At 41.4% G+C, this 144179-nt stretch overlaps 2 protein-coding genes across 3 annotated transcripts; both read right to left on the bottom strand.

The window, feature by feature from the left end:
• Positions 1-7216: 7216 nt before the first annotated feature.
• On the bottom strand, positions 7217-74689 carry fbln2 (fibulin 2). 2 transcript variants are annotated; one of them, XM_047584172.1, is made up of 17 exons: positions 74550-74689; positions 70669-72636; positions 45737-45860; positions 44215-44344; positions 43116-43305; positions 37172-37381; positions 35521-35646; positions 34618-34719; positions 24960-25094; positions 23122-23259; positions 19300-19443; positions 17612-17740; positions 16946-17071; positions 15839-15955; positions 13277-13405; positions 11736-11859; positions 7217-9184 (listed from the first exon to the last, which is right to left on the bottom strand). In XM_047584172.1, exons 2-17 carry the CDS (start codon positions 72530-72532, stop codon positions 8824-8826), a joined length of 4149 nt encoding a protein of 1382 aa, XP_047440128.1. In that variant the 5' UTR covers positions 72533-72636; positions 74550-74689; the 3' UTR covers positions 7217-8823. The 2 variants fall into 2 exon arrangements, with proteins under 2 accessions (XP_047440128.1, XP_047440129.1); XM_047584173.1 differs by lacking the exon at positions 16946-17071.
• A 30142-nt stretch (positions 74690-104831) lies between these two features.
• hdac11 (histone deacetylase 11) lies at positions 104832-134046 on the bottom strand. The gene is made up of 11 exons (XM_047584022.1): positions 133808-134046; positions 133353-133412; positions 133087-133235; positions 131730-131830; positions 131199-131315; positions 125538-125580; positions 121622-121698; positions 120344-120406; positions 113158-113254; positions 112012-112190; positions 104832-107225 (listed from the first exon to the last, which is right to left on the bottom strand). Exons 2-11 carry the CDS (start codon positions 133385-133387, stop codon positions 106983-106985), a joined length of 1104 nt encoding a protein of 367 aa, XP_047439978.1. The 5' UTR covers positions 133388-133412; positions 133808-134046; the 3' UTR covers positions 104832-106982.
• Between the last annotated feature and the right edge of the window lie 10133 nt (positions 134047-144179).

Consider the following 144179-nt stretch of genomic DNA (forward strand, 5'->3'; position numbering starts at 1 on the left):
CAGGGAATAGTTAGCTGCTAGCTGACATTACTCTGATATACGTGTAGTGATTTCTGCATTTGACAAGCCTTGTTTTGCCACGACAAAAAATTACGTCAGAGTAAGGTTCCAAAGACATTTTAGCCTGGACTAGGGAAACCACATAGAAGTCATATATTTCGCTCTTGTCAAAACACAGTAGCGTCCTCATACGTGCTCTTACTTTGAAAACGGCAACTTACGGCAGCAAAATATCGCTTTTTTGTTTCGGTCTTATTATTATTATTATTATTATTATTATTATTATTATTATTAGAAACAGAAAATGAAAACCGAACAGTTTTCAAAATTTTGTTCATCCCTTCTCCACTCTGATGAAGAAAAGTGCCTTGAAGTTTAATTTTAATTTTTGAATTTTAAAATGACAATCAAATCTATTTTTTTTGTTTTTTAATATCCAATGACCAAAACATACTTGGACCATCATGGTTCACAAATCAATCAATTTGAAAATTAAGTTCGAGATGGAGAGGTCCACGCAGAGTCTACGTTTACACAGGAACCTCTGAGACGCTTTAGAGCAGAAGCATAAATTAACATTATGGGTTCAAGCTGATTTAAGCGGAATGTGTGAAAAATTGCTCCATTAAAAATATGCGCTTATTCTATTCCGTATGGAAGTTGCATCAAGCTGCACAGAGGGGACCGAGCAGACAGGAAGAAAATCCAGTACTCAGAGAGGAGCAGTTGTAAATCCTTACAAATGACCAAAAATTGGGCAAAAATAAACAAATCTGGCCACAAAATTATTACTGACTACCCAAATGAAAGGTTGCAGGTATAATTTCCCCTTATCCCAGCTGTATTTTTTCTCTCTGGAACAATCTCGTTCGTGTAAAAGGCTGAACCAAAAAGTGATAAGCTACACATCCAGAGCCTGGTTCCCTGAAGGCCGGAAACAAGTATGTTAAGGCATGATGGAGTGGGGTTCAGGTTCTTTCGCCCTCTTTTTACTGTCAGTGCCGTAGGGAAAGTCGGCTGGTATGTCAGGGAGAGTCACACCCTTCCTCTTGTGAAACATCCCTGAACATAATGTATTTTTTGTCATTCCTCTTGGTTCTAATGATAGCGCATTAGTTAACATACAGGGCTTTACATGTGTGGCTTGTTTGAGCGCGGGATGTCCATCAAGCACGAAGCCTTTAAAGTAAGGGTGCATTCAGTAATTAGTGTTTGGTGATACCGTAGTATCTAATTGGATGCTTGCACACACATCAACCTCATATGTTGGTTTTACTGGTAGTGATAACTGCTGTGTTTCCTTGATTTCTGCAACAACTTTCATTTCAATTCCAGTAAAACATTGCTGAGACTTTTTATTTCCTATAACGGGAGTGCCCTGAACCTCTAGGACCTATTGTTCCATTGTTCCATTAGTTAGACATCAAATCACAAAAGCTAAAAGTATTCTTGGAGACTTATTAACCCTCCATTCAAAGTGTTTTCTTCAGCTCTAAATGAATAGTGCAGAGTTTTAGAACCACTAGGGAAAAGGTTCCTTGCAGGACTTTAAAAGGTTCCCCTGTGGCATCAATACAAATAACCGTTTTTGTCTTTTTAAAGAACCAGATGGTTAAAGAACCAATAGCCAATAGGCAAAAGCTCCTTGCAAAAATTTTAAATGCTCCCATATGAAATCACTGCAAACAACCACTTTTGGTTCTTTAAAGAACCAGATAATGATGGTTATTTAAAGAACCAATAGGCAAAATGTTCCCTGCAGAACTTTAAACGGTTCCCCTATAACATTAATGCAAAGAGACACTTTTTTTTTTTTTTAAAGAACCAGATTACGATGGTTCTTTAAAGAACCAATAGGCAAAGGTTCCTTGCAGAAGTTTAAAAGGTTCCCCTATAGCATCAATGCGTAGAACCACTTAAGCTTTTTTAAAGAACCAGATTACTATGGTTCTTTAAAGAACCAATAGGCAAAATGTTCCTTTCAGGACTTTAAACATTTCCCTGTGGCATCAATGCATCAACCACTTTTGGTTCCAATCTGAGCCTTCATTTTTCTGGGTGTATTATTTTGAAACCGGAAACAAAGGCTGGCCTTGGATGTCCAATGTTTTGTTGGCCCATCCATCGACCCCAACCTCCTCCCCATACCATCTTCTTCTGTGATTTTGTGTAAAGAAAATCTTCCTTCAATCACTGATACTGTCATCACACAGTTACATCCATCAAGACCAAGATTGTTACAGTTACTATTTAATTTTTTTTCAAAATGTGTGCTTGTCCACACATATTGTACGAATAAGGAAGCAGAGGGAGCACTCAACAGGTCCGTCCAAGAAAAATACGGTATCACCTGAAACAGCATGTCATCATGATTGCAGTTGCATGACAAATAAGAATGAATCAAAATGAGGTGCAGCAGTCTGTAGCATCAAATAATATTCCAAAACACAGAGGACGCGGATCAGTATGACAAATCGTGAATATGATTTGCAAGAGATGATTTACAGTTGATCTTACACAACAAGACGCACTTTGATTCCCCAGTAGGTTTTGTCATACATGCACAGGCCTAACACAAGAGGTGGAGGGGCGGGGGGGTGTGGGGGTTACCACAGACAGAGTTCTCTGCTTTGGAAGAAATGCATCACCTCTCTCCATGGAAAAGCTGGCTGACGATTTCACACACGATAACCACCCACTAATACCTTGCACTGACACATTATTATAGCGGGAATGTGATTGAACACAGCAGTAAAACGGAATCAGTGGCGTAGTTCTGTGGCGTGGAAGGCCCGTGAGATGAATGGGAACGTGTTTGTTCTCACATGTGCTGGAATGGAAAATGTAGGCATTCATTTGATGTGCTGATGCTCAGACAAGTTACGCAAGTGTATTGTGCAAACAACATTCTTTCAGCACTATGCTATGGCTGGCCAACTGACGCGGTCTGCTGCCCTCTGTTGTCAACCTGCAGCAGGCTGAGAGTAGCACGGACAAACCCTGAGACGTCCTCAGCTCAGACACGCCTAAACTTCCTCGAAGGCTGTTTTCACACATAAAAATGCAAAACAATGTAATTCTAGATTGCAGCTTCAGATCTCGGTAAGACTGCAATACCTGAAATATACATGCAGCTTCATTTCATCTTCTCTGATGAGAGCCATCACCACCCTGAACTCTCACATGCAACACTCAATGTAATATAGGATGTGCAATAATAGACTTCTAACTATATTGATGCCCCTATAATGTGTATACTGTCTATTCTTAAAAAAAAAAACAAAAAAACAACTTGTGCAATGCATGTTTACACTTCTACCACAGCTTCTATTAAAAACAGTATATATTTTATATATTGTCTCTGTGTTGTCCCTGTGATGGACTGGCAACCCACCCGAGGTGTGTCCAGCCTCTGGCCTGATGACAGATGGGACAAGCTCCAGCAACCCCCGCGACCCTAATGAGGACAAGCACTAGGAGAAGATGAACTTCTTTGCTTCTTTTTGTATATACTTGTGTTTTTTGTACTAATTTTATTATTATATATCCTTTATTTAACCAGGTAGAAAAAAAAATGAATTTAAAACCTTTCTCAAGAGTGACCTGGCCAAGACAGCAGCACAGAAAACAGGACGGTTTCAGCAAAACACACAAAACACAAATAAAATACGGACACACACTAGAGAAAAATGAGTGGGATTACATGATTACACAGAGCAGATGCAAGATCCAATTGAGCAAAAAGGAGAAACTCTTCAATCTGGTTTTACACTGACAATAAATGTTCTATTCTATTTATAAAATGACTTATTTATAGGCTAAAATGAACATTCACATAAATTCAAATAAAAAATGTCACAAAAATACATACTTTATACCAGTGGTGGTCCAGTGCAGAGTAACTTTGCATTAGAGCTTTTATTGTTCGTTTCATTGTTTTCTTTGAGGTTTACTGTTGACTTACTTCTAATGAATATATCTGTACAGCTCTATTTTTATTTAATTTTATTCCATGTTTATTTTTTGCCCAAAATGAGGTTATGTTCTCACATAATGACATTAAAGAATACTCAATTTTTGATTTTATCCAATCATATTTCAGCCATCATGTGTTGATGAAAGAAATCTGTCTGGGCCGTCACAATTAAAACTGCAGGCGAGTTTCTGTGCTGACTCTTCGAAATTGCCTCTTCCATCTTGGCGTTTTTTTTTTTTTTTTTGCTAACCCACTACGTAGCTTAACTCAATTACAATACTCTGATGCGCTGTGTCATTAATTCTCTATTTGTCGCACTCTCTGCTCCATCTCCCCACTCGCCTTCAACCTCTCTCCCTCTCATTGTGTCCCTATCTGGGCTGTGCTTGATTGCAGGAGTGGCGCCAGGCGTGTGGGAGTCAGTCTACCAGCTGCCAACCATCTCCAATAATTTCTGCTTGAAAAACCTCAACTCCTGATTCTTCGTATTTACCATTGACACAGCGAAGGGGAATAGATTTTTATTAACTTTTCAAAGAGAGTTCATCAGTAGGAGAGGGGCGGCGGGAGCTGCAGAGATACAGATTGCTCTAGTGGCTGGTGTTTCAGTCGGAACAGTGACTTAAGTGATTCCTGCAATAAGATCTAAGTGAACGACTTCAGTGTATAGGGCCGGAAATTGCGCTTGACGGTGCAAATTTAATGACTGTGGTTGCAAAAACCCTCATTAAAAAACACAGACACTGCACTACACAGATGTGGATAAAAGTAAGTGCACCTCTCACTATATTCTGGACAAATGTTGCACAATAAGAGACAATAAGAGGCCCCACGGTGAGGGGTCAAGCATGGCTTTTATACTGTGTAAACCATTTTCCTGGCATGGCTCTCCTGGGAAATCTTATCATTTCCACCCTGATTGGAGCCATGCAGGGCACCAGGGCTTAGTGAATGGTTTTATGACTGTATAAATCACCCAACCCAACCCAACCAATCACCAGATCTCCAGACTACGGGAGATTTGGGATCAACTAATTATGCCATGTTCACACTCGGAGCAACAAAGCACCAAGTAAAGTTAGAAAAGAAAAGAAAAAAGGACAGGGTTAAATGAGCACTAGCAACAGGAAAACGGTGAAAATGAGGGTTTCTTACATGTTTCAAGAGGTCAAGGATCAGTAGTTTCATTTAACTTTCAAGAAACTTACCTGCAGCCATTTTGTTGTTGCTGTTAAGCCTTCCTGAGGATTCGTGGGCCTAATGATGTGCTGCATACTGCTGTTGGCTAGGCTACTTAGCTGGTGTCTTCATTGTTGGGCTAGAGCGCCGGCTGTTTTGTTGAACGGGGCTTCCATGTTGTTGCCTCCGAATCTTGGCACAAGGGAGAAGTGTTGGATGATATGTAGTCGCACATCCCCTCACTTCTTACCCACTACTGTTAGCTAGGCTAGTTAGCTGGTGTCTTCTTGGTGGTTGCTAGCTGGTAGCTGCTAGCCTGCTGGTCGACTGAGCTTCTAAATGTGCTTTGCCTCGGATCTTGGCACAATTGATTGTAACATCTCATCCTGTGTATTAATGGATGCCGGTAGCTGTTCCAAGGTACTTTTTTATGTTACTTGAAAAAAATGGTGAAATATTGCATATACATGTATATTTTTAAACATATTTGCTGTTTCAAAAGTTTGAACGAAAGCTTTTTGCGTGAGTCTTAAGTTGTAGATACTTCTTGCAAAGTCCGTTTTCTTTGAAGAAATTTACAAAGGCCAACTCACCATTCCCAGGCATCTACGCCAACTGTGAGTTACAAACCATGAACTAGGGACCTGCTGTAAATCTGGCGTCTAGTACCTCATACCACAGGATGTCTTTAAAGGCCCAGACTCCAAGAGTTTTAAGCTGTTTTGTCACAATGTCAAAGACCATCAGCAGCATATTAACGAGGGGTGGTTGTAATATTTCTGTTGTTTTTCTTTCCCTTTTTACAACTGTCTACAGTGTCTCTGCAACCGCACGCGCTGAACTGAATTGTTTTCCATTTAGGCGTCGGCCGAATAACGTTACTGGAGGTCTGGTTGTTCTCATGTTGCAGCGAGAAGGTGGGACCTTACCACATATATTTAGTTGTCTTGATAACCCTTTGAAGCTGAGACAGATAATCAGAAGTCACACCTCGTGTGTAGGACACCACCTCAATGGCCGGATGTGTTCGGGCATCAGCAGACAGGAAAACGGCCACCCAGTGGGTGAGACCACAGTGTCACTGCTATGAACAGTCTCCTGAACAACCTTTGTACCGTTAAGTCACATAAACTGCTGGTGACGCACAATTGATTCTCGTGATAAAGAACTAGGCTTAGAATTAGGCTTTTATCCTTACGCAGACTCCTTATTATTTATTTTATTTTATGAAATAAAAAATTAGAAATCCTGCTAGGATAACTTAATCATATTCTGCTTCTATATACATAACTTTGTCTTAAATGTGGCAAGTTCACACACTCTAAACATGTCAAGTCGGTAAAAGTTGGAACCACAAGTTCACCTGCTGCCTTTAAAAACCTGAAGAAAACCTCTGGCTCAACTCAAAAAGGTATAACTAAGGATCATTTCTTGTTTTAACTTGATACTATGTGTTAATACAAACTTAAGGAAAACTAATCTAATCTTGTCCCGGTAATTCACAATTCCTTGCTTTTGATTCTACTTATTTGATTTCTCATCTTGACGTCAAATGCGAAGATTAAAAGTTTATTTAAGCTTCAGACAGATTCATGTCTTGCCAGAAGTGTAATATTTATTGTAATTAGGCATCAGACAGCTGGCACAGATGCTGTTATTGAAATGGGTCGGTACTCGGAAGAGAAGACGATTATAGTGGATGCGGACCCACTTCTTTGGTGGAAAATGAATAAGCCCTCTCTGAGCAATTTTTATATTTATTGTTATATTATTACTTTTTTTCCTCAAACAGTTGTGTGTAGTAAAAGAGAGAAAATTACTGTTAAATCAGGTTATATTCTAAGAAGTTAATGGAAACAGGTTTATTTTCCTAAAATATTTTCCCCGTGTTTTGTCAAAATCAACAAACTAAAGGCAAAATTACGAAGTAATTTGAATCTATACCAAATTTCCCAGTATCGCCCTCCCCTGCTAACAATCACTGTGAAGACTTTCAGATTGTGGGTGTCATCAAATACAACGTTGGTTCAATCGAAAAAAAAAAATCTCACTATTATTATCTTTTGAAACTGTTTATTTATACGGTGGCTCGTGAGAAATCCCCCGCCCTAATTTCCAGTTAAAAAGCCATCTATTGCGATGTATTAATAGCCAGAGGCGTCAAAGCACACACACACGCACAGAGTTTCCGGGTGGGAGTGCCACAGGGTGTAACACGCATTAAATGTTCCTGGTGGAGCAGTGGATTAGGTGACGAAAACAGTCCAAGATAAGAAGCACAAGTTGGTGTAAAACACATTTCCTGAACAGCATATACACTAAAACCCAGGTACACTAAGAGAAATACTGCATGTGAGTACTCACTGCTTTTATTAAGAGAGATGTGATAAGTGGGGAGTCACACCAGTAGATGGGGATGTTGGCTCGCTGTTGAATGGTGACGACATGGAGAAACTGAGCCCGACGCTGTGGACTTTTATTGAGCAAGTGACAACGGTTCTATCATCATTTATTGGTCAGTTTATAGATACAAATGTCATGTTGCGTTGGAACTGTACATGCTGTTTGGAGCCAGTCTGCAGTCACACAAGCAGACCGATTCATTCCTGTCAACCACGCAGGAAATTGTCTAGTGTGTACGAGATTGCATGTTTTTGATTTTTTTTTTGTTGTCGTTTTTTTTTTACCCTGAGATTATTACAACAAAGTTATGTAGCAGGAAAAAAAGACATGTCCGGTAATAAATGAATAAAAGAATATAACACTTCAGAAAATAGAAAAAAAGGATCATCAGTAAGTTCCACTTAGACGTACGTTTCGTTAGAATACGCTTTAAAAAAAATAATATACACCAAAGGCTGAACAAAATGTACTACTCGAGGGAAAACACACATATTATATGACAAAATTATTACAAATTATAAGCCAATGGATTACAACAGTTGTGGTGCATTTTAAGAAACGGTAAAGATAAATATTGAGATTTAAATGTGTGTTTAAAATAATAATTCCAGTTTTTAACAACCCGGTGTGTTGTTTTTTTGTGTTGCACAGCGTCACATGCATAAAGAAACTGCATGTGTTTGTGGATGAATATGACAGTACGTAGCAAATAGGCCATAGCTACTGAATTTAAATTTAAGCTCTATTTATTTGAGTAATCTTAGAGTTTAGTGTAAACTCACACTTGGATTGATCCTTGGCGGTGCCCATCTCATTACCGTGTACACGCACAACATTATCATTTATTGACGTTATGACATTAAAATTCCTTTTGTACATTTTGTTCGTTTTGGACCTCCATAGATGTCAAGTGCCCTGAACGTCCAGTGCTGCAAAGTTTTATTATTGTCTTGATAAAAAAATGATATCTGTGCCGCGGCTGCTGCTGCGCCTCGGTGCGGTCTGCGCACGACGACAGTGGTGCATGAAAGCTGAATTACGTTAGCAAGCGTCAAAATGAAATATAGTTTGGTGCGTACAAATGTATCTAAGGAAATGTGATTGTGACTGAAAGCCTGTAGAATACTGATCAAAGACAAAAGTGAACTGTTCAGTCTTTGGTAACTTTCCTCAAGATTCTTGAATCCTACTTGACAAATAAGAGGCCTTATAAAAAAAAAAGTCTGAGCACCATTTGAAATGTCATGTCTCTTGGCTGCATTAGGTTACATAGTGCTGGATGTGATAAATACATATATCCTGGCCAAGAAAGAGGTGAACGTCCCCTGTCTCAGCAGCTTCATCTCCACGTCTATCATGAAGTCTTTGGGCTGCAGGACTTGTCTCTGCAGGTAGACGGCGCCGGTGTAGCTGTTGAGCTTACGTGTGCTGAAGTAGCCCTCTTCGTTGCCCTTTGTGATGCTCATGACGATGTGGTCGCCGGAGTATGCAGGGGACGGTCCGATTCGGAAGATCTGCGCTGGAATGATGATGTTGGTCTGGAAGCTGAGCTGGTAGTACGTGATCCTCACGGGGGAGTTCTGACACTCCAAGGAGTTACTGGGACAGCTGGTCCTCTCACAGCGTCTGAAAACAAGCCAGACAGATCGTGTTAGACAAGTGGTTTGTGTGTATTAAAAGTCGACACAGCTACCTACCATCTAAAGCAGCCAAACTGAGGCGGTCGGGTAACAAACAATAATAATAAAAGTTCCTAGACTGACAAAAAAGTTGGTGCAACAATATAAAAATACTCTCTGTTCCAACTGATTCCAAAGGCGAAAAATGAATCTTATCTTTGCCACAAGCTCTGCACTATAATACTGTTACGACTTGGCTCGAGAGGCACAACATAAAACTGAAGATACATGACAGAGTTACAGAAAATGAGGATTTATTTCATATAAAAGAAAACAAAAAGACGACAGGTGAGACATGGTGAGCTCCTGCAGCTGAAAAGTGATCTGTCTAGGCCTCTTCAACCAGGCCCTTCATTCAGTCTTCTCAGGTGTGGCAGGTTTAAGCACAGACCAAAGACACTTGCACAGCCAGTGGAAGTGCAGAGGTTTATAACACCCCTACTCTCAAAAGGGATCCTTCAGGAGCCCTGAAAAACGAGCAAAGCCCCTCTGTGATCATGCCCCATCTCCCGAGAAAAGCAAAAATCGATGCTCTTACGCACGATTGCACGACATCGACACCAGATATAAAAATGCTCTGCACGAACCACACAATGTAGAGCACAACAGCCACAAACCACTTACACAGAGTCACTGTCTTGGGCGAAGGTTAGCAACAAGTAATCTCACCACAGTGAACTATCCTCATCACAGCCTAATGGTCACACACACGCAACTTACAAATTTAATAAATCCAAGCGACTGACCCTTAAATTGAAAAGCCACACCCACAACAATCACAATGAATGTGGCACCATAGCACACAAAGTTACTGCCTTCAGCCAGCTAGTAACATTAGCCACCAAAATTTACCCGACTTCCCTGCAACTCTAAAGGTCACATGCACACACAAAACAAAGCACCTTTATTTGCTGGTGTTCACACTGTGTTCACCCAACAATTCCTCCTTATAGCTCACCCAACACATATCCCCATCTTGACAAAGAACGCAGTAAAACCAAAGACCAGGCCACCAAAAAATAAGAAAGTGGTGATGGTCACACCAACACCAGGAGGCTTTCTACACCAGGCACGTTCTAAAGAAAGGAAAATTCACCTCATGCAGCAACATTAGCTACAACGGAAGCCTTACATCTCAGAAAACATCTACTGCACGTTAAGCCTCATTCTCACCCCAAGAAAAAAGAAATATATAAAAATGACCCTGCACAAGCCTCCATTTACACTACGACCCTACTCATCTAGGGAAAAGAAACGCAACACGATATACAGTTTGTAGGAACTAAAAAGTCAGGAAAGACAGGTACAACGTGGGGCTGGGTCGTCCATCATGGATATAAAATCTGTGTGGCAGGTAAAATAGGCTGTTGTAGTGTTTCTTCTCCCAACTCTGAACATGCACACAAGTCTACTGCCAGTATTTGCTACTGGAGCCATTGATCAGATGACCTCAGACTGCGGATGAGAAGGTAGGGCTGTATAAGATTGGAGACGTAGGAGGGCACTTATCCGTGCAAGGATCTAAAAGTGAAAACTAAATTTTGAAAATGAAGGAGCCAGTGGAGCTCTGCTAAAACCGGGGTGATGTGGGACCTTTTGTTTGTGTGAGTTAAAAGCCTTGAAGCAGCATTCTGGATACCTCGGAGACGGTCAAGCTGTTTTTTATTAAAACTGTTAGAAAGACTGTTGCGTTAGTCTAAACGAGATGAGATAAAAGCATGGATAATCGTTTCCGTTGTCGACTTTTGACACCAATGTTCTTATTTTTTTAAATGTTTCCAGAGCTGGAAAAAACAAAGTTGATGGGAATGGAGAACCAGGGACATTGCTGGGTCAAAGCAAATCTTTCCCAGTGTGCATTGTGATGTTTAGTGATTGCTTATTCATCACACATCAGAATTTACAGCTGGGAGTAAACCTTGGTGACGTAGTCTACACTGTAACACTAGCACAACCCATGTCAAAAGACATGTCCTAGAAGCTACACCAGCCAGAAAAGTCTCTCTCTCTCTCTCTCTCTCTCTGTGGCTGAACAATTCACTGAATGACAAATGTCTCTGTGTGGAGCCGGGCCACGTCGCTGAGGTTAATAAGGTGTCTCTTGATAACACTGATAGGAGGCCCCTCTGACTGCAGAGTGTGTGTTTGTTCTGTTTCTGTCCAGTGGAGCACAGAGTGGGGAGTCCTGCGGAGACGGCCCCGGAAAGCACCAAGCTGATCAAAGCCATCTGACTTCATTGTAATGCTCGGTGGGAGTCGTGTTCAGTTACCAACCAGCCTTCACAGCTGGCACAGGCGCACAGCAGCCGAGGCCAAGATGATCGTACTGGGAACCTGTCATACCCATACATGCAGATGTAGCAGGTCGAGGCAGAACACCTGGATACTGAAGAACAAAACGACGTGCAACACTTGGGGTGAGTGGAGAGGTAACGTTAGCTCTTTGCTTGTCCTGGTTGTCCCTGTGATTGCAGAGAGATTGTGTAAACGTGACTCACGTGCTGGAAACCCTCTTGTAGTTGGAAGGGCAGTCAAAGGAGAGACACCGGAAGCCACCCTGCAGGTTATAGCAGGTCTGTCCAAAAGAGCAGTTGTGGGTGCCAGTGGTGCATTCGTCAATATCTGGAAATACACACACACATACATATATGTAATATAATCAATATCCAAAAATAAAAACTGAATAAAAACAGTTATTGACCCAATCTTCTTCTGATTGCTCTGCTTTCTGTCTGGGTATGTACAGTTAGCTGGTCATATATCTGAGTGCATGAAGATTGAATGTGGAGTCCTGCAAGGGTCAGTTTTGGGGCCTATACTCAATATAATTGAAGTGTCACAGATGTTAGAGTTTGTTTCATTCGCTGATGAAACTATTTTTTTCTAGTTCAGAAGATGTTTTAAAAGTTCTATCAGAAAGAATAATGAATGAATGACATGGTCAAAGTTGAAAAAAGTTTAAAAAATTTAACCAAAACTAAGTTTGTAGTTTTTACAAATAAAAGAAAAGGATGAAAACGTTTCTTTGACTGTAGATGGAGTTGATATTGAGAGTTGATTATCAAGTAATTGACTGACAGACCATCTGTCTGTGTGTTGTGTTTAAGGAAGGGGCAGGTATTTTTCTTTTTCTTGTTCCTCTTCAATCACGGTGATGCAACAAGATCAGCTTTTAATTTGCTTTGTTCTGGATTTGAAAATTTACAACAGTACAAAATTGGTAGGTGAATACAGTAAACTAGAGCAAACAGCTTAACATAAATGCTATTTCTCAGCAGGTAGGCCTGGATGCATTAAGAGAACTGGGTGCATGGCAACATAAAATTGGCATAAAATCCATGTTGCAGAAATGGTGCCTTTCCTTCTTGTAATTTTAGCTGGTCGACTGGCATCCAGGAAAAATAAAGAACGTAACAATAATACAGTTTCTGCACCTGGTCAAGATGGAGCTACATAATTTAAACCCCAGAAAACCATGACACAACGTTTCAACAAGTTATAAGTTCGTAGGTCATCAACTATTTCCAAACTTAGGACAGAATTCCAGTGAGTTTGTCTAAAACTTCTACTGCAAATTTTTCTTTCTCATATTATTGATCATCTGTTAATCCCAAATGCTAAACAGCATTGACAGAATCATGAAAGCTGGTCAGCCCAAAAATCTATCTCCATGAAAACGTGCTAATAAACAGTGCAATGATCATGTAGAAAACCTGTTTCTGAGGATGAATGACTAATGTGCAAAAATTGAATTACAACCAATATAATAAAACATATTATGCATATGTATATTAGTAATTCATGAACTTCACAGTCTGTGTCTGTATAGTGTAAAAACAGTAAACGTGACAATGTTCAAAATACTGATTTTAAGGACATGTGGTGGTGTTTCTTTTAACAGACTTAACTCTTTTAAACAGGAATCCACATTAAGCTATTGCTGGACATCAGCAGCGTACCACTCCTTCTTTCTTGCAATTTCCACGTTGTGATTAAGTAAATGTAAAGCCATTTCTGAAGGTGTTCATTGAATCCTTACCTTTGCATGTGCGTCCATTGGCCGTCATGACGTATCCATGAGAGGGACAGGCGCACTGGTAGCTGCCTGCAACGTTAACACACTGGAAGGCACAGAGGTTCCCGATGCTCTGGGAACACTCATCAATATCTGTTAAAAATGAAACAAAAGCAGCAACACATCTCATCAGAGACGAAGGGAGCTGGAAGGCTTTTCATCTTGTGTGTTTGTGTGTGTGTGTGTGTGTGCACATGTACGCTTGTGTGAATGTTCTGCTTTCCTGTCTGGGGTATTAGCAACAGAAGCTACCTTGAGGCACTGTCGCCCTCGACGTTGTTTTCTTGTCATTACTTGGATTATATTAGGAATGTCTCTACTGTGTTACTCACAGTGCTTCCCGTGGAGCACTGCAGTGTTTGATACCATGCTGTCAATACAACTGGTAAAAACATCATTAACAGAATCTTCCAGAGAAGTTGTTGGGTACTGAGGCGAGTGCTGCAGGGCTGCAGCTGTGTTTCGGTCACAGCTTTGGTATATAAGAAGTCCTTAGAAGTTCAGAAAACAAGACCACGCCGCATGTGAGTTCTATTTCCTGCACCTTCTTGGAATGATGTGACTTAAGCCTCTTTTTTTTTTTACTTATTTCGGTTCTCAAGCCCCACCGTCCCCATCCTTCTCTCTTCTTTTGTTCCTCTTCCATCATTTGGTACAGGAAACTGGGAGACAAGGAGCCAAAGCTTCTTGAGATGTGGTCCAACCCTAGGTCTCACTTCCAGGGTTATCATTGATCTACGCACTCCACCCCTCTCATCCCTTCCCTCTGAACCATAGACTGTATAAGAAATCTCCACCAACTACAAGGAAATGCTGCAATTGGCATGGCAACCGGTGGTCCCCATCATGTCACATCCTGTTTCTATAGCATCAAATAACTAACTAAAACAAAAGTTATCCAAAAAATGTCACTTGAACATGCATCAACATTATATTAACTACCTAAACTGTCCTTGAAAGTTAATTATTTAGTGTTTTAGTTTGCCACAAGTCCCATCCACTAACATGGAGGGGGTGGAGCTTATAACCTATACCGTAGCCAGTCACCAGGGGGAGCTCTACTTGCTTTGGCTTTACTTTATAGGAGTGGTTCCGCCCTCCATCTTTATATATGACATCCTTTAGAGCCCTTTCATCCATGCATCATTTTCCCCCATGTCCTGCCAAGCAAATAAACTTCCTTGCATCAATTAAGTGTGGTCTTTGTACATCCTGACACTATTTGCTTTGTCTGAAATGCAGTATTGATGTGAGCCAGACGACCCACCACTAGTTTTCTGCAAGACACCAAATCATGGAGGTAATTATAATGGTGCTGGAGCCATTTCATTTGTGGTCATGGCAGAACTGAGGTTAACCATGGCACTCTATGCAAGTGTGGGACTAATCGCAACATGCGTGATTGTACTGGGAGGTCTATTGTAAGGCCTGAAGCTATATTTTTTTTGGAAAATAACCTTTATTATAGTGTGAAATAAATGGACTACAAATTTTATTGAATTTTCTAGAAGACAACACCCATCAGTGTAATTTATCTGAAGCGTGACTGTATTCAAAGAGGCCTCAAGTACGTAATGGACCCAGGAAAAACAGTACATCACAACTGGTATTGACATTCTCCTCGGATTTAGCACACAATTACAGAAACCCTAGTCCTGAGTTTGTTATTTTAATATTGATTCTTCTCTCAACTTTCATCCATCTCTCATCCCCCTTTTCTGTTCTCTCAGTAAAGATAAAAAAAAATGTTTACAAGAGTTAAAGCCTAATTTAAAGCTCTGTGTGGACTGTAATATCCCTTTTCACAAGTCATTGACTAGGTTGGTGTCCTATTTTCTAGACACTAGGGACAGTTAAAGTCTGTCATTTTTGAAGTTGCAAGATTTAAAACTGCATGGTTTGTCTTTGTTTTGGCCCCATGGCAGAAAGTTAACTTGTATTTCTGTAGTGTAGTGTTCTGTAGTCTCTATTAGTAATCAAAGCGCTTTGGCTTCGATTTGGCTTCGGCCAAACTAAAGGTAAAATACATGTCAAACTATTTTTTTTCAAGGATATTTTCAGTCATTTTAGGTAGTTAATATAATATTGATATATGTTTAAGTGTCAATTATTTGGATAAGTTTCGCTTTAGTTAGATATTTGATGCTATAGGAACAGGACGTGACATCATGATGGCGACCAGTTGCCATGCCAACTGTTCAAGGAAGCAGTCCTGTGAGATGTGAGGCTTGGAAAAAAATCAATCTGTAATCCAACATTTCCTTTTAACTAGTGACAGTAGAACAGCACATAATATTAATTAAACTAAAATGTGAGTAAGTCTGGAAGAAGTGTGGCCAGTTCATCGATAGACTCCCCAGGAAAATAGCGTCCCTTTGGACAATGGAAGGAAGTGGGGATGCAATGTCCATATTCATATACAGTCTATGGTTGCAACAACTGAGCTACCAATACATCACATGTTTAAACATCTGTTATACCCAGCGCAGCATAGTACATTGCACATATAATATTCACTTTACGTACCTTCGCAGGTGTGACCGTCTTCTTTCAGGAAGTATCCTTGTCGACAGTAGCACTGATATGAGCCGTAGATGTTGGCACACTCCTGGCTACAAGGGTTTTTATCACATTCATTTACATCTGAGCACAGAAAAAAAAGGAAATGGTAAGAATTCTGTGTATTTCTGTATTCTCGCAAAGACTACTTGTTCTGCATTCTTCTTTTCTTTTCGGCACAATGTCAGATTGAATTCAAAATGAGCGAGCTTATGTCTCGTTGTGTTCTGATAAACCTACTTTGCCTGAGCCTTTAGTAAAGTTCCTTTACTCCTAAAGAAGAGGTAAAAATCCTCACAAATATATAGCTTAGGTTTTGAAAGGGGTCAAGCAATTTCCTAAAACGTCCATCCGTGTTTGTCCTGATAAAATGCAACAAGTGTCACTTTAAACTTTAATAAATAACAAAATGTGGATTACAATGGCGCACAGTGGGACTGAGGAGCTGGAGATACACATTTTGTTGACTCCATTCATGAGTTTTGACGGCTGAAATTGTTAGTAACTTGTTATTAAGCCGCTTTCTAAAAGAAACCCTACATTTGAGTGAAGTCAAATGAATCTGTCAGCACTAATTTAAACTTAATTGTGTGTTCCCTGACAAGCTTTTATAATAAACTCCGTTAAATGCAAAACTTCACCTTTGGATCGTGAACGGGAACCTTCCCAGCTTGATTAAGTTCCTGCAGTAATGGCTGTGACAAGCGGAATGTAATGTGAATCAGCTTCGCCCTTTGAGACACAACGATGTCTTCAACACCCTGATGACTGACTGAACCTGAATCATTACGTATGCATCATCACATACTTCTTCTTCCCAGAGATGTGGATTAAATTAAACTCCAACAGAAAACAGCGCATAGTGATAACTCAGACTCTCTAAGGATAGCTTTGCATCAATATACAATCTCCAAAGACTGTGTGAGGCCTGCATTTGGCTTTCTTTTGATGCTGATGTGTTCCCCAGCTTACCTCTGTGTGAGTTCTCCCGGGAAACAGAGACAGCCCATTTAAACTAGGTGACATTTATATTCTCGATATGTTAACGGCAAAATAAAAAGCTCCCTCGCTTACCTTCACAGTTCTTGCCATCAAATGCTAGGGAGAAGCCGGTTGTGCATGAGCAGTGGTAGGAGCCTGGGGTGTTTTCGCAGGTCTGGGCACACAGCCTTCCAGGAAAGCGCCAGCACTCATTTACATCTGTCAGTACAGGAGTAGGAGCTATTACACAGCGGACATATACCACAGGGGCCGGCAAGGGCCAGACACCAGCTCCCATTACTATATCCCAAGCCCCACATATGCATATGGTAGTTTCTTATTAGAAATGGTGCTGATTAGTTCACAGCAAACCTTGATTTTGCAGAGACGAGCATGCGAGGTTTAAAATGACAGTGTCACATCCTCAATGCATCTACTGCTACTGCTGTTGAGTTTATGTTTAATCAGTTCCGGATCTTTCCTTTTTTCATTTGTCTACTTGCACATCTGTTTTAAGGTCTTGCTCCTCCCCTGCCTCCTCTACCATTGCCTGCCAATTATGTGCGTTGTGATCCACAACCGTAAAGCAAACATTAGGATTTTTGTAGGTCTCACGAGATAAACAGCTGCCGGCTTTAATGAAGTGGTGTCCTGTTTTATTTAGTCAAATTCGAGGTTTAAGCTGTGGCGTCAGAAGCTGCTCAGGTGACTTTTTAATTTATTTGTCCTCATCAGTGGATCCGACGCAGTGATACTTACCATTGCAGGTTTTCCGGATGGCGTCATACTGGTAGCCCGTCTGACAGTCACAACGGTAGCTGCCAGCGAGGTTGTGACAAATCTGGCCCACTCCACAGCGGTGCGTCCCCATCTGACACTCATCAATGTCTAGGCAGCAAGAAAGGAAGATAAAGCCCCTCAGTGAATTTGGGCCCCCTCATTGTTCCTTTGTCAAATTTCTATTTTTACAAAAAAAAAAAACTGTCCTTCCAGCCAAGGACCCCCAAACTGGTGATAGATTACATAGGGACCCCCTACCTACTACATGTGTTCTGTATTAAACTTGGCCTAGTGCTATTTATAAATATACATTATCGTCATCATTTTGCATTCAATATTAAGCTTTTCAAGTAATACACTGGTTCAAATTTCATTTAAAATGTGCAACAGTAGGGCGGCCGTGCAACTGCCATAAACGAAAACATACATATATCTATATGAAATTAAAAGGTAAAGAGACTAATAACAAATAGATCCGTTTTGGCCTCATTACTTGTACTGTTAGCTTCTCTTCTGCTAATATTGCAGAGTACTTTTGGATTTCACATGGGGACTGAAAAGGCTCTCAGCCAATTGTCAATCTTAGATTGACAGGTTTAGTGTGGCGCTCTGTGTGAAATGGTGCTGACTGAAAGATATTGCTTCTGCCTCCATTTATACCTTTACTAAACGAACTGTTGGACTCTTGTTAATGAGTATTTAAGGAAATTTAAATTGTGAGAGGAAATTAAAAAAATATATATAAAAAAGTGTAATCAATCAAAGATTTTGCAACAGCCCTCCTGCAGTACCTCAACAGACCCCTAGGGGTGCAGTGGAACTGGAACATACAAGTTTGATCCCCAGAGGTCATAATTGTCATGCTTCATCGGTGTATAAAGGGCAGCTATGACATGAGCCTCATGCTGTTGCCAATGCATGGAAGAAAAGAGCTTAAAAAGGACATCATCTCTTTTTCGTTACGTTCGAACAAACAAACGTCCCCAATGTGCCTGAGGTCCACATACGGTATCTGAATGAGCCATTCAAGCTTTCAGCCTCTTATAATGACACAAGGGTATAGCCTTGCCCTGTCTATTAGTTTTACTTCCCTCATGTTTTCTCCCTCCATTGGGACTACTTCTCCTCGAATTAGTTCCACATTTGTCTTGTTTTCTAATTATATTTGTGTACATATATCACGTATATTGTCTTGGTCTCTCACCACTGGTCAGTTTATGTGTTTGTGGATGCTCCTATCTTTGTTCCTTGCAAAAAAAAAAAAGAAGTAGTAGTAATAAGTAAAGTAATCCAAACACCAAAAGAAGTCCAAAAAGGTCACATTTTAGTCTCTGTTACAGTAAGTTTTCCATAAAGTATTCGTCCTTTCTTCTTCACCTTTATCTAATCCACAGATATACATGAAAAATAATGGTACACCTTTACTAATTCGGTCTACAGTGAATAAGTAAATCCTTTGTATTTATTTCTTATTATTTTGTTCAAATTTGAAAATTTTGGCTAATATTTGATGTCACATTCCTCTTTTCTTTTCTTTTCTTTTCTTTTCTTTTCTTTTCTTTTCTTTTCTTTTCTCTTGCTACTCTTTGCTATTACTTCTCGTTGCAGTTCGTTTCCTCATACCCTCCTACTGTGTCAATCCTCGATGTTTATGCAGCGAGTCTCACCGATGCAGTTGGCTCCGTCAGGGCTGGCGTGGTAACCATGGCTGCACTTTATGATCTTCTGCTGGCAGGTGTAGGATCCCACGGTGTTGATACAGTTAAAGCCCGAGCCGCACGGCTGACTCCGGCTGCTGCACTCATTTATGTCTGCAGAATCACGAAAACACACAATCAAGCCACAAGGCGTCTGAAAAGAGCAAATGGCTGGTTGGAGGATTAACCCCAGTTCGCGTGTCTGCCACCACCGTGACCAATTAGAGCTGTGTATGTAGCTGTCCATTTGTTGGCATACTCGTGGCTTCTGGTTCTATTACTGTGGGCAGGGTGTAGTGGGCCCACAGCAATTCAATGCAACTTCAGTGTCACCGTCCTGGTCCCCTGCGATGAGTGGATAACCCACTTAACCAGCTGAGCCACAGGCTTCCCAGCGCCAATGAGCAATCGCGAACCAGGAATTATAAACTGGCCAATCAGGCAATCCAGGATCGTGGCTGACGGCTGGTCCTATCTAATGTGTTCAGTGCTCAAACTTGTGTTTTCTTTGTGCTTTTGCAGCTGCACAAAGGGAGAGGTGGTGTAGCCCATAGCGGCTGAGAGGATCTATGGATCTATGGCTGTGTGCAGGGCCGCATACAGGCCTTTTCATGCAGTGGTAAGTAAATAACATTGAGCCACTAATGAGCCATTGAACTTGATGGGAAACTTTTGGACCTGCCATTCATTGGTGTTGGTATTACTTTTAAACATGTAGCACCCACCGAAGTCCAGACTGGGTACCCCCCACCCTAAAGCAATGACACTCCTGGTGAGCATAATGTTAGGACTGATTGGTGCGTGTTATGTGTTCCTTGTGTTCTTTCAGCAACTTGACAGAAGAGAACAATGTGACCTCTGGTAGATAGAAAACAGATCTACACTGTGTGTTCTTTGCTCATCCTTGGTGCTTCATATGTTTTGTGAACCCATTTGCAGATGTTGAATAAAAAAATCCACAAAAAAGACCAGACCGTTCAGATTTCTTCATTTTCAAATATTTGTTGGAGTGTGGGGGAGATTTCCCACACAGTCCAACAAATATTTGGCTATAACTTTGTTTCCTTTAAAAAAAAAAGCACCAGTTTCTCTCATAATTACAAGCTTAATAAGATACATATTAAACCTAGCGAAGGTCACTTATTGAAATGAAGCAATTTGAAATGCATTCCTTCAAGCATCATAACTACATTGAAAATAAACGACCCCTGACAATCAGCTGATTGTACTTCACATTTCATTTTAGGTGCAGTGAATAGAGATTGAAGAGCAGGAGCACTGGGGTTAATGACGGGCAATGAATTGAAAGTGAGTTGAAGCACTTTTAGGGAACTAAGGAAGTGTATGAAATGACAAAAATATGCTTGAGCAAAAAGAATCCCCACGGGAAACAAAGGAAGAAAGACTTTTGCAACACATCTTCGGAGAGAGTGGAAGGAGGCCTTGTACCCGCGGAGACAGATGTGTAATGTATCATCACGCTGGGAGTCATTAAAACTGATGATTGCTTTGCTCTGCGTGGCAGTATATCAACCAAGGTAAAGGAGGCAGTTTTATGACATTAGAAGCACCCAGGGGTGAACATTATGTTTACCACATTATCCAACGACGCTTCCCGCAACAATGCTGCACAAATTGTGAATAATTAAAATAAAAGTGGGACGTCATTTGTTTAATGTCTGTGTTAATACAGCGACTGTGTGTTGGGCACAGTGGAAGCATCTGAGACATAAAAACAGCAGTTTATGGTTTTATTGGTTGCTTTCTGGAGAATTGACATAATGAAGTTACCACGTAGTGAGTAGAGACAATCTAGATCAGGGGTCTTTAATGTTTTTCAGGCCAAGGATCCCAAACTGATGGAGAGATTAAGGAGGGACGCCCTACCTATTATATGTGTTATATATTAAACTCAGCCTAGCGCTATTTATAAATATACATTATTATTATCATTTTGCATTCAATATTAATCTATCTTTTATCCCTTTAATAACATATATATTAGATTCATGTTAATGTGTATTCAAAGAAATGTAAATATGTGGGGGAAAATTTAAAAAATATATAAAAATGTCTAATCAACCAAAGAATTTGCAACCCTCCTGCAGTACTCCTGCGTACCCCTAGGGGTAACGGACCTCCTGTTGAAGACCTATGCTCTGGAAAGACAGTGGGGCAGGTTACTAGTTAGTATGTTAAATACAGGTTAAAAAGACAGGACATGAATTTTTAACTGAGCAGAAAGAATCAACCATTTAGTCAGTTAACTGGAAGATGTGAGCAAATAGATTTTATTATATTAATTAATGTTTAATTATGAGACTGAGCCTTCAAAACAGTTGTGACTCATCAGAGAATGAACATAGGTCTTCTGAGGGTGTCTGGTAACAGGTAGTGGGGGTCTTTGGGTTGTATGTGTTGAGGGGAGGGGCCTCTGTGGATTATCCCACAGATACTTGATCAGTTTGGGATCTAGTGACTTTTTGCCATAAATTCTGATTTTTTTCTGTATTTTTCATTGATCACATTTTGAGTTTCCTGTTTTATTTGCTTACGTTCGTTGGTCCCTGTTTTGGTGTTACTCCCTGTGTTTCCCTCATGTATATGCGTGTATATATAGCCTTGCCTTTCCTTTTATTCCCTCTCACGTCAAGTCTCGTCCCCTAGCCGTGCTTTTGTTACCATGCCACTGTTTTTCACTCCCCTTTCATTAAATATCTTTTTGTTTGTACTCAGACCTCATGCTGTTTTGTCCTGCAATTGGCTTCAACCTTAAAAGCTACCTACCTGACAGTTTCTGTATCGGGCTGCATCCTGCTGGGAATGGCTGCTGCCATCAAGGAGTGTCATTGCTATGGTGTGGGTGTGGGTGTGGGTGTGGGTGGGGGTGCCTGGTCTGGTCTAGGTGGGGGCTACATGTCTAAATAACATCCACACGAATGAATGCCAGGTTCAAACGTTTCAGCAGAATTGTCACAAGATGGTTCAATGTTATTCACAATACACTGGGTGTATTTCTCAGACATGTTATGTTAAGTTTATATTATGTATGTCCTGATCACTTAATAATGAGTATCAGATCTAAGTCGTAATCTGATTTTTATTTTATTTGTTTATTGTTCTACACTTAAGCCAAATTTTTAGCCACCACTAGTAATTCATAACGTCATTCCTTATACTATATTACGTGTAAGCTCTGCAATGTAATAAGGGAAAAAAACATAATACTCAGTTCTATATTTAAGGTATTTCTTACAACATATAACTTTTTATCAGAAAAAAAAAATTAAGTTTCCAACAAAAAATTAAGAATCTAGCAAACATTAGCAATAAAAAACGGAAATCAAATCAGCCACAAAGCAAATACACAAAGATCAATTTGCTGCAGTCATAAAAATGCCAACCTCCCGATGCTATTTGGGACATCCCTTCCCTGTATGGGTGGTTGGGGGAATATTATGCATCCATTGAAACACTGTGGCAGCAATTAAGAGGGGACAAAAGGGTTATAATAAGTCGTAAAGGTTAAGAGTCTCTTGGGTTAGAAAGAGAAGTGATTTGTAGTCAGCCCATAGTGGCAGAGAAAATATAAAGAGCATATGAACTAAACAGGCCCACCAGAAGGCAAAGTGAAAGTCATAAAGAGGAAGAAATCACACAAAAAAATAAGTTATTAACAGACCCTGTGTTCCATTTTGATTTAAATTTAGTCCAACTTTGTATTGTCTATTTCCTGCTCATGTGTTTTACGTTTTCTGTCCCCATCAGAGGAAGCCAATGTCAGCCTCTTACCGATACAGTTGCCGTGAGAGTCCTCCGTGAAGCCGGTGATGCACTTGAGATTGGGAATACACCGGAAAGAGCCCACTGTGTTCTCACACGCGAAGCCCACGCCACAGTTGTGGCTTCTCAGCGCGCATTCGTCGACGTCTGAAATGAAACAACACCTGACATAAACTCACGGAGGCATCTCGACAATCCACGCTTAATTCTGCTGGAAAGCACTTAAATGTGCCGTCAGCTCTCCAGTAGGTGGCACTGTGGTTCCAGCAAAGAAGGAACGTGTGCGGCGCCCCCCCTCCACCCCCCGAAACTTTCACTCTGTCAGTGTTTAACCGGAGAAATAAATCCAATAGAAACAACACTGGATCCAACTCTGCAATTAAGAAAAGTTCTTCTTAAATGACAGTTATTGAATAACGCGAGTGACGGGTTGAGCTTGAACTTGTTCTTTTGTGCTTGAAAGCCCCGTTTTCTCTGGAGTTTTTTTTTTTCATACAGGGTCCACTGAGCGGAAAATGTTGATTTGGATTTTTTTTTTGTACCAATAATCATTGGAGGGTTATGTTTCCAACGCTGCAGCAGAGACGCCGACTTGCCAATTAGTTTTTCCCCCCGTTGGATGGTCGACTAAATGTTACCTTCATTATCCGGCTACATTGATTAGTCCTCCCTTGTGCCAAGAGCTGATGACACAACTCCCAGAGCTTCAGACTGTCTGCTAGTCTGTGCGATGTCGCATACTGAAACCTGGGCACCTGCCCAAGCACAAACATCACTGCTGGGTCCAAAAATACGTATCTTAATCTTTATAAAGATTGGCTGACTAGGAGGGGAAAAAAAAAAAACGAACGCATGCACAGAATTCTCAAAATGAAAACGATACGTGTACATCACTCAGTCACTAATGCTGATTGCATTCGTCTAAACACAGGCGAGGAGTGGAAGTCAGCTCTCTTAAGAAATGCCGTTCTTGTTAATGAGTCTGTCTGGGGAAAAAAAAAAAAAAAAAAAAAGTGTCTGCTGTCATTATGCGAGGACACTCCAAAAAGCCCCAGAGCCTTCCATATTCATGATCTCTAACAGTGAACTCTCACATTGAGGGATTTGTGAATCCTAAAGGGGTCCTTTAAGGAGTTATTACTCTGAGTTTTCAGCGATATAATTAGAAAGAGAAGTAGGGAGCTGATGACAAATATATCAGGACCAGTGTGTTCTGTGTGTGAGCATTTATTCCTAGTCTGAACCAACTGCTTTGGACTTGCATGAATATTCCACTTTTTCTTCCAATTATGAGGATTTACTTTAGTTTTAGAAGCATTCCTTAGACACAGACTGTGTACAGGACATTTAAATTGTGCGTTCAATCAAGATGGCGTTTGAGATGACATGTGGCCTTTTGCAAGAGATGGGAAGAGGTGCATGCTTAAAAGAAGAAAAAAAACATCAGGAGAAGCACACCTTCATTTAAACACGATGAAATATGTGGATAATAAAGATGGACGTTTCACGCTCAGTCTGAAAATTCTGCCACAGCTGGAAAAAATATCCCTTTTAGATGCAGGATGAGTGTAAATGAGCGTCACAATCTGATGCACAAAAGGCCAGAGATTGAGTCCTTCATCGCGGTTTATTGACCATAATCAGGCTCTTTCTCGACCACAGTGTCTCTCTATAACCGATACACATGGGAGCATTAACTTTCTATTCTTGTGAAAAATGTGAACAAAAATGCGCCGCGTGCCGAAGAAGACATCTTCAGCGTCTCCTCCTCCAAACTACTTCAGAGGCTCTGGGAAGGACGCCGGACAAATTGGCTTAATGAAACGCATCAAGAGGAATGAACTCACCCTCGCAAACGCTGTTCCTCAGCCGGTAGCCTGCGGGACAGCTGACCTGCAGCTCGCATACAAACGAGCCCACTGTGTTCACGCAGCGCTCGCTGGGCCGACAGCTGTGGGTGCTGGTCGCGCATTCGTCCACATCTGGAGGGGGGGGGGGGGGGGGGGTAACACAGAGATAAGTTTGAGGTGAAGGGGACTTGTCACAGAGTTTTGTTGATGGACGGCTCCACTGCGTAACTCTGCCGCTCCACGTCTGTCAGGGCGATGGGGCTCAATTAGTCAGCTAAAACAACACAGAGGAAACTAACAAAAAAATAAAAAAAAGTTGGAACACTGTTGGAGCACATTTGAGACTTTGAGAAATACCATGAAATTGCATGTTTTGCATCCACAGGCTATAAATGATGCCAAACAGGTTTTCAGATTTATTGTGTATTTTTTTCTTCTTTTTTTGAGAAGGAAAAAAGAAAAGTCTTGGGGATCAAAGTGTATGAGTGGGTTGAAGAACAGAGGAACAGACACAACCTGCTCCAGTGACACTAGTTTACAAACAAAAGCACAGTAATTGTACTGAAGATGCCCAAATCCATATTTCTTTTTAATATTCTACTGACTGTGTGTAAGATGAAAGGGTTCATAAAGAAAAAGCCGCGGTGAATAATCAGCTCCCTATAGTCGAGCGTTTCCTTGTCTTTGGGCTCATTATGCTTTTGAGCAGCAGGGGAAGCACAGGTGTACTAATGATGGCTCATTTAAGTGTCCCAATAAATCAGGACAGAGGATCTGACTGAATAAAGGCGAGACCTGCCCTGGAAGTGGAGTGCAGCCCTGAGTGAGACAAACCCTGGAAGTCTACCGCATTAGTTTTAATTAACGTTTCAGTCTCAGAGCTTTAGGTCCAACTCATTGCGGTACCGATCAGTCCACGGACAGTAGACAGGTACATTTTGTTCCTACCTGGTGAAATTGCTGGCGAGCTAAGGAAACACGTACTGCATTTTTGTAAAGAGTTGATGGAGACAAGAGCGGAAGTAAAAGGAGCGTCAATATCGGGCCTTACGTCAGGCATCAGGCATAACATTATGACCACTGACCTGGCATTCATTCAAGTGGATGTTACCCACCCCCACTCCAGACCTGCACAATAATAGGCAGGTGGTCATAATGTTATGCCTGGTGTGGATCCAAAACGCAACAAATAAATGAGAACATTTGCTGCAAACTGGTGATGTTTAGAAGCTCAACATGTTCCTCAGCATGTAGGTAAAAAAAAGAGATTCATTCAGACCAACAACTTGATGCATTGATATGATGTAAATGATGTACGATGTAAAGTCCAGATGAAATGATGTTCCTGTGCTTTGGTTTTTATCTGCTCCCATGTTCTTTTTACTCCAGAGAGGTTACATCTGAGGGAATGAGACTAATTGTCATACATGCGATTCATCTATGCAGCACAGTGATTGGGATTCATGGCTGCGTTAAATGTAAACTAATTGAGCCATTGATGTGTAATTCACGCATTTATGCGAACTGCAACCCTTTGCCATGCCATTTGGCGTTTCTTCGATGCGGCCGCGGCGTTTGACTTTTCCATGAGATTTACTTTTTCTTCTTCATGTTTGAGGAGAATCAGTCTTTGCTCCTTTGTGCTGGCCGATCGGCCTCATGATTGTGATTGGTCTGCTGCCTCGGAACACGCCCTTCATACGTGCATGTTCACCCATTCACAACAAGACAAACCCGGACAGAGTTACCGAGTTGATAACCAGTGTCGTGATACCTTTTATCCAGATTGTGATTGTTGTGGATAGGTTCAGCTGGATAAGTTGGGAGTAACCCCATTAGTTGAGCTCGCATTGTGATACAGGCCGCAGCTCCATGGGAGCTGAGGAACGTTTATCCTGAGGTAGTTCTATTAGAGTTTGGACATAAGTTTTGGGTCATTATCTTGATGTAGAATGAAGCCCTGACCAACTATACCAGAGGATACTGTTTTGACCGGTAGTGTGTATGCATAGAGGGATGGGGTTTGTCTGTAGCCTGTAGCCTGAAATATATTTATTACTTTACTGAAATTATAAGCACTGTTTTTTTTTCTCTCTTTGTGTTTTCTTAATAAAACAATAAACCAACTTTGACTTTATTTGAGCCACTGCACACACAGAATCTGTGCTGGAGTAATGTTTAGTGGGCCTTTATATCATCTGAGGAGAGCTAGTGCTTTGTAAACCCTGAGTAAAATGAAAAGCCAACGAAACGAAAATATCAGGTCTTGGAAACATCTGAGTGATACTTTGCTTGTTATGCTGGTCTGCGTGAAATAAAACACACAGCTGCGAACCTTTATCTCTTTATCGGTCAAACAGCCCCACGGCTGGTAAACAGGCATTGTTGATTTATGACACTGGTGGGCTCACGCTGAGACAGTGGATCTCCGCTCTGCTGCGGCCCGTCTTTATCAAACTGCCACATTCCCTTATCGTGCATCGCGGTGCACAGCCGATTAGCCGGATGCGCCGATGGGGCTGGACTGGGATTATTGCGTATTCGTATGCACGTTCGAGTGCGCGCAAGAGCGAGGCAGGCTTCCAGATTTGAAGATCACCTCTAAATAGGAGCATTCCACGGGGAACCTGATGAAAAGGTCTCACACAAGTCTGCATAAAGGAGACAAGGCTGGAAAATAAAAATCAGCAACAAGGGGGGGGGCATATTTTCCCGTGTTGCTTGTGTGTCTGTTGGCAGTCCCTGACTGAAATGCCTTTCTCGACTTTAAAGGTCTGTGCTGCAGGGAATCTGAATGAACACCGTGCCATACAACAACCCTTTCCCACAGGGAGAAGGATGAGGGAAAGGGAGGCTTCCAGCGTGTTCCTGGTGTTCAAGTAACATCCTTCAAACCTTTTTTCCTGTAGGGTTCACCTCATAAAACTACCATCAGCTCCCACTGCACAGACAATAACTTCATTGTGTCATACGCAGTCTCTGTGGAGCTGTAGCAAACATATTCGTCTTGATCGGCAAAATGAACCGTTTCCCCCTTTGGATATCGTCTGCAGGCTTGAGCTGCGCACGCTGCGCAAGTGCAGTGGTGACGACAAACTCTGTTCTGGGAGATGCCGACAAAAATGATCTTATTTGTTCACTAACTGAGACACATCTGTGAGCTACGTCGTAGGGAGGACATATTGAGGAGCGGGCCGTGTAGTCCGCCCTCTCCTCTGGGGACGGCTCTCCTTGAAGCTCAGAGATGGATGGGATCATTTCCAATGTTTGCATATTGCCATTAGTGCATAATAGTCGCCCTTTCCTGCCACCACACCGCTCTGGTGGCCAGCGTTGTTTCCACTGCGTCACACGAAGAAAAAAGCAAAGGGAAAAAAGCGCCTTCAGGTCCCTATACCTTTTCTGACTGGTTCCTTGGGGACGGCCACATTACACAGTTGTGTAACCAAACAGTCTGTTTTTGAGAAACACAAATACTTTGTCGAACTGTGGGAGGCAGCAGCTCTAGAAGAATCCCACCGAGAGAGCAGAGGAGGCCGTGCACGGGGAGACGTCAGAAGGGAACAGCAGAAAACACACACCCCGTTGTTCTCACACCGGACCCAGCAGATGATGAGATTTTTTTTTTTTTTTTTCCCTTTTAAAGTTGAAGGTATGGTAGATGAAGTCAGCCTTGGCTCACTTGCAGCATCGGTTTGAGACAGGGAGGTTAGGGTTACAGATGTGCAGACTGGTGGGACTCAAGCGCAAGCGGGAAGCAGAAGTTCCCAATCACCACTGAGAGAGAGGAAAACGTCAGGAAAAAGAGCTGCACAAAGGGTGCGAGTAGACTCAGGTGTACACGTGTGAACAAGATTCATTCAACCAAACTCAAGTACATTCACAAGTTTTAATTCATAGTTATGTAAAATGATAAACCAACATGCTAACATAATGTGTCCATCCATTGTAAAAACAAAACGTCACGTCAAGGTCTCAAATAAACTGTATTTAGAGGTAAGTTAAGAGTTGCCCCTACCCAATGGATAACGCTATTTGTTTTTCTGGTCTTTACATGAGTAATGGCTGCAGCTGGACACATAAGACCATACGTATGAACTTGAGTCCCACCCTGAATCAGGAGGGGAAGACGTTGAGACTTAATCATTAAAAATGGTAAGACTGTGTCTAAGGGACTTCACTACGCAAAGGTAATTTTGTCCAACGTAGCCAGATGATGCAAGTTTAGTGTTAGCACCATAAGCCAATGACAGTAGGAAATGTATTCCAGCCATGTTAGCGTAAACATTCATCCCCTGGAAGGCTACATACAGACTTTTTAGCTCGTGAGCAACCAAGAGAGCTGTTCACTTTCTTCTTTAAAGAAGAACTAGGGTACTGGGTGAGGATTGGCTTATGCTAAACATTCCCAGTTGAATTGATTTCTTGTTTTCCACAGTACCAGGACTTTGATAACAGGCTGTAACTTATGTGAGTCATCAGTATTTGCTGGAGAGCATGCTAAAGGTAAAGCTAGTAGTCGCTACGTGGTTCAGTCCAAGGTTTTTGGTTTTGGTTTGGTCGTGTGCTGAGTAAACCACAAAACCATTTGACAGATTGATTTTTTTGTTTAGGTGTTTGGGTTGTGGTTTAGTCTTGAATCCTCGATCCCCATCCCCTACCCAAACCAGGGTCTGTATCCTCATCCCACCCCTTCCCTTCCCTTGGACACCCGATTGAGCCAATTGTGTTTTTTGTTGAATAGCAGTAAAAAGGGCTAAGCTAATCACTGTTGAGCCTTCTTTAGGTGTTGTGGGCCTAACCTAAACATTGGTGAAGGGAGGTGTCCACTTGAGAACTGCTGTGGTAGCAGTGGTACTGCTGTTGACTAGGCTAGTTAGCTTGTGTTTTCTTAGTGGTTGCTAGATGGCAGCTGAGTCGGTTTTCAGTTGGACTGGGCTTCTAAATGTGTTTTACCTGGGATCTTGGTACAAAGGATTATAACATCTTATCCTGTGTAATAATGAATACTTGCAGGTGTACATGCCTTTAAGTGTCACAATGGAGATACTGGAGCTTCGTTGTCAATCATGACTTGGAAACTGATAATTGCAATAATTATGGTCACTGCAATATGACATGAATGTAGCATAAAGGTCATTAACCTGGAGTCACTGGAAATCTAGAAAAAACTGAGTTTTAAATCCAACACAAACTACCTTCAGACAGGGAGAGGCATGCAGGACCATTTAAGAATTAAGCGATTTAAGAAAACGAAATGGCACTTACAGCTACAGGAAACGCTAAGTAAGTTAGACTATTTTCTTTTAAATTAAGCGATTCTAAAAGCAGATCTAATTTCTGCTGCCAACAAAAATATATGTCAGCTTTTGAAAGACGTCTATATAGGAGACAATGTCACTTGTAGTAATTTCTTCTCTCTGACTTATGCACTTCAGCAAGCCTTTAGCCTGGATGGGATCCCAGTCTGGTTAGCTGGGCGGGTCCATGATTCAGAAAACTTTGTGGTCGATAAACGTTGGTGTTTTCCACCACAATCCATAGTTATCATGTAATAACTAACAAAGCTCACCATCCTTGTGCAGCATTTTGAGGAATGCGAAGCGAATCCAACTATCTCTGCAATGTTTTTCTCACTCCCAGTTTATAAACGAGTGTCTGTGTCAACCGCATGCATTAGAGCTGTCTGTGTGTGTGTCTGTGTGTGTGTGTGCGCATGGGAAATTTCAGAATGTCCATTCACATCCTGGTGATGGGAAGAAATAATGTCAGAGTGTTGATTAAGTGTCTGACCGACACATTCACTATTCAAGTTGTGCATCAAGCCTTCTGCACATCATGAGCTTGTTGCACACACATCTCCATGGGAACAACAGTGTAGTAAAATGTTAAACCTTCATTCCTGTTCGCATGTAGTGAAAACACCATAAAAGAAGAGCAGACTGACGTGAGATGAATCACGTCAGGTTTTCTGATCAACCGATTCTACTTGCTACACATGTTGCAGACGACTGCCCGAGTTTTCACAGTCTGTATGATGTATCTAAATCAGCGTGCCCACCGCAGTTTACTTCACAGTCTACCTACCTACGTCCCTGTCCAAGCCTCAAACACCCCCTTCGCACTCACATTTTGTCATGCTATTTGCTTTGTTTCATTCCAGTCTAAACCAAGCGTCGCCCACCCACATGTTCACATGTGGGAACACTTTAGGAGAGAAAGTGCTCACTCCGCTCCCTGGATGAATTGATAGGAGGGGAAACACTAAGTCTTATGTAGTGCTTATGCGTTTAAAGGTATTATCTCATCTGCGAAAAGGACAGACATATTCAATAAACTCTGCCGAGGTTACACTTCAGTGGTATAAATTCAGTGGATGACAGCTGCATTTTTTTCCACTACAACCTTCAGTATTAGAGCAGCACATAACCTGACTAGCAATCTACTTTCTTCCCAGTGTTACTCTTTTCTACCTGCCCACCTCTGCAAGGCAATGCTATACATACGTAATTGTGAGGATATGCATAAGCCACATACAGTAAATCAAGCTGGTGCATACTGACCTCCAAAAGTTGACTATATATTGCTTTTTTTTTTTACAACACAAAACTGCTGCCAAGTTTCCCCACTTTTTTTTTTTTTTTTTTTTCAAATTCATGGATCAATTGACAAACTACTGCAGCAAATGTATAACTGTAAGGGCTTTCATGGACAATGTTGTTCAGCAAAGTTGCATTCTCTTCTGGGGAGAGTTTTAATGTATATGATCTCTCCCACTAAAGACACTTCCATCTCCTGCAACCATCTGTGTCTTTATCTGGTGACCACTCACCTACCCAGCAATGTCAAAGAGCATTTAAAGGTCCCCTATTACACATTCTTTCAACAATTTCATATAGGTGTCAGAGGTCCAACATCATTGATTTCAAAGTGTATCACCCCCAAATTCAGCCTTGCTCCTGAATTTCAGACAGTCAAAAAGCCGCTCTAGTGAGCTCGACTGAGAACAGGCTGCTTCTGTGTCTGTACCTTTAAATGCTAATGAGCTGTATCTGTCCACGCCTACTCCACGCCCCTCTCGGGGAGAGATGACCCAGAAGGAGAGGTGTGCGGCTGCAGCATGACGTTTCTGAATGGTTAGTTAAAAATATTGTGTCTGAATATGATACGTAGTTTGCTCGTATGTGTTGTTACAGTTACTACCATGTAGCCAATGCTAGCTTCTGCTAACTGTAAAGGTTATTGTTACGGTTTGTTGATGCAGCCATGTGTCTTTGTGAGGGTTTGCGAGGAGAAAAAATGGCGTCCACTCTGTAATTTTAGAGGACGGGCTCATCTATCCGGGGAATGGGTCAAAGGTAGTATCCACTACCGGAGGGAGTGGTTATTTCCCCACATGACATCAAGAAGAGAAAAATCTCAGATCCGCCTGGTTGAGCAACACATTCAATAAAAAGTGGAGCAAGCTAGTGAGGGAAGTGACAGATTTATTTCACTTCTGGGGCCTCATGCACAGGCTACGGGGACAGATATTACTGTTAGAGAACCTTTATAAGTGAATTCTGTACAATATGGGACATTTAAGACTGTTTGAAGATACAAAGATGTGATCAGAGCTGCACAAAGTTCAGGAGGAATTTTCAACCATTTTTTCCCATATTCTCGGTATCTGTGCGCTGAACAGCTCTCCCGAGGTCAATCTCAGTTTCATCGCTGAACAACACATTTCCGAGGGGGCAAAGCCACAATGCAGAATCTTTTGTCTAACAGGAGAACGATGAATATTTAAACAGTTGGAGATTATTTTGTAATATTATCCAGCTTTATGCAAATCAACAATTCATGGTCGGAGGAAAACGTTGTCCCTGCACTTCCTTTCACCTTGAGACAAATGAAACAAAGAGAAAGTGGCTCAATAGATGGGGAGGGACGGTCTTTTCTATGTCTGGTCTCCATTTAGCAACACAGAGCTTTTGTTTTTTGGCATAATTTAGACATAAATTAGACATATAGAATGAGCGGTGGACATAGGTTATGTATGTTGTTGTCTAATTTCAACTACAATAGACAGCAGCAATAAATGCACTTCTTAGTTATCAAATGCAGATTTTGTACTACAGACACAGCCTGGGGGCAGCTAGCTGCTCAACTGTATCTCGTGCGTCATTGGTGGAACAGTCTGCTAATTCCAATTAATCCTGTAAGTATAAGTGCAAATGCCCTCGCCTCCAGGATCTCAGATTTTTTTTGTTTTTTTTTTTGGACTGTGCCAAACCAGAGCTGCAAGAAAGACAACATGAATCCAAGGATCAAGTGACTGGCAAACTCACAGCTCACATTTTCGAGTTTGAAACCTGGAAGACAAGCTGACAACAGAGTGACAAATCTGAAAATGTGCCAGGGAAACAAAGAAAAAAAGAGTGCTGCAATTACAACTCAAATACAAAATAAAGTTGCAGAGATGTGAAAAAAAAAAGTTTTCAGCCTCTCAAAACTTTTGCAAACCTTAACCCTTCATAGGGCGCTCATTGGAATATTTGTTTAGAATATCCAATATAATTTTTAGAGTGTTACTGTAGGGTCATAAGAAGACTCTCTAACTTTTGTAAGATATTTCAAAATTTTAAATTTTCATTGAGAAAATTAAGGTAAATTAATCTACCATATACGGTCCCTTGCCCTTAAGTGGTAAACAAATGTAAACATGTATTTAGACCGTTAGAACATATTTCAGGCACTTGTCAACATTAACACATTATCACATCAGATATTAGGCAACATGCTTCTGAATTTAAAATGTGTGAAAGTTACCAAATATGCTTCCTCGTCCTATAAAAGGTTAAGATCTTGCAGCACATCTTTTAAGTAGTTTTCAAACTTTTTTAGCTTTTGAAATATGGCTGAGCAACACGTGTGCATCAAATATGCTTTTTAAGTAATATTGTATCATTTTCATAGTGTTTTTTTGTTTAACTTCTGTTATGTTAGTGTTCTGTTTCAAAACTTTTGCATTGCACTTAATTCCAGTGCTTTGAGTTTCGGTGCACTCACATACGTCAACAAGAAATAGAGCAGAAATAACAGAAGCAAAATGGTTTATAATGTCTGTCTTAATTCCTGTTATTTGCAGTGTAATACAGAGCGGTTGTGTTGTCTGACCTCCTCTTGCTGCTCGGCCGGGTTATCCTCACAGAGCCTTGTGAAAAGGATAGGAAGGTAGCTATGCTCCCGTACGCTATGAGTGGTGTTTGTTATTGCTGCTGTGGCTGCCATAGAGTAATTGGCTACGGTTGACTCATGCCTCAGGCAACAGCCTCCATCACCAGGTAGTCGGAGCCCAATCAGTCGACGCATTGTTTAGTATCACAAGACCTGCATTTTCCTCCTTCATGAGTGACTGAATCCAATTAAAAAGTGTCCCAGTCTCCGGACCGACCGCTCCACTGCACTTTTGCGCTTTGTCGCCGTGGCTGTATGTGTTTGTTGTTGTTCACTTATGCATCGGCGGCTGGTGTTGTGGATGGTTTTGGGTTGTTTGTAACCGTGTGCAAACCGGGCTTCAAGGAGACAGCTTAAGGGATACACGTACGGGGCTTGTGGGTACGCCCAATTAGCGCCAAGGGTAAAAAAAAAAAGGAGCAGTAGCGGGCCTTACCTTCACACGCACGTCCATCCGTCATCAGCGAGAAGCCGGGGAAGCAGGAGCACCGAGCCCGGCCCGCCACCGCCGTACACTGCTGACTGCAAGCGCCGTTTCCTGAAAGAGGTGAGCAGCATGGTCACAGTCATCTCTGGATTCCACTTCACTTTTATGTTTCTCATCTCTGTGCTGTCTGTCCGTTGTTTGTCATCATGTCCCTCAATCGCCCCCTCACACTGATTGCCACTCCCTAAAGAGACCGAGCGTCTCCTGAGCCGTGGCAATCACACAACAGAATCAATTCTCCCCGTTTAACACCTCAATAGTCCTGTCACAAAGAGGCACGGGCCACAAACTGTTTCCCCACAACCTCTCCTCCCCAACACACTCGATAAATTGATCAGGACGTTCTTATAACCAACAATCATAGTGTCTTTGAAGTGGCGGGGGCTTTCACCGAGTTCACACCGCCGATCTCCTCATGACTTGATCAGGATTCAGCTCATGAGATTGCATGAACTGCGACCGAACGGTTTATCAGCGAATGTGCATGCAGCAGGGCGGCCGTCCCTGTTTTCGTCCTGTTATTGAGGAAATCTTTCCGCACAAGGTTTGTCATGCAGTTCACAGACACATGATGTCAGCTCGGCCTGCTTGCTTAATTTCTGCAGAAAAAAAAAAAAAAAAAAAAAAAGGAGCTGATGCTTTGAGCAGATGCATCCGGTCCTGCGTGTGCTTCTGAATATGAAGTTAGAGGGTGGAGACACTAGAAACTGACTTGTACTCTATACCACATTACACGAAACACTCCCTAAAGCCCCAGACTCTCCCATCAATCATTAAACAGAAAGCTACCTACTGTATGTGCAGCAGTTAACACTGATGTAACTTCCATCGTGGTTATAAGTCTGCGTTTACCTGCACAGGGATCGAGGCGGACTGGTCTGGTGGTGGTTGCGCTGGTTGAAGTGGTGCTAGTCGTTTGTATTGGTCCCGCTGCAGTACTGTCCACCTCTCTGACCCTGTTGTCCTCATCGGGACTCACTGCACAACGGCAAGAACAAAGACCACAAAGTACATGAAGCACTCCAGTTAACAGAGGGGGTTAAACCCACAAATGACTCTTGAGTGTGTCTATTTCGATGACTGTGTTTCTGGACTGTGAGGAAAAATTGGGGAATTTTGTGGGGAACTTCGATGAGAGTTCCTGCGCAAGTGCCACAAGGATGATGACGAGTCCTGCTGTTATTTAAACCACAGTATAACTGGATTAACGCAACTATGGATATGCTGTAAAATCTAAATTCCTGTATTCAAGATTTTAGTGGAAGTAATTAACTGTTGTTTTTCTTATTCTTCAGTTGCCTCATCTGTCTTCAGCCTTATCATTTCAGTAAAACTGAAGGTGCAAGGGATCAGATGTAATAATAGTAATTTCAAATATTCTGAAGAAGACTTGTATATGATATAAAACACTTCACTTGATATTCGCCTTGTGTTCATAATCAACTAACTAAAGGCAAAGTTACGAAATAAAAAGTATCAGTATCGACGATACTAGCCCAGTATTTACTTGGATCGGATCAATACCAGAATTGCCAGTATCACAACTGGATACCAACCTGCCGATCTATTTTTTGTTTTTCAGAATGTGGATGGTCACTGCTTCCTTCCACGTTCCAAAGCATCTTTGTCTCTTTGTGTTAGCCCTGTGATAGACTGGAGACCTGTCCAGGGTATATCCTGTCTCTCACTCAATAATAGCCTAGGATGTGCACAAACCCCTAATTATGGCCAACCAAGTAATAGTAGACGTTGAATAAGATGTTTCCTCAAAACTCTGAAAGATTTGCATAGGTTTGTCCACCCAGGTATTATGCAGTTTATTTTGTTTTAGTCAAACAGTGAGCTAACATTAGACACTTTTTAGATAAATAGTCAACCTGGTTTAAAATGCCTGTGAGGTTAAAACCGGAGCAGTATAATAGACAGTTTAGACTTTTAACCAGAATGACTCGCTGTTGGTTACATGCCTAGGTTACAGTATCTATGTCCTGCAGCGCAGTACTAACATGTACTGCTTCAGTTGACTATAGTTACCATCAACAACGAGTGGATATCCGTATGCAAAAGTTTGGAAAAAAGTAGCTTCTTGCCAGACTTACTACAGGATGTTATCATGTTGCATGATGGAAAATGTAAAGGTAATATTTGGATAGGCTGGCCAAACTAACTAAAAGTCAAAATACTAGTACTGGCCGCCATGTTTTTGATGGCATCAACATGCATGAATGATTAGAGCATAGTCAGGGTTCAAGAAAACACTGAAAGCCAAAAATTGCTGGAGCAACGTGTTGTCACACAAACACCTGTTAAACAATGGAATGAACCAGGCCACTTCACCGGTTCAAGTTATTTTTATATCTTGTATTATTTGTAACTTTTTTATATTCTATTTCTAAGATGTTTTATATTGTTAGCTATTTGGGCGGACAGCAAAAAGAAGAATTTCATTGTATAGGAAACACCTGACAATAAATTTCCAAACTTCCAACGTGTGCTGCAGTACCTGGCGCACAGGAGTGTCCGTCCTGCTGAAGGATGTAGCCCCGGTGGCAGCCGCAGCGGTAGGAACCCCAGACGTTGGTACAAGTGTGCTGGCACAGCTGGCCGTGGTAGAGCTCACACTCGTTCACGTCCTCTTGCTCCTCCACCGCGTTGGCAGCTTCGTCTGTGGCACTGATGGAGAAGGCCTCTTTGGGGAACTTGCTGTCTGAAACTGGAGGGTGGGGAAGGGGTAGGAGAACCAGACTGAAGTATAAGTCATCCTGCGCGCTTACTTTGTGAAACTGAACAGACAAAACAACATCTGCTCCCTTTATACATTTACATTCAGGGTGTTTAAGCGGTGCTTTTAAACTGAGCTTCCATTCCTGAATTACCATCATTACAAGAAATCACACGCAATGAATTTATAGAACGCATATGACACTAATGTGAGAGTGAAGTGCTGGGGAAAGCAATATATGCTTTATGGCAGTTAACTGGACTAATGCTTGACCTCGGCTATTACTGCAAACCGAACAAGCTTGATTCATGTGGCGTGAGGTATGTGGCATTACCTCACACTGTAGAGTCACACTTCTGTATTGCTAAAACATATGACTTTTCCCCTCAAGACTAGTCATGACAAGGTGTTAACAATGCACGTGACCAACACAGCAGCCTTCTTTGACCAGTGCAGTTACACTTATTAAAACAAGCTGGACGTCCAAATCCAGATTTGCAGTATTGTGCAGCTGTAAAGAGAAGGAACAGGTCTTTATGGCCAGACGGCTGAGTCAGAGCATGTTTTTTTGTAACGACAAGGAATAACAGGATGACGTTGTTGAACAATATCCAGGTCTTAAAGCACCCGCCGCAAACATCTTGATGCCAGGTACCAGAGGGCACCAGAGGGTCTTGTGGAGTCCTGGCCTCAGTCACAGATGTTTTGGCAGCACATGAAAGTTGAATAGCAGTGTTAAGCATAATGTACGGTGGCCCTGAAGGTCAAACCGCAACATTAAAGACAACACAGCATTACAGAAAATGCAACGAGATTTCAGAAAACACAACAACATTTCACAAAACACAACATTACGACATTTCAGAAAACACAATGACTTTTCAGAAAACACATTTCACAAAACACAAAAACATTACAGCGAACACATTGACATTTCCGAAAACATGACATTTCACAAAACACGACATTTCACAAACACAACAACATTACAGAAAACACAACAACATTTCAGAAAACAAAACAACATTACAGAAAGCACAACAACATTTCACAAAATACAACATTACAGAAAACACAATGACATAACAGAAAACACAACAACATTTCTGAAAACAAGACAACATTACAGACATTTTGCATTTTGTTGCGTTTTGTGAAATGTCATTGTGTTTTCTGAAATGCTGTGTTTTCTGTAATGTTGTGTTTTCTGTAATGTTGTTGTGTTTTCTGAAATGTCATTGAGCTTTCTGTAATGTTGTTGTGTTTTGACCTTCAGTGCCACAATAGGAAAGTTTGATTACCTCTACAAAGACAACAAAAAAAGTTAAAACTGCATTCACCTATAGGTTTGTGAAGATCCACTAAAGTGCTCCAAGTATGAGGGCAGGGACAGACCCAAACACAGCTTTAATGATTTGTACACTTGACCTTTGCTTTAAATGCTGCCACAGATGGGGATCAGGCCAGTGATAAACAAGCAGCTGTAAGTAAAGCAACCTTTATATTTCTCTGACTGCCAAAATATTTCACATTGAACTCTCTCAATTAAAAAAAATATATACATGTGGAGAAGCCCCTGAATTTTGAACAATTATTACAGGGATACAGTTCAAGTAAATATTTCTCACACTCATTACCTGGGGTTTAAATTCAGAGCAGCAAAGTGATTAAGTGTTTCCTGCCTTAATTAAAAGGCAGCGAGTCATAAGACTGAAAACATATCCCCCCAGGGAAATAATTACAGTGCATCTCATCCATTTTTTCATCCGTAAAAACTCTCAAAAAGTTAATGCATCATCCAAGCATTCCGAGAGAGAGGGAATGTGTGTGTGTGAAAAAGAGTGGAGGAGTTATTATTACACACACTGACAGAGCTTCTCCAGATTTTGCCACTCTTAAACCTTTCACAGCTTTCAGCAGGTTAATTGATTCCCACTTCAGAATGACATCATTCAAATATCCTTTTTTACAGCCGAAGGAAATGAGCTGCAGCCGATGGCTAGAGCAGAGCCTATTAAAGGGCGGGATTAAGAGGAATCCCTCTGATGTTGTGAATAAAATAACATGCGAAGGCATCAAGGAGACTGACCTTACCTCACCGTCATACCCATTAAAAAACAACCACAAAGACTGAGGAATGACGAGCTGCAGTTCCATGCTGTGTGTCTGGTCCCAATATATATAAACTAAAGCATTACAGAGCACCCAAACAAACCGCAAATCAATCATTTTAGGATGATTTGTGAGCTTTTGCCGGAGCTATTTAATCCGTTAATTGCACAGCTGAGTCAGACAAGTCTTATCTCACACATTACACCCCCTGATGTCATTGAGGAAACACATTTAGACCCCTCTTTGTGCAGTTTACACCTGCAAACAATATATATAGGAGAAGGGTTTAAGCAAACAACTGGGTTTTTTAGTTGCAAATGTTTTTGCATTGAACCTCAACAGCTTGAAAAAACACTGTACAGTGTCAATGTCACCGGCATGAGTTGCTTGATGGATCAGAGACGTAGAAAAAAAACTTTGCTGGCACAAGTAGAGAGAAAACAGCCTGAGATGCCATCTGTTCCAGATTCATCACAGCTCTCATACATCTTTTTCCATTACTCTGAGTGGTAACGTGACTCCTGACCAATCAGCCCAGCGCATCTGTCTTTTGGAGCGTCAGACTCAGCCCGTACTCCACCTCTGACATAAGTTTCAATGAGGACCAAAATACTGATGGCTCAGGTCTAGTGCATTGTATGTACCAAGGCAGTGCAAGATAGGTTGGAGGTAGCTCCAGTAGCTAGGTTTTGAACATGGTTTTAAATTCCTGGAGACGGTGCAGCAAGCTTCATCCAGTCAGGTTTGTTGTGACTTTGGATATGACTCTCAAAATCTTTAGTTGGTAAGTTCCCTAGCTCGTCTCAACCGGGTACATAATAGTATCAGTACTTCTAGTATGGGCATATAGTTATGTCACAGGTCCAGGTCCAGATTCACTATGTTTGGGGTTTATAAAGCAGAGAAAATGACCAAATTAAGTATGTTCAAAATATCTATTCCGCCTCCTTCCAGTGCATAAAGTAAATTGGGATGCTACTCACAGCTGCGAAACATTAAAACAAATTGCTGAATGTGGTAAAATGGCCAAGAAAGAAAACAAAGCATTCAATCTTTTCCCTTTTCATGGTTTGGGTGAAATGCTCTGATTTCCAAAGTCATCATTTAAACTAAATCAGTTCCAAGATTGTTCAGTGTTTCTTCTCATTAATGGGCCTTGAAAGGCCGAATGCAATCATTTTAAATATTCTAGACACAACTATACACTGTTTATACACCACTTAACCACAACATTAAAACTCCTGACAGGAGAAGTAAATAACATTGACCATCTTGTGATAGTTCAGTCTTCTTATGGGTAACTTTTGGAGCTGGCATTCATTCATGTGGATGTTACTTAGACATGAACCACACACTTAGACCAGACCAGACACCCCCCCACCCCACAGCAATGACACTTCTGAAGGAAGAAGGATGTGGACCTGGCCTCCAAATCCACTAGATCCCAGAAGGCCCATGTTCATGTGGGATGATCCACAGAAACTCCTCCCCTCAAACCATAACCTCCACAAAAACCCCCACAATAACAATCAATAACAAACAACTGGTTTGGAGGCACAAGGGAGACCTACATCATATTAGGAAGGTGGTTGTAATGTTGCGGCTGATCGGTGTAACTACTCCACAGTGGAGATCTATTTCCCTTGGGGAGATGGGACAATCAAGACATTCTTGTGAAAGGCAGAAAATTATAGTTATTCTGATCTGAATGAGTATGCTGTTCAAATATTGAGCTATTCCATTGAATACTATAAATTAGGTGCAGTTGCTGAATTGTAAATGATATAATTCATTGCACATTATCAACTCCAGCGCCACTGCTCTTTAATCTGGATTTGCTCATTGGTTATACGCAGAGGATTTTGTTTCTCTGTGTCCGTGGTGCCTTGAGCTAGTATCTAATCCCCAAATTGCTCCCCAGTTGCTTCCCTAGTCCCAGCCCACTGCTCCACGTCTACACACCACTCTGTGAACAAACGCATGGGTCTAATTCTAATTCTATTAGCTGAAACAGACACCATTATTAAAGTTAGTCAGTGTGAACCAGGCTAAAAGTCCATCCGAAGCTTCTGACGGCCGAGTCGAACATCCAAAACCAACTGTTTAATGCAACCTGATGACATCCAGTTACTTCACTTCATAGCAGCACTCATCCGAACAACTTCACACTTTGCTTCATGAAATTCTCTTCTTGCGTCACATAATCGCAAATGAGATATTTCAGTAATTAGTTGCAGGAAGAATGGTGAGTGTTAGCAAATATAACTTTTAATATAACATTTACCAGAATATTTATTTTTTTGTGTGTGTGTGTGTGTTAGACAGCGGTTTGCAGTCTAGATATAAACGTGCATCCATGTGCATTAGTCGGTGAGCTGCAGGTTTTAAAGGCCCCGCTGACGGCGTAATTGAAGCCTGTTGTCAAGTGTGAAGCAGATCAGATGAGTGGTTGTCGAGAGGCGCGTGCAGACACAGGCACCTTCCTGCAGAGCCAGATGAGGCTAATGATTCTAACAGATGTGGCACGTCAATACCAGTATTTAGCATCAAATCAAATATTTGTGATGAGTCAATTTAGATGTCATATTTGAAGGTGGTTGTGGCTCAGGTGGTGGAGCGGTTATTCTCTAATCGGAGGTTAACTGCCTTTCAAGGAGAGCGTCCTGCGAGGCAGCTGCTGGTTTGCGAGTGTGTGTAAACTGCTTAAGTTTAGCCTTGACGACAGCAGGATGCTGCCTGACACAGACACACACAAAAGGTTTAGGAACTGCACTACATCCCAGAAGGCCCATGTCCGTTCTCTGTTGAGATGTAACTATTTTGGAGACCTACACAATATTGTATAAAGATATTACGCCTGATCCCTGTATGTGTAGTGTGTAAGTGCAGACCATTTACAGTTTGTCCCTTTCTGCATTTGTCTATTTTAATAACAATAGGAAATACTGCGATAATTAGTGTCATGTGTTAAATATATACAGTAGTAGCACATAGTATGTAGCAGCAGTAAATCAAATGGGCACATGCTATGCTAACCCATGCTAAAATAGCAGGTTTCAAGGTTAACAATGAACTGGAACAGGAGTGGACAAAGCTTCTGCATCAACTGTATGATTCAGGCATCTAATTCTTTGTGTATTTTCAGTCAGATTCTTAGAAAAATCTGTTTTTTTGTTGTTTGTAACTGCATGGAGAATGTGGTTTTCCTCTCAATCTTAGCATGACTCTATGAAATAGCCATGTTAGAAGGAAATACACTGGACTGGAAATGAATTGAGGTACTCACCTGATTTTTATTTTTTTCCCAACTGCCTGAATCCCATCTGGTTGCACAGATTACGTATAATGACAGAAAACTCTTGCACACCTGTGGAGACAGGGTGTTTCCTGAACCTTCTCATTGGCTACTGTACTCGGCTTATCGGCTCCTTTTCCCCTTCCCCTCGTCCCTTTCACCAGCAGCGTTGGCTTCAAGGAGAATGACTTCAATGTATTTCTTTTGACATGTGTGAACGTTTTCCCCTGACATCAATCTGAAGGCTTCTAGTGTGTTTATGGCGGCTGCGTTTATCACGCTGAAGTAACAAAACGCCGGACGGCGGGCGACAAATACCTTTTCTGGGCAGGGAGGTCGGTCTGGGCTTCATCTTTCTCCTCAGCGGGATCTGGCTCGGACCTTCCTCTTCCTCTTCGCAGCAGGTGAGGAAGACGTGACTGCACGGGTAGCCCAGGAGCTGGTGCACGCCACAGCCCCGGCCTTCGACACGCGCCCGCACGCCGAGCGCACAGCAGCTGCAGCACACCTACCCGTTGACAACACACACACACACACACACACAACAGCAGAGCCTTTAAGAGTACGTTTCAGACGTGAGGGCTGCCCTTCGTATCTGTAATCACCACTTCTCTTTAATCCCTCTGAAGATGATAGCGGCTGCTGCCTCAAGCCACACGACACACGATGCAAAGATTCCATTCGCCTTCATTTTTGTAGCTTTACTGTAAAACTTGAGTGCAGGAGCCGCCCTGATGGTTCGGCTCATAAAATATCAGGCTCGGAGGCCAAACCAAAACGTTTTTTTGTTTTTTTTTCCAGAGAAGCGGGACATGCTTTTTGAGAGGATGGTGGCCAAAAGGCTTGAGACCCTTTTTAGCCAGTATAGCAGAAACACATTTAGATGGAGAACCCTTAATGGGAACCCCTCTTCTGGGAAAGCTATCTGGATGTTTAAACCGGTTAAAGTAAAAATGTCAAACTCTCCTCCATATATTTGTAAGGTGTGAAATTTACACAGAAGACTGGACCGGAATGTTTCAATAAAAGGCAATCGAAGTGTTTTAGGCACAGTTATAACGGAAACTGGATATAATACAGCACCAGGCAAATTGCACTAATTTTCATTGAGAAATTTCAGGTTGTCTATAAAATGTTTTGTAAAAGGATTATTATGGTTCAGCTCGTCTATCAAATCGGGTTGTATATGGCCCCTGAACTAAAGTTAGTTTGACACGCATGGGTTAAAATCTAAAATATTTGGGGAAACAATATTATCTTGTCCAGGAATTCACAGGACAAGACTGGATGATTAAAACTATCTGAACCTCACCCTACGTGCCTCAAATATTTATGGCGAACTTGGGCGGATGAAATGAACGTGTCCACCGTCCACCATCCCGTCTTTCAGTCTTGACTCGTTTTCCACCGCACGTACCTGGTAGGTGTCGTCTGCGCACGAGTCTTCACCCTCCACTTCACAGGTGTCCCCTGCTCTGGCTGACATGACGCCGGATTCACACTGTTGCTCCCTCACAGAGCTGGAGCAGCACTGCTTCTGGGTAAGGCTGAAACACAAGCATGCAGATGCAGCCTGGAGGTATTTGGACTGTGATTTGCTTCATATTCAATCACTGGGCCCAACTCCCTTATTGTAAAGGCTGAAGGGCCGGTCCGTGTACCATTTGTTCATTTCAGTTCAGACCAGAAAAATCAAGACTTTTTTATTGTGTCATTTTCATGTAGAAAATCAAGGTCAGCGAAGGGACCATATATGGTACCTAACACTTGTCACTTCATGAGGTGCTCAGGGCCATAGTACCTCATGAAGTACAGAAAAGGGATTTCAATGTAGTCAACTGCATATTAGAAATATAGATCGAAGTTTGACATTGACAAACTAATAATGGAATAGCAAACTGTTTTTCCATTTTATTGATTTTCTAGTCTGATTGAAATTTAAATCAATTAACGGTTCACAGACCCTGACCCTATCCTGTAGCTAGCTTATTGCATGAACATGCACACACCTTTCTCACAGGAAATCTGGCCCACATACTGGCACCCTTTTTGTCTTTTTTTAAAACCTGATGTTCTTTGCTACTGGGCAGCATTGTAACTCATGTAGACATAGTAATAATTTATTATGTCTATGGATCCAGCAGCAACAGACTGATGCCTGTGCAACCAATGTGCTAAGGCAGGAACAAACCACTTCATGCAGAGTCACAGGGGTGGTTGGTCAATATACCTTTTGATGAAAAAGGTAACTAATTTTACTACTATATTTTATTATTATATTACAAAATGATACTTTTAGGATGATGATTTAATAATTTTCTCTCTTTTTTGGGGGGCCCTTGGAATTGTCCTAACTTTTCCCCCCTATAGGACACCACTGTCTCCAGGAACCGTCCAAAGACATTCTTGTTAGCTTAAACGGCGATTCTAAATTGGTCCTAAATTGTGAATGGGCGTCTGTCCGGCACCTCCGCAACCCTCCAGAGGACAAATGGTTACAGAAAATCAACTGATGAATGAATGAAATCATTTAATAATATGTCAATTTCTAAATAATTCAAAATATAGTAAAAATGTAAAATGAGATAATTTAAGCTAAAACGTAGCTTGAAGCAACTACACATGGTCATTATAATTGCACTGTACCACTGTGCACCATGGTATTATTATAGAATTGGCTATTACCATGATGATTTCTTTATGGCATCACCATGGTGCGTTTTTACATATTCTGAGAATTGTACTAGTTACATGCAGAAACCCTGGATGCTAGACTTTCTCTAATGTGTGGAAATGCTCATAATTCTGCACCTCTAGAGTGTAATACAGGCTTCCTGTTTAAATGCCTCCTCCTCATGATGAGAATACTAATTTAACAGTCGCAGGTAAAATTGGTGGGAGGCCTAATGCATTCTGACACCTAAAGCTACGTCATTTACCTGCAGACGGAGCGCTCATCGTTGTCCAGCACAGGCATGTCGTTGCACTGGCGGTTTTCGGCGGCCCATCTGTGGCCAGCGGTGCAGCAGCTTTGCAGCAGGTCCTCAGCAGAGACACCTGGACCTGCAGGAAGCACGAAGACACGCAGGTATGTGAATATCAGCAGAAGCCAAGATGGATGGAATAAAAACAACTCTGCCGTAAATCCTACATGTCTGCAGAGCTGCGCCGTATGGAGCAGATAGTGGCCTTCAGTACACGGTGGATGCAGTAAACTGTCTGACAGAAACATATGGTAGACTGCATCAGACCTCGAAGGCGCCTTTAAGAGTTCTCCAGCTAACTAAGTGGTGCAGACTACAGCAGTTCATTTTATGCATCGGAGGAAAATCTCTCAGCTTAATCTACTCCAATCAGGCATAACATTATGACCTAACAGCCTCTAACAGTTGTGACTCATCAGAGAATGGACATGGGCCTTATGAGGGTGTCCTGTGGTAGTTGTGGTGGTTCCTAAATGGTTTTTGTGTGTGTGTCTGTGTGCATCCTGCTGGGGATGGCTGCTGCCATCAAGGAGGGTCATTTCTATGGGGTGGTCGTGTCTGGTCAGGTCTACGTGGGTGGTACATGTCTAAGTAACATCCACACGAATGCCACAATTCTCCCATCAGTAGTTATAATGTTGTGGCTGATCAATGTACACATAGTTAACAGAAGTTGACAAAAACCTCTTCTACTGTGTGTGAAACTGTACAGGTTAACATGTTTCTACACTGTGCACATGACAATAAACCCTTTTAATGTTGAATCTCAGAAGCGATCGCACATTCCAATAAAAGCAACAACACAATCCCTTAACTTTCGTCTGCACTTTATCCACTTAATTCATACAGTCGTTTTTACATCTTCTATGGCTGATTTGGAAAGTTTCAATGACAGTGCAAGTTTTGCATATATTGTGGATTTTTTGTGTTCTTTAAAATTACTCATATGTGCCTTAAATTGTCTGCAAGAGATAAATAAAGTCCAGAAAAGCTATTTTGACAACTGATGATAAAATAGAATAATTTCAGTGTAATTAACTGAAATAAATCTGCATAAAACGTGATTTAAACCGGGCCAACATTACTGAATTCATGCACTTCATATGTCTAAACCTAACGCTGACCAGTATACTGGTTCATACTGAATATCGCTATTTTTTTGTTATGATATGAATATTTAATATACCGGTGTATTTGATTACACAGCGTTCAGAACGCTGCACCATGAGACACCGTTTCAGACCGATTTTCAAAGTAGCGCTTCTAAACACACATGGTGCGACTGCATCACTGCGAAGTGTGGTGAAGATGGAAAGGTCTGAAAACTGAAGCAAACGAGAAGACTTGTGCCAAAAAGGTGCCTGGGTGGTTGTTTTTTTTGTTTTTTTTAGGTGACCAGACGTCCCCAGTTTCTGGGGACAGTCCCCGTTTTGGATGACCTGTCCCCCGGCTAAACCTGTCCCTGAAAATGTCCCCAATTTTAGATTATTATGAATGAGAAGGCAGGCAGCACTAAACACGGGGCCACGTAAACCTGTTTTACTACTAGTGTGGGATGATTCTACAACATTTACTCGTGATCACAGTAAAATATTCCATCATTAGTCAATCTAGTGCATTAATTCCTCTATCAACCAGTAGAAAATGTTGTCAACACATGATTATACATGAAAAAAAAACAAAAAACTGTGATACCATGAGAATTTTTAAAAATATCGTAATATCCATTTTTGGTCATATACCGCCCAGCCCCATCTAAACCCCACATATCTGTTGATGCTCAGAGCAGAACGAAACATCTCAGTTTTCTGATTTTAATTAGCTGCGTTGAAGCAAAGCTTCACATTGAAAATGAGTGTGTAACAACGAGTCAGGCTGCTCTGCAGTAGCTGGGTGTAAACAACATGAGACAAGCTGCCGCTGCTCGGTGCACTACTGAGCACTGAGAGCTCGTCAGCCTCCCCGTCGCCCCCGTGCCACACCCAAAGCGTCTTACCCTGTTGCTTTTATACCCATATTAGCATAAACTTTCAAGCGCACGCACTGAACTTCACTGTACGCCTTTGAAGAAAAGCCACTGACAAAGAGCTTTTTTGTTTTTCGACTCAACAAAGCTTCACTGGCTTATATCCAGAGCAGAAACATTAGCATATTCCTCATATTCACACTGCCATTAAATGAAGCTTTGTTTTATGACTTTGAGCGTAAGCAACAACAAATGCAAAATAGTTTTAGCTGCTTTATTTCATTGTGTGAATTCCTATACAAAAACATACAGGCTTAATGTTTGTAATTAAAACCAGCAACGTCAGGTTTCCTCCGATACACAGTAGCACTGCGATCCGATTTAGCTTCAGGTTTTTTGCGCGAGTTATTTTGTGAATGGAATACGTGCACGTTCAGATAAAGGAGGAATAACCACAGGAAGCCAGAAAGGCCTTAAATAGTTCTGCTTTGAGCTTCACTTTGAAACTTTTCGTTTTAATTTCACTTGACAGCATTCAGCTTCATCCCGGTCCCTGATCCCTTTAAGCTGAGTAAACAATCATTTAAAGCGAATGCAGTCTGCGGCTTACGGTGCATAATTCATGAGCAGTCTTCAGAAAATAACTTGAAGTCGAGAAGACGCTTGGAAGTAACAGCAGCTTCTCATTTCATCCCCTTTGTGTTCTGCTCTGTAAAACATTATTATTTCAGGATCCGTGTCATTTTTTTGAGAACCTACTTCAAAAGATCCTAATCTCAAACACAGAGATGTCTCACGCTAGCCTGCCTGCGCTTTTACTTCAATGTTAATGCAATATGCAGTGTAGTCTGTGGAATCGAGAAACGAGGACATGTTTCTGGTTGCTTTACCAGAAACCAGAGTAGACGCTGGGTTTAACTCCAAAAATGCACTGCTGAGCCTCTATTGATCTAAATATTATAGGCCATAGGTCTTCAAAAGGGGGTCCGCGACCCCTAGGGGGTCCGTGGAGGTACTGCACAAAATCTTTGGTTGATTAGACATTTTTTATACAGTTATTTAATTTCCCCCCCACAAATTTAAATTTCTGTCAATCTAAGCCTCCTGTACACAGTAGGCCCCGCCCCTATTGCTGCTGAGCCAATCGCGAGGCTGCAAATTACACACCGACTCTGTCAGGTTTCCCGCAATTGGCCAAGAGCCTATTCAGTGCCCACATGTTAAATCCAGAAGCACCGTGCAATATTAGCGGAGTGCTATCCATCTATCAGTTCATACACACATGCACAGATATACAGCTGCAAAATGATGATAATAATTTATATTTATAAATAGCATTCGAGTTTAATATAGAACACACATAGTAGGTAGGGGATCCCTACTTAATCTTTCTAATCAGTTTGGACCGGTGATAAGATATAAATACTGGGAAATGTTGCAGCCTTTTTTTTTTCTTTTTTTTTGCATTTTTTGATTAGACAGAACTATTATTATTCCTTTGTCTCAATTTGCTGCAAAGAGGATTAGACCACAGCATTACAACGTCAGCAAAAATGTTGGCATCATAATGGTGATTGATGGATTGATTTCAGCAGCCGTTTGTTTCCCTACCAGGACCGACTTCCAAAGAGGCTGTTTTTGGTGGATCGAATTTTAACGTCCTCCTCCCGTCTAAATGGCCTAGATAAAATAAATGTTATATTTCTGAACAAACAAGACGTGAGTTGATTCAGACAGAAGCTCACATAAACTTTGGAACTTGCCATTTGACGTCAAGATGAGGGATCTAAGTGGAAACGAAAACATTAGTGCACTCGACTTAAAATCTCAACTGATAAGAACAGAGTTTTTCTTATCAGTTTTAGAGGTTTTCTTCTTTTCTTCTTTTTTTAAGGCAGCAGGTGAACTTGAAATATTTTATTGACTTGAAATGTTTGATAGTATAGCTTGAAGCATTTATTTGATATAATTAAGTGAATCTGAACTATTGCGTGAGTATAATTAAATCTGAAGTTAATATTATTTTAGGGGGCAGTGTGTAGAGCGCCCGCCCCATGTTGAGGCTACAGTTCTCGGTGCAGCCGGCACTGGTTCGAGTCCCGCACCTAATTTGTGTTGGCCAGTCGACACTGAATGAATTAATGTTAAATGAATGTTAGTTGTACTACAGAGAGTATGCATTGACGTCACTTCTGCCTGGACCCACACCCTCTGAGTGGCAAAAACATGGTGAAATACAGAGAGACTGGGAAAAAGGTGGATTATCAGATCAAATTAATCACAGTTGGACAATGATCCATACAAACTACCAAATAACAAATGATCCACAAACATTGACATGTGGCCAGAAAACAGTTACCCTGAAATTTATACTGACCTGAATTCAATGCAGGGAAATACTATACTCATACTAAGGTATGACCTTTTGGTACTTTATACAACACAGCTCCCATGGCTTCGTACTAGAGTACTTCCTTATTTGGAAAAGTGGATTAGCCTCAGTTTCAGTTAGTTTTAGGTCATTTCAGTTATGATAAATGTAGCTAAATAAAAGATGCTAACGCTAAGAGCTTTAGTGAGAAGTAACGTTAGTCATACAATATGTAACTCAAGGTATGACTTCATCAAAAAATATAAAAAATAAATTTATACACTAAATGTGAACCACAACTCCAGGTTTCTGTGCCTTGATTCCAGTTGTTTCGATCGATTTACTTCTCTTGTATAAAATATATCTCTGACTGCTTTTCAAATCTGTTAGTAACATCTCTTCCCCATCTTTTTAATTTAGTTTTACAGTTTAGACGCAATTAAAGACTATGATTCAAACTAATGCGGCTAATCTCTACGCTCAACTCACTGGCCGTAACCATGGAGACTTCACTAGCTGTGATGTCACATGCATACCCTCTATATATTCAAGAACTAGTAATTAAGTTCTACTTTAATTGAAGAACTTAGCTCAGAACTGCCACGGTATGGTAATCTTACTTACCTGGCAGTGTGGTTTTTTTTTTTTTTTTAAATAAACTCAATTGATTAGATTTTACAGTTTGGATCAATCTGGGCCCATGCAGTTGCCCCCTTTGCCTACAGTAGTTCAGCCTTCAGAGTCTATATCTGATTCTGTAAAGATAAAAAGAAAATGGCACACCTTCGGAAGCCATAGGTTCATCTTTTTCACACTGACGCTGAATGGGAAAGTTGGAAGCGGAGCAATGTCTCACTTCTTTGTGAAGTATGCCTGAGGAGGGCTTGCCAAAGGCCAAACATGAGGTTCAGTTGCAAGGTCACATGCAGCTTAATACTTGGGAGTGGCCTTCTAATTACCAGAGAAATAAGGGAGACAAGCATATTTAGTGGATAATTTAACAGAAAACACACTTCTGTCAGCACCCATTGTTGAAAGGGTCGACACAGTTTCCGAGGCGGCAGCGCTGTTGTGCCGCAAATAGACCAAAAATAAGAGACATCCGTCTGCCTAAGGAGCTCCCGTGGGATTTGTCTGGACAGATTAGCCAGGTCTCACACTGCTCGCCCATCATTACTCTGTCTGGCCAAACAGAGCCTTGCCTCACACCACACCGAGGCACATGTCAACACATCTGCACCACCTGAGAATGTATGACAACATCCAGGCACCAACTTCAGCCCCGTGACAAATTTAATGTTTGCAACCATTGCTTATGTAGCGTGGACGCTCTAGGAGCTAATGAGGTGACGATATGTTGATTTATCACGCTGAGGCATGGCTGTCCAGAAATATCAGCCACTTAGCGTTCACCACTGCTGGTGCGACGAGTCTCTTTTTCGAATGAAAACACGAAAAGTGAAAAGAAATTACCGAGACACCCAAATAACTGTTTAATTACTTCTTAATTTATAGACTGATGGATAGCCGCAGCAAATATATGGATCAAATGTTTCTTAAAGCTGCATGGGTCATGGTTTTTTATATTAACTCCCTGAAACTCGAGCATTTGTTTGGAATTCATCTTAATTTATTCAAGATGAGATTAAGATCTTTATTTGGGATTAGTAGTAGTAGGAGTAGTAGTACTTTGAACAGGAAGTAGTTTTTGAAAAAAAAGTATGTGAACACAGAGATTATTTCACTTAAGTCACCAATGTGTACCAAAGTATAAAACGGTTTTAATTTTAATGCAAAAGCAGAATTGGAAATGATGAAATCCCAACGTCCTCAAACGAAAACTGAATCTGTTAAATTTGCATGGAATTATTAACTAAACAAGTTAATAAGCATAAATAAACAAGTGTATTGACCCTTCGCTATCGGACTAAAGTGTCTCCTTATGAGGACAACAGGACTAAATGAAGCAGAATAAGCTGCAACAAACCTAAAACATAATGTCCCTATATGAGGACACCGGATCTCAGGAGGTTAATTATCTATCAAGTGACCAATTCTTTAAATGTGTAATGTGAAAGTTGGTTGGTTGGAGTAAACACAAATAGAGAATTATGACCAAATCTGTAGTCGCCCTTAGGATCTTTTTTTTTGTTTTCATTATTATCATTTAGTGTCCGTCGTTAGTCTTTTTTGATTCTCCAGAGCAGAAATTCACATTTGCTTTATGTTTTACAAAAGCTGAAATTAAAATAAACAAAAATTTAAATTAATTGCTAATATTGCTCAATAATGTGCAAATAATTTAGAGCGAACTTGTGGCCAAATTCAACAAAGACCTCACTCTATAAATCTGATGCTAGTTGAACGTATTTCTGGCCACGTGGCAAATTAAAGTCATATGTTCACTCCTGTTAGCTCAGTTTTGGTTTACAACAACGTACACGTAGCTCCTAAGCTGCAGTGTTTCTGCTTGTAAGGTGCTAGTTTTGTTTATCTGGTGTTGGGTGCCCAGAAGATATGGTAAACAGATTTCGTGTCCAGTGATGTGGCTGATGTGTGAATTGAGACTTAACAAATCAATGACTTCGACTTCAGGTTTAAATAGCTGGAATTCCTACTTTCCCTAAGCGTGTTGGTTACAAAACGTACAATACAGACAGAAACCATTAGAATTCCATTGGCTCTTATATTCTCATACTGATCAAAGCACATAAGGTGAAGAAACAAGGTGTAGAGTGAACTGCATGTGGCCGACATACTGTATGAGCTGGACCAAGATAAAAACACCGCCACATGTTTTCAAAACTGCCAACAATCTTGCTGAACTTTCACAGATGTGAACCATGATGGATTCTATCCTTCCTGCCTCTGAGTGCTTTCGGTGTATTTATTTGTGCAGCCCGGTATGAATGGACTGACAAGGCGCTAAGGGAGTGTAATAATAATACAAGCAGGCCAGAGCAGATAATGGTTTAGAACAATGCAAGAATGCTAACAGCATTAGCTCACTACTCTGGTACAGTTGCAGACTTTTCCTACTCTGAAAAACATGTAGTCATTCATCAATATCACTCCTTAACAAACAAACGAGGCGGAGAACAACGGGCTTACTGTACAGTAAGACAGAGGTTTAGGAAAAAAGTGGATAATACAATTTCTTTAATTGGAGTAACTGGGCCAGTGGCTTCTCAGAAGTGTGGACACAAAATAATGATATTAATAACCTCAGCTAGCCTAGCTTTGGGTCACTTGCTGATCCGAGGCTAATTAGGTTAGCATATGGCTGGTGCCAAAAGGAACACAAAGAAATTAACCAAATATACTATTTGAAATTCGCCTTCTGTAGTAATCTGCCACCAGTAATGCAAAACAGAAACACATGCACAGAAAATGTGCAATGAGTCCAGAATCCTCATTCTGGTCAGAATAAACATTTGTGCTGAAAATCCAAACACTTTATGTGGATTTGAATTACTATATATTCCATATTAAGTGTCCACCTGTGAAATCTTGAGCCACATTCCAACAAAACCACCCTTCTTTTCACTGCAGTATGATGGAGTCTGGAAGACTGAGCTCAGATAGCTTAGCATGCAATGACCCAACCTGGTGATTAGAAAGTCAGTGCATTAAAACTAACTTCCAATTAATATTTAGACACAGACATGTGATGAAATACTAGAGTAAAAGAAGAAAAAAAAGCGTCTCTCTCTGAATGTTTATACACTGGATTTCACTCTGTAAGTTCTAATTTTCTGTTTCCTGCGAGTGGAAATCATTCCCAGCCAAAGATCACACCGCCCGTTTCATTTTGGCAGACCAGCTGCTTTTCAATTTTGGTTGGAGGGACAGGTGTGCTTTTGCATAGCAGATTGTGTTCCTTCTTTTTGTGCAAATAGCCAGTCAGTCAGTCGGTCGGTGCAACACTGAGGGATGCTTAGATTTCTTTGAGGTCATCTGGTGGACGACCATAGGAAAGAGTCTGGTTTTAGTCGTAGATGTTTAAGTTCTGCGCAAGGATTGTTTAACATAACCACAGTGATCTGTGGGTATCATCTCCATTTCTCAATAGCATTTTGACCTTCTGAACTCACTAGGACATCGTCTGTAAAGCAGGTGAGAATTTAATGTAACTGTGGGTTAGATAGGACTGTCAGCACACTGAGCCAGGGCTGGACCTGAAGAAGGTTTCATGGAAATTGAAAAAAATAAATAAATAAATTCCTTGACACATGCACAGACATTGTCTGTCTCTTCCTTCCTTTCATGCAAAGCCAGAAATACTATATTTTCCACTTATTGCCCATTGCCCTTTGTTTCTGACACAACAGAATTCTTATTCTCCTTCGCCTAAAAATGCTAATCTTGTATTCTCATGCCCATCCAGCCCACCCCACCATCAGTTAGCCCTTTTCATGCCTGGCAATCTATCAGCCCCAGATGCACGTCAACAGCAGCCTGTCCACAGCAGCAACCCTCAAAAAATGAGATGGCAGTTTGGCTCCAACACAAAATTCAAATTTGGCCTGAAAAGTATAGATCACTTTTGGATGAGCATTTAATATCTGCAGGTCAGACGAACACAAATGCCATAAAATGCAACAGTAACAAACCATCAGGGTTCACTAAATCGCCAACGTACTCACAGCCAATCTGAGTAATGACTGAATTTATTTCATATTCCGGGACGTTCCTCCTGTCAAGCTGCATGAGGCAGGATCAGTCTGGTAGGAATCCACAACATCAGTCTGGACGAGATCGGAGCTGTGGACCAGACATGGCCTTGACAGCGTTGGGTTTGAAAGAGCTGCCCACCTGGCAACTCTTTTAAACTGGCAGATGTGCTCTCTTACATCTGCCAGTTATAGAATCCCCACTGTGGAGAGTATTACTACCAAAGTTGAAAACGTGAAATGAATCCATTTCGAATGCTTTTCTGACTGAATAAATAATCATTTCAGCTTTCAATAGACATGTGTATATTACATTTTAAGAGCAAGAGCGCCTGGCTTCTGCTTCAGTGCCTCCGCAGAAGGCTTGAAATATTTGTCTGGGAAAAGTGGATTCACACAAGGTTAGAGATTAATCTCATATTATTTGTACAGAAATGGGGTGCGGTTAATTTATCTTAGCATAGTGACAGGGGTCATGTAGAGGGAAACAGTTCTTCTAAAGCACGTCTAAAACCTCAAATGTATCTTACAAGCTGTAACTTTGGAATGTGTCCTCTAAATATGTTTTCAATATCTACTCAATCATTCTCTTTTCAAAATCCCCAATCAAATCTTCAATAGCAGACTGTATTGTACCAGCTTGTAATCAGAAATATAGGGCTCCTTTAGCTCCTAAATGCTTCACTGCAACCACTAACCACAGTGTAGTTACGTCAAGTGGATGCTTAAATGAGGAAGCCATATAGATTCTCATTTTCATTACAACATTTCAGTGTTGACCGAGGATTTGCTTTCTCCACTGACAAAGACTAAAAATGAACCGTAAATTACTACAAAGATGAAAACTCAGAGTTATCCAACTTTTATTTTGAAAAATGCTTCTTTCATTTTCTCTTCCCCCATTTTTTCCCCATATCAAGCGGAATATGTCAAAGTACCTGAAAAGCAGTAGTAATCTACATGGTTTTATGTATACTTTGATCCAACAAGCTATTATATAAAATACATAAACACCACCAAATACCAACATATTATACAGTGCGACCAACCATTTATGGTGTGTTTTGGGCTCTTTTGGTTCTCACATAGTTATTGCTATGTGCTTTTCCTATAATATTTTGTCTTGATCATGAAGTTTCAAAAACTTGGTTTGAACTGGTCCATTTTCCTTCATTTTTATTTCTAATTAATGTGGCGACAAATCACCACGCTCCGGTAAGCCTCAGCTTCCAAATGTTTCACAAGTTCCCCTTGCAATGCCATTACAAGATGCCTCGTTGCCTTGATTAGCTCGACACATTTCCTAATTACCTCCTCGACAGCAAATCCGAGCATTTGTTGACTCTATCTCAGACATGGAAACAAATCCAGTTATTTCATGATTAGCTGCTCGAGGCTCCACTTTACTGCTGGTGGGAAGCACTGAAACCACTGCCCGGCCATTTCCCTCCACTTCCAGTGATAACAATGACTCGGATGACAGATGAGGGACCCACTCGACACCATCATCCTTCTGCTGTTTTTTATTTTGAGAATTTACTTCCTCCCAACAAGGCCCCTAAAGCAAAGATAGCAGCCTTAGAGGAAAAAGCTTTCACAGATCCACTTAAGATAAGTAAAATAAAGCCATCAAGGAACGTTATATGCAAAAAAAAATGTAAGAGGAGGAGATAAGGACCAACATAATCCATTATTCACAATATCTATGCCAGTTCACTCTTAACAGGCACTGTCTACATTGTTGGGTAAAACAATAACAATAAAAAAAAATGTCTTGGATTCTCCAGCCACACAAAGTGCCGAACTTAATTCCTTTCAGAAGGGAGAAAGAAATAGATAAATTAGATCAGTCTAGGCTGAAATGTTCTTGTGTTTTTCTGAGTCACTATGTAAATATTGATACATCTTTTTGGCTACAGCACAAGCCTGCTGCAATGTTAAAACTTCAGGGGACAATATTTTCTTGGTAGCCATCCGTGAAGTCTCTGTGCTTAGCTGCAGTGAATGCGGGATTGTTCTGAGATTGAGGTCATGGAATAGGTCAGACTCAGATCAGGAGCAGGAGTGTGTGGCGCAGCAGCCCTTCATAACAGCTGTATTATCCAGGGAGAGCAGGATGCAACAACTGTTGGAGCTTGAGGGGATCGCAGTCAGTCCCCTCTGGTCCCAACGCAATAACAAAACCCTCTTATTAATCGCGTGGAACGCCACTTTCATCCACACCCAGACTCCAAACAAGAAAGGCAGAAAAACCCAGAGGGCGCTTAAGGACCCTCGTGTCAAATCGTGGGACTGGAGATGATGGGCAGATGCAGCAGGACACCTGATGGCCGGCGTCGACCTTAGAGCAGAAACTGAAGCGGAGCGTAAATAGCTGAGAATATAACTGCGTCATTTTGCTCTGTTTGCCATAAGGTAACTGATACTCTGCCTCGGTGAAATCAATACCGACCACAGCGCTATTAGAGAGACTGATGATTTGTATCTGACGCTGAGCCTGGTCGACTTCATTTAAAGGTTTCTGCCTGACCTTGTGACCTCAATAGGTTGATCTGGCAATGGTCAATAAATCAATATTAGACCCTTAGACGGGGTCCTCTAGGGGAATCCAGTCTACTACAGCTAAGAACGGGAAAGTAGGACACAAAACTAACTAAAGTAGACATTAACCAGTTGGTACGTCCAAGTCTTCCATTAAATCCTTGGAGTCACATGGTGACATGCTCAACAGTCCCATGTTTTTCCCCCTCTGTCGCGTCACAGATAGTCGAATGAATCACCCTTCCTCAGTGGTGAGCTGTGACAACAGGCTGGGGTCCAGATTGTCTGGAATTACCTGCAGTGCTTTATGTTACATTCTGTTACCATTAAATACTTTCGAACCCTGCCTCATCTCCTGGAGTGCTGCACTCGGGTCCTACACAATCTGTAAATACAACCCTGACAAGAGGCTTCTTCAATTGTAGAGCTCAGCAGACCTGAGCTTCAGCATCAGAGGAAACATCAGAGGATGATGCACAGGAAAGCATACAGATCTGCACCTGAAAACGATCAGCCACCTGAAGCTACGCCGATAGGACGAAGCTGACAACGAGGAACCTGCTTCTCCAGAGAGAGCAGTGACTGAGGTTGCTGAAAGTGCCAAACAAAATGCTGCCATGAAATAATTTCAGATAATGGGAGATGATTACACCACCATCTGGAACGAACTGTATTTCTTTTTGATGCGTTCACCACCGTGTGCTTTGGCTGAGTTCATTTTATGTCATTAGTTAGTGACTGTTCCTGGAATCCATCACTGTACAAGGCAGATACTTTTTACTCATTTTTATTTTACATTGGCTCCAACGCAGCTCATATGTTTCCATCATTTGACTTCAATTAATCTCAGTCCATCTCAGGACCACTTGGTTCTGTTTTTACATTCTCCTAAGAATACATTTCTGTGTTTAAAATCACTATTTGTCTTTGCATAAGGCGACCAGATATGAGTCTGTGAAAAAGAGGACCCATCGGTGGGGGAGGGGAGGTGCGGCACACAGAGAAACACAACACAAATTGGATGTAAACATGTTTGAGGCTCTAGTAGAACAAAACGGCTCAAAAAGAGGACATGTCTGGGAAAAAGAGGACATCAGATTAGGGCTAGGTGGTACTGTATACCGGTTCACACCGAATACCGGTATTTTATTTCATTATGATATGAATTTTTAACATACCAGCATACCAGTGTATTTGATTACATAACGTCTGGAACGATACACCGTGAGACACCGTTTCAGACCGTACCATTTTCAATGTAATGCTTCTAAACACACATGGTTCGACTGTGTCACTGGGAGGTGTGGTGAAGATGGAAAGGTCCGAAAAATGAAGCGGCACAACGAGAAGACTTGTGCCAAATAAAAGGTGCCGTGACGGTTGTTTGGGTTTGTTTTTTTTTTAGGGTGACCAGACGTCCCCAATTTCTGGGGACAACCCCCCTTTTGGATGAAATATACATTTGATTATGGGGTTTCATCCCTAGAGTGTATGAAAATTGGACGCCATGACAACACCTCAAAAGTGAAGGCAAAGCAAGTTGAGCTCCTCCTTGTGGCTGACTGCAGCATAGGTCACAAGACACATCTTCTCTTGAACTTGGGCCAAATCAAAACTAAATAACACATTAAATATTTATTCTTTAAGGATGTTTTTTTCTCATTTTAGGTAGTTAATGTAATTCTAGTGCTTGATCAAGTGTCCGCTTTTCAGTTTTGCTTTAGTTATTTGAGCTAGTGATGATTTGAAGTGCACTATTATTTTTATATTATTTTTTTAATATTATTTATTATTTTTTACCAGACACATCAGGGTGTATTTACACAATCGCAGATACCGGCCTGAATTCTAGGCGGGTGCTGGTCTGGCTTCCCGGTTAATGTCATAGCCCGAGACAAAAAAGACATTTACTGATCTAATCATAGAAATGAGAAATAAAATACTTTTATTTTGTTTTAATGAAAGCGGTTAAATATACTGTATATTGTGCCTGTCCCCAAATTATCCTCCTTCCTCTCGGTCTCCAGTACTAATTCATATTCCATTCCAAGGTAGGCAGTATAAACACTTTCCGGTCCCTCTAATCAATGTAATGGAGTGAGTATTTGGCAAACTCAGCTTAGGCTTAAATTGCAAGCACTAGAGCCAAGGACAAAGTGCAAATGGCTTTAGTGACTCCTCTGTTGTTGATGTTTGCAATGGAAAATAGTAATTTGCAAGTATTTAAAGGTGACTTCAGTATAATGATTCTACATTTTATACCTAGAGGAGACAGAGGCACCGTGAGACAAATGTCTGGGCTGTGCAGGGACAGACAGAGATATAAACCAGAGGAGCTTTCCTAACTACATAGAGCTGTGTCAAAGCAACGCTCACTTTCTCTACAAGACTGACCGCAGTTATTGACTTTTTGTTTATGTCACGTTGAAAGATGCTCCTTTTGACCGTTCTCTATGACTGACTTGCTCACAAACTGATACAGAATGCTGCTGAGCTCATGAGGCGTAGCACCAAGACATTAGCAGCATATCTGGACTGGTAAATATTGCTTTAAATTGTATTTGGCACTAACATTGTTAGAAAGAAGTCAAAATAGCGTATTACATCTAAAGCTACGAGACCACAATCCCTTATTTGATGATCATAATAAATTGTTGGAAGTGTCTTAAGTTTTCCACACTGATCCATAGGGACACATGCTCGCACAGTCCAATAAATAAAATAAGTGTTCTTTTGCCTTTTTGAATAATATTTTTTTTTTTAAAGAGAAAATAAAGGTTGGAATTTAAGAGGTATTTAAGTTGTGTGAGCATTCATAATGACCAAAACTCTGTAGCCTAGGAACAATGAAACCTTTCAGGAATATTTTGAGGGACATGTTAGGAAGAATAGCTCCTAAAAATTGTCTTGAAGTTGCCAGATCTAGTCAGGAAGGGAACTGGTCTTATTTTAACAAGTGGTTCAAATTCAATAAAACTTAATGAACTGCAGGGCGGTTGCAATATCTTTGGTTGTTTTGAGATTTTTCATATATTTTTTTTTAGTCCCCAGTCCCCGTTATCAGTCAGAAATTCACTCGGTCAGCAACACAGAGCCCCACACTAGCTGAGACCTGTCAATCTAAGCTTCCTGTACACAGTAGGCCCCGCCCCAAACGCTAATGGGCCAATCAAGAGGCTGCATATTACACGCCAACTCTGTCTGGCTCCTGTTCGCAAATGGCCGAGAGCCCATCCAGTCCCCAGGTGAAATCCCAGAGGCAAATTAGCAGGAGAGAACCTAACAGTGCAGCTCGCTAACATCAGCCGACTACTGAGGCCAAAATGTCCTGGTGATTTACTGTCCCTACTACATTTAGCTGTGTTTAAAGGTAAAGGTATGCATGTTTATGGCAGTTGCACGGTTACCCAACTGTTGACCATGTTTGAAATTTGAACCAGTGTGTTATTTGAATAGCTTAATAATGAATGCAAACTGACAATAATAACGTATATTTATAAATGGCATTAGGCCGAGTTTAATATAGAACACATATAGGTATATATGGTAGGTATATGGTACCATGGAATATGGTGGGTTGTTCCTACTTAATCTCTCCATCAGTTTTGGCGTTCTTGGCCTGAAAACTGTTGAAGACCTCTGTTCTACAGGACATACTACATCTGATCCATGTTCTTCATGTGTTTTAATGTATGAGGTACAGGCTTCAACATGACACAACTACAGTATAAGTGATGTGAGGTAAGACAAATGTTCATTTAACCAGTCACGTCACATATGGTACATTATTCCATCCAGTTCAGTCATCACGCACAACTCAATTGGATGTGTTCCATGATAATGTCTTTGAAGAGGGAAATCATTTCTATCAGCAATCCAGACATTAAAAGGTGTCCTTTAAGCTCTGAGCACACACTCGGCCTCTTGGATAAGGTCCATATGTTCTGATCAAAGTCCCATTTTTCCAAAGCTTACATGCTTAGCGTTTGCTTTTGTACTGCTGTAAATCCAAGAGGAAGCAGTGTGTGTGCTTACTTTTGAACAGATGGAACCTTTTGTCTCGCATTTTCTGAACGGCCTACTTCACAGCAGGTCTGAGAGAGCTCGGCTCGTGAAGTTGAAAAAAAAAAAAAAAAAGATCCCACGGAAATGATGATGAGAGAATGCGTTTTGTCAGCAACGAGTGGTCCAGATTGTGGGAAGCATGTTCCATGACCGTCCTATCTGTCAGGGCTCAGCGGCGTGACTGGCATCCTGATTGAGGTTCGTCTCCGGGGACCGTCTGGGACCTTGAATCTGGAGCACAGAGGCACTCAGGTGTCCATGGGGACTCGCGGTGAAGAAAACACATGTTGGTTTTTGCAATGGAGAATAAAAGTAGGGTGTTTTCTTTGGAGTTTCTTTTCTTTGCAGTTTATTTTATTTTAAATGTGTGAAAATCTGTGTTTGTGCAACGTACAGCCCCATAGCAGATGGCCGTAATGAAGTAAAACCCAGTGGTTGTTGACTCAACATTTACTTCTGCACTTGTGTTTATTGGAACCATACACTGTATAAAGATGGACGGCAGAAAAGCTCCTCAAAAGTGAAGCCAGAGCAAGTACTGGGGCCAAACTAAAACACTAAAGTACATGTCGGAAACCTTTTTTTTTTTCTTTTCAAGGATGGTTTCATTTACGTAGTTAATATAATGCTGATGCATGTTCAATTGTCAGTTAAGTTTCATTTAAGTTAGAAATTTGAGGCAAAAGGAACAGGATGTGACCTCATGATGACTACCAGTTGTGGTCCGAAGGGCTGTAAAATAAATGCATAAATCACTGCAGCGTATAATCCAACGTTTCTTTGTAGGTCTTGGACCAAATTGCGCAGACTCTGGTTTCAAACTCACAAGATGGCACCACCCGTACCCCCGGGAACATAGCGCCAAGTTTGCCAATGCAAGGTCTACGACTGGAACGAACACTCTGACCAATGTTTCTGAAAGGAGGGGTCTTTTTCTCAAACTGAAGATCCAATTTACAAATCAGAGCTGTGTATGGCGATATAATAAATATCTGGCTGCTTCTTTTCCTCACAGCAATAAACTTTTCTTTCAGTTTAGCGACCGGAACCGTTTTCTTCCACTCGATATTTTCGGGGGCAGTGATATGTTGCATTCTTGTAGAATGAAATGTTCTACACCTGCACTAGGATTTTCACAGTTCCCATCTAAGCCGATTTTCTTTTTTCACCCTGGCTTTTGTCACACCTCATCCATCCTCCTCAGACCTCCCTCCTTGTTCCAGTCACTGACCGCCTCAGCTGCTTCCAATTTACCCATCACCTGCCATCTTCCCTCAGGTAATCATAATGTTACATGTAATTTTGTTTCCTGGTTTTGCTTTTTCTTGTCTATTTCTGTCCATTGCCTGTCTTGTACAGAAACTTTACACATAATAAAGCCTTATTCTATTTCTATGCAGTCAACACTTGGTCTTGGACTCGGTCTCTGGAACATGGATCAAATGCTGCAGTGCCCTTGAGCAAGACGCTGAACCCTGATTTACCTGAGTTGGTGCTTTGAATAGCAATAAGTAGAAAAGCGCAATAGAAATAGACTTCATGGTCTACGTCAGTGTGACGTCACGATGTTAACTGGAGGCAAATCGAGGGAAGCTTGAGACACAACTATAAAAATGTCATCATGCTGTGTTTTTTAGGGCTAAAACCGAAAAATCAAAAGTACTGACTTGAAGTTTTATCCCATACCAGGCACTGTTAGTCGTAGACAACTTTGGTTGAACTTTGGCAATTAACAATGATTGACAATCAATCAGATTTATTATTTGGGCATTCTTGTTACATGTTCCTGCTAATGCTAACCGCTAGCTAACGCAACATTAGCTGTATTTTTCAGCGGTGTTCAAACAGAAGTCCAAGACCATTCCTCTACTACTTCACTCTCCACAGTGGTTCCACTTAGTTCTTGTAATATCTTTGTAGGAAAGGCTTCACTTGATAAAGACAGACCAGACTTCGTGTCCTCCTTTGGTCAAATCGTCCATCCAGTGAGTGAGAGTGTAGGGGTCAGGGAACACAGTCCCATCAGACACAGTCAACTTTTTAAAATAACTCTCACGGTCTCGGAGAGTGAGTGTATTAATATATTCTCTAAAACATGCGTTTTCCTTGTCCGTTCTTGCCAAAACAGTCCTTTGAAATATGCTAACCGCCGTTTACAAGTGTTTGAGATGTTTGGCATCCAGTTAAGCCACGCCCCTCATAAAACGTCACACTGTTTACAAACCATGAAGGGGTCTATACAAATCCATTTACAAAACCAAGACCATTCCTCTGCATATGGTGAAATAACCAATGTTATTATCTTGCTAGATTAGAAATTGTAGTCATCCATTATATTATTTGGTGTGTCAGACCAATCACCATAGAGTTTATTATTATAGTCACTGTACATGTCTGATAGAAAATGACACAGTGCATCAAAAATGCCAGTCGACAGTCGACATGTAACAGATGCAGAGGTTGGAAGTAATCAAGTACAAATACTTAATGTGCTTTTTGTATCTGTACTTTACGAGAGTATTTCTTTTTTGCCTTAACTCCCTACATTTGTACAAAAAAATATCACTTCTTTCCACTCATTGGAATTGGAATACATTGGAATAACAGACTTGTTGCTTTTTTAACCTCCGCGTATGACGTGAAGTAAAAGACATGATCGGACATGACTAGAGCGTCGGACCAGAGAGGGAAAGTCCAGGAAGAAGAAGACGAAAAGTCAACAAAAGAAGAGGAGGGACAGTTAACCGTGGAAAGGTGTCGAGTGAGTGCAGAATTAGAGAACAAGCAGCAGCATGGAGCCTGGAGCGCAGAGATTTAAGGGAACAGTTCCATGGCTCCCGGCTCCAAGAATGATTCAAGGCGGATGCGGTGTGTCTTAACCTTAAACACACAAGCTTCAACAAAAGAGAGAAATTCAAACCAAAGTTAAAAATGTTAAAAATGATCCAGATGCAAGACCTCTAGTCAGTTCAGTGCAGATTATTCTGTCAGAACCTATTTTGCAAAATTATCAACGGTCGTGTTATTTCATTAATCAACATCAATATTTCATTTCAAAGCCTGTACTTTATTACTTTTACTTGAGTAAAGGAGTACTTCTCCGAGAGTATTTTTACAGGATGTGAATACTTTTGCCACCTGTGAACAGATGTGATCCGAGCCACTCAAACGGCTCACGTCATCGCATCTGATTTATCTTGACAGTAACCTTTGAAAGGCCACTTCAGGACTGAATCACCTGAGTCAGAGACTGAGAGGGTGAAGCAGCTTCTGACAGATAACGTTTGGATTCACCGGCCACTGCATCTGTGCTGGCAGAATGTCTAATGTTGGTCTGTAACTGTGGCACTGTGAAAATGACTGGCGACAAATGCCTTATTTTCTTTAACAAAAGGCGACAGTCACGTAGAACCTGGGACACAAATAATGACTAAAAAGGCTGATTAAAGACCGCAGGAAAAAAATGGGTTGTCTGTCATTTAAACCAGGGGTCTTCAACGTTTTTCAGGCCAAGGACCCCGAAATGATGGAGAGATTAAGTAGAGGCCTCCTTACTTATATATGTGTTCTATATTAAACTCGGCCTAGTGTTATTTGTAAATATACATTATTGTTACCATTTTGCATTCAATATTAAGCTTTAAAAATAATACACAGGTTAAAATATATATATATTTTTATTACAAACTTGCAACTGCCATGTAAATCTGCCAATGATAGACAGACACTGTTAGCCTCTCTTATGCTAATATTGCAGTGTGCGTTTTGAATTTCCCCTGGGGACTGAATAGGGTCTCAGAGCTTTGCACCTACATCATTATCGTGAATTATCTTCCATTTTTCTTCATGTCAAAATAATGGCACGATTAATGTATGGTAGAATCCACTACGGCAGGGCTGGGCAATTATTTTCTACAGGTGACCACATGAAAAATCTGAACTGTGTTGGAGCAAACGGTAACTTGAACTTAATTCTGCTCAATATTAATTTTCTCCCATTAATTTCTCCCTAAATTACATATGTTGATAAGCTGCTACTGGTGATCAGAAGTATAACAATATCATGTTAACATTTATTTAAATTTATGAATTTTGGTGTAGGTTGAAAAGGAAAATAAAACACAACGGATCTGTAGTTTTGGATATAACGTGTTGGGATGTTGGAAACTTTGGAAAGCTTCGGTTCACCAAGGAGGGACCATGTAGCTACATGAATCATTTTCTGTATCTCAATAAATCTCAATAAATGCTTAATAGCTCAATCATCCTTTTCGAAGAATTAACCAACGCAGATTATAAATATAATAGATTATAAATTGTAAATAATGCATCATGACTTTTCAAAACAAAAGCAACACAGTCGTATTGCATGCACAGCATAAATACTTGTTCATTTGCTTATGACTGACGTACCGCGGGCCAGACAGGGACGCCCAAAGGGCCGTGTGTGGCCCACGGGCCATAAAATGCCCAGGTCTGCACTAAAGCATAAAGGCTATTCTCTTTGTCCCTTACATTTCAGTGGGACTCGCAGAAAATGTCACGAAAATGTTGCAAATGCCAAAACGTCACAACGTCTTTTCCAGCAGATGAAAGGCAACGTTTGCTCTGCTCATTATCTGCGAGAGATTACCACAAAGAGCTGCCAAATCCCGCATACTTTGCTGGTGCTATCCTGAGACGATGTGCCGTCACCACTGATAAACTTAATTATCAGCAGCCCGGAGAGAGGGGCCCCGCCCGGACCCTCCTTCTATCTCCACTAGAAGATTTAAGGCAGCCACCTGTTTGTACTCCGGAGCTATCTGGAGAAAGCACTTTATCTGGAGTGAGAGCTCCGCGCCACTACGACAGATAACTTCTCCTCGGCTTATGCATGTGCTGTAGAGGACGCGGCAATTTATCTTTTTTGAAGAAAAAAAAAAAAAAAAAAACTTTGTTGGGATCAGATGAGATTGTGATCCAGCAGCCAGTCCACTGCACGCAGGGCCTCCTTATAGTGATGCATGGCCATGCAAATGGACCAAGAATAAATCACATTTGTGCACAGTGATTGTGTAATTACATTATCTCAACAAAAGATTAATGAAGTTCCCTTTAGCGGGGCCAGGCTGTATCTGTTCTAACAACTCAAACAGCACCTTGTTAGAATGTGGCCACTGGAGAGGCCTCCTCCTCGTACTAATATGACTTCATTCAATCGCATCATATTTGGTGGAGTTGCAGTTAAGACACTTTCGGCCTTGTTTACTCGCTGTTATCGATACACATGGCCAACCAAAGTGGAGGCTGCCAGTTCTTCTATTTCGTTTTTAATTAGAACTTTATTTTAAAAATGTTAGAAAGGTGTTATCTTTTACTCCACTTGGTGTTTTTGGTGATTTATATGACTACAATACTGTCCACACTGTTTGATGGATACCACACACACGGCAGGATGGTAAAAAACAAACAAAAAAAACAAAGCAATGTTTAGTTTTGTAGTTTTCGTTCACATGAAAACTTGCATCCGAGCGTCTGATGGCTGAAGGCCAGAGAGGATTTATTACGCAGTCCCCCGTGGGGGAGCTGGAGCCTTGAGAGCCGGGTGAGGGATGGATGTGAAAAGACGTTCACCACGGGAGGAGCGGTTGACTCCTGTTCCCCCCGAACCCTTTATTTTTTATGCTCTTGTTATGTGGGAAACTACGGGTGTCTCCACTCCTTCCTTGTGCACATGACATACGGCCTGGCTTCGGCGTCCACAATAATAAGGAAGGGGAGCGCCGGTCTGCACGGGCTGTATAGCATGAAGGACAAAAACATAAATAAAAATGGTTTAAAACTTTAGAAATCATTTAAGGATTATTCTCATTTTCAGTGACGCCAAGGTTCGTACATAAATTAAATGCAAACCAAAGCCCTTTAAGTGAAACACGGGAGAAGTGAGGCTAATCAAAAGGCACTGTACAAGTGTTTGGCACTTGTACAGTTAAATATGTCTCAAAGACACTACAACAGAAAAGCTGGGCTCTGGGATAGAGGGAGCTTTGGTAAAAATAGCTGTGTAGGTAAATAAACAAATCAACAGACAAAAAAAGGTTCCACTTAATTCGGCATTGACCACTGATTTCACCCCTAACGACGTGTTTGATTGCATCAGTTCCACTTTAAGCTGCACTGGCCGTAGTAATTAACAGTACTTCCTGAAATAAAGAACGCGATGGTAACTAAAAGCCGGGTCTCCAATAACGGACATAAACCTAAAAGACGCTGCCAAATGCATTCTGGAGAAAAACAAAAACAAAAAACAAACTGCACAGAACAGAGCAGCGCGATTAGTTCTCCATGGTTCTTTCTGTGCTAACGTAAGTGGCTAAATATGGCGGATAAATTAAAAATATTGTCTTTTGATGTTCATGCATAAAGTCAAATGGAACGTCATCGCTACTTTAGTCATGAACAGATAAAAATGTAAGGATTTTTGTCATGAACATAACATTCGACACGTGAGCACAGGTGTGTTTACATGTGGTGGTGACAAGACCACAAAAATAATGTACATTATAGAGCTTCTTTGGCTTGGAACATGTCCAAACCAAATAGTCTTATATAGATAAATATATGGAAAGTAAGTGCATTAACTTGGATCTATACTCAGAGTGACTTCACTTTGTTGAATTATTATATTTTATGCGTTTTAGTTATATAGTATAACTGAATGTGTGTGGACCCCAGGAAGACTAGCGACCACTTGGTGGAAGCTAATGGGGATCCTAATAAAGAATAAAGGTTATAACTATTTCCAAGGTCTCACTGAGCTCTATTGCTGATCTAAATACTAAGCCTGCAAATGTTTCACAATAAAAGCCCTATTAAGAAATGAAGCGTTTCTGTCGACCTAAGCAGGGTTTCTAAGTGGATACAGTTACAACAAGTGTTGAGTTTGTGCAAGGGGTGGAGTGCAATGCTTTATTACGGCTTTTGTGAGTAGATTAAAACGAGCCTCCCAGCTAAAATCGTACCGGCTGTCACCATTTGAGACAATGCAGAACCTAATATTCCACTGCAGCGCTTAAAATAACAGTGGTTTTTAGTGGATAAATAAGCGTTTGTTCAGGGTCTTTACACGTCCGCTGCATGAGGAGACACGGCGCGCTGCAAAAGCACAGACACCGACGGCTCACTTGGTCACAGTGCATTCACATTATGAGGAAGACGACACGCAAATAACAGGGGCTGCAACGAGACGACAGAAGTAAAAGTTGAACTGGCACTCACAGATGTTTAGTGTCAAATTATTTTAGTCCCAGCTCGAGTTCGTTTCAAAGCTCAGGAGATGTAGTCAAATGTTTTGGCAGTTGCACATAAACAGCGCACGTGTGGATATAATTCTGGCAAATGTGGTACCTGCAAACCTTGGACAGACAAACATTAGGGAGACAAATTTCAGTAGTGGCTAAATATTGGATTTCATTACAGAAATGAGACTCAGCTAAAGCTCTTGTTGTGATTTATGAGGTGCTAAAGTCAATATTTTATAACAAATACCAAAACCAGTCTTTGTTAACCGCTGAGCGCAAAAGACAAAGGTAGCAGCGATACAGTGGAAACAGAAGATACTGAACCGCGGGTCTGACCCAAATTCTGCATGAAATATGTCTGTTGGAAAACTTTCCAAAATAGCTTCCTCGCATTCCTGCGCACCCGTGCATCTGTGTGTGCAACCTGGCCCTTTTCCGCCGTCTTTCCATGTTCATAAAATCCTCTGAGGTACAGTTGTTGAAAAGAGCACAACTCCACACAACTCACGCGAAGCCAGCGGTGCTTAGTTCCCCCACTCGGCCTCATCTGCTGTTTTATCCACTGTTGATTCATCAACAGAGTGCAAGTGCCAAATTCGGACAGATGACACTGACCCGGGAACTGTGGGAGCAGTGTGTCTGTGCACTGGAAAAGACGGGTAGCCCACTTTACTGCTGACCATTCATACTTTAACTGGCAATTAACATTGGCACAGTCCACGATTATGATCTCGACTCTAAATTATACTTTAGGAAGTCGGGAAGTGATTAAAGCTGTAGTAAAACAGCAGTAAATGATTTTAACACTGCAAAAAAAAAAAAAAAAAATACCAAAAAGAAAAATTAGAAGAAGAAGAAAGCACAAACAAAGTAGCAGAAGTGAAAAGAAAAAAGAAAACGGCCTTTTAGAGAGCAAGTTCAGCTTTAGAGTCTTGTCAAATGGTTCTCTTGTCAAGAGTTACTGTCAGTGTGAACATATTACCACTGGACCATCAGGTTTAAATTGCCATGGAGATGCCTGGTCAAGACTATTCTGCTAAGATTGTGTCATTGGTTTCAAATTGTTGCAAAAAAGAATAACCTGCTTTGTACAAAGGAAGCATATTTGTGCACTCCCATGTTGGCACGAGCAAAAAACTTGAAAAGGGTAAATGTCAATAAGATGCAAATCATCGATCACAAGGCGTGAGGCTACTTAACCCTTTATGGGGCAAAGAACCATATTTGGTTCAAACTGCATCCTGGTGCATCTCCGTGAGATTTAGAAGCATGTGGTTTTCACTCGAGATCAAGGCGACGTTTTTATGTCAAATCAGAGTCAATATGGTCTTGAGCATAGCTGCTGTAATATTGCAGTCACAGTCACAGTCACAGTTCATAGGAATCAGTGGTTTCCATCAAATTCCATAGGAAATGAAGGCGGGTCCTCTTTGACCCATTTACGGAAGCTTGGGCTAGTAACACAAAAACTGTAGTTTTTGTAAAATATATAAGTTAAAAATTAGTTTTTTTGAAGAAAAGCTGGATGAAAGTGATAAACAACTTTTCACAGCAACAACATATTGCAAGAAAACAACATTACGGGGTCATGGAACTTAGGGTTAAATAAAAATACTTGATAGAGAGTAGTAAATATTTTAGGGTGGGAGTGGTAAGAAATGAAAGAAATGTAGGAAAAGAAAACGTCATGAACTGACAGCACCATACACCTCCCAGTAGTAAAGCATCAAGTAAATTAAATGATACTGAGGCCACAAAACTGAATTTCAGGATGCTAATAGAAAGAATGAAAAGGGAGTCGTTATCAATTTACTCCTTAATTAAATTCCAGTAGGCAACACAAGAAGCCATCTGGGGCTCGAGTCCATTTTAGGTGCGCGGAGGGAACAGCAAAAAAAAAAAAAAAAAAAAAAACATTTGTATTCTGACACAGACTCTACTCTCATTCCAAAAAACAACACAAAAGCCATCAGCTCATTTTGACTCACCTTCATCGGGTGAAACAGGGTGATGCTTCCTCTCCTCCTCTTTTTCCGTGTCCTCTTCCCTCACTTCCTCTCTGTGATCACTGTGAAGGGGGAAAAGCCTCTGACCTGGCTTTCTGCTGGGCTGACTCTCATCCTGTTTGACCCTCAGTGGAGGCTGGGTGGTGGTGGTGGTGGTGGTGGTGGTGGTAGTGGCGGTAGTGGTGGTGGTGGCGGCGGTGGTGGTGGGATGAACCATGGGGGTTGTGTGGAGCTCAGGCGTCCTCAGAGACGGCGTGCTGGGCTCAGGTGTGGTCTTTTCATAGCTGCTGGTTGTGCCTCCGTCCTCTGACTCCTCGTGTCTTCGCTCCTGCTCTGCTGACTTGATCTCATATGGCACATCCTCCCCTTCAGGGATCGTGACACTTTGAAAAGTCACTATTTCTTCCTGCTCCCCGTCTTCTATTTCATCACCCAGACTGTCCTCATCAGCCAGTGTGGCTGGGCTGTGTAATTCTTTTTGATCATTTGTACTTTCCTGGGATTGAAGTGGCATCTCCGGCCTATACAGTGGAAGTTTCACTTGTTCCTGATTGGTTCCCGTCTCTGCGTTTCCCAGTGGGTGATTAACATCGATGTGACTGACTGAACCCGTGTGTGTCACACCGTCGAACGCGTTTTGATGTGCTTTACTCTCGGCGCCTCTGTGGTGATGAATGACGCCGCCTGAATGCGCGTGTTGATCCTCTGGGCGTTCGTCGCCGCCTATTCCTTCGTTCGACGGAAATGTCACTCCACCCAAACTCCCGTGCGCGTGCGAGGGATTCACCGGATCCGTTTGTGGAGTCGAATAACTTAATGAGACACCTTCTGCACCTGTTAAATCCTGCGACGGCTGCCAAGACGCAGTGGTGAGCACATGTGGCTTGACGGTACTCTGCTCTGCTCTCGGGGGACTTTGCGTCACTTCCTCTCTGTTTCCCGGATGGTTGTAGACGCTGTACTTCTCTCTCAGCTCCAGCTTTCCTAGCGTGCCAAAGCTCTGGACCGCAGAGGTTCTGTCAGGTCCGGCAGAGCCACGGGATAAAGGTACAACCTTTTTCGAGGAGGATGAGGAGGACAGAGTGGGAAAAGACTCAGGATATGTCTCTAGAAAGTCAGTCGGAACATAATCGTAGTCTTCCGGTTCCTCCTTATGTGGTTTGAAGAGAGGAAGGTTCCCATTAGGAGGAAGGTCGTACGGTGGAGAGAACTGACCCATGCGGCTTTGTTGGTTGATGCTGTCTGGGTAGCTCTCACGCCTGCTGCCCGGGTCGTCATCCGTGGGCAGAGTTAACACAGTTTTACGGGCTTTCTGGGGATCGCAGTCGGGTAACGTGTAGCACATCAGCTTCCCCCCTTCGTTAGAGCAGTGGCAGACCGAGCACGGGTCAACGTGGAAGGAGTGCCCCGCCTCGTACTTCTGCCCCCCGTGAACACACCCGACGCGTTCGCACTGCATGCAGCCGTCGGCGCGCTCCGACTCCTCGATGCAGTTGGGCGGCATGTCGGGGCAGCTGATGAAGTGGCAGATGATCGGGCCCCCTCCCGCGGGGCAGGAGCACTCTGTGCTGCCGTAGTCCACGAAGTAAGACTCTCCCTCGGGGACCTTTCCGTCCTTGAATCCGGCACTGAGGCAGTCGTAGTACTGGTAGCCCTCGCACATGCATCCTTTGTGTAAGCACGAAGCGCAACAGGCGCCGCTCTCCAGAACTTCTTCAATGCAGCCGTCCAGCACGGGGCAGTCCACGCCGGTGCAGTCACGCTGGCACAAGCAGGCGCTCAGCAGGGAGAGAAAAAACAGCGCACATCTCAGCAGTGGTGCTCCGGTTACTTCAGCTCGAGCCATGGCTTCTGGTGGATATATGTACGACAATCAAAGGAGAACAGGTAGCACCGCGGGGGTTCTAGTTTATCTTCTGGTGCATTTTGGTCCTGATAATCAGCTCTACTCTGCAAGAAAAGAAGAGAAAGGAAACAGTCTTCTCAAAATGTAAGCAAAAAAAAAAAAAAAAACACTAAAAGTAGCCAAAAAGCTAAATAAAAGGAAAAAACAAGCTCATGAGAGTCCAATTTTTACAACCCCCCCAGTCGTTCTAACATTAAGGCTACATGTCCCTCATTATCATCAGCTGGAGTACAGCGTTTTGAATCATTATGAAACTCTGTCATGATGAAACTTGGAAGCTGCCCAGCGTCTACATTTCTACAATTATTTCTGTTGGAAAAAAAGAAAACGCTGTAATGTTTTTGTGTTGCAATCACCCGTGAAGGCTAACTGCCTAACTTAGATTACACTCATCGATGTAATTAAGAGGGTAGAGACCAAAGGCCTCCTTTGGCTCGTGATTCAAAACCACGCGTTTGAAAAAAGAGTTTCAGGCAAAATGTCACCACAGTCACTTAACGCCCCACTTTAAAAAGTAAAATCCTGTAGTGATTTTGAAACATACGACCGACTGACACAAGCCAAGAAAAAGCCAGACCCCCTCTATGCAAAACTATGCAATAAAAATAGTTCTGGATGGTCCAAGTACATATTCGATGACTCTAGGCATAGTTTCCTTAGCCTTTGTGCACACCACTGCAAGCAAACACACCTAAAAGTCAAGCTCCTCTGTTTTGGGAGCGATATTCGTTAAACATGCAAGTCTGACACAAATATTGCTATCAGAAGACAGCTACCTCATCATGTGTTAATCGCAGTGTAATTCATCTGAGTCATATATGGCACAAGGAAACAAGGACGTTTTCCAAGACTGCCATTAAAAGTCAGCCTGTGGTTTGCAGCAGCAGCACATTGGGACAAAGATCTTAGTTTTTGGAGAAATCTCCACTGGTCTGAAACACAAAAAAAGAACTGATGGGTAAAAGGGAGGAGTTAGCATGCCAATGAACCCAAACCGTGAAGCATGGGGTGTCAGCATCATGTTTTTGGGGTGCTTTTCTGCAAGAGGGAACGGCGCACTTCAAGAAAATAGATGGCACCACGAAGAAACATTGCAAGGCATTATCCAGGAAATGAAAGCATTTTCACCAAAGAGGTCTGCCAAATGGACCATGACCCCAAGCACATTTCCACAGTTGTGGCAAAATGGCTTGAGGACAACAAAGTCGAGGTACCCGAGCAGAAAAAGCGTACGAGAGTAAGGAGCCCAACGAACCTGACTCAGTTTCACCAGTTCTGTCGGAAGGGACTGGCTAAAACCCCCAAAGGGCTGCAGAAAAATGCAAAGCAAACAGTCAGGGCAGCCTGGTGTTTCCCAGAGAAGTGACAGACAGGGAGATTCCTGCCTTCTTTCCATGTCTGCACCCAAACAGGAACATGCTCGCGCACAACCCTCTCTCACATACACACACATACAGATGATCTTTAAACAGTCCCTGATGTCACGCAGCTCTGCCAACACGGACAAAAACAGAAAGAAAGGAAAACGTTTGCTTAGTGCATTCTCATTTTAGAGCACCGATTAGCTCAGATTACTTACTGAAACAGATCAAGCAGGTTTTAGTAAGTTAAATGCTTTCAGCTCAAGGACGTGAGTTGCAAACAAATGTAGGTTGCTCTGCAGACTTTTACAACAATTCTTTCAAGATGAACTAATTTCTCAATTGCAACAAATATTTAAAAAAAAAAAAAAGTTGAAAAAGTCATCTCTCCAACTAATGACTGGAAAAAGTTGCTCAACTTGTACGGCTGCAGTCACAGGTAGTAGAAGCAGAGCCAAACACGGCAACACAACATGCAACAGACGCGCACATTAACAGACTAATGAAGTCCATAGCGCATGGAATAAATTGTAACTTTTACGCACGCGCGCAGGTTTCTGTTGCCTATCGGTTTAAGAAAAGCAGCGATGCGTTACCTTGACGTGTGTGGACCGATGGTTCTGGAGAGCCGCCGGCTGCCGGTTCCTCTGAGCGCCGCGACTAGTGTGAACCTCCTGACCATCGACGCGCTGCTGGGACCAGGGGACCAGGTAGGCGGGCGGAGGGGGAGGTACGAAAACTTTCCCCTGCTGGAGACTCCGGAGGAAATCCCATCATGATGCATAATGAAGAGCAGGCTCTGCTGGCAGGAGCCGCCTCACACAGGTCGATTCCACTTTCGCTCAACTTTGGATCATGGACAGAAGTTGTACAGTGGGGACTTTTGAATTCCACGGGATATATCTTGCATACATTTTTTTATTAAAAGTAAAACACATAATGTTTTTATGTTCCTCATGATCGTGTCTTTACAAAATCCATAATTATTTATTGTGGAAACAATCACTTATTAATAAAAAAAAATGACTAGACATCACTAAGATGTTAACTAAATAATAGCAACCACCTTCTAATTAGCTAAACAATAATAAAATTAGCTTATTCATAATTTGTTTAGATTATCTTCTCTTTGTTGAGATAATCATGACAGATATTTCTTTTCTTCCTCTTCTTTTTATATGGAAAATGACAAATTCCAGCTAAGTTGCGCATTACAAACACGTTACACCTCTCAAGGAAGTGCGTTAAATCCAAATCACATGACCTGCTCCAAGGTGTCTCCTTTCTCCTCTTAGTTATTTAATATAAAGTACTGTGTGAGTCAAGTGTGGATTTATCACATGTCAATGGTTTTACTACAATATATTTATAAATAATTTTAGATTTCAATTTATGCAATTGAATATATGTTTAGAAGAAACTTTCCATAAAAATACCATGTGGTGGTTGGTTATAGGCAGCCATGTTGTTTTTAGGCCTGAAAACAGCCAAAATGTGATCAGCTATGTTACTTGTTAACTATGTTAAGCTCAAAAAGTCCCACAATTATGTATTGACCAGGTTGATCTAAAAAAAAAGAAAAAAAAAGATGCATTTTATTTCCTTTTTTTTTTTTTTTTAGAGAAGAAGGTTTGGGTTCATGTCAAAGCAGCTGGGTTCAAATTATGAGGCAAACACAAATTGCACTGACAGTGTCATTCAGGATCAGAATCTGGACTCATGTGGACCAGGGAATCAGCATTAAATACTAAAATAGTCAGACATTTATTCACTGTAAACAAATAAGAGAACTAACTTATGGAGACACTGAAGATACAAAGTGTGCTGCATCAGTGTGAAGAACCTGATGAGGTCACAGAGACCATAAAAGCAGGAAGTGGTCCAGTATTTCCTCCTTTTAACTCTGGACCACATGGTGGGTACAGTAAGTAACTCAAATCAAAGAATGCAAATTTGAAACTTTAAACTTAATGATACTCGTCCGAATCTGATTTTAATTGAAAATGTTGATGTATGAATTGTAACTAAATATAATGCAAAACATAGACAAACCAAGGACAGTAAGTGTGTGCACCTTAAGGGATAAAGGTGGAATTTGGTCAACAAATATTAAACAAGCATCAATAAAATTAAATGGTAAATGGAGACAAATGGTGTTTTATTTTATTTATGAATCATTTGCTTATTTAAATAAATTTTTGTACGTTCACGTCAGTAAGTGAATCCGTCTATTTTCTCATAAGATCTTTAATGTTAAAGATCTGTTCTTTGCTTTTTCCCCGAGCATAAAGTGAGTGTTTTTTTTTCTTTTTATTTACTCCCACTGTTCACGTTAAGACTAAACTATCTAAAGCTGGGGAACAACAGCAGATCTATTGAATTTCACAACTAACCCTCTGCAAAAGAGGCCAAAATTAAAGGCACATAAAATGACGCAAAGTTCCACATAATCCTACTCTATGATCAACCACTTTGAACCCACATGAGGTTTATATCAGTCCAAACAGGAAAGTAAACTGCACTGAGTTTAATGTTTCACTGTATTTCTCCTTTTATATTTTGCCTCGTGTAGTATAAAGTCACATACGTGGGGTTATACCAGGCTGCTGCTCACTTACGTTTCCTTCGGAGCCATGTTGTTAGCCCCCAGAGTAAACGTCAGCTGCTGTCCACCGCTGTGTTTTAAGGATCTCGCATGTACCTCCTAAATGGAAAAGGAGTGAGGGGGGGCCTTGGCTAAACAAGAGCCTTGTGCTCACACCAGCATTACTCATGCTTCAGTCTGGATGAAATATGCGGCAAAAAAGTTTTTCATCCTCAGCGTCGTCAGATATTTCTAATAAATTCTCGTCTTCTGAAGGGAGCGTGACCCTCAAGACGGCAAATGGCAGAAGACTAAGCGATTTTACGACTTGAGGCCTGTCTTGTATCTCACCTTCATGACACCTTCCTTTATTTGAAGCAGGCCTTTTGGAGAGCGTCGTAAATCCGGAACCTCCAAAGGACATGTGAGTTCAAAGAGTGTGAGCAAGTTTCAACGGACTCGCTCGTCGTCTTGGAACGCATCAACCCAATCACCAGTCCGGACTCCTCCCAAAAACCCTCCTATAATCACCCTCGTGAGGAGCTGTCAGAGCCTTGGGGTGAAGTGGTGGTCGGCGCTGTGATAAACTCGTCGACTCTGATGGCAGATAAGACTAGGAGGGGCTGAGAAATGAGGTACACTAGATTCAGACTGTTGAGGGTGGGGTCAGTGGGAGGACATGGCAAAGCTCGCCAATGAGCCCACATTTTTTTTATTGAATCGACTGTATTGCCGTCTGCTTTGCATGGTCGTGGCAGCACGTCGTCTCCTCTGAGTGAACTCCAGTCTTTGTCTGAAGTCACGCAGGTGGCACAGCGTAGGGTAACGAGAACAGGGAGAGGGGTTGCCATGGTGCGGCGAACAAACTTGGATTTCGAATGCGGCTAACAGGATCAGGCTCAGCCACGCTATAAAACACTAAGTGGGTCTCGACAGCGCTTGGGTGAGATTTGTGGAATCCCAGTGTGATCTCCAGGGAAAGCCATCAGGCGCAGGCAAGGCTTTGAAATAACCTGGGGGGCAGCGGGGGTAGAGGGGTTCAGGGAGTCAGGCCTTACATGTGGGATCACCAGCAGGGAGCATCTGGCTCTGGACTTACGGGTGTCCTTCTGGTACATTGTTGAGGATAGGCTTGGCAAAGGGTAGACATTTGTGTCTTAATGATGTCCGGGGTCAATGTCTTAGTTCCAATTAGTAATTCACCTCGAGCAACAAAAGAACCATAGACTGTATGAATATAGACGCCGTGTCTCCACTTCCTTGCATTGTCCAAAGTGACGCTATTTCCTTGGATAGTGAGCGGCGCCATCTTGTGACGTTGGATCCAGAGTCTGATCTGAGAGTGGAGCCACGATATCGATGCCCCGACCACACTTCCTCGAGATTCGTTTAATTAATACGCTCTATTCTGCCTCCATTAGTTACAAGGAAATGTTGAATTATACGCTGTACTTATTTATAAAAATTGTTTTCGTAACTCTCCAGGCCCTGTAGGACCGCTTTACGGAGCGGTTGGCATTGCAACTGGTGGTCACCATTATGTCACATCCTGTTTCTATAGCGTGAAATCTAAAATTGAGACTTGACCATGCATCAACATTATATTAACTACTTAAAATGACTGAAACTTTCTTTGAAAAAAATACATATTTCATGTCGATTTTAGTGTTTTAGTTTGACCCAAGTCCCACTAATCCACTAACATGGAGTGGGTGGAGCTTATGACCTATACTCCAGCCAGACACCAGGGGGAGCTCTACTTGCTTAGGCTTCAATTTTGTGAAGCATCTTTATAAGTCTATGCTCAGAACTGTATGACATGTACATGGACTTGCTCTGCAAGGATGTCAGTTAAGTGAAAGGATGAGGTATCTTCAGCTTTAACTACGTGACGATCACTGCGCTCAGAAACAAAACATGTAATGAATGCTTCGTTATTTAGTCTGAGAATACTGACCTAACCACAAACGTCCTTAATCCTGACTCAGGATGAGGTAGCTCTTCACCTTTCACAAGCAACCATAGTAGCCTAAAGCTAAAAGCAGCTACTTTTTTCTTTCTTTCTAAAAAAGACTCAAGACTTCAAAGCATTTTGTTCTTTGGACTTTTATGGTCAAAATAGTGCACACCACTTGATTGAACTCATATGTGCCCCTGCAGATAAAATAAAAGGTTAAGATAATGATGAGAACAACGAGATGAAACCAGGGCGGCCAAATAAAAAATATTTTTCATTACAAACATTTTACATAAAAGCCAGATGAAAGCAAATGGAGACTAGTTTTACGAACACATGGAAAAGAAAGGTAGAAATCACTTCCTTTGTATTTTTAATGCTTCCAGGACGTGTTGCATTTGAACAATTTGAATGTTGAATTCAAACGTGTTGAGGTTTATCACTTTTGATCGGCTGCATAGTAACCAGGGGAAAACATGTTTATTTATCCGTCCACTGATTCAAATCGGTACAGCTGCATTTAATATTAACGTGGAAATTGTCTGTCCTTTCATAGAATGTGCTTGTGAGCCTCTTGAAAACTTGTCTTCTCATGTTTGCAGTTTGTGTCCTTTTTCTTTTACTTTTAACTGTAAATTATGAATTTGTAGCAGTACTGTACTCAAAAGACAGGATGGGGACACATTAGCTGCTTAAATGGTTCAACCCTGTCATTTTACAGGACACCAGGAACATACAGCGTGGTCCACACGCAGGTCACCAATATCTGCACATCCTGTCTTTACATCATGCAGCACTGATTTTCATAATATATTCGACACCAAACTTTCTACTTTGTCCTCGAATGACATTATTTTTTATTGTGGCTGGAAATAAATCTCAGTGAAATGTAATGAAGGTACTTTGTTTCTGAAATGTTTTTGATTCAGTCCGTGTGTTGATGGTTAAATGCTTTGGTGAATAGATGCATTAAATTACTTCCAGGCTAATTATGTTCTGCTGGGAATGTCTATTCAGGGCATAAATACAAGTTTTTCCTTGGAAATATCTGCCTGTCTGCGAAGAGCTCAGCTGTGGATTTTTAATGCGCACGCTCTGAAGTTGGTGACAGCACGTCTGCAGCATCACAGAAACACTAGCACACTGAGACAACGCTGTGCGCCATGGGCTTGGAGAGCACTGACCTTCACATGGGCCTCCGTCTGCTGGTTTATCCACAGTGATCTGCAGGACAAACGTGAACTCTGAAGGGGGAAAGGAAGTGGGTGGTGCAGTGCTCTGGAATCTCCATTACCCCAGCACTGTAGGGGACAGAGCAGCCCTGCCCTGCTTCTCTTCACACTGAGTGCGTTAGCCACAGGAATATATATATATATATATATATTGAGCTGAGGTCAAGCCTTTAAAAGATAAGATACAGGTGAACCTGATCTATCTGTGTCTGCACATGACTCTGCATTCACCAGAATTAACACCTGCATTAAAAAAAAAAAAAAAAGGTCATGGTGCCATGAAACTTTCAGCTCTGACTAATTAAAACAGTGAGTCACCAAACCAAATCTGAGCCCATTGGGCTGAATTAAATTCATCAAATTGGATGAATGAGCATCATAATGCCCGGCCTGGTGTTTGTCTGTGTGTCAGTTTGTTTCAGTTACCGTCTGACCTGTCCCGTTTGCCGAACATGCTGACTTAACTAATAGCTATTCCTATTTGCAGTGCACCCAAAGACAGGAAAGTACAAATTATACTAAATCATGAAATGTTTGCACCATATCTGTGTCAAGATATCGCTTATTGTGAAAGCGCAGACGTAATTTTCTATTTTGGATTTGTAGACGAGGGGGTGAGTCTTTGGATAAATTGGGCCAGAGCTCCTGCAGTCTGGGTCCATCATTAGTGTTTTAATCTAATTTTGAACCACTTGTCGCTAAATTGTGGTCGGCTCATAAAAATAAAATTTGTCACTTTTATTCAGGAGTCTGATTCACTTAAAAGGTTAAAGATGTGTCTAAGTGAATATCGTCTCCATTAACCATAGAAAAAGGTTAAATGGAAACATGGTTTCAGTGGCCTGACGACCTTTTGCTTACGTTTTGTAAAAAACTTGAAAAAATTTAACTTTCGGATCAGAGTAATTAAAACGGTGAGTCACAAATCAAATCTGAGCCCACTGGGCTGAATAAAACTGTCCAAATTGGACAAATGAACGTCACAATGGCCCGCCTGTGTTTTCCTGTTCTAGGTACTGGCTGACTAGTCCTGCTTGGCAGCACCATCTGTTTGGATGGAGCACGGCGAGCAAAGAGCGAAGAGGTATTGACGGACATGTGCTCTGACTGCTCCCTGTGCCAGTCACACAGAGGCCGGAGACTTTAATCCGCTGTCAACAGACTGAGATTAATAGTTCGACGCTGACAGCAGAGGAATAAATGTTTCAGCATTTAAGTCGAGGCAAACTGGTGTTAGTGTGTGTCAGAATGGAATCAAATAAAATAGTAAAAGAGTAAAAAGAGACATAATAGGGTGTGATGGAGACCACAGGTCCCATTCATAGGTAGATAGACAGGCAGATTTTTTGGTTCTTCTATGTGTCACTGTCTATATAATTATATGTGTGTATATGTAGTTATTTTTGCATGTATGAATGTTTACATATTCATTAATACACAGGACAAGATGTTACAATCCCTTGTGCCATGATCTGAGGCAAAACTCATTTAGAGGTCTAGTCCAACTGAAAAACCGACCAGCGGACCAGCAGTCAGCTACTAACTAGCCTAACTAGCCTAGCCTAGCCTAGCCTAGCCAGCAGCAGTAGGTAATAGAGGTGATGGGACATGCAACTACCCTTCAACCAACACCTCTCCCTTCTGCCAAGATAAGAAGTAAATAGTTTATAACTTATCATAGTATATATTGATTTAATATAGGGAGAGAAGGGTGGGACTTATAAGCTTTGGCCTCTTCTTCTATACACTACCAGTCAAAAGTTTTAGAACACTCCCAATGTTTGTGTAAATGTATGCAGTTTAATGTCTCATTTTACTCTGAAATGAAAGCATAGAACAATAAACATCTCATCTTCAGCTACCACTTATCCTCTTCAGGGTTGCGGGGGTTGCTGGAGTCTATCCCAGCTGTCATTGGGCGAGAGGCGGGGTACACCCTGGACAGGTCGCCAGACTATCGCAGGGCTAACACAAAGACAAACAACCATTCACACTCACACTCACACCTGGGGTCAATTTAGAGTCACCAATCAGCCTAACAAGCGTGTCTTTGGAGGTGGGAGGAAACCGAAGAACCCAGAGGAAAACCCATCCGGACACAGGGAGAACACCCAGATTCTCCCCGTCTCCCCGTTCTCCCCGTGTCTGGATGGGTGTTAATGTAAATAAGTGCAAATAAACAACTGAAGTTAAAAAATAAATAAATTTTAAAAAATCACGGAATCAATATGTAACTTAAAGTATATTCTGAACTTTCGATTTTCAGAGAGTTCTTCCCAGTTTAGTTGCAGAAGTTCCCAGAAATGTGTGTCACTTGTAGCTTTGCTTTCACTCTTCTGTCCAGTTCATCACAAACCAGCTCCATGGGGTTAAAGTCTAGAGACTGGGCCATGGTCTCCACTCCATGTTTTCAAGTTTTCCATCTAGTTTTTATCCTGAGGTAGTTCTGGTAGAGCTTGGACTAAAGTTTTGGGGTCATTATCTTGCTGTAGGATGAAGCCCTGACCAACTATACCAGAGGATACTGATGCTCTTTTGACCAGTAGTGTATATATTTATGTGAGTTATTGAGCGGGCGGCGGTTGTAGTAATTATTTGATGCCTATTAAATTTGATGGTGTCTACTGGGAGTTAATAAGTAAAAAACATCTTTCATTCTGGCAAAAGGGACATAACGAACATAATCATGCAATGTAACAAATGTAAGACAAACAGACAACGGCTGAGTCTTCAGATCTCCTCAGCACCGAGGCTCATATTCTGAAAATAATTACAGGCGAGTTTATTTTTGTTAGTTTGTTTCGCTCGGTCAAAACAGTCAGAAGAAATAAATCTAGAGGCTGTGAAAGAATAACAATGAGCTAAAATGAGCTATGTTACACAAAGATGCGTGAAATTGGGAGACCTCAGGTAGTGACGGTACTTAATGGTGCCTATTACCGCCACAACAAAGCCTCGACAGACGCTGTAAATTCGCTTTAAAATGACCAGAGGGTGCCCCGTTTAAAAACAATAGCAAAACAGATTTTTTTTAAATATAAAATCACGTCTCATTTGGAACTTTGTCGCACATACATTTTAAGGAAAATACGCCATGTTAAACTGAGGGATTGTTTTGATAAATGTGAATCTTTGCATCCTTTCACTTAATCAGCTTCTGATTTCATGAAATATGCATGGGTTTACCGGCAGGTGCTCAGCGGGGAGCTTCGGTTTCCAGGGGATGTTGCTCGATACAGAGGAGGCATCCAAATTATGCTCCGCTCCAAATTGGCTCCCCGCGTCTTCAGCCTTTTACGCCGCAGAAAAAAAAGAAAAAATGTTGCCATTACAGCCCACGAAGTTTTAAGACTGCGAAATTCGCTACCGCAAATGTTTCTTCAGCCTTTTGACCCTCGCGCTTAGAAAAACTGCAGACTTGCAGAGCTGATTCATTCCTCTGTGCTGACGGGGAGACGCATTCCTGCAGCGAGCTGATGAACGGACGCTGAAGTAAAGTGAACATCCACAGACCCTGGCGTCATCTCCCCTTTTTTCAGTGGAGTGGAGCTAACGGACAAAGACGTTCTTTAAACATGGAAAAGAAAACTTGGAGGAGACCCTGCTGTTCCATCTTTGAGCTAGGTAGCAAAAATAACACTCCCCCAAAACTGAGCGGTTCATCGTGTCATAACACAATGACTTGTACCTTGAATGAAGATGAGCGACGGCTGTTGGACAAGTTCTGCATAATATTTGATCCTGGTTCCTTAGGAAAACCCCCCCCACAGTTTAGAAAACCTTCAACTCAGTTATTTTATTCTTCTGTATCCTCTGTATCTTCTGTATCCGCATGCAAACATGCAAACTCCACTCAGAAAGGGCCCAGTCCGGCCGATGTATTTGAACCCCATCATAACATAAAGAAACATAAAGCTAAACCATTTGGTTCATTTGTATAAAAAAAAACAAAAAAAAACATAGACAAGCACATAAATGTCTCTGCACCGCACAATAACAGCTTTTCAAGTGAGCGGCCCTTGAACTCTACAAATGTCACACCAATCACGAGCTGTGCTGAACGTTGACAGCGCGCCATTGTTTTATGAAGCTTCGCAGGATGTTTGAAAAAAACAAAAGAAGAGATTGTGGGTAAAACGGGACAAAGAATCTCTCCCCATATGGACACCAGATCCAGGTTCAAGCACCACACCTCTGCCTGCAGGACTGCATCCAGCAGGAGACAATAAGATGTCCCCTCACAACTGCTGCTGAATGTGATCCTTATGTCGCAGACCCATGAGACTCCGTTCAGACATGGCGCTCTCCTATTTAGGAATGCACGGGGCAATTTTGACATCTTACAATGAAAGGCAATGGGCCAGTCCCTTAGGCCTCGGGCCAGTCCAGGTTTGTGTTCAGCCTAATGATGTGTGCGCTTTGCAAAGCTGTCCTGTGTCAGCTCTGCAGCAGGCAAACCTCCTGGAAGATCCCCGCGCATAATGTAACATCTGTCAGATTGTCCTAATTTGGTGGCTGCTTGTGGTGAATGCGAATTCAAAACATGCTGATGTGCCTTCGTTGCTTCAGGACATTCAAGCGCGGTGATAAAAGCGGCTTTCGGATGACATAATGCACACCAGGCGGCCATATTGGAGGGCCTCAGCTGTGGGGCAAGAAAATACGGACCATCTGGCTGTTTCACTAAGTGAACATCTCTGTGGAAGTGATTCATAAGATTCGAGAGTTGGTGTTTTTCAGGAGTTTAGTAATGTGACGTTGAAACAAATGCCAGCATCTGTAAAAATAGATGGCACAGTAGGCTAGTTATAGCTTTTATATTTAGAAATGTATGATCCCCCACTGCAAAATGCTGAATTTGATCATTTGCAGCACACCCAAAGATATACAATTATCCCTTTATTACTGTAATGCTGACGAGAAGCAAGCACGTTCTGGACTTATAAGGAGATGCTTCTTTTTATAGTGATTTATAAGTGGATTTAACTTATGATGCAGTGATATCCACAGGAAAGTTATACTTAATAATAAAATATTTGCACCATGTCTGTGTCAAGATGTTGGTTATTAGCTCTCATTTGTTTTTCAAGTGAATTTTAGGAAAAACTGGCCCAAAAAAAACACATATTGCTATCATCCCACAGATATTTGATCATGATTCAAGATCATTTTATTGGTCCCCGCGGGGAAATAATTCTGTCCGAGGAGTCACAAGATAAGAAAAGCGTATATGAACAAGACGCAGACGTCAGTTTGGGATCTAGTGAATTTGGAGGCCAGGTCAACACTTAGTGCTGTTCTTCATATCTTTTTGAGTTGTTACTAAACTGTTTTTGTGTGTGTGTCTGTGTAATGCTGGGGTGGGGGTATCTGGTCTGACCTAGTGTGGTGGTACATGTCTAAGTAAAATCCACACGAAGGCCACGTCGAAAGGTTTTCCAGCAGAGCATTGAAATGTCACAAAATGGTCCATGTTATTTACTTCTACTGTCAGCGGTTTTAATGTTGTTGCTGTATTGGTGTGGATAAATATATTTCTCCTATTAGAGGGGATCTGAACACTGGAGGAATGTTTAATGTTCATGTGATCATCATGGCCGTCAACCATAGCAAAAGGTTTATTTGGGAAAAAATGCTTTCATGGCCTTTTAAGCATCGTATGTGCTTCATTGAAACAATGTGCCCCATATCACTGGCACTGTAGGATTCAAAAGTAAAGCGACTTGCGATATTTTCTGAGCTTGCACTAAGTTGGAGGCAAGAAGCTGAGGCAGAGTGCCAAATGTGTGCTACATTAGGAGGAAAGCTTTACACATTACTCATAAAGTGTCACCCCAGCATGGCAGGGCCAGCTTGGCAAGGGAAAGCATCCGAGACAGTATAAACATTATGGATTGCCTGTAAAACCTACAAATCTCACTGAACATTTGTTCAAAGAATTACCCAATAAAATTCAACAGTAACAAGGTCTCATCTTGTTAAAAGCAAAGCTCTCAGAACACTTGCCTAAACGAAACCAGCAGTCTGGACTTCGAGGGTTTCACTGACATCTGTAACTGCATATTTGTACGGTACGACATAGGCCCGTGCACCAAAATGCAGAAGTAGGACAAAGTGGAATGCATACAGAGCTAGCCAATAAAATAAACAAGTAAAGGAAGTAAGGGGGATTAAAGCCAAATAATGAGCAGCAAGAACAACACTGAAAGCAACAGCAGTCATGGCCAAGTGATGCTAACATCTGTAACACTATAGCCTGTAAACGCTGGTTAGCATATTTCAACAAACTGTTTTGGCAAGAATGGACGAGGAAAACATAAATCTTAGAGAATATACTAATACACTCGCTGTCTGAGACCATGTGTGTTATTTAACAAAGTTGACTCTGTCTGATGAGACAATTTTCACTTACCCCTACACTCCCACTCACTGGTTGGACGATTTGACCAAAGGAGGACACAGAGGGGACGAAGTCTGGTCTGTCTTTATCAAGTGAAGCCTCTCCAACAAAGATATTACAAGAAGTAAGTGGAGCCACTGTGGAGAGTAAACTAGTAAATGCAACTTCTGCTTGGACACGCCTGAAGCAGGCAACTACCGTTGCGTTAGCTAGCAGTTAGCATTAGCATACATGTAACAAGAATCCTCCAAATGATGATGAATTTAACGTAATTTGTCAAATTGTCCACTAGATGGATTTTATTGCACATTAAAACGTAAGTATTTAATGCAACAAATCACACATGTGAAGTCCACATTAGTTACACATTTCCCAAGACTTTATCCAAGTGATTTGTTTCTGTATGACACAGTGAATTTATCCATCCATTTTCTTGGCACATAGCTGTTGCATGAGTCAGAGTATTTTAAAGTCATCCGGCCAAGTGGAAATGTTTGTTGGATTTTTGGACGGCTAGAGCAATTGGAACAATTCTGATATCAAACAGGTGTGCGTCTGAGAGGATTCATGCATCTGTTTCATTAGTTTAAATCTTACTGAAAAACTGCTTTTGGTTACTTTTGGAGTTATAGATTTCACACTCCACAAGAAAAGGCCTCAGTTCTTCCCTGGGGATGGCATAAGGTCCAGGGTGGTGTCATTTCAGTTGGAGCAAACTCCGTGCTCTGTCATTGGGACAAACGTCAACTGCAGCTTCGTGCAAAGAGGAGAAACAAGGGGCAGCATGAATTTTCCCCTGAAGCTTTCTTTCATTGTTCTCCACCAAACTACTGCTGCAACACTGCGCCTGCACAATAATAGACCGCATACCCGTTGATTCATCATGTTCTGTTGTCTGCATGATGACAGGTTTTTCCTTGTACCATCGTTCAAGTCAGACAGAAAAGTAACCCAGCTTTTCTGACGGCAGGCACGCAATGACAACAAGTTGCTTAATAACCTTCAGAAATAATACAGTACAGGTCTCACTGAAATCACTAAACCGTGGAAACATGACTGAATGTACGCTGACAATTCCTAATCCGGGCTTTCTTACATTGGATGGTTTCTCGTCCTAATGTAGCTCCATGGCCCAAACATAAAGCACCTTTGCCTCCGTGCCACCTGGTCCTGAGACCTTTGAACTGGCTGAGGTGCCAGTGAATTCTGTCTTCTGTGCAGGGAGGAGGTTGTGATACTTCCAGAATAGCTAAGGCTCCTTGATCTTCTTTGCCATTATCAGATTGGCACCCCTTGATGAACTTGGACACAACATATATATAGAAGGATTCCATCACATCACATTATGTGCTACAAAATATGGATAAAAAAAATGGAAGCCTCCTACAAATGGAACAAGATATTAAAATAATTCTGATGTTGGATGGACAGTGTCACCGGTCTTGAAAGCCAAGTTTTGATTGCCAAAGGGAACTGGGAAAAGGGAACTGTCTCGTGGCATGGGTGCAGTTCCAGGGGCCTGCCAAGACTGCAGGCAGCTGAGGTGGTGGGCAGTCTGTAGGATTTCACGTCAACGCAGCCAACTCCATATGTCTCAGCAGCTAATCAGTGTCGCACAATTTCCTGCGCTCTCCACAGAGTGCTTTTCTTTCTTCAGTTAGTTGGAAGCAGAGACATACAGGAAGTCTGCAGAGGCTTTTCTTTTCTTGAGGTGCTGTTGTCCCCACAGAACAGCACCACCACTCTCTCTCTCTGATCACATCTGTTTCAGCTTATAGGATAACAACATACAGGTCATCTGCAACTCCTTATTCAACCAAAACTTGATTTTTAATGTTTAACCTCTTGTCTACCTCAGCAGCAAGAGTTGTGGTGTATTAGAGAGAACTGTGGCACAAAGGGAAGTGGAAACACCTGAGAGGATGTGTTTGAGAATGAAAGCCATTGAAGGATTGATTTTCAGAACATAAGTGTACACTTTTCTATTTGATCGCTTCCTTGAAAGTTTTCAGGCATCAGCACTGACTTTGCCGTGGTACAGTAACAGCCCCTGACTGTCTTTTCATCCCAGCTGGTATCAGGGATTTTTTTTCTCCAAAGATGGCAGAAATAGCAGGGTGCATATGCTGCTTTGTGGTTTCACTGCAGGGTAAGTGTGCCAGCTGAGTCAGGGAAAAACAAGTTATCTTGTTTAATACCTCATTCATTCCCAAATGTGATACGCTGTACATATAAATGCACATGGATGCTCTTAAAATGTTACACAAAGTGATTTCCTATTATAAATAGTCTATATATCCTGTTGTCTCAATTAACTGTGTCATGTACGTTTCCTATGGTCCAACTTCTGGTATGTAGTCAGGTGACTGAAAAGAAAAAGTTGCCCAAGAAAAACAGTGTGACTTGGTTCTGCTATTTGCTTAAGAGACATGTTTCTGATAGGAATGTGATGATACGGGACTGTGGGTTGGATGTGATTGTCTGCAGCACGGGAACTCCTCAAAGTACTGTCCTGGCTCCCTTCCGTTTCTCCCTCTACACCACTGACTTCAGACACCTGTCAGCCAGCTGTCATCTGAAATCCTCAGATGAGTCTGCAGTCGACGGTGGGGATGGCGGAGAATACAAAGGAGACTTTAATGTGGATGAAACCAAGGATCTAGTGGTGGACTGCCACAGGCACAAACACCCACAACTCACACTGGTGAACATTCAGGGAATGGACTCTGAGACAATGGACTCTTTTAAGTACTTGGGTGTTCACTTGAACAAGAAACTAGATTGGATTGACCACATTCAACAAAAGCCATAGCAGACTCTACCTGCCATAAACACTTGTAGGTGGTTTAGACTTCTGGGTTAAGTTGACGCAGAGGCTACAGCCACAACGTAGACCCTATGGTGCCATAACTGACATGCATCTCCCCAGCAACACAAGAGCTTTGATTGGTCCACTTCGTAGTAGTGTGTTTCTGCTTTAGTATGTCCAGCTGCTTCTCTATCTCCGCAATTTTCAAATGGATTATTTTGGATTAATAAAGAATCGGTAAGGTTAGCTGAGGAGGTTTGTAGATACAGACATTTGTATGACTCGTGTTCACTGAAATTTCTGTGGAAATTTCAACTCTGCAGTTGCATCAGCTGTGCTGGAACAACAGCACATCAGCAGCAGACTAAAAGCAAGTGAACAGACTGGTAAAGAAGGCTGGCTCTATTCAGGGCTGCCTGGTCTTTGACCTAGGATATCACTGTCCATTTTCTCTTCCATTCTGTTGTCTATTTTCATTCAATAGATATCATGATGTAGCAGGAGGAGGGAAGACCCAAATGCAAAAGTTCAGGTTCATGAAAAATCTTTCAAACCGGAGCAAACCGGAGCAAAGACAGTGCAGAGAATGAGGCATCCAACTCATAACCCCAAAACTAAGAAGTCAAAAAGTAAAAGAAACCACAGCACACAAGGTGTCTCACATGAAACAAGCAGGGACAGTGACACTTTTAAGGAAACACAGCAGGTACAGTCTGGAATAACATAGCATACAACTTGGCAAGAGGAAAAACATGCCCATGTTACAAGGGCTAATGTAGTAACAACAGGTGGAACTAATGAGGGCATGAACTCATAGTCAAAAGACAAGGAAAGGCAGGTGAGAGCAATCACAAGGGAGAGACAGAAAGTACAAGTAGCTGAAAGGTCCATTATCATTTCAAAATAAAATAGAAACACAAAACCTGAATTACCAAAAACACTAAACAATGAAAAAGAACAGATAAAGAACACAGACATCATGACAATAGTAGGCTGTGTAGCAGGAAATGGAACAATCTACCTGACGAAGTGGTATTTTAACACAACTGGTTTTATAACAAAAGGTGCCGGGTTATAAATCAAAATAAATGGTTTTCATCAAAAGAAGTCTGTTGTGTGACATATTTTGTAACCACAATGTAAGTCATGTGCAGTGGGTGGTTTGTGTCAGAGTTTGTTGGGTAAAGAATTAAGTTTACCTTTCGTCTTTGGGACTCTTGCCAATCCTCTGAAACTGGAAAAACTGAATGAGTACTCAAGACGATTTGCATCTTTCACTTCAACTGTCAGAGAGCAAAGGAGGGAAAGGAAGTTTCCACACGATTTAGCAATTACTACAAAACTTAGGGTCACACAAAGAAGTTTACAAAGGGGTAAAAAAAAAAAAAAAATCAAAAGCACGTGTCTGTGTGGTTTTGTGTGAATTCAGCAGTTAGATGCAAAAGCAGGAGGACGATTCAGGAGGAAAGCTTTTCCCACGTAGAGCGATGCCTTTCAATATCAGACAAAACATTTCCAGGTGTCCGTGGATATAAATAATCCATCCTGTGGAACGGCGACTAATGAATGTGGAGGGGATTGTGTTTTAATTCCACAAAATCAAATAAAAAGAAATTACCAAGACTGATTGGACGTAACAGTCTGCTTTCTATTCAACAACTGAAAAGTAATTTTATGTGCAAAATATCTAATTTGCTTCAACCTCTTCAAGAATGCACACCAAAATGGGAAGCTATCGACTGCCTCACGCACAAAAACCAGCAGGCGTGCACAGAGGAAGATACCTGTGATTAGGTCAGGCGGCAAGAATCCTGAATAAAGATCCCTAATGCAATTATCAAAATGACAGTTCCAGGTGGCTCATCTGTTCTATGTTTACTCAGAGTTAGTCTTGAAAGCAATGCTGGTTACAGAAAGGCCGAGCTGCTAAATGCAGCTCATCATTTCCTCAAATCCCTAAATTGGAGATGGATAAAGTTAGACCCGCAGAGTTACAATATATCCAAAGTAATGGGAGATATGCCAAATAAACCACAATAATCCTTTAATCAATTGGATTCTTAATTGGAGGTGGCCACCAAATGGGTGTAAATTCTGGGTTAAAAATCACTGATGACTGTCCCTGGTTTCTCCATCTAGTCTATCAAATGATCCATGTACTAGATTTAATCTTAGACAGAGATTATTGATCCACAAGGGACATTGCTTGGTAGCAGTGGCTCAGTTGCACATTACAAAAAAACATTCTTGAAAGCCACTAGCAGGAACAAAAATTGGTGTAAGTGTAAAAGCCCTGAAAAGGGGAGTATTTGAATAAAAGCATGGACAGACTTTCTTCTGATCATGTATGTAATGACTGAAACAGGTTGCCATGGATACAAACATCAACACAGTACCACGATGTGTACAATTCTCCTGCTGAACATTTACAAAACTGAAACACGGCACACACCACCCACAATCTTAACACTACATTCGCTCAATATGTGAACACTGCAAACTTTTGCCATAGCTACGACTTACTACCACTGCATCGGAGGCATCGCTGTTAGCATTTCAAGAGGCTAACGCGGTTAGCTTCCTCGTCGTGAGGTAGAGAACTTATATTGTCAACGACGCCCGAACATGACAAATACTCTCACGAACACCTCTACATATTCGTCTATCACATATATAAAGATAAACATGTATTGTGGGATTCATACCTGAAAAGCATGGAGCGAAGCAAACTTTTTTTTTTAGCTAGCTAGTAATGTAGTGTAATGTAGCTCAAAAGTTGTGCGCTCCCCCTGGTGGCGCCCTCTCATACTACACAACGACTACTTTTACTACCGCTGCTGTTAGCATGACTTTTTACATATAAAACACAAGAAAACACAAAAATACCGTACTTGAACAGTACATACCTGTTGTGTAACTAGATGATGATGTGACATGACAATGCTCATAACATTAAAAACACTACACATGAGACAATTAAATGTTGCTTCATCAGACTTGATGGTTAGGCACATTATTCAGTCCATCACTTAAGATAGTTAAAGACTTTCCTCGCTCACTCTAGGTGGATGTTTAGAAATGCAGACCTAGAACAATGGCCAGCTTTACCCTTAAATAATCTTACTCTGTCTAACTTAGTCCACCCAAGGCAGTTGCAATGTACCCGTTTATGATTAATCATTGCTGCAATTCCAACAAACCCCTTTGCAGTCGGCATGCATTCATTCGTCAAGAATTCCTGAGATGGAAGTTGTGAATCAGCAGCAGCAGTAGCAGGAGGAGAGTGCATGAAACCCCAGGCGACACCATCTGGATGTTTTTGGCTCATCCCTTCATGTGCCATCGCTGAACTGGAAAACACTGGGCTAACTGTACAAATAGCATCATGAAAGAGGCAGGGGAATGGATTTTCCTTTCAAGCTAATACATGCAAATAAGTCAAGCAAAAGTGGAATGCAGCAAATATAAAACATGGGATGTTTGGTTTGCAGAAAAAAAAAAATTAAAACATTTGAAAACGATCTGGCTAAATTATCAACCGAGACTTTTTGCAGATACAACATATTAAGTGTTTTAGTTCTGCTCATAAATCACAATGAAAGTACACTCCGGAAGATTACAGTGTGTGCATGTCAGAACACTGTGGGGGTAATGTATTATGTCTTCATTTATTTTGCCATTTCATTGAGCATATGGAACTGTATATATAAAATCGATGCAAAATCAATTTGGTTAAAAGGCACAGCACTGACATACAGGCTTCATTACAGATTCATATAGTCCAACAGTAGCAAAGAATGCAGAGCACACACAACACTTAAAGGAAGGATGAATCCAGTGGGAAAGAGACATAACAAACTGGTCTTGTTATGAAAGACCTATTGTTTTCTTAATTCTACGGCTCTAATTGCGTGTGGCAGCTTGGATGTGGACAGAAGTTTCTCCACTGTTTCAAGGGCTTCCCACACAGGTTCTGTCTGAGGTGAATGAACACAAAGGCCTGGCTTCCATCCGAAAGCCCACCAGCACGCCGATCAAATGAGGGCTCGAGCATGACTTCTTTGTTGTCTGCGCAGCGAGAGCAGCCAGTTTCTCAGAGGAAGCCTTTTTAATGGGTCAGGTAATCAACCTCTGTGTCTCCAAACACCCTCCCCCACTTGTCCCTTCTACACGAATACCACTCTCCTTTACTTAAGAGTCTGCCTTTCACTATATTTCACTACTTTTTTTTAAATCCCCAGATTGTCAGACTTCTAAAACCAAAGCTGTGACTATGACCATAGGAAATATACATATGACCTCGTGTGAAGCCATATGAGACATCATCTGTCTATGTAGCTATGCTAGCTACACACACAAGAGAGAGGTGGAGAGAGACACAGCTGTTTCATGCAATACAGCAGTAGCACAGTATTACATAAATAGCAACAGAGAATAAGAAGCTGGTTCACAGATGAGTGTGACGTGGCTGGGATGAAGATCAGCACCTCCAAATCTGAGGCCATGGTCCTCAGTTGGAAAAGGGTGGATTGCCCACTCCGGTTCAGGGAGAAGGTCCTGCCTCAAGCGGAGGAGTTCAAGTATCTCGGGATCTTGTTCTCAAGTGAGGGTAGGATGGGGCGGCAGATCGATAAACGATTTGGAACGGCGTCTGAGTGATGCAGGTGCTTAACCGGTCTGTCGTGGTGAAGACAGAGAACTAAGCTGGAGGGCGAAGCTCTCAATTTACTGGTCGATCTGCGTTCCAACCCTCACCTATGGTCATGAACTTTGGGTAATGACCGAAAGAACAAGATCACGGATACAAGCGGCCGAAATGAGTTTCCTTCGCAGAGTGGCCAGGCTCAGCCTTAAAGATAGGGCTAGGAGCTCGGGCATCTGGTAAGGATGCCTACCGGATGCCTCCCATTAGAACTGTTCCGGGCATGTCCCACTGGAAGGAGAACTCGGGGTCGGCCCAGGACACGATGGTTAGATTACATTTCCCATCTGGCCTGGGAGCGTCTGGGGATTCCTCCAGAGGAGCTGGTGGACGTGGCCGGGGAGAGGGCCGTCTGGACCTCCCTGCTGAAGCTGCTGCAACACTCAAAAAAATAAATGGCTCGCGGAACACAATAAAATTATGGAAATAATTTCCACCTAAATAAAATGCTTTAATTTAGCAAGAAACATTTTTGTTGAGTGACCTACATGTTGGATCAACATGATGTACTTACATTACTAGGATTATGTCCAACTAGATTTGTTAGGGCAAATATAACATCATTTTGTTGGGCCATTTAAACTTATATGATATGATTATGAGTTACTGAATTTAATAGCCACTGTGTCCTCATTGTTCCTTACTTCTAAAAGCAGGGTGTCTCTTATCTTTTCAAGTGTCTCTGCAGATTCACCAGATGGGTAGGAGGGGCAGTAATTTACTTCGACTCTTCAGTTCAACATCTGGACATTCCCCACCCAGCAATAAGCAGTTGAAAAGACATTGAAAAGACGTCACTCATGTGCGTCTAAACAACGTCTAAATCTGGTTGAAAAGTGAAAGGTGAAAAGCTGTCACTTTCATGTTGTTAAAAAGACATCTTAAAAAGACACAACCCAATTTTCAAGGACTATTTTTGGACTAAATTTGGACAAAATCGGACGGACCAAACACAACCCAATTTTCAACGACTATTTCTGGACTAAATCAAGACTATGACGGACCGACTAGATTTAGCCAAACAAGCAACGTTGAAATGACGTCTGGTGTTTGGTGGATCTTGACACGCTGGAGCTTCCTTTTTTAATTATATTTTTTGGGCTTATTAGCCTTTAATTGAAAGGACAGTGAAGACAGACATGAAGTGGGGAGGCAGATAGAGGAGGAAAGAGGTGGACATGGAAGTGTGGGATTCGAACCAGGGCCGGCTACAGCGAGGACAGTAACCTCAACACATGGGGTGGGTGCTCTACCTACTAAACACCATGCGACAAGTTTGTACTTTAAGCTCACTTCACCTTCAGTTGATAAAAAGAGGGGCAGTACTGATCAGGAATTGGCTCATTACTGCCACCTACTGCTCTGGAGTTGTAAACAGAAGTGATTTGCAATCTTAACCCCTTAGAATTAGGTTGCATTAAGATAAATTAGTTTAGTAAATTTTAAATTGTTGCAATTTTTATGCTAAAACTACATGATTTAGAACTGTTCAACCACAAAACATGATTTTATATAATATAAGCTACATATTAGACTTAGGTTAAGGTAACAGACACCCAGTTTGCTTTTTTTTGAGTGCACCCGGATAAGCAGAAGATAATGCAACGCCACACAAGAATAAGAGGCAGAGAGAAGAGAGTACATGTCATGTGGTCAGTGCTTCGTCCCCCAGCTGTCTGACCTATAGCAGCGTAACCAGGGGATGGCTGAATGTCACCTGAGTCAGGCTTAACTATAAACTTTATCAAAAAAGTCTTAAGCCTAACCACAAACTCTGACGTGGCTTCGGGGGCTGTGCAAACCGAACTTGCTCCAGAGTTGTTCCGAACTTAAAGGGTGGGTCAGAGTTCTTTTAAATGCACACAAACTTCCCATGGGGTTAAATATTTTGGCTTATTGGTACAGTCTATCAAACACAAGGATGGATATTGAGTTGTGGGATTTCAAGTTTGGACAGAAGTGAAAGGTCGTCTTCAGTGAGCTCCAGTTCATTACTTCAAACCTCAAATCATTTCTTTAGTTAATATTCCACTCACCGAAGCAACTGATATCATGGAACATGGAGAAATAGCCCTTAGTAACCACTACCAACCACTTCATTTTGCGGTGAGGATTTCTTCATTGCTGATTAGTTTGGGTTAAAGCCCCAAAGCAAACACGCAGCTGCAGAGTGTTCCTAAAATTATAGCCGTTTTATGTGCAGATTACAACAGATGAGGTGAAAACCCCTATTTTAACAAGTTTGACTAATTGTTTTATGACTGGAAAGGAAGCGAGGCATACTGCCTACTGCCGTTGGCTAGGCTTGTTAGCTGGTGTCTTCTTGTTGGTTGCTAACTGGTAGCTAACAGTTTCTAAATGTGTTTTGCCACCAGGGATCTTGGCACAGGGGAATGTAACATCTTATCCTGTGTAATAATGAACGGAGCTACAAGATATCTTGACGAGAAAATAAATATCACATTTGGTTTCCATTTCCACATGACCGCTAAGGGCTGGATGACGTGAATTTTGTCTTCTGCCCGAGTCATTAATGGGCTTCATTAGCGAAAAGCAACAGTTCTGCTCTCAGTTGATTGAGATTGCTAAATATAAGCTAACAGCTGAATGAATCAAGCAGCTGCCTCATTTAACCCAGAGTCCTTGAACGTCTCTTCTACTTCTGAATGAGACAGAACATCAACAGATTCCACCAAACGTTGGCACGTCTCAACGAGTCAAATACTAGCACCTTCCTGAACAGCAGTTAGCTCCTGAGCCAAAGAAAGCAGCGTCGGTATGAAGGGATCACGTATCGCATGTTTTCTTGGTATTGAAGTTTTGATTTTCCAAACACTTAAATTCTCACTTACATTTGTAGACGTTTATACCTCTAAGAGTTCTGCTCCAACTCAATTATGTATCAGGAAACTACCGCCACAGAACAGAAGGGTGGAAACTCCCATTCCCACATTGTTTCAGCGAAGACACAAACCCATCACTTACTCTAGACAGTGGAAGGCTGCAGAGTTTCTTGGCGTGATACGTCAGCAGCTTGATTGATTATTGTTCGGTTTGCATCTAGGCAGAGGGCCACGTCTCTGCGGCTGTTGGTGGATTGAAGAATGAAAGTTCATTCTGGAGACCTGTGTGGTCCTGCAGCTCCAGAGGCCTCTGCTTTGGCAGCCTCCCGCTGCTCTGAACGCACCTACATGCATACATCTTATGGGGAAATGGGAGTGGAAGCACAGGATTTTGCAAACATTAACATAGATTTTGGAAATGGGTTGAACTGCAGACAGTCAAGGATTTTTTTTTTTTGCTGCAAACGGGGTCTCCTTCCCTTGGAGCCTTGGAACAGAGGACACTTACCGTGCACCAGCGCCAATGATCACACTAAGGGAATCGAAGAATGTTTGGAAATAAATCCTTATTTCAACAGTGCGATCACATCCAGGGATGAACTGGATTTGAAAGGAAAAACACAAAAGATGTCTTGAATAGATTTGTTTTCACTAATTCTCAATGATCAGTCCACACAACATCAATATCTTCCTGTATTATTCTCCAAAATAATCCTTCACAGTTTCACAGGGATTTTTTTTTGGAAATATTCAATAACAGGTGGTCATAATGTTATGCCGAATCAGAGTATACACACACTGTTGAAAACAAGGCACAGGTGAAACTACTGAAGGAGGAACACCCAAGGAGAAAACAATATATTCATCATTTTCTTCTTGTAAATGTGAAAACTCTCCAAGTTCCTTTTTCTTTTCTTTTATGTTGGTACTGGGCCTTGTTACTTCCCATGCTGTACATACAGTGCCATGAAACATCATTTCATTAAAAAAGGAGCTAATGAGTGAAAACAATTCTCATTAGCTCGTCACTGTGTGGTTGGCTCAACGCCTCATTTGAAACTTTGATCGAGGGAGGAAAATAACGAGCAACTATTTGAATAATAGCGGAATAAAATTTGAATAAGAAGTGTCAGCTTGTTGTCATGTAACGGTAAACTGACATTTGATTTTGGTTCAACAGAACAAGATCCATCTACTCTCATGATGACAGTTTTTTCTGTCTTTTTTTTTAGTTCTGTTGAAAGCACCAGTTAAACACACAGTACATACCCCTCTTCACAGGGCCACCTGCTGGTCAGGGCGTCGAATTGCAGTTTAAACACATTAAGAATTCATATCTTGTCTGAAAATTGAGGAACTTTAGAGGGAAGGCAAACAGGTTTGTGTTTCATCCCCATAAATGCTGACTTAGATACAAGTGTGGGGGTCCAAGGAAACAAGGTTGGGAACAACTGGTATAGATTAAAACATACAATTTGAAAGGTGCAGTTGTATTTTCATTAAGAAGTGTGGGTACTATCCAACAATTTAGGATTTAAAACACAGACACTGTTCAATGGTTTCACGCTGCCTGACCCTGAGGATGGAGAGGAAGGCTCCAAGTGGAAGTACTTCAGAGAATTTCAGTTCAGACTGGAGAGTATTCCATGCCGACGGGGCAGCAAAGCTGAAAGCTCTTTTCCCAAATTCACTCCAAGACCAATACACAAATTTAAGACCAATCACAGCTGTCATCACTGCAGCACTTCCAGGAAGGTGCATGACAGTTTGAGGCGTAGGGTCTAAGCTACGTTGTACATGTGAAAATGATGCGTGACTATAAATGAAGCTTATATCCTGGATATCCTTTTTTTTCTTCTTTCTGTGGGAGGAACAGCCTCAACAAATCAGTTCTTAAACTTCCAACTCATAGATGGCCTGCGCTCTGGAAACAAATATATAATTCACTTATTGTCTTCCAGCTACCGAGTCCTTCTCATGACATTTTAAGGAGAGTGCAACAGCTTAATATTCCTGCTGCATTGCAAGGCAGAAATGGCCATAATCTATCATACGTTCGCTTGTGAATAAATTCAGTTGTGAGGCATTCACTTAACCGATGGGAAGCAATTAGAAGATTTCCCTGTTGGTCTCCCCAGGAGGTCTTTCTGCCACAGATATGTCAGAGCCTCTGCAATCAAAGTCGAGACTGAGAGACTGAGGGACTGAGGCGGGTGGGGGGGTATGAGACAAAACAGGAATGGTCTAGAATAGATTTTGGGTGGGTTTTGTTGTCAGATATGTTATCTGAGAGCGGTGAAAACATGGTCTGTCACTGTCACACGAATACTATTAACTCAATAACCAAGTCAAGTTTGTATTCTCTAAGATATGGAAGAATGATAAGAGACCTCCCTCTGAATAAACTTCACAAAGACACGTATTTAATAACCGTGGAAGGCAGATCTGGATGAAATGAGGAGCCTGACTAGCTTGACGATACTTTGCATTGTTCATGTGTGGCGTCCTGCTGTGTTTCCACCTTGTGGGTTGAAGTGGAAGCTGCTCTCTGACGAGTCGGCAGCTCGTGGGATGATGTGATTTCCGTTTGTTGTTGTGTTTTATCTATCTTAGTTCTTGCATTCTTTTTATGTCGAACTATTGTAAACTGGGATCATCGGACATAATTTGCTAAGATACTGAAGAAGCAGTGATGAAATGTTCATTTTTACCCCTTTGTTCCAGTCTCTAATCTTGGTGGCGCTGTTGGACGACTACCTGAACTGATTGGTCACACACACGGATCTTCATCTAACAGACTGATCTGCTGTCAAACTAGAGTTTTCCGAATTTTAATTTTAACAGCTCAGTCTCAGTTTCTGGAAAACTCCACTTGGACACTAGGGGCACAGTGACCAACTGGATCTGGAATTGAGCTTTGAACGGCCCCAAAGGTCGCCCACCACCACCCAAACTACAAAAGCTGGATGTTGGTGTAAAACCAGTGAGTGGGGGAGAGGTGAAGCAGTTGGTCGGGTAGTCCTAAGTTGTAGAGGAAATGCTGCCTTTTCTGTTTTGTTTTGTTTTATAAAAACATGTATTTTAAGTTACAGCTGTTTAAAAGTGCACTTCTTATAAAGTGAATATTTTTCCTATTTTTCTGTGTCACGCTGTGACAGGAATCTTGATTAGTTAGGGGTGTACTCATGCCAAGTGGACATGTGTATTCCTAACTTTGGAAACATTATAAGAGACGAATGTTTGTCTGTTGTTGCCCTTTTGGGATCCTCCTTACCACTTCATGTGTTGTAATTACTATATGCTCTAGTACCTTAACCTTTCTGTATTGTGTGACTATCATGTGTCCAGAGTGCTATCTTTTAGACAGTTTCCACCACACACACATAACACTCATGATTACCAGATACACGTCCAACTTGACCGAAGACCAAGAGCTCTAACGTCTACTCAGGTCTACTAATGTTCAGTCCACGATTTGGCCAATGACTTTGAAAATGAAGCACTTTCATGCAAAATTAGTTTCTAGTTATTTTTCCAGACGCCTCTTTGGTCTCTACTTATAAACAGTCATTATAGCCTTTCAGCAGTTTAATCTGTTATAAGAGGCCTAAAGTTTAACAAACACTTTAAGTAAAATCCCAGAGCTGATACTGACTCAACATCGTTTCTTTGGGTGAGCACATGCGGTTCAGACAACAACAGGGAGGAATGATGTCTTCTGAATTTCATCATTATGGATTAGCATGGGAAGAACCACTTTGAATCTTTTTTTTTTTTTTTTTTTTTTGCCAGTGAATACATTTCCCCCATAGGTTTGGATCGGATGCAAATCCAGACTTCATTTTATGCAAAGCGTGACGGTAATTGCTGACTTAATTTAAACACCTGAGCAAATTCTAATATGACTGTCTGATCAAATTTCCATCTAGATTACATCGACTCCCTGTTCTGCAGCTTCGCCTGTTTCGTCTGCGAGTTTACTCAGGAGCCCATGGAGTCACAGGTTGTTCGATGATGGTCTTTTATTAATGATGTCGCAGGTGGCGGCTTCCTCTGAATCGTAAACCGTTTTGTCTCTTTCTTATATAAAAGGGACATAACTCAGAACCGTAGATTCGCTTTTAATGTGTGAGAGAACAGTGATGGTTGTATAGGGGAGACGTCTCTACTCAATCATCCTAGGGTTCAAGGGATAGATCTACGGAAAAAACAACAAACTAAACGTTAAAAAGTGCAATTTAGTGTTCCCCTTCTGTAATGGTGGAGGACTCACAATCCATGCTAGCTGCTCTGTATTTGTGAATTGCAAATATGTACATAACTAACATTGTACACAATGCATTTGTCATTTTAAATGGAGAGTGATAGAAAACCGGTCACAAAAATTAAACAAGACTTTGGATATATTTTTTTTTAATACCCAAATCTACCACTGTGTGTCATTCTCCGAATGGTAAATCTGCAGACACGGTGCTAGGGACCTGGCTGGAGGAAGTAGTTCAACGACCACGGCTGAGGAGGTAAAGCAGGGTTAGTGGTTTGATCCCAGGTACACGGATCACATGCCGAAGGGTCCTTGAGCAAGTTACTGAATCCCCGAGTTGCTCCCAGATTTTGGCACTGGTGTGTGAATGTTGGTGCGTTTACATGTTTGAAATTTGACTTTCTGAATGTGGTCCATGTCCCAGTTTACATGCAACGGAGAAAATCGAATAACTGACGGGAACGTGTCCTCCACCTCCTCCGCACTAGGTGGCGATATAAACAACAATAAACAACTGGAGTCGTTCGTGCAGCAGACAGGCATTTAAAACAACAACCAGGAAGACAGCTTTTTTAATCTCGTACATAATATGCGCGCTACTTACGGTGCAGATAAGATGGCGCTATCCCTCAGGTGGTTCTTCTCCCGGCTCTGTTTATCTTCTATCTTCTTCTTCTGCTTTCTCGGTTGTTTTTGTTCTGGGGTCGATTTTAATCTATGTAACGTGTTTACATGCTCTTAAATTGTCCAGTTAAAGTCGCATTAAGGTAATAACTTTTCATGTCCATGTAAAGTACTGTGTGTGCACTTGTGTGAGCAAGTGGGTAGATGTGTCATTGTGACCACAAAGCACTTTGAGAACCAATCGATAGAAGAGCACTACATAAACACGGGCCACAGACTAAATGTCCGTCCAGCAGAAAGGTTCTGGGAAAAAAAATGCTGAAAACTAAAGCAGCAGAAACTGAGCACAGGTCAGTTTTTTTTTTCCCCCAACCTTTACCATAAAAATCTGGAAGACAAGTAAACTGAGCTCCATCCTTAAAATCTGAGACAAGCCCTTTTAATCCCGTTAGACCATGACACTCTCATTACCACAGTGTGACAGTGGAACATACTGAGCAGAGCTTTCATTAACCTTCGTAATGCTTTTAAGCTATTTCGGGCCTGCTGATTGGGTGCTGCTCATGCCTCACTTGTTCATCTGGAGGATGAATCCAGCGAAAGGACTCGACGGCCTCAGCTGGCGTCCACTTGAAATCCCCCGAAGCGGATCATCTGAGGTGAGGACGTCGTCCAGGGGCCAGGCAGACTGCCAGAGAATCTGGTTTAATGAAGCTTACTGCAAGGTTTCTTTGTCTCAACACACCAGAACATGGTCTGCATTAAATACTCACTGTCTGTAAGAAGACACTTTTGGAAACCAAAAACTCTAATAAGCCAAGATAACAACTTAATGCTTATACTGCAGAATGATCTCCACTGATTATATTCTGGAACATAATAACCTCCAACAAGTGCCATCACTCAGATGTGTACTAATCAATACAGTGAATAGCCTTTTAATGGCCGCATTAGTATAATTGGTCCTGTGTCAGACGTCATGGCAAATATGCTAAAACTGCATAAGTATTTTTTTTTTTTTTGACAAAAATGACAAAGACAACAAAACTATGTTCACAATTCCACCTCTACCCAACACTGGTCAATACTAATGCCTTCAGCAGCCTCTAATGAAAAGCCGCTTTTATGATCCATAGATGTTCACAGGCTGTACATTACAACTCAACGTTAAGTCCATGAGCTGCTCAAGTTCAAGGGTTCAGACATGTCCGTAATAACAGCAGGACGGAGAGGAGAGGTTGAAAGAAATTGTTAAGTGAATTACAACTGGAAATACTGCTTCAGAACAGAGCACTGGTGAGATATGGACGAAAACCATATTAAAAAGTAGCCGTTTTCATGGGAACGGGAGATTCGTCTTTGCTCAGACAGTAATTGTTGTTTAACTTTGTTAACGTCACCAAGGTTTCCATTTCTTACAGCAACAGCGGTATGTGCTGGTTTGTCTTACGAGTCCACTCCGGAAACGAGCGTCATCTTTTTCTGCAAATACTAATAAATGCAACGCTGGCTGAGGGATTGCTCTGCGTCACAGGAGCTAGAGGAGAAGATGCTAGCCCAAATCTGACTCAAAGACCTCGGCGTGAACTAGGAATAGGAATAATTTTCAGCACAGTAAATTAAGGGACTAATTTCTACAGTTTGCCATTGGTTCTGATTTAGCTTTTTGCAAAAAAAATTTACAAAATGGGATTCAAGTAGTCTGCTAACTGGTATATGCTAAGGGGTTGGTTGCCAGTTTCTGTCTCCAGGAGTGCTCTGGGTGAGGTCTGAACCAATCATAGATGTTTTCTTAACAACTCAAATATGGCGCCAGCTTACGTCAATGAAAAGTGATGTTTTCTGGATATGTTTTTGCAGTCTTCTCTAGTATTTCCCTATTAAACCTACTTGAGTACATGTTGCATTGTAATGATTTCAGGAAAACAAACAAAAACAAACCGAGAGATAAAGCCCACATTGTTTGATGCTGCTAAAATTTTTAGAATGGCTGTTTTACAAAGGGGAAACTGGGTAGATGGGTGTGATTCATTGACTGTATATACTATGGACAAACCCATCATGATGTCACCAATTGGATTCTGAACCTGGAAAATGAAGGCGAAAGTGGGCGGAGCCCACGGTCACTTGGATACTCCAAATATGGACACGACATTAGTGCTGGGGCGGAGCTACAGAAGCCTGGACGTTGAGACCCGCCCACCCAACTCTCTGCTACCTGTTAGCTCAGGCTACCACCTGTCACTCAAAATGGGAACGCCCTTAATTATGCAGAATTTTAAACCATAATAAAAAAATCATCTCTTGCATCTCATGAATAATCAAATAAACTATTAACATCAAAATTGTTTTTTGTACCAGGCTGTGAACATGTTTAATATCGTTGTAAAGTTGGGCATTTTAACATGGGGGTCTGTGGGGATTTGCTGCCTCAAGTGGCCATTCAATGAACTGCATTTTTTGTTGCGGTCTGGTATGATTGTACTGTATTCAGGTAGAAGCTAAACTAACCATTTGTAAGGCCTTTGGTGATGCATATATTTTCCTAGCCACACTTCCTTCCAGTTTTTAAGACTTGTAGGCTCAACACAAAATCCAGGTGATCCGTTTAAGTAGGTCTCAGGAAGATATGGTACAGCTGCTCTTACATGCTGAGTAAAACATTTACCAAACTGTATCAGCGCAGTAAAACAAAAGGACACAGAGGCTGTATATAGAAGTTCAGCTGCTAGTAAAGTACAACTGTCCGATCTCCATTACATCATATGGGGCACGGCTGTAGAAACAGCCTGAAGGGACAAGCAGTAATACGGCAGTAAGTGAAATGCTGGACCCCACGGCAAAAATCCAAGTTGACATTTTCCAAACATGGCACAGTTTTAAAATGGGCCGGGCAGATAATTCAAAGGTAATAAAAGTAAAACAGAGCTTTTGGTTGTTAATAATTTATTCAACGTCATTATCAATGCATAGGAGTAGTTTTCAACACCCCCCAAAAACATGCTCCCGTAGCTTTAGACACAGCTTTGAAGTGTTATTTTTGGCACTCGTCATTCGATCAACTCTAAGATCCTGGCCAACGGGGAGAGCTGTAATCCAGGATCATATTGTGCATTAAGGATGAACCTGTACACAATGAGTAATATATTCTGAGTCCTAATTAAAAGGTAGATTGCACTAAACCTTTTGGATGCATTCAAAAGCAGCAACCAGCCAGATCAAAGGCTCTAGCTAATTAGCGCTGCTAATACGGACGCCTTTCACAGTTTTATTATGACTGTGTCCAGGCGGCTTCCTGGATGAGCTTTATGGGCTGTTCAAAGGTAAACTACACAATCCCTTAAATGATCACAAGTCTGCACTGCAGTCATGGCACTTTTCCTCTGTGGAGTGAATCCGGAGCAGTGGAACATAATCATTGTGAAAATACAGCATATTAGAAAATCAAATACAGGAAATCAAATGCAACGGCAGAAAAAGTCCACAGAGGATGTGGTTTTATTATTAAAAAAAAAGAACCCTTGGCCACATTTAAGGTAACATTAGCAACTCGGAGGTCTGCCCTGCAGTCTTTTGATGCGGTGTGCAGCACCAAGAGACGTAGACCATGCAACGCTAAAGCTTTATGTACCACAGTGGTTCCCAACCTGGGCTCCGCTCTGAGCTCAACATCAGTTTTCACCTGTCTCACCACTTTTTAACCAATATTGTGTGCGTCTCCTTACATGTATAATATGCAGAAATTAAAGAATCCCGGCACTGTGTCGGAAACGCAGCGTTGGCGTTTGATAGCGAAATAAAAAAGAAAAGATTAACTGTGAGTTGTCAAACTCAGAAATTGCTGCTTCCAAAATAAAAATAAATAGCTGCTGCACATATTAGAGTAAATTTATGAAGCTAGGGGAACGTGTCCAAACTGCAAACAACAACAAAATAATAACTATTATTAAACGTTAGGATGTACATTTTGCAATTAAGATTTAGAATATGACCTACAGCTGTTTTTGATTAAATTGAAACTGTATTAAACAGTTAAATTGCTTATCGAATAATTCCTCAAATTATTTAGCTTAGATACAAGTGGGGGCTCCAAGGAGAAAAGGTTGGGAACCACTGACGTACCAGACCTGTATGTGGACCGCCTTGACCCACAATCTCAGGTCATAGGACAATAAGACAATGAACAAAAAATAAAAAATAATAATGTAAAAAAAAACTTCAATAAATGAAAATAACCTTTCATTAAATGTTTCTAATCTCAACCATGGGATGGGTGTTACTTACAGTGTCGCGCTGGTTTGGGCTCATTTTGGCTGTTTTTCTTAACTTTTAACCTAAAAACAAAACCGAAGTGCACTTACTTCCCAAGAGATGCCAATTGTATTAACATCACTTCCTGAAGAGTAGACACTTCATCTGCCTTTCAGTGGACAATCTAACTCCATCAAAATACTTTCTATCTGGAAGGTCAAAGTACTCAACAAAACACTAATCTAATATCTGTGTGAGCGTTTTGACAGTTTTTGAGCAGATTTCGTGCTGGAAACCATCGGCTGTATGGGAGAAAGAACAAACAGGAAAGTTTGCTCTCCTTAAAATATTACTTTAGGTAGAATTAGGTTAAGTTTGTGTTGGGTTCAGTCTTCTTGAAGCTGTGATGTTGTTCCAGCTGATGCATTAATCACCCTGATCCATATATCACAACATCATTAGGGAAACTCTGTGCGTCTGAATAGAGCCAAGCTGAAGCCGTAACACGTTAAACCTACAGAAGGTACGCTGTGAAGACGTTCTCATTATAATCACTGACCACACCAGGGCTTACACTTTGATCTGCATGAAGAGAAAAAAAAAAAAGAGTTTGAATTTAAAGAGTCTGGGGGTTGAATCTTTGATACAATGATTAAAGTGCTCACACATTTTAGTGTTTAAGTTTAAACCTGTTCCAACACTGAGGATTCAGATTACTTTAGTACCATTAGTTAAATCACACTCGGCCCCTTTGTAAACATTAACTATACATAGAGGAGTGCACTGAAAGCATTAACTACAAAAAACAACATCTTATTTAAATGGAACCAACTTAATTTTAACACAATTAAACTTAAGACCTGATTAGATGCAACTTTAAATTAGAAGGTTAAATGGGTACAAGTTTCATTTGCAATTATCTTCAGTTGTTTTTTTTTACTTCCACAATCATAAACAGAGACGGAGTATCAGTGCATGTGTAAGTACATCAAACCTTAATATATCACTCACAAATGTTATTATTGCATTTCCTGAGATGCCCCCAAACATCCGCGACACATAAAACCCGTTTATGGATTATGCATTAAGGATAATAAAAACTCTTTTTCGTGACTTCGGCTGGAGCCATTAGAACGCCATCGGTCCAGCAAATTATTTCTCCTTTGAGTTTCCGTCAACTAAGACATAAAGTGCAAACCGGCGTTCTGTAATAACCCTACTCACCCTTGTAAATTTGGAATAACACATTTCTGCGTGACAGCAGCGGAATATCAACACTGCCGTCACCCAGTAGTAGATACAAAGTTACTTCAGTGCCTTTAAATGTCACACTTGTGAGTGTTAGCTCCGGGATTAATGCTCCTCAGACAGCGGTGAACGCTGATCCAGCCGACCCAGAGCCGCGCACCATGCGGGTCACCAGCGACGCCCCCTCCCCCTCCGCGGCCTCGCCGGCTCCAATCAGACCCTGCCCGTGCAAGTTGAGGATGGAGTCGGCGATGATGCGAGCCGTCTTCTTCTGGTATCCTCCGGACGTCACCATCAGTATGGGGATGCCGCGCCGCTTCGCCGCCCTGAACACGATCTCGTCCCTCTTTACGATCCCCTGGCAACACGAGAAAAAAAAGCGAGAGGAGCTGTCAGCCTGTCCGCACGTTCAGAGGGCAACTCCTCCGAAGTCTGCGAAGCTGTCGGCCGACGTTTCTGTCCGCACCGTCCTCGGGGGGGAAAGAGGGGAGGTCTAGGAGTGACCTGACCGACACACGTGGGAGGGGATTTAAAATAAACAGGCGTCAAGGGCTGCAGACGGGGAACAGCTTGTGTCAAAAATGTAATTTATTACGCGGCGTTTTGCGATACAAGGAGTGATTTTGAACATTATTAGGCATGGCAGAGACACATGTTCTGCAAAATGTTTAAACAACACTTATTAAAGCTGCACTGCACTTTCTTTTTAATTTTTTTATTCTTTTCAGGCCATTTACCAGCCCAAGTCACAAATTAGCTCCGCAACACACACCGCTGTACCGCCCCTATGAACACATGCTGCAGATTCACCTTATTTGGTCCAATTATTTCCTGGAATTTGGAGGATCACTGGCAGGAAATCTCTGCACACAGGAAGCAATAAATCCAAATTTGGCTCATTTGGATCACCTATCAGTGCAATTTCATATTTCCAGACAAATTAGCTACAAGAAGTGGCCACGTAACTTGACCCAGCTGGGTGTGTTAGTTCCACAATCAGACATTTTTATCTCCCATTACAGGAGAAAGAAGGCTACGTTGGGATTGGACAGCTCCATAGCTACATTTCTTGGGATTATTCCAATACACTGAAAACATTTTCCTCCGAGAAGGAACCATTAAAGACGACATCTAAGCATCTGAGTCTATTTACTTGTAGTTTTGCCAAAGTTCTCATCACAAATGGCTTTTAGAGGAGAGGTTTGACCGACATTCGTTATAGTCAACAACACTGTGTTGGACATCAGTGGTGCCCAATTTGTGATCCAGATGTAAACCTTGGTACTTACAGGCACCACCTCAACACACTCCCCTGTTGGTGGTTACAGGCTGCAGGTGGGTCCTGGACCTCTGAAAATCCCCTATAATCTCATTGGTTTTAGCTGTACTGATCAGAAGGTGGTTCACTCTGCACCATGAGACAAGTTTTTCACCAGATTCTTGTACTCCTGCTTCTCCATTAAATTCTTCTAGATGTTACTCAGACCCCAACATGTTTCCTACTGGTCAAGTTTGTCTCTGCTGAAATAGCATGAAACCAATGTTACACTTGAAAAAGAAAAAGTATAGGGAGAAGTGGGACAAATCTTAGAAGGAGGGTGGGTTGAAGTGGATTTGTGGCAAAATCCACCATTGCTCTCCTGTGTGAGCTCGGCATTCGTGGGAGAAAACATAAACAACACGTGTCTGGTGGCAGAGCAGAGTGAGTTGTTGTGTCTAAGGATGAAACATGCTAGCTGGGGAGCATGCTAAAGGTAAGGCTAGCGGAGTAGCTTTAGTAGTTGCTATGTGGTTCCGAGCCACAAGTACGAGGTCGTGTGTGCGTTTTTTTGTTTTTTTTTTGGTTCTGGTTTGGTTTGCATGAGCAGGGCAAAACCTAAGACTATTTGGTTTTGTGTTCGGGGGGGCGGCTCGAGGTTCAGTTCTGTATCCTCAAACCCCATCCCCTACCCAAACCTGGGTCTGTATCCTTATCCTTACCCTCATCCCCTACCCGAAGCAGAGGTGTCTTGAGGCGTTATGGACCTAACTTAATGAAACATTGGTAAGGGGGGTGCTCACTTGAAAACCACAATGATGTGCTGCATACTGCGTACTAGGCTAGTTAGCTGGTGTCTTCTTGTTGGTTGCTAGTTGGTAGCTGGCTGCTAGCGTGCTGGTCGGTTTTAAAAGATGGATCTTGGCACAAGGGATCGTAAAATCTAATCCTGTGTAATAATGAATATATAAACAATGTAACGTGACTGGCATTTAGAGACTCAGAAGAACCTGAATCCCACCTGACTGAAAAATGTGTAATACTATGTACATACAAATGACTAGGGAGACGATAACTACAACAACTACGTAGAGTCTTATGGTAAAATATATTGAGTTGTTGCACTTGGATGAAGAGGAATCTTGAGGCTCTGTCCTAGTACCATATTTGTGGTCCTGAGGAAGGCAGGTAGTACTCAAGTGTGGACCACAGCACATTGATAAAACTTTAATTAATGCACAGTGTTCAAACAGCACTACAAAGGGCTGCATCTGCCGTGAGTATTTAGAAATAAGTGCATGCTGCACTTCCTCATGGGATACTGTGCCACATTTGTCCAACTGGCAGAGCTGCTCTCATTGGCTGGTTTTAGGACTCACACTAATCATCAGACATTACAGCACAAGTTCACAAACAGTCTGACCTAAAACAAACAGGTTTTATTTTCTGCAGTCATTCTTCCAGCTCATATTGGCCATAAAAAAAGCTTTCTTCCAAATGAGACCGTAACACGTTGTTCGCAAAATGAATTTAACTTTATCTGAAGCTAATATCAGGGTTCATCTCTGGATATGTGTCAAAGAGACTACAGGTGGAAATGATCTTTTCTTGTCTTATAAGATTAATGTTTTTTGTGCATTGTCCCTGTTTTAAATAAATAAATTCCTTTTCCTATTAATGGCTTTTTGAATTGAAGTCCCTCTTTGTGTTTCATAGGTGAGATGCAGGGGATCGAAAGTATAACTTTACACTGAAGCTTCATAGCAGCTTCAGCTAAACTCTTGAACACAAAATAGAAAATTAGAACCTGTCTTTTAATATGTGTAAGTGTAAAACATGGACTCAGTGAGTGTGAATATACTTATAATAAAAGGGTATGAAGACTAATATCATGTGACTGAACAAGGTTTGGTCTTTCTGTAGAGTAGATTTGATACGTGAATTTAATTGCTTTATTAATTATGTCACTCATTTTTTGCAGCCATATGATTGTAACCATAACTCTAGTTAATGCTAGTTACTTATTTGTTCAATAATAGAGGAATTCAATAAAACCAACAAAGCATCTGAGCTTGACCGAGACAACTTGTAAATACTGTAAAGAGGTATTATAATATTTACCGTATAGGGGGGTGGGGGTGCATTCACATCAGTAAAACTTCCACACGTTTTAATGGAAATTTATAGAACCATCTGCTACATCTCCACTCAGTGGCTACTTCATTAGTCAAACCTGTACAGTGCTTCAGTTTAATACAACAACTCAGCTATTTCTTTCATATGAGACTGCATTATATAGTAAGGTGCTGCAGGGTATTTGGTTCAGGATCAAGCTTCTGTGATTTTCTACGCTCAGTGATCCAAAGAGTCACAGTCACAAGTCTGTTCAGGTTTTTCTTCCAAAAAACAGAAACAAAATAAAATGGGTCCAGACCATAAGTTCCACCCAGAGCAGATCTACTGACATCAGAGTCCAACACGGCTATAATTACATCGCTACTATTAATTATTATTAGCTAATTTCATCTTTTTGTTGTTTTTTTAATTCCCATATCATGTCACTTACATGGCTACAGTCACACACACGATAATCAAAAGACAGAAAAGGGTTGGTTAAAGCGCAAATCGTGAGGATGCCTCTGTTTACGCCGCTGTTACAGCTCAAAGTTACATTTAGAAAGCAAAGTCAAATGTAAAAGTAAAAAGCCTAGTAGCCTAACCTGTTGTGCATGCACTAAAATGAAGCTTTTTCCCGGTTCACTTTATTTTAAGTTAATTATTTAAGTTACAGTTTGCGTATTTAATATTAAATTAATAACTAAAAGGGATATCTTTTGGCTATGCTATGACCTGTGGTCGGGGGGCATCGATGACCGCTGAGACACACCATAACGCTGACAGTACTTCCACTCAGTGTGCGATTACTATATAAAAACTTTCTACTTATTTGTTCAAACTATAGACTGTATATAAATATGGATGGCCTGACCTCCCACTTACTTGCACTGGGCAAACTGACACTATTTTCCTGGCCAACACTGGAGCCAGATCAGTACGGTCCAAGAGCGGAGGCGCATGGAGCCAACTTTTTTTTTTTTTTTTACAACTCTCACGGTCCCAACAGACTGCTTTACTGAGCAGCAGCTGGCAACTGGTGGTCGCCATTATGCCACATGCTGTTTTAATAGCATAAAATCAAATAACAAACTAAAATTAAATTCATATAAAAAATGACACTATGTTAACTATCTGAAATGACAGACACCATCCTTGAAAAAAAATATTTGACATGTATTTTAGTGTTTTATTTCAGCTAAAGTTCCATCTGCTAACAAGGAGGAGGTGGAGCTTATGACCTATACTGCAGCCAGTCACCAGGGGGAGCTCTACTCGCTTTGTCCATCTTTATACAGTCTATGATTCACACTGTGAGTGTCTGTCCACCTGCCACCACGTGGAACTCAAACTCAATGTAAACACCAAATCTCATACTTGTTCCCTCATAGGAAGCATCACAAATTGCCCAAAACATCATTGGTTCTCGTTCACTGAGCATTAGCGATAATGGTGGGATGAACCACCAGAGTTCAGTGCAGTTTCTTTCCTCACGCTGTAATATTACTGAGTTTATCATTCACATTACAAGTCAATCATTGTATCCATAGTTTGGTTTTCTGAGCAGCAAAAGGGGATTACATGCGATTAATTAAGGGACATTTTTTGTTTTACTTTTAATTCTTAGCTTCCTCTGCACTCATCTCCAACCCACGTCCTTATTAGTTATTTTTTCATTCACCTGCCTTGAAAACCTGCATCACTTCCTACCATTTTGAAACTGCCGCATAAGGAAAAAGTGACCGATCCGACAGATGTAGCGGTAAAGTACCTGCGGAGATATGGACAGTCCTCCGAGGGGGTCCCCATCCAAGATGTCCGTTCCCGCGTTGTACACAATGATATCGGGCCGCACCTCGTTCAGCGCTCCCTCAGAGTGGAGCTCTACTTTCTGGAGGTACTCCGAGTCCTCGGTGCCCCAGTCCAGCTCCACCTTCCTTTTTATGGCTCCTGGAGATACAGAGGTATGATACAAAACCGGACGCGTCAAGGCCGGTGTGAGAGGCTGCCACCGATACATCAACCAGAATATACAGCTTAGTAACCGTGGCAGTATTTCAACAGAACACAGGCGGAGTGAGTAAGAATTTCTAATAAACACTTACACATCATTCAGGTAGGCAATTATGTTCCCCTTCCTATGAAATAATGTTCACCTCTGTGGCAGTGCTTTAATTAATTACAATGTACGTTTACAATAATTAAAGGAAATGATGAAAAAGGTTAATTAGGAGACCTTTATGTTTAAAGCTCAAACAGAATTAAGCTGCAAAAGCAAGAAAGAACCGTGCAATGGTATGCCGAGACAGAATTCTTCGTAGTTTTCCAAAAAAGACTCAGAAGCAGACCGGCCTTTGAAAGTAGCGAAGGAAAAACTGTTTCCAGGAGGAAAAACACAAAGAGGAATGAGACTGTTATCTTCAACAAGCCAGAATATACGTTTATTTCAGGTCATTAAGAGGCAATTATAAAATGTCTTACATTCAGTGCACAGCAGAGAGGATGGAGTCCTTTAAGGAAGGACTGCAGAGCATCACTGGTGATCGAGGTCGAATAGCAGCGTGCGGCCGCCGTCAAATCAGCTTTAACGCATTGACAGATTCATTTGTGGAAATGGTAATTTTGAATAAGTTTCCCTGCAAAGTGCTAAGAGAGTGCAGAAGAAATGCTTGGGGGAAATCACAGGATAATTAAAATGGCACTGAGTGACATCTAGGGGACGGAAGTGGAGGAGGCAGCTCCCTCCGCTCTAACTTCCAGACGGGGGTTTGGAAGCAGTGACGGGCTTATTTTTGTCAGCAGAACGCAACTGCAAAGTCCACGAAACCTGTTTCGAATACAGCGATTCAGTTCAAAACGACTGTGATAAGAAAGAAGACGCTTTACAGGGAGCGATGGGGTTGTGCTTTTCACTCACTTTTGGCATATCCATCCCCGGGATAGATGTAGCGATTATACATATCCATGATGAACACCCGGCTGTCGTCCAGGAAGTCGCGCTCATGCCCGTTTCCCTGTGAAAAAAAAAAAAACAGCCGGCCGCAACTTTAATTTCACACGCACGGAGTCGTTTTGATGCCGTCACCGCTCCGTTTAACATCATCCCGCACTGACAAACTGAATCAAGTAACTGCTTTTTCACTCACAGAGATGTTTCTGACAGCCCAGTACATCATTTAACAGTTTCAAGGTCCGCACAGGTGTCTCTTAGACCCATTTGTTTACCCAGAACACGCCTGGTTTGCTGACTGACGGCACCACGATGGGGAATAAATAGTCGTGTCGTCTGAAGGCATTAAATGTTAAAAATACTCATAAAAAAGTCATGGGCACTCCATCACATTTCATTGCCTTCCCTCCATTTGTCACCCAAAGTGTCTGGCTGCTGTCAGGAGCAGATTAGGCTTTGTGCCAAGTCGAGTATTACAGGATGAAAGGCGGGATGTATGGGACGCGCAGGACAATTTGCTGTCAGCTGTTGAACGACAAAACGTGAAGTTGCTAAATAGGGCTTTTCTGACACGTGAGCAAAGCTGGTTCAGGTACGAATCAGAAGTAAATATAGAGTGAAGTGAAGATGCTGAACCCAGATATTACAAGAACAGTGACAAAGGGCTGGACGGTATATGACCAAATATGTATATCACAGTATTTTACAAAATTTGGACGATGTCACGTTTTTTTTTATGTATAATCACATGTTCACAACATTTTCTACTGGTTGAGAGAGGAATTAATGCAGTAGATTGACTAAGGATGGACTATTTTACTGTGATGATGAGTGAATATTGTAGAATAATCCCACACTAGTAGTAAAACAGGTTTGTATTGTGTTAGAACTGACTGGGGACATTTACAGCTCAGAGTTAAAAAAAGAAAAGAAAAAAGAATTAAATGTTATCAGTGACCGTTAAGGTTTCATTTATTTTGACATATATTTATTCACATTTAAACATATTTAAACTTCTATGAATGTAACGTCGCTACCGTAATATTTGTGGTGCGCGCGCAACATTTTTTTTTCTCATTCATAAAAACTTAAAACTGGGGACATTTTATGGGGACAGCTATAGCCGGGGGACAGGTCATCCAAAACGGGGACTGTCCCCAGAAATCTGGGACATGTGGCCACCCTAAAAACAAACAAACAAACAAAAAAATGTCTTCTCGTTCTGCTGCTTCATTTTTCTGACCTATCCATCTTCATCACACCTCGCAGTGACGCAGTCACACCGTGTATGTTTAGAAGTACTACACTGAAAATGGTCCGGTCTGAAACAGTGTCTCGTGGGAACATCGTTCCAAATGCTGTCCAATCAAATACACCGGTATATTAAACATTCATATCATAATGAAATAAAACACTGGTGTGAACGTGTAAACCACCCAGCCTTATAGCGAGAACAAAAATGGTTGCCATAACTGTGTGTAGGCATCGGCTCTGACAAGCTGCATTTGTCAAAAGAGTAAGAAGTGTTTGTCCAGTCTCCGTGGATTATAGTCATTCATTCCTGCCTGAACGTTTTTCATACTTTTCACACCTCACCAGTAATAGAACTACTATGGTTTATGCTCTTGTTTATCCCTATAACAGTAACTGCAGCGTTCTCTGTGTGACCTTTCTACAAGGTAAAATATTTGAACGCTTGCTCCATCCATTCATTTTAGTCATTATCAATCCCTAGTGGAACATGCATGACCTGCGCCTTGCACTGACTTATGCATCACGTTCATACGCTGCGTGGATGCTTCATTCAGACGTATGCGTGAATCACTCTCATTCCTGCTGCTGCTTTCTTCTCCAGTCAAAGAGACTTTTCTCTATATGTGAGCTGCCTTTTTTCTTCTCAAAAGGGGAATTTTCCAAGAATTCGATTGCCCCAAGTTGTGAGGAAATTCAGAACGAATTATTCTTGATACTGAACATTGATTTACCTCTGACCCCCACATCCAGGAAGACGATAACTCTGTCATGGTTGAAACCGTTTCCTCAGTGGTATGAGAGAGTGAAGATAACAGCAAACCTTCATCTTAAGACGCACATTTTCCGGACAAAATGGGCTCTTATAAGTGAATACTTAAATCTACCGATGTGAATCACTGTCAGGCTGTGGTGTCTTAGGAGAACTGTGCAAATGCACTTGTGATTTGTGCAGCAAAATATCAGAAACAACCCAACGAACAAGAGATGTTACTGGTTCAATTGTTCAGCTAACAAAGAAAATGAAATGATGTGTGTAATATGAATGAATGTCAGTAAATATGTGGTTGTTCCTTTGCCCCTGTCGCTCTGGGGGTTCAGACTCTGGGTTCTGTAAAGAACCTTGAGACAATTTCTATTGTTATTGACGCTATATAAATAAAATTCATTTGAAATAACCTGAATTTTTTAATAAAGGAACTATCCACTCATATTCCCAACTGTCTATATCTATACATGGGGAGTAAATATGGGGAGTAAATATTATTACAGGTAACTTACAACAGGATTAACCATTTAGTAGTTTTTATTGAAATGTATCAACACTAGAGATCGATTGATATTTCTGTTTTCTGCTGGTATCGGTATCTGCCGATACACACATACATATTTACATATATATACATATAATATAAGTATTTCGTTTTTTTGTGAAAGGGGCATAATGTTCACATTTTGCAAACTCATGCTGCGGCCAGATTAGACCCTCCGGTGGACCACTTTTGGCCCGTGGGCCACATGTTTGACTCCTGTGACTTAGCTATTAAAAAAAGTTAAGAATGTTATTTTATTGTATTACGGCACAATTCTGAAATTACATTGGAGAACTAAACCAAAAGTCAGGATACAGTGTGCGTTGCAAGAGGGAAACAACGCAGACGTACCTGAGCAGCTCAAAGACTAAGCTGAGAAAACTTCACTGTGAAATTAACATCACAGTGTTCCTATTCTGATTCACTGTCACTGTTCGTGAATCTTGATACAACACTCAAAAAGACGCTTTCATGTAATGTTAGAATGTCACCATCATTTCCGCTTAGTCCGTCAAAATGACACGTTGTGTTTGTGTTAGCAGAGATTTTTGAAGATGCTTCACGTTGAAACTGTATTTAACAGTTTTTGTAATACATTTTATTATATTATTCATTTTATTCTTCTTCTTCTTATTATTGATTTTAGTCCCACAGAGGAGTTTGATACGTTTCTGAACACTGTTCAGATAAAGGTTACGTTCAAGCTCTGCTCCACAAGTTACTTTAAGGTGTTAGATAATCTCAAAGCTTAACCAGAACGTTTCTATCCGCAGTGAGCTTGTCAGGCTGTGGGCTACAGCAGTGAAGGATGGCAGACACAACGAAATAAAGAATGCGATATACCCTTTGTATTTCATAAGAGCGGCGGATATCACTGTTAGTTTTGGTTCGACTGTAGCTGGAAGTCTACAGACAAATAAAGTCATGTTGCAGCGAGGGCTCACACAGTCTTATTTCAGACATTGACTAAATTGATGAGTGAACGCTCTGTCCTCCACCTCTAAAAGATAGACCGAGACTATAAATCAGCTCATATGCTGCCCCGGCTCCCGCAGTCTTATTAGTCTTATCCTCTCCCCCACATCCCGTACTGTACAACAAATGGCTTCCATTTCACTGTCATCTGTTAGTGTCAGCACAACGCCTTCCAAAAACAAAGCAAAACAAAAAAAACCCTTTCCCTTCAGTTCTTTGGAACAAATATCCTCCCTCACCAAGCTCAGGCATTTGACTCAAATATTAGAACCATCTATCATCACTAAACAAAACATAATCAAAGGAACAGCTGTGGAACTCTCTTTTATTTTTGTTGTTTTTTTTGGAGGAACAGTTGAGTTATTGCCAGAAGAAATAGAGTGTGTGTTGGACCAATTTATCATATAGACACAGACGCTGTGAATATTGACTAAAGAGGTAAATAACAACACTGCACTGAAGGAGTTACAGTATCTATACTATAGATCCTGTATATTTACTAAGGCTGCACACTACATAGAAACTATAGAGGGACACGTTTAATTTGGTCGTTCAGGTTCGTACACTTTGTCTTGAACTTAAATTTTGGGAGGAAATGGAGAAGGACGAGTTACTTCTAACTACCCAGCGCTCTTTGCTCAGGTGCTACAACCTATTATTTTGCCTTTTCATTATCTACTGAGCTGTACCACAGTGAAGAACTGGAACCATCTAAAATAATAAAATAATTATATAGAATTATATAGTAAACAAAAGTCAGGATAACGCAGAACAGCCACAACATTATGACCACTGACAGGAGAAGTGAACAGCATCGACCATTTGTATCTGATGAAATAAATTTCTTATCCAGCTCATCAGGTCAAACGCTCAATAGATTCACATGTATAAGGGGGAACAGTCATTACAAAATCCATCACTAACTTTACACATGTGAGTAACTCTAAATACTGTGCACCGATCAGCCACAACATTAAAACCACTGATAGGAGAATTAAATCGTCTTGTGACAATTTATTGTTCTTCTGGAAACTTTTGGATCTGGATTCATTCGTGCCAATACACAATATTAGGAAGGTGGTCATAATGTTATGCCTGATCAGTGTATGTTTCAAAGCTACGTTTTGCTTCCGTGACAAATCCACACGACAGTGTAGATATTTTCCAGCTTCATGAAGCGAAGTAACAGCTGAGCCTTGATAAAAACTTCTTAATGTGTTTGAAACGACTACTTCCATACAATTAGTTATTTATATACATTATATATGTTCAACAACGTAAAGAGTGATGATAGTTAGTCCAAACGCCAGTCTGACTTCCTCCACCCACATTGTTCTGTGGTGTAATGTTGGTCTGGAGTCGCTCCACTGGAAAGAATAGAGCTCCTCAATATTTTTTATTTTTTTTATTTACTTTCTTTTTATTTGAAGTGCTGCATTCAAGTTCATGTATAACTGCTGTGCAGACTGGGTCAAGAACACGTGGCAGCGGTGACTTCATTGACTTTTGATAAATGAGTTTTTCATTAAGTGATATTTCATTCTGAGTTTGACAAATTACAAGTATAAATACAAAAGGATGATACAAAGTTAAAAAGGTTAAAATTCTGTTAAATGTTAAAACTACTAAAAATGTGGAATTTTTTTTTTAACAGCTATTTCTTCTTTAGATTCTTCTTTATTGAATTTAAGTGGTTAACTCATTTAAGAAGTTGAATTAAAATATTGACATTTAATTTAAGATTAATTCAAAAGGTTTAATTAAAACGTTAACTTTTGTTTCTCCGTCTTAAGACATCATCAATGTTAACGCAGTTTACAACATAAGTTACCGTACTGACCAACAGAGTGATGAAGTCGACCAATAACAGAACAAAAGTTGGAAAATCTGAGATGTCCTTGTGTCCTTTGGAAATGAACAAGAGGGGGACTTGACACTGATTGTGCTCAGGCATCTGGAAACATCTGGGTGGGCTTTATGTGGTGATAGTGACTTAGTCGTAAATGGCTCTGAATTCGTTTATAATGGCTGTGATTGGTTGTAGAACATGCAGAGCTGTTTTCTGTTCTCTGTATTGGTTGAAAATAGCCCCACAACAACATCCACACTAATAAGACTCATATTCTAATAAGAACTGAGTCTTCTAATGACAGATTAACTAAAATGGTAGAAATAAATACGAGTGATCGCCTGCAAGAACCCACGCCACTATTTTATATTGGTTTATTTATTTCTTAGTTGTATTTATATTATGTCGTCACAAAATGCCTTAAAAATAAGCACCGGTTAAGGCAACTTTTAACCACCAGAAACGTTTCAAAAGTACCAGTTTGGCACCAGTATCGGATAAAACCTTTAATGGTACCCGTCCCTAACTCTACTGTAGAAACAAACAATGCAATGCAGTACAGAAGTACAGGAATCACTATATGTCTTCATCACATATGAATATGGAGGCGGATGATCTTAAAATGCACTTTAACCCGTAGAGTCATCTTCGTGGTTGCCTATTTCCAAACATCCACAGCTCACACTGTGAGAACAGCTCTTAATAGAGACATCGGAATATATCTTCACAGCAGGACCACAGTCAAGATCATAACAAATTAAACCTAAAATTATTTTAATTATTGTTTGCTGTTTACTGGGTGAATAAACAACACAGCTGCGCTGACCGTAATTTCAATTCATGTGAAGAGCACTTCACAAGCCATGTTTTAGAGTTATAATGAGGATTTTACCGCATTTCCCCAATATTTTCTTGCCGTCCATTCACCCGAGGACCTTCATGCAGATTTGCTCTTTTGTTCATCTTCATGAATTATTCACCGGGCATCTTTATTAATTCCTTGCTTGTGTCAATGGGTAAAGGTGCATCATTACTAATAAAAAAATAAAAAACAGCTGAAAAAAATAATGAATGAAGCTGTATTTCTAGGAAACACGGCCACGGTCCTGAGGGACCTTCAGACATCATCAATGTTAACGCAGTTCTCAAGGCTAATTGGCGGAGGATTCAAGTCATTAGGCTGAAAATACAACCTAAAAAATGTGACAATGAATTTCCCAGAAATGTTGAGTCATTGTTATCTACAGCTTAGTCTGCTAAGGGGGACCAAACAAACAAGACCTAGTGCAGCGAAAGAATCTACCGTACATAAACATAGCAAGCGTGAGATAATGTTGCAGATTCTGGCTGGTTTGCTTCTTAATTAGTGATTCAATAAATGAAAAACTAAAAACGTTGCCTGTGTTTAAGGTGAATCCAGTTGAGAATCAACTGAACCATATTTTCCAACTGAATACAGGATCAGTTTTTGTGAGTTTTTCCAAGTGTGTTTTAAATAACAGAAGAGGAAAAAAATAAAGTCGTTCCAAACACACAAGCAGCTGACATTACTGTAGATACCCTGCCGATAGCCCAGTATCATCCAAAGCACGCTCACACTCTGTTTTTAGATGCATTCCACCGTAGATGATGGTAAGGGCCGATTTTGCCCACGGGGAGCCTCATTATTGACGCGGTGGTAAAAACGGGCGATATCTCGTCATCAGTGTCAGCTCCTCAGAAGCGTTGCGCATTGACACAGAGAGAGGTAATGCTATCGGTTTACCTGATGAGCATCCAGATCGATGATGGTAGCCCTGGAGATGCCTTCCACTCTCTCAAACAGAAACTGAAGAGATGAGAGAAAAATATTATTTGTTTCCGCGTGTTTTTCTCAGAGGAATCCCCCATTTACATCCATTTCCCCTTCGTGACACTGGAACATTTTAGTCGTTTTTCTGTGTCTGTCTGCGGCTGTTTGATAAGTGTCAAACCGGCGACATGTTAAGAAATATGCAAAAACCCCAAATATCACAATAAAAAACTTCAGTTTATAGCTAAAGTGCAACTGAAACACTTTTCCCCCAACGAACCATCATCAGTTTCACTGGGGATGACACAGGGGGTCATGTGACCAGTTCATCTGAAGTAAAATTTCCATAAAGTGAAGTCTGGTGTGAGGAGAATTTAAGAGAATTATGGCAGTGGTTCTAAACCTTTTTGTGCATATTTTTGATCAACTCTGATGACCCGCTCTTCATTCGTTTGTTTGTAATATTAGCTTAATTTCAAGTGCTAACTTGAAAGTGCAAGTCAATGAGTTTCCCACGACACCTTCCTGCAGATATTTCACAATAAGAGCATTATAAATAAATGAATGGTGTGTGCCCACTGAAACAGTGGGGGCCTCATAATTTGAAACGGATGCAGTTTAAATGTGTAAGTGTGTAGTAACAGCATCATGCAGAAACTCTGATCAATGCAACCAGGAGCGAGATCTCTTAATAAGAGAGAAAAAAAGTCCTGTTACCCTCTAGTAGTTTAGGTAAAGGTATCAGTCACATTTGAGTAAAGTAATCCAGTTTCTACACATGTCGTATGATCTTTTTTAAAGGATATTTTATTTTTATGGACCCCTTGCAATTACACCACGGACCCCTAGGGGTCCAAGGACCCCCGGTTGAGAATCCCCAAATTGTGGGATATTGCGAGCCGAGACTTTACAAGAGTTACAGCTCATTGGCATAATACGTTTCAATGGAAAAAAATGTGCAAAGAGCAATCGAAATTTCAGAAACATTTAGCCGCAGGTGTGAGTGTGAATAGCTTTTATTTTGCGAAAAAGTGTAATAGAAGCCCGGCTGCTGAGAGAAGGATGCTCGTACTTGACTTCCATCTAAAATATTTAACAGCCTGAAATGCTGACAGCTAAGAATAAGCTCAGTTTTTAAGTTGTCGCAGTCGTCATTCGCTCTGAATGCTGTGTCTTCTGTCACCAATTAATTAACGGCGCAAACTCTTGACGTTTGCATGTGAGAACAACCGGTGTGTGCGACGGCCTTACCTTGATGGCCAAAGTGATGTCGGCGTAGGCGCAGAAGCCCCCTCCCCTGTCGCCGGAGCAGTGGTGGAAACCACCTCCTGGAAAACAGAAAAATCGACTCGCTCAGTGTCGGGGCCATTAGACAAGCCCAGCAGGTCACCGCTCATCCGAGGACTCTATTATTCAGAATGGAAGTAATTGGCGATTTAAAATAGCCTGTTATTGAATTCATTGCGGCTTATAAAAATGACTTCTTTTCCCCTGTGGTACAACAATGTCTATATTGATGCCCAAATGGGGCCGTTCAATGGCTGCTTTTTGTTCCTTTCCTTCCTTGCTTTTTTTTTTTTTTTTTTTTACAATTTACAATAACCAGTCATTCAGGATAAGAGTTATAGCCTCCTCTGCCCTGCTCATCAAACGACAGAGTAGAGCACAATATTAATAAAGGCCAGTGAGGAAAGAGGTGAAATATGTCGACCGTTTTTTTGCCTGGTTCTATTATAAAACTCCGTCTACGGCCTCATATTGTTGAGGCAAACAGCATTCCCATGTCAGAAGCATTTGAATAGTCTTTATTAAAATCGTCTTTATTGATGCAGAACAGACCCCCACCCCCTTTTCCCCAGTTCATCAACACAAAGTCTGAAGTGGCTGAGCAAGCAGGAAGTACAGTAAATAAGTAAATAAGTAAGCAACTGCCTGATGCAGCTTTTTTTTTCTCGCTTGGCACAAAAATAAATGATGAGGCTGCCAGTTTGAGCCAAAGATCTCCTCCTCAATCAGCCCGGCTACTGATGGCAGCAAATCACAGAAGAGATGCTACAGCAACAGCCCAGCCCCCCACAGCGAAGATGGCATCAACATTCCTGTTATCAGTATTCTCTTCCACTCCCTCCACGAAAAAAGCTGAAGCGCTAATGACAAAAGTGCCGTGGTGGAACGTGATCCTTCTCTTTTCGCTGTGTTTAAAATAAGTAACGTTAGTTGAAACATTAGAGACACCGCCGGGTGACGCTTTTTACTCAGTTAACAGGAAAACATTTCTAAAGAACGTATAAGCAAACTGACAGCGAGTGTTCATAATGAGGAGATTTGCTCGCAGGGTATATTGTGCTCACTGGTGCCTTTGAGGAAAAGAGATATCGTATTGTGGGTTTCAGTGTTTAATGAAAACAAAGTCTTTCAAGAAGTGTAGACACAATTTTGCAAACATTATATGACCACAGCTCGTTTCTTTTAGAGTGAGAAACCCGAAGCCTAATGGTTGACAGGCCATAATTTGGTGGGTTCATATTCATTCATTCATTTTCTGTAACCGCTGTAACCAAGCTGACGTTGGGTGAGAGGTGGGGTTCACCCTCGACGGGTCTCCAGTCTCCAATGGGAGACAAACAACCATTCATACTCCTACAGTCAATTTAGATTCACCAATGAACCTAACGAGCTTGTCTTTGAATGGACACCGGAGCAATATATTTTAACATGATATATCCAAAGTTTAATAATGAAGTAAAATACTTTAAAGCATAGGTCTTCAACAGGGGGGGTCACAAAATCTTTGGTTGATTAGACATTTTTATATATGTGTCTTTTAATTTGCACCCACATATTTAAAAGCTATTTAATCTTTACATTAACATAATTCCAAAATATTCACACTCAACAAGACCTGTCAATCTAAGCCTCCTGTACACAGTAGGCCCCGCCCCCTAACGCTGCTGAGCCAATCACAAGGCCGCATATTACATGCTGACTCTGTCAGGTTCTCCGCAATTGGCCGAGAGCCTATTCAGTCCCCAGGTGAAATCCCAGAGCGACGCTACAATATTAGCAGAAGAGAAGCTAACAGCGCAGCTCGCTGCCATCAGCATCCATCGATTCCAAGGTTAGATAAGTTGTGTGCTTCTCCTCAGGGTCAGACATCTCACTAATGTGTGTCATGACATGGCTCGGTGATTCACTGTCCCTCCTACATTTAGATATGTATAAAGTTAAAACTTGAATCTGTCAATTACTTTTTTTTATTTGTCAATTATACACACGGAAAAACCAGCCAGGTATGTTTACGTTCACAGTTCCTCAGGTCTTTCCTCAGGAAACGTCAACACTTCAGCATTTCAGCATCTTGTAGCATATAGAGTAACTTTTTTAGACAGGTGAACTGCTTCGGAAAATACTTTAGATGAGACAGACTATATAACAATGTGTATGTAAAAGAGTGATGTATATAAAGAGCGTATTCAAACACAGAAGTTATTTGGACTAATAACTTTGTTCCAGAAAGTACTGAAATACCAGTGTTGCTGGAGGTTTGTCCACTAACCACTACCTTGGATGTAGGTGAATTTGTGCCAGGAATGCCAGCTCCAATTAATCAACAGAATCCAAATAAATCTGCATCTCTGTATCATAGAGGCCAAAATATTCACAGCTGGAAGGAATGAGGAACAAAGTGGGAAATTTCTACTCAAGACGGTTTCACTGCTCACTGTGGTGTGTCTATTGTATAGGGAGCGGTAAATAAGAGAGGAGTAGCGTAATCACATATTCTGCGTCATGTTCGCCGTTGTCATGGTAACAAAATCCAGCGATTCAAAAGTATATGCACAAGTGCAGATGTTGTGTTGTATTTTTCATTTATTTATTTTTTTCCCCCATCAAACTGAAACAGTTCCGTTCTCTGCGCTTTCCCTGGAGGCAAATCCTGCATGAAACAAACCCTGTCAGATACAGCACCTGCTCGCCAAACAAGACGACAATGTTATTCACTCGCCAGAATGGAGAAAAAGACGAAACGAACAAGCGGGAATGTTTGTCGTCCTACGAGTTAGTCAAGCTGCTGCTTTGTTACGACACTCTCCAGAGGGTACATGCTTCACAAGTGGAGGAGCTGAGGGATCCAAAGTTTGTACAAACCTTCTCATTGAACTGAATGGCATGGTGTGTCCAAACTTCTGCACATCTGCGACACATAAGGGCTGCAAGCCCTCAAAGAAAAGAAATACAGTGTCTCCACCTGCAGATGGACGACGTGGACAAGAGTGTACAGGAGAGACTGTGGTGAACTTCAAGCTGCCACTCCAAAGTGGAAAAATGTAAAAGTGCAATTCTTCAATAAGAACTTGATCAAATTCAGAAACATCTGAAGGAGGATGCTCAATGGATATTAGAAGAGCTGGCCCTTATTAGGAAGCTATAGGCAGCAAAGGACTACATCCAACATCCAGTAAAGTCTCTGAGAAAGACCTGTGATGACCAAGCAAAGAGCTGACCTCAACCAACCTTGCGATCACAGCTTAGGTTGTGTCTGAGGAATAGACCTGTGGAATGTCCAGCAGGAGCTGATAGAAAGTTTTGAAGCAGGAAATGGAGAATGAACTTAATTCACAGGTCCACGAGCTCCTAGAAGAGGCTGCGGATCCAGAAGAAAATCACCCAACGAACTCAACAAAGGCTGCGGTGAGAAAAAGATTAAGCAACTTTGTTTAAGAAGGAACAAATAAAAAGGAATCCGGAGCAGCTGAACTCCAACTATGATAATTATGTGAAACGTCAATAATATATAAAATCCCAATTGGCAACTGTAAACCTATATTGGGTTTTAAGTCAGTGAAAAACATACTGAAAAATGAAAGCATGGTCAGAATCCTTATATTTATCTTATAGCATCTGTTAAAAAACAGGCTGATACTGAATGTCGATACAGAACTGCCCATATTGACTCGGCGGGTTGGACTGATAAATTAAAAGGCTGACAAATGTTATAGCAATTGTTAGATCATTGATTTGCCAAATCATCCACCCAAACATCATCCTGCAGACTTCCGTTCACTGACTGTACGAGGTAACCCACATGCCCGTATTGAAATATAAATCCATACCAGCAGAGAGCGTGATGGTCTATTTATGGGTTTAAGATTAGAAACTCACTTACCTACGTTTATGGCCCATCCTCTGTCCACGGCCAGTTTACCTGCCTGTGGAAGACACAAAATTCCAATATCTGAATAAAATCAGTCACCAATTAGCTTTAGCCATTAGCACGAACTGATTCGTGGTTATTGAAGAACAGAAGACAAGACAATACATCAAGGCGATGCAGTAACAGATACCTGGAACTAAAAATATCGTATTTCACTTTACTTTCACTACTTCATCAACTTCATTAACAGCTACAAGGGCAGAATATTTTAAAAAGCTCTCATTACTAATGAACAAACACCACCGAAGGAATGTGGTGAAATGCAGACACATGCAACCCGGACCACCTCAAACTGTGGAGATCAGATTTCTCAAATGTGATCTCAGTGCGTCTTAGGGATGTTTACACTGGCCACTTGTGCCCAGATCGGATCTTAATGCAAGATCTGTATAGGCCCTAGCTTTCACCAGCTTTCAGTTCAATCCCACGCTGACAGTTTGCACATCACACTCAGTCCCCAGGAGCTCAGTGAATCCCTGGTCTAGATCTGGGAGGAGATACCATCCATGGCCTCGGTAGGAGCATTAGGAGCGTTGTCAGGCATGCATACAAACATGCGGGGTCATAGAAAATTTCAGCAAAATGGGACTACCCTGCTGCACCATTTTTTCCCCACTTGAATTCCACCTTTGTTGGGTTAATAATCAAAGGATGTGGCATCCTTCCATTTGTAACATATCACCTAGTCCAGGGGGGCGGCAACCCGCGGCTCCGGAGCCGCATGCGGCACTTTCGTTCCTCTGTTGCGGCTCTCTGTGGCGAGCGGTGCGGGGCAAGGACGCTGATCAAAGCCGTTCACTTTTTTTACGCTAACTACCTCAGAATATATAACTACGACTCATCAGTGCACGAGCGAGAGCTACACAACAACTGAATGACACTGAATGCCACACCACACTCACGGTTGCAGCATCAAACAACAAAAAAACACTGAACTCCCACAGTGCATTGCAGCACATTTACTAGTTGCTAACGAGTATTTAATTCAAATGTATTTTTATTTTAGTGTGTTAGGTTTTTAAATATAATTCTAAATTTGAATTGATGGTGATCTTTTAACATAAAAAAAAAATAAAAAAAAAAAAAATAAATAAAAATTTGTCGCTCAAAATATACGTCACAACTGCCGACGTGCGACACCCGCCGTCAGGTCCAGCCCGCTATTTATTGGACTTTTCGACCCCAGGTAAGCTAACCACGGATAAATCCCTGTTATGTTACATAAATGCAATTTCGTTTTCTCTGTAGCAGTTCTTTCATTTCATAAATGCAACACACTATAGGCCTAGCATAGAGGTAAAAACGATATATGCAGTGTTATCTTCATTTTAGGTGTCAAAGGGGTTTTGTGGCTCCCAGTGTTTTCTTTTCAGTGGGAAACGGAACCAAATGGCTCTTTGAGTGTTGAGGTTGCCGACCCCTGCACTAGTCGTATCAGTATAGATATCCAGCATCCTCTTTTCCATTGAGGTCTGATGTGTTTTCAGTATGTTCTTTTAATGCTTTGAATGCAGCGGTATGCATTTCACATAAGAGACATATTTCAACTTCCCCAGTTTTCATGAGAAAAGACAGACATGAAGCATTTACCTCACATGCCCATCAATTTCATTCTTGTGTGCGCAGCTACGCATTCGGGGAAGACTTCTGATGAAGCCACTCAAAGTTTATATAATGCACTTTACAAGCAGAGAAAATTCTGGGGAAACACAACCCCACATCACTGTTCTCGAGGACTGATGCCCAAAGAGGGCTTCTCTGCAATGTACTCGCACAGCCCATGTGTGGAGAGCGGAGGAGAGGAGATATGAGCTGGGGAGATTGTGTGTAAATGTCAATATGGTTCTCTGATGGATGAGTAATAACACACATTAGAATGTATGCACACACTCTGGCCATGTCCCCAACACTCCAGTCTGTCAGGGGAAAACAAGGACAGAGAGTACCAGGCGTGTTTTACTACAGCGCTCTAATTACATCCGAATAACTAGACCCAGAATGATTCTCTTCTGCTAGGTCCGATTTAATTTGTAATTACAATAGAGACAGCTTATAGGGTTTACGGCTACAGTGATGGATCAAAAATCAAAAATATTGGAACCATGTCATTTCTATCAAGTAGTGTAGTTTGCAGTTCATGTATGACAAGAACGATGAATGAAAGTTCAAATGATAATTCTATATTTGTCTTTACTTCCTTGCCTCATGGTCACCTCTCCGGCTCATGTTGGCAATATGAGGCCGGTGCTTGGTTGAAACCATGGTGGGGAAAATATGTCATTTTCTCTCAATTAATTAGACAGAGACTGTACCAGCATGCAGAAGCAAATCTTGGTGTTCCCCAGGCTACCTTACGCAACACTGTGACTACCAGTTAACAAAAGCTTCATAATCATGCAAGACAAAAACATGAAGGCATAATGACACTCAGCATAAACTATTTGGCCTTAAATGATTCCTTATACCGTGTCATGTCCATTTTTTCCAACTCAGACAAACGGCCAAACCATTTCTTTCTCTGCATCACTTTGACAGTTCAATCCATGGCTTTTGTCACAATTTGTTTAGACGACTGCAATGCATTTTATGTCAGACTTGGCCAGATGTTACTTTCTCGACAATAGCTGGTTTAAAATGCTGCTCAACTTTTAAGTAGAACCAAAAAACAAGAACACTTTATCCCAATTTTGGAGGTAATTCATTGGATCACAGGTTGTTCCCGAATTCATTTTTTTAAATTTGTTTTTAAATGTGTTCATGCATGAGAGGCAAGCCAACTCACTTCTTCTTTTTAAATTGTTCTTATTGTTTTAATCTTGTTTTATCTGTCTACATGTCTGCATATAGCACTTTGGCCGACTGTGTTGTTTTTAAAGTGCTTCACGAATAAAGATTGATTAATTGCTGGCACTTCCCAGCAACATCATTTATAATCACAGAGTAAGTATTATTAATGAAACGGATGTTACCTAAACCAGATGGTGCTGACTGCTCCACCACAGTAAAGAACCAAACACCTTTTAAAGCACAACTGACCGAAACAGAAATCCCACTTTTAGCTAAATGGATAATTTCCGCTGACAACCTGCATTCAGAAACTGAAACATATATTAAAATGAACACTACAACCTAAATCAGTGGGGAGTCATGCAAGTATCTGTGATTTTAGATTTGCCTAATCTAACAAAGTGTTGTGTTATCACATTAAATCATTGTGAACCTGCTCCCTGTAACACACAACAAACACGAAGACAAAAGTAAACCCAAGCTATTGTGCGTTGCTCCTCCACTGGCGAGAAATAGAGTGAATTAAAATTCTTGAAGATTTCTGCCTCTCTATAGATATTTAGTGGTTTCTAATTAGGTTACCTCATGTCACAGCCGTCGGGTAGGCTATTAACTAAAATCCCCTCCACAGCACCCTGGCAGATCTTGGCATCTCTTAAAAGTTTTCCTTTTTTTTTTAAGCTGAGCACAAGCTCTAGGTCAGTGGTGTCAAACTCAGTCAGAGAAGGGGCCAAAATTAAGAAGTGACTCCAAACCACGGGTCAACTAGAATGGATATTTAATTAAAATGAGACACAATTTGTCCCTTTAGATGTATAATTAATCATTATTCAGAAATTTATTACATGAATAAAGAATTTAGATGAAAACCAAGCCCCCTTATCAAACAAGTAATGAGAACAAATTTCACATAACAGACACGTCTGAGGCCTTTTTTGTCTGTTACTCTCTGACTGGGAGATTTTCACTGACTTGAAAGTTGTTTGTTTTTTCACAAATTCAACAGATTTAAAGGGGACATCTCACCACTTATTGAGGTTTTTCTACATTTATTAGGGCGTCTGACAGCTCAGAAGAGCTGATAAAAAGCTAAATGTTGCAGTTATGTTACAAACACTTTTCCCCTCTGACTGTTTTAGCAACTAGGGCCAATATGACTCTATTTTTCATAAGACATTGACAGATTATCAGTCCACAGTTTGGTTTCCTAACATTATCTGTACGCTGCAAGAATTCGCTGCTATCGACACTTTGAACTGACACCAGAATAAAACAAAAGTGGTGAGGCTAACGTGATGTTTGCTGCACAGTGGAGAGGGAAGTTAACCACGAGGCTAAGATAGCATGCTAACAACGTGTTAAACATGCTGCATACTGTCACGCAAACCAACTGGTGTTAAGCTGTAGTGGTGTTATCATTCACATTGTTTTGTAAGTTTTCGGTTTGCCGTGTGTGCTACCATGGGACAGTAGGCTAACGAATTTAGCCCACTGCCTGCTAACTGGTACAACATAGATAGATATATATGTCCATCTAGCTAGCTAGCTAAATAAATAGATAGATGGGAAATTTCACAACGTCTTTGTGTAAGAATCTCTGTGTTTTTATATCATAGCATTTGGTGATCTAATGATTGTGGCTTCAGCTTTTATGCATCAACCATATGGACCGATGTAGCTTTAAAACGCCACCTAGTACACCTAACACTTTGAGTTTGACATGTGTGCTCTAGGTTATGTGGTGTCTCTCCCTTTGTCCTCTGGCGTACATCAGGGCTCAGACCACGGCCCACTACTCTTCCATTTTTTTAAAATTTTTTTACACCAGGTGTCATGATTTCACAAGTGCTTCAACCACAGGCAAGCAGATGATAATTGAATGGACTTAATACACGTCAAATTTCTATGCACGTCACACCATCACTGCAAGAAAACGCTGTCTGCTCAGATCTCATTTAAAACTCAGAAAACAATGCGAAGAATAATTCAATGAAAAAAAGCGACGAAAATAAATTTTAGTCAAAAGATTAAAATTAAAAATCAACATCTGGGGTCAAAATTCACGACAAAATTTAAATCTGTTTTTCTTTGCAGGTGAAGAGCGTCTCCACCACAGGACTTAACAATCAGATGATGCATTTGCATGCTAAATGAAGTGAAACTGAACTTCAAAACAGCTCTCAAATTAAAACAGAGGAGTCTGAAAGCAGTGCAAAATGTCAAAAAGTCGTCTAAACAATGCGAACGCCTCTGGTACTGTGTTTAGCATTAAATGTCACATAGAAATACAGGCCACATAATAAATAGCGCCTCTGTAAGCACAGTTTTCACGAGAGATAAAGCAGTGTATCATGGGGAACAGCCCAGCAAATGTAAATTATGTGGAGCTCAACACTTCATTACCAGCAAAGTGATCCATGTGCTGAACTGAGGCAGATTTGTAGACACGACCGCTCCACGCGGTACAAATCTAGGGGGTTGAATGTAGGTCATACTTTTTTTATTTATTGCCGTTTTTGTAGCAAAACATCAAGAGACATCGCGTCTAATATCTACTAAGGTACGCTCATTTAAAATACCGATGAGCTCATTGAATTATCCCATCTGTAATGCTGCCTGGATGCTAGGGGCTTAATCTGTAATACATGTGTTGTGCTTGTATTATTTAATAATAGTAACGGAGAGCGTAGTGGGTGTCGTTATTTGATCGTGAATGAAAGCGTCCCTACTTCTTTTTCTTACAAATGAGAGTGGGTAGTCGGAAGATGGGCAGAGTATTGTGAGCAACCAACACATGAAGAGATAATGAGGCTGTCAGAGACCTACCATTATTGTTCCCCCCGTCTGGGTCCGCAGAGGCCTCAACACCTTCCGCTGCACCAGGAAATTAGGTAGAAACAGGAGAGGTGGGATTTCTGTGATTGTTGCCACCACCAGAGACCACTACATTGTAAAAAACAAAATTAGATACGGTAGGTAGAGTTTCTGTGATATGACTTTATAACAAGGTAAACAGACCGGAAACATTTTCATAAATGTGTTTAAACGTGCAGAAAAGCTCGATAGAAAGCGACAGTGATGCGACCGGTGGGCTTACGCTTGAGCCTAAATGATTTCATTTGGATTATTCTATCATCAAACATGAACATTCGGTAACTTTCTACTTTAATACAAGTTAAACCAATTTAAGTTCGGAATAATCCCTCCGCTTGCCGCTACTCGTGCATATGAAACACAGATGAGAGACAGAGGAAAAGGATATGAAGAGATGAAGAGATGACGAACTGGAGCGACGATGCCGAGCTGTCACAGTGAGAGCTGTGATTGACTGGCAGCGTTGAAGGCAGCCAGAGTTACCTTCAGTCTGTTGAGGTAGCGTTTGGTGTGAACCACCAGCAGATCCTCCTCAGTGGCTTCGTGGGCTTCCACAATGTTCCCGTCGGTCAGGAACTGCTCTTCTGAGACACATTCAAAACGGGTAAAGTGCACTTTGTTGTATAGGTTGGACGTGGGAAATTTTCAATTTAACTTCCAAGCACCATGCAAGAAGACAACTAAAAATAATCTTTTTTTCCCCCCTTAAATATGAACATCAAACCATCAAATTGGTATCAGCAGCAGTACTCAGAGCCCACCCTTCCAGCCCACAATGAGAATTGTGGTTCTAAAATACCTTGTCTATAAAAATGATAATGAGCTGAATATCTCTAAACTCTCAATGGACAATAAATGTCTCGAGAAGATAATGTATAAACCACTATCGCCAGCACAATCCTTAAGATGGACATCGTATTGAATACAGTCAATATTTTCATACAGATCTGTCCATATGTCAGCTCCTACCAAGAGCATGACTAAAAATGTTTTATTTTGGAGGACAACTTTAAAAGAAAGGGTTTTACTGTTTTATTGCCTATAAATGAACTTCTCACAGAGCACGTTATGTTTAAACATTTGCAGCACATCCAATCGCATCAGTATGCACCGATTTCTGCAAAGAGGTGTAAATGACTCGATAATCTCCGTCCCACAGTTTTATAGTCGTGAGTGTTTTTTGCTTTTAAATTTAATAGTATCATTTAATTGGAGTATTTACAGGGTTAAACAGAGATATGCTACGATACAGCAAAAGCGTGTATTTCAATTTTAACTGAAATGATACTTCATTATATCAATATTGCATGATTGTTTTTGTGATTCTCTCACCCCCAAAACACAGTTTCCCAATGTCGGCTGCTCCCAACACAGAATCTAGCACAGTGGCTCATTACACTCTGTTACACAACCTGTGTGTTCATATGGTTCAATAAACACTCTGGCTGAATCTGCAGTATATTTCTCTCCAATTATTGCACGGATAAATGTAGAAAACCCAAGGTTTTCCTCCGTCAGCGGAGTCTCAGTTCTTTATTTCTGGACGCTTTGTGTGAAGTCGTTAAGCTGTGCACGACACTTTGCACAGGAAAGACGGCGCAGCCTGAAACCTGAAAACAGCGTGGTGTGAAGTTGTGCCAGTTAGCCGGTGACTGTTTTCCCGTTGCCCTCATCTACTGTACGGGCACAGGCATCCACTGGAAGTTTTCTGTAATTGTCTGTGCTCTAGTTCTCTATTGCCTGACCCCTCTCCAGCAGCCGCATCTCCAACCTTCACACTCGCTTATTTGTTCTCAACAAATGCCTCCATGCCCCCATGATCCAGCGTGTCCTCTCATACCTTTCAGAAAGTGAATGACTTTCCCCCACTTTCCCGCATCAAACGGATGGAGCTTTTCCAGGCCCATGAAGGTGATGTTGTAGTCTGGGTGGTACACGATGGGCAGGCATGTTCGAGGAACGCTGGCGTACAAATCAGTGCGGTGGCAGCTGAAAGAAGAAAGCCAAAAAAAAAGGTGCATGTCATTTGCATAAGGCAATTTCCCCCAGTGGCTTCATGAGCACTGGCGTTGGAAGTGTCACGCTGTTCGCACGTGCGTGCCTCACCTCCTCTTCCCTTCATTATCTTCTTTCTGAGACATGTTTTTCAGGCATTGCTTCTTACGTCTGGAGGGGAGGAAAAAAAAAGAGGAAATATTACCAGCTGAAACACACTGCTGTGAATATCTGCAGTCTGATAAATGATTGAGATTAAATGTAAAAATGTGAGTGTATATAAATTATACAGTCCAGGTTATCATCACACAAGCCAGAATGGAGGATAACAGGCTGCATAAACAGAAAGAGGGACTCGCGCATGCGCGGTCGTGTGTGTACATTTCCAAAGACGCAACAGCATATAAGGAAATGTTTTAGCGGACACACAGAGCGGCCAGGAGGCTTTCAACGATTACCTTTCAGATATATCTTTAAACGTCACGTACAGTAACAGCCCCATTGTCGCTGCATGAAAACAGCACTGAAATGTTTTACAGAAACTATCCGCAACCGATGTCACTCACCTGCTATTACTCCTGTGCGGACTATCGCAGGTCAAACGAGCAGCTGCTGAACAGTCACCGGCTGTGTCTGTCCGGTCTGAGTCCTTCACCGCGGCGTTTTATACGGCTGGTGGGTCAGTAGCTATTTAACGTGAGCGAAAAATATTTGTTTGTTTTTTTAGTCTGTGTTTCTTTGACAGTACGCTTATTCAGTCCTTCCTCTGCGTTTCGTACGTAGAATGCGTAGCCGGAGATACGTGCTCTCACCTACGTCAGCTACGCCGTTGGCGTACACGGAGATTTAAAGCAGAAGAAGAAGACATGTGGCGCAGCTGGACCACAACAACAACAACAACACACACCCACTGGTGTAAAAGCCACAGGCGTCAATCATGCTGGCGGATTGGAGGGTCTAATCTAATCTGGCATGAATTTACAAAATGCAAAAGTTCTTAAAAAGTCTTCATTACGAGCATATTTTACATTGTAGGTCTTAAATTACATTCAGTGTAGTGCTGCTTCATTTGCAATATTACGATAAATTTTGTTATTTTTAAAATTATTCTCAGATTTTTCCTTATTTTTCGTACTCCTTGTACATCTTACATTTAACCCATAATGGGCTTAAAATGGTCTTAACCTCTTTATTATCCTTGGGGTCAATTATTTGACCCCATTTATTGTTTATCATTCAAAAAATTGACTTTTTTTGCCTCATATTTCATGACTTTTCCTAATCTGATGGGGAAGCATAAAATTATCATGATGATATCTTTTCAATGTGCTGAACAAATATTTCACGCATTGGTGTTTCCTGTGGGGTCAGTTTGACCCTGCACTGCAAATTATTTGGTTCTTACCAAGACAAAAAAAAACTTGCATTTAAGGATGGACAGATAATTTCTCTTAATTTTTTGTACCTTTACCCTCCGATTTAGTGCACATTTAGTCCAGTATTTTTAACTGATGTTTATATGAAGAGCCTGAATAATGACTTTATGTGTTCAACATGGCTGACTGTGTGTCTGGTGGGACACAATTTTCCATTTTTGGTGCCAGCGTAACATGAGGGAGGGGAAAACAATATTCTCATCCAAACTTTCCCGTACCATGGTCATGAAGTGCATCTATGACCTCCAGTCGGCAGCACACCTGCCGAAGTAGAACTGATATTTCCTGCGCTGTGGAAGGCGGGGTATTCCCACAAGGACACTGGTAGTTCATGCAAAGAATAAAGGAGGAGCAAACACATAAGAGCTGGATAATGTGGGATGTGCACTGCAAATTAGACAAGATTTGGATGAAAGATTTTCAAGGTACACCAAGTCTAAAATTGAAAGTTTGACCTGATGGTGGCGCTAGAGGAAAAGTCAACTCACTGGTAGGTTTCATTATCAAGGGGGTTATTTATGTATTCAACAAATAAACAAAGTGTCTGACACAAAAACTTTCATGTGCATCATTTTCTAGAAGTACATTGACCCTAAGGGTAAAATGTGTTAGTAATATTTGAGGAGGGTTAAAAAGTCTTAAATTTCACTTGAAACCCTGTTTTAGTTAGAGAAGAGGACAGAACACAACACTGAGAGGATAGTTTATTAAATATAAATAGTCTTACAATTTACGTGTTCCTTTGTTGCACTAAAAGAAAGAACGAAAAAAGAAATGGAAAAAATCTGGAGTTGTCGTTACTTATAGGTTATTATTAGGATGATAGGCCTTATCCGACCTGTTTGAGATCAAACTGGGCTGTATGTGGCCCCGAACTAAAACGACTTTGACACCCCTGGTGTGGTCCAATGGCTCACAAAGTATTACAAAGTACGCAAGTACTACAAAACCTGCAGTACAAGGTCAGGTTTTTTTTATTTTTACACTGCCAAGTGTCGACTTTATTTCACATTGAAGTTAAGATCCCACCTGGAGGACTGAAGACTGAGAAACAAAGAAAATAGTAGACACCAGCAGGAAACAATCACTTAGGAGAGGAAAAGAGGGGACGCTTTAAGATACTTGTGAGTGACCGTCTCACAGGAGCCTGTCGTGGACATGTGGACTGAGACGCCTCAGAGATTTAAGCCCCCTCTCAAGGTGCTCAGGAACTTTTACACCTGCAGCACTGAGAGCATCACCACCTGGATGGGGAACTGCACCAGGCGGGACTTCCTGGCCATCATAAGGGGGATCAGACCAGCAGAGCAGACCATCATAAGCCCAGGACATTTACAGAAAATGGGAGAAGTCACAAAGTTTGATGGCCACAGGCAGCAATGACCTCCTGTGCTGCTGAAGGTGCTCCTTAGACTGGCCAGGGTATTGTGGAGCGGGCGGGAGGAGTTGTCCAGGATGGTCTTCACTCCTGCCAACAAAGAGTCCAGCTCCACCACAACATCACTGGCCGCCACAGAATTGTAGAACATCCTCAACTTTGTCCGGCTGATGTTGAAGGACCTCAGTCTCCTCTGAAATCAGAGTCGACTTTGGTACTTTCTGTAGAGTAGCTTCACTGTTCTTTGACCAGTCCAGTTTATTTATTGTCAATATGCACTCTCAGATACTTACACGATGTGACAAAGTTTGCCTACTACTTTGTAAGGTAGCAGGACTCTGTCTGGTAGTCAAAGTCCTTGGTGTAGATGGTGAGATGAAGGGGGAGATGACATGTCCTCTGAGGAGCCCCAGTGCTGCTGAAATTGAGAATGAAGTGATTCCTAAAGCATGGAAAAGCTGCTGTAGCGAAGGGAATAGGGGAGTTAGGCAGGTTTTGTACAAGCTTATTTTAAGTCCAGTTAGGGAACTGGATAAAACACAAACACAGTGTGGATGGACAATAGCTGTGTAAGACCATTTAAATTACTAATGTGTAAAATACTTATAATAAGGTCATGTATATACTTCTACTACGACTATGTTTGGAGACACTTCTTCACTGAATTGAATTGAATGAGAATGTGTGTCCGAACTTTTGACTGGTAGCGTACATGTAATAGAGTGAAAAATACAGTACTTCCACTCATATGCAGCTTATTCTAAAAAAAAGGAGAAGGACGTTGCACAAGATCAAAATGCAGTTCCAACCTTGAAGTGGCTTCTGCCACTCTATCAAAACTCCCCTGAAGAGAGGACAAACCTCCTCTGTGCCAGCAGTCTGAGAACACTGATTGTGGAATTGCGGTGACCTTAGTGAGGCTTGTGGTGTATTTTTAGCTCATATTTATTCCCTTGAGTAGATACTGCATATAGTCTCTTGTTGTGTTTTCATCCGTTTCCATGAACATGTCCTTACCGAGATTTGGAGGACGACGCTAAACAGTAGCGAGTTGTTAATGCATACCAACATTTTTTTTTGTTTTTTTAATTATCTGTGGGGAAAATTAAAATAGCTTCCCCTCAGCATGAAATATTTCACATATTTTTGTCCACAAATGTATTTTCCTTTACTCTTCACACTCAATGTGTTCAGTTCATTTAGGATATTCCTTTGACTGTGTGGGATTGTGAGTTTACTGTTTGCTGCTATACATTTAAATGCTTTCCCTGCTAAAGCCGGGTTTAGAGTCACACAACACTATGAATTGTGCGTACTTCCCTCAGGCAAAGTCTGCATAAACCTGTGGAAAGTGCACATAGAGTACACAAAAGTGTCTGTGAAAGACCCCTCGTACACCTGAAAATTAGACTGTGAGAAGCTTCTGTGCTCTCACTAATAATTTATGTTGTTTTGCTTCGATATCAGTTCACAGGAAGCTGTTCATGTCAAACAATGACACTGGGAGTCTGGGATAACCTAAACTGTTCTTGATTAAATGCAATAATCTTTCATTAAAAGCAATTAAATAACAACCGCATGTAGGAAATTGAACAACAAAAGATGTAAATATGGAAAAGGGGATGTCCCAGCCGGTGTCAGGAGGTGGTAGGCATTTTTAAAACAATTCAGTTGGGGTGGTGTGTTCGAATACTGCACCGAGCGGCTGTTCCTGCATCCCGTTACCCTCTCTCTGCCTCCACATATTCTGTCACTCTCCGCTTTCCTCTTCATTAAAGGCCAAAAACCCAAAAAAGCTAATTAAAAAAACCCAAAACAATTCAGTTGTTTTGAGGGCACAGTGGAGCCCGATCTGTTGTGTTTGTTCCCTGGCTGCGATAAAACAAAACCACACATTAATGAATGTCTCTAAAACATTTCTGCTGTGTGGAAGTACTGGAAGTACAGAGCTGAGAAGACATTTCCGTTGAGTGGTTTTATATTTCTGATCCAGGCAGAATTCCAGCCACACGAATGAATGCAGGTCCAAAAGCTTCCCAGCAGAACACCGACAAGACGGTCAATGTTGTTTACCTCTCCTGTGAAGTGGTCTTAATGTTGTGGCTGATCCGTGCGGCTGGGGAGACGCAGTCAACGGCGAGAACTGGAGGTCGAGTTTTAATTGCCGGTTTTTAACATCTGTCAGCTGCAGTGCGCTCGCTGACCTTAGCCTCAGAGGCGGGAGAGGGTTTGCAGCTTTTTCTGTGCTTTAGTCAAACAGTCATGTAGCATTATGTAGGACGTCTCGGCTTCGACGGCATTTAAAATTCACATTCACAAAGGCAGGTCGCTGGCACGCAATGCATCCAAGTAACTATGGAAAGTGCGTTAATTGCTGCATTGACTGCTTTCTCCGTCAACGTAGCGAGCACAGAGAAATCAATTACCTTAAACAATGAGGTAATATTTACATGAGCCGCAAAACTTTAATTACAAAATCAGTATTGCATATTTTGGATTTAAACTAGAGTCAGTATAGTGTAGAACATAGAATAAAACGGAAAGTTTAGCTTTAAAAACAAGTGTTCGATCCAGGTTTAAGGGATTGTCTCAATGTTTATGATGTTAGAATATACACTTGCCACAAATGAAACACGCTGTCCTCCATCACACGTTTAAATGGCCGATTTCCTGTTTTCAGCTGCATTACGTATTCTCTGTGCCTTCCAGTTGTACCTTTGTTTTTCTACTTCAGTAGACGTGATTGGCACCGTGAAGTCCAGATCTGACGTGAATTAGATAGTCTGCTTTGGGCAATAAACACCTTGCCAACAACACTGAGCATCTGTTACCATGGCGACTGTCAAAGCAGATATGGCAGCCACCCGTTCCTGCTGACGTGACTGAAGCGCTGGGGCTGAAGGTACGAATAGACTTTAGGTGAGAGTCACACCATCATCTATAACGTGATTTATGTGGTGTGGCTTTGATGAGTCCATATGGGCGAACCAATCACTCAGGGCTGTTTTCTAGCTGGATGAGAAAGCACCCCTCTCAGGAGTCTTCGGGGAGGCATTCAGAGATCCAAACAAACTGTTTACCATCTGCACAGCTAAAGCCAGAAGCAACAATTATCTCACGCGGGGAACGAATATTTCCTTAACACTGATTCATGGGATAATTTCTCACCAAGACCGATGCAATTGTTTAAAGCAATCAAGTGTGCTGGAAAAGTCCTTCAGGCTACACACATTTACATTTTTAGGGAAGATACTGTTTGTAGGAATGCAGCAAGTCATTATAGTTTTATTTGTGTCAAAACATTAGTTTAGCTTCCTTTTATACTGTAGATGTTCCACTTAGAACAGTGGTTTCTAGGTTTTTAACCCTTAAGACTGTGACAGAGTAGCCACAGTGGGTTTTTCTGGTAAGACAATTGCTAAACTGGTGACGTTCTGTTGTTTGCCTGCTATGAAAGCTCCTACTTGACCACAGGGTGCGCAATGGTTACATCTTGTTTGCTACAAGTCGATTAGATTTGGCCAGTACTAGTCTTATAATCAGCTTTCCTGGGAGGCCAGAACCTTCGGCAGGATGCGTGGATTCAGAGAGCGACCCTGATGTAGGTGTCTTGCCCTGACCTCAAGCACATGGGTTCCACCTTATGTACTTGGCTCTGCTTAAAGTTTCTGTCTCTGTAAAGGGAGTTTTCATTTGTCACCGTGCCCTTAGAGCCTGCTCCAGGTTCTGTGAAGCACCTTGAAAGCAGGGCCGTTGCAAGCGGACAGGTGAACTAGGAAATTTCCCAGAGACGGATGATATTGGTCCACATCAATGACAATGATGGAACCTCTGTAGACGCTGCAACAGCGACATGTAGATGTTGGGAACCCCGTCCCTAGCAGCTGCTTGCTAGTGGCTCAAAGGAGCCTCCCGGGGACTTAACTTGAAATAAAATACTCGTTTCCCGAATGCTTCATGTCGGTGCGCACTGGGGGTGCAAGGTCCAAGGTGCCTCTTGCCTGGGACCCTCAGAATGTCTTGAAACAGCCCTGCTTGAGAAATGTAGGTTGTACGTAGACTGATTCTAATAATAATAAAACTGACCGGACCTACAGAATTACTTTATTGATCGCAGGGGGAAATTACTTTTCGTTACAGCAGCTCCTACTCAAAGTGTATCAGCGTTCAGAACAGACAGCAATGTAGACAGTAAGAATATGTAGAATAAGTAGGCGTTTCTAATACCAATACATGCATCAATGTAAAAAAAAATATAAAAAATATATAAAAAGTATAAGTGAACACATGTTCCGAGATGTTCCTCTCCAATAACATTGAATGTGGGGTACTGCACAGCAGGAAATTATTGCACATGGTGAGTCCAGAGTCCAATAAATATGTAAAGAAATATGTACAATCATATGAAAAGAAAGTAAACATGAGTTATTGCACAGTATCAGCATAAATATGGGTTGTGACAATTCCAAAAACCAGTCATAGATTTATATAGCTATCTTTATTTAGCATTAATGTCTTATATCCTTAAACCTATATGTAGATTTAAAAATATAAAAGGAACAAATGTCTGGGTGAATTTTTAAAAGTGAATTGCATAATACCCGAGAGGTCTCCTTAGTAGAGATTCATTTTTAGTTTGAGCGCTGGTGCCAAGGAAGGGCACATTCACTAATATAATACAAAAGACTCTATTTTCCCTGAAATGCAGCTCAGGTGTAGAGAGTTATCTCACTGAGTCCATGGGTCTGGGCTTCTGTATAAAACAGAGTCAATCTAATTAGAGCATGCACAACAGCTGGTCCAAATAGGCTTCTCTGGCACTGATCCCTGAGCAGATCTATCACACCTCTCTCTCTCTTTCTCTGCAGCTGGAGTCAGGAAAACCCTCCCCAGCTCAACTGTGACCCATAGAATTTGAATTCTTTGTTAAATGCACATTAAAGTTCTTGCATCTGCTGGTTTTGTACTGAATTGAACATGCAACTAAGACTGGCAGCAGTGTAAGCAAACTACCACACGGATGACAGTCAAGGCTAAATGTCGTAGGCTTTATGTCAAAGGTCAAGTGATAACCAACCTTAGGCTCAATTATAAATCCAGTTGGGAATGACCGTTTTATAGCTGAAAGCTTACAGAGTCTACCCCACTTAAGTCTGTTTTTCTCAGAATAGAAATAAAAGTTTGCTTGAAACTCTTACTAGCTGGGTTTACGTGGAGCCCAATATTTCGATAACAATTGCTTTAGAAGCCCAAACTGAATGAAAATGTAAACACCTCAGTCGGCATAAACAGAAATTTCATTCGGTTTCACAGGGGTAGAATATTCCTTTTCCCAAACCGATTGAAAGTCATGTAAACAGTGAATCAGAATGAAGTCGGGCTCTGTTCTGTCTGAGCATGCTCTGTCCTGACGTAAATGACGGACGTTCGAGTGACGTTTCCCCAACGGGTCTCAACTCTGAAAGACACGTTGAACCGTTCAAGAAGGTCCATCAAAAATTCACTGAAGCCGGGATAGACTGAAGGGTGGAACGAATTCGGAACCGCTGGAAAACCTTGAAGACCGACTAAACAACACAATAGCTAAAGTGGATGCGACCCCACAAACTTTCCGAATCAAGCTGCTGGTTTAATGATAAAAGTGTAAAAACAATAGCAACTACTGTGCTGCTTAGACGAGACGAGTCACACGTCTGTAAAACGTCCGTTCTGATTAAAAGCAGTGGTACATGTAAACATCAGATCTCCTCACATGTAAACAGCCGACCTGAAACCTTCAATCCAAATGAGAAAAAACTTAGTTATCATGCTAATAGGGTCACCACGCTTGCATATAATTAGTAAGAACTACCACAAGACACAAACTGGTTTCCTCAGCTGTCGTCATACAGCCAGAGCCATTTGTGAGCAGCCTGTCATTCAGCACGAGTTGTTTTGTACCTAACTCCACCGCATGTGTTAATTAGCTGTGTTTTAATGTATTTCACATTAATATTTCACAGGAGGAGGTGATGACTGCGTCCTGTTTCTTTTCTTTATCCTTCACCTGCTGCAAATGTTCAGCGCTCATACGTTGAATCATAAAGGAGATAATGGCCTCGCACTTATTGTGAGTCAAATAAACTTAGCGTTGTTTTGCCTGACAATGAAGCGGCACTTCTTTGTAGTTTTTTTTCTCCAGAACCGGAGAGACAGAGTGGCATTTATTTCCAGTCAAACAATGACTCTCAGTTTCCCGCCCATTTGGACTGACGTAAACACCGTCTGATTTCCAGCGCCAGGCAGCGATCTCATGAAACACCCTCCGTCCTCACAGCGCTCTTTTGTGGTTCTTCTGTTCGCCAAACCAAATCTCATGCGGTATACAAATCAAAAGGTCATTTGTGGACTGATTATAACTCCATCAGCACCAATTAAGCATTTCTAAATCTAATATTTTAGACCTCCACCCATTCTTTTTTAACTTGCATCAGCTCAGTCTCTCACTCTTGTGATTAGACTCTACATGTTTGCTTTAGTCAGATGTATGCATGTATCCTCCTCCTCTCATCTCTTCTTTCTAATTTCCTGTCTCTATCCAACTGGTCTCTAGCAGATGGTCCCCCCTCCCCAGTGTGAGCTGGGTTCTACTCACAGTATCTTCCCGTTGAAAGGACGTTTTTCTTTTCTTAATGCAGGGATTTCCGGTTCTGGGTCCTATAAGGCAGCTTGAAATATAATTGAGGCTTTATACATACAGTAGAATTCAATTGAACTATAATACAAAATGCAGAAGCAGTAGATGCTAATGTCTGCACATATACTTGTGCAACTGCAAGAAAAAAACTGACACGGCACGTCAATGTAAATTTTAAAATGCCTTTTAAAGCGTCGCATGCTGTTCAGCGTGGCGCGCTGTTAAAATCCTGGGGTTTAAATTGTGTTCCCAGCATGTTCCCGTGCTTCCTGTGAGAACGGCGTCAGTCACAGCACAATGACCCTGTCAGAGACTCTGCTGTGGAGCCCCGTGAAGGAATGGTACGGCCCACAGCGAGGACATCGATGAGCCGTCACAGCTTGCGCCCCGACTTCTCTTCTCTTATCCATCCGTACATCTGGTGGACACTCATGGCGAAAGTGGAGGGACATCCCTCTGTATCCCTTTCTCGAGAAAAGGGGTTCAATTCAAATCGGTTTTATTTATACGGCGTCAATAACGATACAAACGGCCTAGAACCTCCAGGGAATAAACCTTCTGTCATAGATACAAACATCGAGCTGAAGGAAACACGTAAAATCTAATAATACAAGATATCGCTGATGATCTCATGTGATAGTTTGAGAGTATAAGAGGAATCATGGGCAGGTTGGAGACTTGTTCTTCTAGGTAGGAGTGGGTAAACTGCAGGAGGCCATGAAGACAGCAGACATAGCTGATACCCTCAAAAAAAGATGGAGGAGGATGGGAAAGGGGGAGACACAGCTGTTAGTAATAGAAACGCAATAGTCAGAGGTGAGAGGACAGGATCTTGGTGCCAGAGAGAAAGACTGTATCTGACTGTATCACAGAAGGTCAACAGAGAACTGGAACTCACTGTTTAAAGGGACTGAACCAGTGATCAGCTGCTGAAACCCAGGATTGAACCAGGGACCTTTAGATCTTCAGTCTAACACTCTCACAACTCCACTAAAGCTTTTCAGCTTTTCAGCCTGGGGTTTGCGGTTACAGTATTAGAGTCAAGTATGTCAATGGTTTCCAATCAGTTGGTGCATTCTGAGCTAATCTGAAACAAAAGAAAGAAGAAAAACAGGGATTGAGATTGTTTTAAAATGTCAGGTAGAAACATGATGGAATAAGACAAGGTAATAAAAGAGCAAAGTGCTCCAAACTGTAGGCTACATGTAATATAACATAATTAAAGTGGTGCATAAAAGAGTCTTCAGTGTTTTTCAGGCTAAGGACTGATTAAGATTGAGATTAAGATTAAGCAGGGACCCCCTACCTGTTATATGTGCTCTATACTAAACTCCTAGTGCGATTTATAAATATACATTATCATTATAATTTTGCATTCAACATTAAGCTATTCTTTATCCCTTTACTAAAATGTGTTGGATTCATGTTAATGAAGGTTGAAGACCTAT

Source organism: Mugil cephalus, chromosome 4 (genome assembly GCF_022458985.1).
Source record: "Mugil cephalus isolate CIBA_MC_2020 chromosome 4, CIBA_Mcephalus_1.1, whole genome shotgun sequence".
NCBI classification, from domain to species: Eukaryota; Metazoa; Chordata; class Actinopteri; order Mugiliformes; family Mugilidae; genus Mugil; species Mugil cephalus.

What these genes read in the sequence shown, in the direction of transcription:
- hdac11 (XM_047584022.1), bottom strand. Translation starts at nt 133,387, where the DNA reads ATGTCTCAGAAAGAAGATAATGAAGGGAAGAGGAG. An exon ending in TCGATCTGGATGCTCATCAG is followed by an intron (nt 113,255 to 120,343) that starts GTAAACCGATAG and finishes TTTTTTTCACAG; the next exon opens with GGAAACGGGCATGAGCGCGA. An exon ending in GACTGTCCATATCTCCGCAG is followed by an intron (nt 107,226 to 112,011) that starts GTACTTTACCGC and finishes TCGTGTTGCCAG; the next exon opens with GGGATCGTAAAGAGGGACGA.
- fbln2 (XM_047584172.1), bottom strand. Translation starts at nt 72,532, where the DNA reads ATGGCTCGAGCTGAAGTAACCGGAGCACCACTGCTGAGATGTGCGCTG. An exon ending in TGACGGAGCCAACTGCATCG is followed by an intron (nt 17,741 to 19,299) that starts GTGAGACTCGCT and finishes CTTGCTGCCTAG; the next exon opens with ACATTGATGAGTGTCAGATG. An exon ending in CAATGGACGCACATGCAAAG is followed by an intron (nt 11,860 to 13,276) that starts GTAAGGATTCAA and finishes GTGTATTTCCAG; the next exon opens with ATATTGACGAATGCACCACT.